Consider the following 144,179-nt stretch of genomic DNA (forward strand, 5'->3'; position numbering starts at 1 on the left):
GTAAAGGAAGTGCGGCAGTTCCTCGGGTTGGTAGGCTACTACCGCAGGTTCATCCCCGGTTTCACCAAAAAGGCAGCTCCTATGCAGGACCTCCTGATAGGCCAGTCCCGGAAGGCCAAGAACCAGAAGCCGCCCTTCAGATGGGAGAAGTTGGAAGAAGAGTCCTTCCGCCAGCTGAAGATGGCCCTCACGGGGGATGAAATCCTGGCGTACCCGGATTACAGCCAGCCCTTTATCCTCTACACCGACGCAAGTAACATCGGGCTAGGAGCCGTGCTGTCCCAGATCCAGCAGGGGAAAGAGCGAGTAATCGCTTACGCCAGCCGAAAACTGCGACCCACCGAAAGAAACCCTGAGAATTACAGCTCATTTAAGCTAGAGTTCCTGGCAGTGGTGTGGGCAGTCACCGAACGCTTTAAGCACTACCTCGCTTCTTCCCGGTTCGTCGTGTACACGGATAACAACCCGTTGACACACCTTTACACGGCAAGACTCGGTGCCCTAGAGCAGAGATGGATGGCCCGCCTGTCCAACTACGAGTTCACCATCAAATACCGGGCAGGACGCTCCAATACCAACGCGGACGCCCTGTCCAGGATGCCAAACCTACCGGACGTAGGAGAAGATCCAGAGGGACTGGAAGAAGTCGAACTCCCCGCGTTTCACCGTCATGGGACTATCCAGTATTCCCATCGGGTAAGGAGTAAGCAAGGCGCTACGCTTAACCCCTTACCTCACTACAACTGGGCGGAAACGCAAGACAGTGACCCTGCCGTCCGGCTGGTGAAGGAGATGCTGACTCGGCCAGAGGCTCGCCTTGACCCAGACGCTCCGGAGGAAGCCAAGCAACTGTGGGCAGAAAAGAGTAGACTGTTCCTTTACAAGGGGAAGTTGTGCCGCAGGATGGTTAACTCCCGGACGCATGAACTAATCTGGCAAGTAGTGGTGCCACGACGAGACGCAGCCATGGTGATGGAGGCATACCACGATGGAGCTGGGCATTTCGGATGGAAGAAGCTGAAGTTCCTGCTGCGCGGGCGGTTCCATTGGGTAGGCATGAGGGGAACCATCGAGAGGTGGTGCAGAGACTGTGGCCCGTGCAACCTGAGGAGGAAGGACCGTGCCAGCCAGAAGACTCCCCTGCAGTCCATCGTCACCCGGCAGCCGTTGGAACTGGTAGCCTTGGATCATGTAAAATTGACCCCAAGCAGAAGTGGCTACGTCTACGCGTTAACCATCGTGGATCATTACTCCCGGTTCTTGGTTGTCGTCCCCGTCAAGGACTTAACGGCTCAAACAGCAGCTAGAGCCTTCCAGCAGCACTTCTGCCGTCCACACGGGTACCCGGACCAAGTGCTGACGGACCAGGGACCTGCCTTTGAAGCGGAGGTCTTCCAGGAATTCTGCAATCTGTATGGCTGCCGGAAGATAAGGACGACACCCTATCATCCGCAAACTAATGGACTTTGTGAGAAAATGAACCAGGTGGTAATGGATCTTCTGAAAACGTTGCCCCTGGAAGAACGCAGTCTGTGGCCTGAGAAGCTGCCCGATCTGGTGGACCTATACAACCACATCCCGGTAGGTTCCACCAACTGTACCCCGGCTTACCTAATGAGGGCGAGACCTGGTAAGTTACCTGTTGACCTGGAAATGGGAGTCCTGACACCCGAGGACACTTCACCAGAAGCAGACTGGGACACAGAGAGGCAGCAGCAGTACCGGAAAGTACAGGAGAGCGTGGAGCGAAGTCTCTGTCAGGCTAGGGAGAGACAAGAGAAAACTTACAACCAGTATGCTCCCGCTGTTCCCCTGGTGCCCGGAGAGCAGGTCTTGAAGAGGAAAAGACGGCTCCACAAGTTGGACGACCAGTGGGAGAAGGACCCGTACACCGTACTGCCCTCAAGCCACGAGAACCCGAAGGTCTGTACCATCAGTAAAGACGGAGGGGAGACCACAGCCATTGTATCCCGGGATCACCTGAAGAAGTGTCCTGAACAGCTACGGAACCCTGAAGAGGAACAAGAAGACCATCGACCCGTAGAGGAAAGGGAAGATATGGTTAGTACTGTGCTCGGAGACTTCCCTCGGTCTTGGACTCAAGTCAATGGTGCAGTTGTGGTACCCGTACTTACCTTCCTCCAACCAGCATCCCAAGCACCTACGGAGCAACAGGTAGAGCTGGAAGAACAGCCGGTCCAGGAGGCAGAAGACCCCACACCAGCAGATCAGGAGGATCAACCCTCTGCTTGCAGTGAGCCTGCCATATCCCTAGTGAGCCAAAGGGCCCATAGACAGCTGCCCAATTTACCCTTGACAGCTCCTACACCCTGTAGTTCAGGGCCAAACAGTCAGCTCCGTAGGTCCACTAGGGCCACTAGAGGCCAGTTACCCGCACGTTGGAGGATTTGAAGTGTATAAATTGTTTTATTTGTGGTTACCTGTTTTTCTTGTTGCTTGTGTATAATTATGTGTTTCTAGTTGTTTATAGGAGTCTTTGGTGGATTTACCGGGAATCCTGTGTACATAGTTGGAGCGTAACCCAGGACGGACTAAAGACTGTTAAGGACTCGGGGCAGGACAGACCCCTACCTGGTTATGTCTCCCTGTTTTGGTGAAATGGACACCTTGCTTTCTTCAAAGACTGCACCCAGTTACGGACATTCCGTGACCACCTTTATGTGTTTCTTTATTGTATTGTTATTGTTATATCTTGTTATGTTTTTCTAAAATATGTTCAGTCCCGGAGTACTAAATTTCACTAGGGGGGAATGTGGCACCCCAGGGGTCTGGTTTCCACAGTAACAGCAATGTTATGTCTGAGAGCAGGTGGGAGGTCTCTTGGTCAGGAATCCTATGCATGCCACACCTCCTGCCCAGTCCTGGGAGGGGAAGAACTTCCCCTTTATAAACCTAGGGCTGAGGCAGGGTTAGTGAGTAGAGAAGAAGTAGAGACAGAGAAAAGAAGCAAATATAGGAGAAGAACATCAGGAGCTCTGTGGGAGCAGTGTTACAAGGAGTCAGGGGCTGGCAGCTGCAGAGCTCGCCCTGACTGAGAAGATTTCTTACCGGACCCGGAGTCCGAGGCTGTGTGGACTAACTCCTACCCAGCAGCAGAATCCGTCAGGCAGGGGATTCCAGGTCCTCTGGCCAAGAAACCCGAAGGCACGGTCACACGCATGGGACCAGCACCGCCGTCGTGGAGCGGAAGCTACTAGAAGGCCCCGAGTCACCGGCCATACGGGTGAGCACCACACAGTACACTCAGGGACGTGGGCTACTTATACCCGCCTCTAGCAAGGTAGCCAGAAGAGTACAGTTAGTTTGGGAGGCCTACAACTCCGCCTGGCCAGGGGAGATCCCATCTGCTCAAGGACTGACCAGGCCCCAATCGCTAGCCAGTACTCCGGGAGGGTCTATCTTTGTCACCAGTAAAGACCCTGAACTACACCGTACCGTCTCCGAGTGGTTCCTGCTACCCCCATCATCCACGTCGGCTGCCCTGAGGCCATACCCCTCCCGTTGGGGGTTATACTATCACGCTGCACAATCCTACCACCGGCCTCAGCGGTTTGCCCTGCAGCAGCAGCTCCTTAGCTGTACTCAATGGGTGGCGTAGTCGTCCAACATCTACCGCTGATACATCGCCGCTCAGTTTGACTCCCTGGGCACGGACCGGGTCACCGCCACGAGACTACAACCCTCAACAGATCCGGCTCCGGGTAAGCTCCCGCGTGCGCAACGCAGCGCGACACAGGCCCAGGGGCGCGTCACTATACATGACGCGCCCCTGGGCCTGCTGCTTCGCGCGGCATCGCGCGCACGGGGGAGCTTACCCGGATCCGGATCAGATGGGGGTAGTAGTCTCGTGGCGGTGACCCGGTCCGTGCCCAGGGAGTCAAACTGAGCGGCGATGTATTAGCAGTAGATGTTGGACGACTACGCCACCCGTTGAATGCAGCTATGGAGCTGCCGCTGCAGGGCAGACCGCTGAGGCCGGTGGAAGGATTGTGCAGCGGGGATGGTATAACCCCCAACGGGAGGGGTATGGCCTCAGGGCAGCAGATGTGGGTGATGGAGGTAGTGATGGTGCAGCAAGGAGAGTCAGAAACGTATAATGCAGTTTCAGGGTTTTTACTCACAGGTGTTACTTCAGTCACTTCGGCCGGGAGTGACCACCCGAGCCGTGCTGCGTCCACCAGGTGCGGGACTCGGCTAACCCCCAGGCAATTCCGGAGCGTGGTCCTGAGCTCCCCTCTCTCTCTCTCTGGCCGTCCCCACCAGGGATCCACCTTTGTCCGGTTCCCTCGGGTCTCTCAATGGCAAAACCTTTTATGGCTTTCCTGACCCTACTCGTGGTGTACCTTCCTGGTGGATGTGGTGAGGGTCGTGGCAAAACTTGACCACGACCTCCGGTTCCTGACTAAGGATGTTTTGCCTCCGTCAGTTTGGGATCCGGTGCCCTCTTCTGCCAACCCTTCACCCTTTTCGTTCACTCGTGGGATCTCGGGGTTCCCTTTTGTTCTTATGTCTCCGGGCCTCTCTTCCTCCTTCTCTCTGCTTCAGGCCTGGCCCTGGAGCTGGGCCCAGCCGGAGCCACAGCTCCCTTTCAGCCCTCCTGGCTGAACTCTCTCCTGGACTCTCTGACCCTGTTCCTAAGATGGTGCCCACCATATATACTCCCTCTATGTGTGAGCCCAGGTGACTAGCACCCAATGGGCTCCTACTTCTATGCCCAGAGCCCCTCCCCTATCTGCCCCTACACTACTGGGATGTTCCTCCCCCCCCTCCCACTCCAGCCAGGGACAGACGCTGTCGTACCTGCACATCTAACTGGTGGGAGTACCGTAGTTCTGTCCCCCGGAAATGGGATGAGTGTAGTGCATGCAGCTATCTGAGCTCAGTCCCACACTCCATCCTTACCCGGGAATGGAATACCGCACCTCTAGTTTGAGGTGCAATACCCCTGTAGCAGCCGAGTCCTCGGGGTGCTACATACACATGCACAAATACTCACATATACCCCTGCCTACTCTCTAATACTCCTGCCTGCTCTGCTGCCCCTGCCTGTTCTGTGCGGCCTCTGCCTGCTCTCTGTTGCCCCTGTCTGCTCTCTTCTGCCCCTGCCTGCTTTTTGTTGCCTCTACCTGCGCTGTTTCCCCTGCCTGCTCTCTTTTGCACCTGCCTGCTTTCTGTGGCCCCTGCCTGCTTTCTGTTGCCCTTACCTGCTTTCTGTGGCCCCTGCCTGCTTTCTGTGGCCCCTGCCTGCTCTCTGATGCCCCTGACTGCTCTCTAACACCTCTGCCTGCTCTCTGACGCCCCTGCCTGCTTTATGTTGCCCTTGCCTGCTTTTTGTTGCCTCTACCTGCGCTGTTTCCCCTGACTGCTCTCTTTTGCACCTGCCTGCTTTCTGTTGCCCCTGCCTGCTTTCTGTGGCCCCTGCCTGCTCTCTGTTGCCCTTACCTGCTTTCTGTGGCCCCTGCCTGCTTTCTGTGGCCCCTGCCTGCTCTCTGATGCCCCTGACTGCTCTCTGACACCCCTGCCTGCTCTCTGACGCCCCTGCCTGCTTTATGTTGCCCTTGCCTGCTTTCTGTTGCCTCACCTGCTTTCTGTTGCCTCATCTGCTCTCTGTTGCCCTTGCCGGCTTTCTGTTGCCCTTGCCTGCTTTCTTTTGCCTCTACCTGCTCTGCTTTCTGTTTCCCTTGCCTGCTTTCTGTTGCCTCTACCTGCTTTCTGTCGCCCTTGCCTGCTTTCTGTTGCCTCTACCTGCTTTCTGTTGCCCCTGCCTGCTTTCTGTGGCCCCTGCCTGCTTTCTGTTGCCCCTGCCTGCTTTCTGTTGCCCTTGCCTGCTTTCTGTGGCCCCTGCCTGCTTTCTGTGGCCCCTGCCTGCTCTCTGACACCCCTGCCTGCTCTCTGACGCCCCTGTCTGCTTTATGTTGCCCTTGCCTGCTTTCTGTTGCCTCACCTGCTTTCTGTTGCCTCATCTGCTTTCTGTTGCCCTTGCCTGCTTTCTTTTGCCTCTACCTGCTCTGCTTTCTGTTGCCCTTGCCTGCTTCTGTTGCCCTTGCCTGCTTTCTGTTGCCTCTACCTGCTTTCTGTTGCCCTTGCATGCTTTCAGTTGCCTCTACCTGCTTTCTGTTGCCCTTGCCTGCTTTCTGTTGCCCTTGCCTGCTCTCTCTTGCCCCTGCCTACTGTTTCCCCTGCCTGCTCTCTGTGGCCCCTGCCTGCTCTCTGTGGCCCCTGCCTGCTTTCTGTCGCCTCTACCTGCTCTGTTGCCCCTGCCTGCCCTCTCTTACCCCTGCCTGCTTTCTGTTGCCCTTGCCTGCTTTCTGTTGCCTCTACCTGCTTTCTGTTGCCCTTCCCTGCTCTCTCTTGCCCCTGCCTACTGTTTCCCCTGCCTGTTCTCTGTGGCCCCTGTCTGCTTTCTGTTGCCTCTACTATGCCCTGTTGCCCCTGCCTGTCCTCTCTTACCCCTGCCTGCTTTCTGTTGCCCTTACTTTCTTTCTGTTGCCCTTTCCTGCTCTCTGTTGCCCTTGCCTGCTCTCTGTACGAGTTGTTTTTCTAAACTAAAAACTCAGTATTCTGGTTAAATTGCCGTGTTGGTTGCGATAAATAAGTGGGTTTATTGGTTGCAGTTTGGGTACTCGGTCTCTAAAAGGTTCGCCATCACTCCTCTAGAATATAGTAATGCCGTGTGCAAGTGTCCTAGGAAACAGTGCCCACATTATGCCCCCTAGAAAGTAATAATGCCCTCTGTGTGCCCCTTTGACAGTCATAATAATCTGAGTTCCCCTATAACGATAAGTGCCCACTTAACATTTACTAATGTCCTGAGTCTCCCCCCATGTACAGCTCCCCTATACACAATGTGATGCTCTCATATACACAGTATAATGCCCCCTCACTGTATAGTAGCCCCCCCCCACAGTATACTGACCCCTTAGTAGCCTCCAAACTGATGTCTCCCACACTGTATGATGGCCCCCACACTGTGCAAAGACCCCACATTATCTTACACACTGTATGATGGCCCCACACTGTGCAAAGACCCCACATTATCTCCCACACTGTATGCTGGCCCCCACACTATACAAAGACCCCACATTATCTCCCACACTGTATGATGGCCCCCACACTTGCAAAGACCCCACATTATCTCCCACAGTGTATGATGGCCCCCACACTATACAAAGACACCACATTATCTCCCACACTGTATGATGGCCCCCACACTATAGAAAGACCCCACATTATCTACCACACTGTGTGATGGCCCCCACACTGTGCAAAGACCCCACATTATCTACCACACTGTATGCTGGCCCCCACACTATACAAAGACCCCACATTATCTCCCACACTGTATGATGGCCCCCACACTGTGCAAAGACCCCAAATTATCTCCCACACTGTGTGATGGCCCCCACACTATACAAAGACCCCACATTATCTCCCACACTGTATGATGGCCCCCACACTATAGAAAGACCCCACATTATCTACCACACTGTATGACGGCCCCCACACTATACAAAGACCCCACATTATCTCCCACACTGTATGATGGCCCGCACACTGTGCAAAGACCCACATTATCTCCCACACTGTATGATGGCCCCCACGCTATAGAAAGACCCCACATTATCTCCCACACTGTATGATGGCCCCCACACTGTGAAAAGACTACACATTAACTCCCACACTGTATGCTGGCCCCCACAGTATACAAAGACCCCACATTATCTCCCACACTGTATGATGGCCCCCACACTGTGCAAAAACCCCACATTATCTCCCACATTGTATGATGGCCCCCACACTATACAAAGACCCCACATTATCTCCCACACTGTATGATGGCCCCCACACTATACAAAGACCCCACATTATCTCCCACACTGTATGATGGCCCCCACACTGTGCAAAAACCCCACATTATCTCCCACATTGTATGATGGCCCCCACACTATACAAAGACCCCACATTATCTCCCACACTGTATGATGGCCCCCACACTATACAAAGACCCCACATTACCTCCCACACTGTATGATGGCCCGCACACTGTGCAAAGACCCCACATTATCTCCCACACTGTATGATGGCCCCCACACTATAGAAAGACCCCACATTATCTCCCACACTGTATAATGGCCGCCACACTATACAAACACCCCACATTATCTCCCACAATGTATGATGGCCCCCACACTATACAAAGACCCCACATTATCTCCCACACTGTATGATGGCCCCCAAACACTGTGCAAAGACCCCACATTATCTCCCATACTGTATCATGGCCCCACACTGTGCAAAGACCCCACATTATGTCCCACACTGTATGATGGTCCCCACCCTGTGCAAAGACCCCACATCTCCTACACTGTATGATGGTCCCCACACTGTGCAAAGACCCCACATTATCTCCCACACTGTATGATGGCCCCGACACTATAGAAAGACCCCACATTATCTCCCACACTGTATGATGGCCCCCACACTACACAAACACCCCACATTATCTCCCACAATGTATGATGGCCCTCACACTATACAAAGACCCCACATTATCTCCCACACTATATGATGGTCCCCAACACTGTGCAAAGACCCCACATTATCTCCCACACTTTATGATGGCCCCCACAGTATACAAAGACCACACATTATCTCCCACACTGTATGATGGCCCCCACACTGTGCAAAGACCCCACATTATCTCCCACACTGTATGATGGCCCCCACACTATACAAAGACCCCACATTATCTCCCACACTGTATGATGGCCCCCACACTACACAAACACCCCACATTATCTCCCACACTGTATGATGGCCCCCACACTGTGCAAAGACCCCACATTATCTCCCACACTGTATGATGGCCCCCACACTGTGCAAAGACCCCACATTATCTCCCACACTGTATGATGGCCCTCACACTATACAAAGACCCCACATTATCTCCCACACTGTATGATGGCCCCCACACTGTGCGAAGACCCCACATTATCTCCCACACTGTATGATGGCCCCCACAACATACAAAGAGCTCGCATAATCTCCCACACTGTATGATGGCCCCCACACTGTGCAAAGACCCCACATTATCTCCCACACTGTATGATGGCCCCCACAACATACAAAGAGCTCGCATAATCTCCCACACTGTATGATGGCCCCCACACTGTGCAAAGACCCCACATTATCTCCCACACTGTATGATGGCCCCCACACTATACAAAGACCCCACATTATCTCCCACACTGTATGATGGCCCCCACAGTATACAAAGACCACACATTATCTCCCACACTGTATGATGGCCCCCACACTGTGCAAAGACCCCACATTATCTCCCACACTGTATGATGGCCCCCACACTATACAAAGACCCCACATTATCTCCCACACTGTATGATGGCCCCCACACTACACAAACACCCCACATTATCTCCCACACTGTATGATGGCCCCCACACTGTGCAAAGACCCCACATTATCTCCCACACTGTATGATGGCCCCCACACTGTGCAAAGACCCCACATTATCTCCCACACTGTATGATGGCCCTCACACTATACAAAGACCCCACATTATCTCCCACACTGTATGATGGCCCCCACACTGTGCGAAGACCCCACATTATCTCCCACACTGTATGATGGCCCCCACAACATACAAAGAGCTCGCATAATCTCCCACACTGTATGATGGCCCCCACACTGTGCAAAGACCCCACATTATCTCCCACACTGTATGATGGCCCCCACAACATACAAAGAGCTCGCATAATCTCCCACACTGTATGATGGCCCCCACACTGTGCAAAGACCCCACATTATCTCCCACACTGTATGATGGCCCCCACACTATAAAAAGACCCCACATAATCTCCCACACTGTATGATGGCCCCCAACACTGTGCAAAGACCCCAAATTATCTCCCACACTGTATGATGGCCCCCACACTATACAAAGACCCCACATTCTCTCCCACACTGTATGATGGCCCCCACACTGTGCAAAGACCCCGCATTATCTCCCACACTGTATGATGGCCCCCACACTGTGCAAAGACCCCACATCATGTCCCACACTGTACTATGGCCCCCACACTATACAAAGACCCCACATTATCTCCCACACTGTATGATGGCCCCCACACTATACAAAGACCCCACATTATCTCCCACACTGTATGATGGCCCCCACACTATACAAAGACCCCACATTATCTCCCACACTGTATGATGGCCCCCACACTGTGCCAAGACCCCACATTATCTCCCACACTGTATGATGGCCCTCACACTGTGCAAAGACCTCAAATTATCTCCCACACTTTATGATGGCCCCCACACTATAGAAAGACCCCACATTATCTCCCACACTGTATGATGGCCCCCACACTACACAAACACCCCACATTATCTCCCACACTGTATCATGGCCCCCACACTGTGCAAAGACCCCACGTTATGTCCCACACTGTGTGATGGTCCCCACACTGTGCAAAGACCCCACATTATCTCCCACACTGTATGATGGTCCCCACACTGTATGACCCTAACTGTAATCACCACACTGTATAAATACCCTACATATAGTATAATGCACCCCCCATAGGCAGAGTCTGTAGTATAATGTCCCCCCATAGGCAGAGTCTGTAGTTACACTACTGCCCCCTACGAATGTATCAGCCACCTATATCTGGAAGCAAATCGCATTTTCTGAGGTGAAAGTTTCCCTTTAAGTTCAAATTTAAAGCTGAAGCACTTAACCTGATTTAATCTTACTTTTACACAGCTGCATTTTGTTACATTGTATCAGTGCATGTTAAAAGTTATCACAGTCAAAAGACAGGACAGGGATAAATAAGATTACATTCTATTACCATATTTGGCTGATTCCTTATGCGAATACTGTACACTGGAACAAACCCTCAGCAGTGTAAGTAAGAACAGATCAATTAGTATGCCAGCCTTTTAAATGGTCACTGTCGTTTCAACCATCCCTGCATAAATTGATAGTACTAGCCAATATAGGAAACTTTGTAATATATCTGATCAGAAAAATCTGCTTCTTTCTCCATTGAAGAACCACTTCTTCCTCTCGCCCTGTCTGCTGAACTGATCATTCACTCTTAAAAACTGAAGTCAATCTTGGCTAAAGGAAGGTGGACTGTCAGCACAGTGAGGTGTCAGGTTATACCACCTAATATACTTTATGGAGAGAAGAATGGAGTAGAGAAGTGAGGAGCGCTCAGCAGAGTCAGAGACAAGCAGACGACAGACACGGAGATCGAGCTGTAGCATCAAGAAACCTTTGCGTCACTCTAATGCTGGATTCACAGTTGCACAGAACAGTGCTCTCATACATTGTCCTCCATGCTGCTGCTTCACCTTCTGTACTAAAGAGAAAGAAGAGCTGGAATCCATCTCTGTGTATGCACTATATTTGTGGCATAATAGCAGTTAATTTATCCCCAGTAGCTCAGAGAGAACTGAAAATTAGATAAGCCTACAGAGGTAAAAACTGATGAAATTTGAAGAATACAAGTCATTTATGGGCCAGATATAGTGTTATTCTTCATGTTCATACCTATAACAGCTTATTCTGAAAAGTTACCTGAAATGAGTCGATGGGTACTATTGAAATTTTAGATGCGAATATAGGAAACTTTGTAATATACCTTATCAGAGAAATCAGCTTCTTTCTACACATTTGAGCCATTTCTTCTGCCTCCTGTCCTTATCATTCATTTTGAAAAACAGCTAGACTTCATCTAGGTCAAAGCATAATGAACTGCTGAAGGATCAGATTACAGCTCCAATAAAGTTTATGGATAGGGAAGCTGAAAGATCGATAGTGGTGCAGCTTTCTAGTACTTTAAAGCAGGTATCACAGCTACACTGCTCAGTACTGCAGTATAATGTGTTCCATCCTATCCTAGCTTCTGAACACATGCTAAACAGAGATAGGAGAGCAGGAATTCCTCATCTCTGTGTGTGCTGTGTATGGGAGACATCATAGCAGCTGGTCTCCACCTATTAATCGAAAATTAGAGAGAGATCATATGGAGGAAAAAATTGGTAAAATTGGTAAAAAAAAATTGTAATAAAAATGCAGAATACAAGTCATATAATGGGAAAAAAATCATATTATTCTGAAAATGACAGTTATGTTTTAAAGAAAATAGCAATGTTCCTATTGACTAACAGCAGCCTCTAGCTGTGGTGTTGCCTGTGCCCTTGATCTTCTGCCCATTACTCCAGGCTGTTGGCACCAGCTATAACCATATTCATCTGAAAATATAATTTGAGTGGTTAGCTCACCTCCAGGTGCCCAAATCTCAAGGCCTGGGTATATTCACATCGGGTGTATATGCATTGCATGCATACAAGTTTTTACAGTAGCAATGATGTAAAGGAGATTTTGCAAAATCTCACGCACACTGTTCGGAGAAAATCTGCAGTGGAAATTGACTGTTCAATTGAATGGTGGAAACATGCAACAGATTTTACCATTTGCAAAGCCACAGAATCCACAGCGGGATCCACAGTGGTCAGTGGAAATGTTTTCTGCTATCACAAACTTTACACTTCCCTCTTGCCCAAGACCCAACTGTATGTATTAGCTGAGGTCCCACTATGTCTCTTCTGTGCCTCTTACATGTTCCTGCTGAAGGCAACAGACTGGTCCCGCTGGGACCGAGCGCTTCATAGCTTACGAACAGCAGAAACCTGTATTTTACTCAACTTGTAATAATATGTGTATACCATCCTTAGGGACCAAAAGAACCTTCATAACAGATATATCATATAAATATCCAAAAAGGAGACCAGTTGCGGGAACATTACCGGAATGGAAGGATATTGGACTTTTATGTGTTGTAATAACACCCTTCTCCATCGGTGCTGATATCAGGTTGCGTGTGGGTTCGGTGAGTGCACGTCTTGTGTCTGTACAGTAGACTGTAATATTATATGTTGGTGGGTGCAATAATTTAACTAGAGACAACCCCTCTCCATATGTGCTAATAGGGGATATGGACATCATACAGGGTTGTCCCCCACTCTATTCTTTGTAGTGATTGCATCATAGCCGTCTGAAAGTTGGGGGGGTTTCTGTCACCGGTCTGCGCTTTTCTATACTTCCCAGTATGTATTTAATGTACCACGGCCAGTAAAGGCAGCTAGACCTAGCACAATCAGAACACAAGGGAGCACCAGTTTATTGGTGGTAATGATAGGATGACTATCTGTCATGTTTGGCGATGCCCCAACCCTCACTTATCTGCTGATGATAACACAAAGACAGATTGGGCATGGTGGAGGTGGATTTCTTTCCTTTCTCCATTAAATAAATATGCTCACTTGGACAATCATGAACGAGCATGAGGAAATTGGAAGAAGGAGATGTCGGCTGACCCTTTTTGTAACCCCATGGGCAGCTTAAGAGGGCCATAGGCTCACAAACATCTCAAGACCATTGCTTAGTGCTCACTCTCTCCTTCCAAATGCCCAAAGCTGTTGCATTTCTGAGTCTCGGGCGTCACCACCACAAGCAGACATGCATCTGTAATTGCACATTGCAAATGGTTCCTGTGATAGAATCTGCATACTGTTGGTAGTGTGATATACAGTGTGGTGTGCCGTGATAACCACCTGAGACCCTGTATAATTGTGTTAAGTTTGATGTCATTGAAAGCTATCCACCTTTTGGCTGAAAGAGACAATTCTTGATTCTTCGGCAACCATCAAGCTCAGCTCAGACTCTTACTAATGTAACCACCAAACTTGGAGACTACTACTATGTGACTGCCAAGACCTTATGCCCTTAAGAGAAACGTTACTTATTCACTGTAGGTATAACTGAGCCCCCACCGTGCTTTACTGAAGGTATCACCAAGCCACTGCCATTTTTTATTGTAGACATTACTGAGCCACCATTATGCTTCAATTTCACTGTAGGTATCACCGAGCCCATGCTGTGCTACACTGTAGTCATCATCCAGCATTTGCCATGCTTCACTCTAGTCAACACTGAGCCAAAATCATGCTTTACTGTAGGCATCACTGAGACTCCTCCATGCATCACTCTAGGTATGGTGTTCTTCACCGCATGCCTGATTCTTCCTCCTCTCCTCCATACTCATACTTCTAATCCATAGACTTGAAAAGTTTCAGTTTGGTTTTATAACTTCCAAGAACACAATCCCAAAACATGTGTTGCTTATTTTTATGGTTTTGAGTATGCTGGAGTCGACTTTTCTTGTACTTTTCGGTGAGCATAGGTGATATCTTGGAGCTTGGGTATGGAGTCATTCAATGTTTACAAGTTGCTGCAATCTGAAACCTCAGAGCCCGCTACCATTAAATATTGCTACAGGCTTTTTGCAGTAGCTCGAAGGCTTTTGTTCACCTACCTCCTCAGAAATCTGGTGGCAGCCGGTGACAGCTTCCTATTTCTGTAATGTCCAATTAATGTAGCCGGTGTTCTTATAAATTTGATCTTGTAAACTCTGTTTCCACTTGTATCTCTAGGGACATTTAATGCCTTTGTATATTTTTGTATCTTTTTCCTTGTTTGCACAAGGCAATGATCTTTTCCTTTATCTTGTTAGACCACTCTCATGACAACCCAAGAATATTAGTCACCTGGAGGCCATTGCGCAAGAGGAATTGGCCAAGACTGACCAAGACTGCTGCCAGAAGCCTGTGTTTGGCTATGTATTACATTTGAAGCAGGTCATAACAGCCAGAGGGGCTTTGTTAAGCACTAAAACAAACACTAAAGCAATAGGTCTGGGTACAGCAAACAATAAATGCAAATCTATAATTAAACATATGAAGGAAATTAATGTACCATGGAAAAAATAGTGGCTCAAGCACTAGATATAAATATGAAAGCTACAAAAAAAATTGAATGCAGAATTAATGATGTAAAAATTATATCACTATTAAATGAGAAATATTATAAAAGACTCAGATAAAATGTGAGTCATCCAATGGATGACACCACTACACAAAAATGCAAATATATATAAAGTATGAGTACATATAGCAACAGTCCAAACGAGAGCCAGCACTCACATCTTCTTAAAATAATTGCTTTATTGATCCAGTAGCACAAAAAATGGTTGAACACAACAGCACAAGAATTTAAAAGGCAGAAAATAAATATCAGCTGCGCTCACAGGCAACATGTTTCAGACCTACAGTTGAGGCTTGGCAAAAGACCATGCAGGTCTGAAACATGTTGCCTGTGAGCGCAGCTGATATTTATTTTCTGCCTTTTAAATTCTTGTGCTGTTGTGTTCAACCATTTTTTGTGCTACTGGATCAATAAAGCAATTATTTTAAGAAGATGTGAGTGCCAGCTATCGTTTGGACTGTTGCTATTATTGCAGTATTTTGGGGTGCACCCGGATAGGTGAGCTGATTGCTCCATTTTTCACATTTTCTATAAGTACAAATAGTATGCATAGAAATGCCTGACTATACACACTTGGTCAAAATTGTTGGTACCCCTCGTTTAATGAAAGAAAAACCCACAATGGTCACAGAAATAACTTGAATCTGACAAAAGAATAATAAATTAAAAATCTATGAAAATGAACAAATGAAAGTCAGACATTGCTTTTCTGCTTCCACAGAATTTTTTTAAAATTAAACTCATGAAATCGGCCTGGACAGAAATGATGGTTCTTCTTAATTTAATATTTTGTTGAACAACCTTTTGCGGCAATCACTGCAATCAAACGATTCCTGTAACTGTCAATGAGACTTCTGCACCTCTTGGCAGGTATTTTGGCCACTCCTCATGAGCAAACTGCTCCAGTTGTCTCGTGTGTGAAGGTTGCCTTTTCCAGACGGCATCTTTCAGCTCTTTCCAAAGATTCTCAATAGGATTTAGGTCAGGGCTCATAGAAGCCACTTCAGAATAGTCCAATGTTTTCTTCTTAGCCATTCTTGCGTGTTTTTAGCTATGTGTTTTGGGTCATTATCCAGTTGCAAGACCCATGACCTGTGACTGAGACCAAGCTTTCAGACACTGGGCAGCACATTTCTCTCTGGAATCCCTTGATAGTCTTGAGACTTCATTGTACCCTGCACAGATTCAAGACACCCTGTGCCAGATGCAGCAAAGCAGCCCCAGAACATAACAGAGCCTCCTCCATGTTTCACAGTGGGGACAGTGTTCTTTTCTTGATATGCTTCATTTTTCTGTCTGTGACCATAGAGCTGATGTGGCTTGCCAAAAACTTCCATTTTTGTCTCATCTGTCCATAGGACATTCTCCCAGGAGCTTTGTGGCTTGTCAACATGTAGTTTGGCAAATCCCAATCTGGCTTTTTTTATGATTTTTTTTCAACAATGGTGTTCTCCTTGGTCGTCTTCCATGAAGTCCACTTTGGATCAAACAACGACGTATGGTGCGACCTGACACTGATGTTTCTTGAGCTTGAAGTTCACCTTTAATCTCTTTAGAAGTTATCCTGGGCTCTTTTGTTACCATTCATCTTATCCGTCTCTTTGCTTTGTCATCCATTTTCCTCCTGCGACCACGTCCAGGGAGGTTGGCTCCAGTCCCATGGATCTTAAATTTCTGAATAATATGTGCAACTGTAGTCACAGGAACATCAAGCTGCTTGGAGATGGTGTTATAACCTTTACCTTTAACATGCTTGTCTATAATGTTCTTTCTAATCTCCTGAGACAACTCTTTCCTTTGCTTCCTCTGGTCCATGTTGAGTGTGGTACCCACCATGTCACCAAACAGCACAGTGAGTATCTGTAGCCCTATATACAGGCCCACTAATTGATTACAAGATTGTAGACACCTGTGATGCTAATTAGTGGACACAACTTGATTTAACAAGTCCCTTTTGTCACATTATTTTCAGGGGTACCATCATTTCTGTCCAGGCCTATTTCTGGAATTTCTACATGGTTGGCAATCCCCCGACTGCAGTAATCAGTAAAATTGCCATTTTATGTTGAATTTGGAAGAAACACTTTTTATTTATAGTTGTTTTGAGCACTTTATATTGTTCTGGTTTGATTTATTTCAAACTACTTTTGCTAATAAACCTAATGTACAATGGGGATGGGGGAGGGGCTGAATAATTTTGATTGCAAATGTAGTTGTTGAAGTTTAATGAGATGGCATCAAGAAAATTGGGCAAGTGTAAGAATGTCAGATCACATGCATCAGTGTCTATCTTTTGCTGTAGTAATATTGTTGAACATCAACAGATTGACATAAATAACTATTGTGGAAGTACCGTACTTGCAAGAACCGAAATCAATAGTTAAGTTTTAGATTTCTATTGTGATTTTTGGCATTTTTTTCTATAGACCAGGACTAGAGCCAGCGTCTCTCCAGCTCCGGGCTGGCACAAATCATCATTACTCAAACAATTCCCAAACTCAGTGTTTGCTCACCTGCCCATGGGCCAGTCTCATGGCATTCGCTCAAAGGTTTACAGGAAACCCACAAAAAGACGCAGCTCAGTTTACATAAAAAAGTTATTAGATTCTATATTGTGCTTTTATATATTGTTCTTAAAATAAAAAAAATAATACAGATTATACACGCATGCCGATCATTGATTGTCGGAAAAACTCTGCTTAGTTTTTGCATTATTATCCAGGATGACATTGCACATCTCATCTTCGAGCTCTTCATTTCTGCATTGAACTAAGTTATAATGTCCACGAGGCTCTTTATAATTATTTCACTTGTAGCTAGAGTATAATTACTACCGATGCATAATTCCTTCTGACGGGATCATTGGCTACTATTGGCTAATTTTGCATTTTTTCTGTTTTCATTTGGCCGAGGTCAGACGAGAGTATGAAAAATTGTCCAAGTTTCATCCTGAAAACTTGGAAGAATTTCATCCAATTTTAAAATTTTTTACGTCCGTGTGAAATCTGTGTGCAATTCGTTTCCTACATCTACATACAAAAATGTACATGATCAAATGCAGTTTCCTAAGTGGAATGGGAATGTATCTGTAAAAATTGGATACCATACGGATGTTCTCATCCATTGACTTGGCTGGGTGAGTCTCATCCGAGACTTGGAAGAGAATACTGCATGTTGCGATTTTTTTTCATATGGACAACCAGTCATCTGCAAAGTCCTAGTGAGTGTCATTGGTCAATGTACTGTCCAATCTTTATGACTATTTCACACATCCATACAATTCGGTCTGATGTTGGATCACAATGCATGGACTGGTCGCGGCTCTCCCGACCCAAGCATGACAGCCTCCTATATTTCTAGGAAGCTGTCACTCTCAGGTCAGGAGAGCCGTGGCTGAGATCGGACCGAATTGCACTGACATGTGGAAGAGCCCCTACTTGGACAGCACATGTCCATGTTATATGGTCAACTGAACAAGCCCTTAGTCTGATTTTTAATAGCTGTCAAAGTAGTTACCATATATCTGATTACTCTTCCTTGACCCAGAATCAGAACATCTCACAATAAGGTTGCATTCACACTTCAGTGTCTTACCATCCGAGGAAAAACAAACCAATTTTTTTCTCAGGTGTCATCCTAGTTGCACTTTTTTTTTTCACTAAAGCAGGCAAATTGCACTTTTTTTAACCATTGACTCTTAACAAGGTATCAGTTAAAAATGGATAGCACAAGGATGGAGCCCTTCCTAGTATCATCCGTGTCTCACGGAGTCTGATCTGCAGAATGGGTGAGAATAAGACCTGCCCGAATCTCACAAACTTGGAGACACTGACCCATTTCTAAAACTGATGTGTGCATGGATCCATGAAACTTCATGGGTCAGTGTGCTGTCCAAGAAAAAAAACGGCACCACTAGGACGTGTCAAATGTTTGCGTGAATGGAGATTAAGCTGCATGGTAATTAAAATACTGGCAAAAGCTTCTTCCAACATGATTTACCATTAAAGATGGCTTCTACAGGGGTAACAATGGATCCGTTGAATACATACACTAGCCTAGATTTATTGTCTCCCCTGAAGAAACTGTGAAAAATGGTGAAACATGTTGGGAAGATGGACTTACTAGATCCATTAATAATTTGCATGCTCTTAAATTCTGTAAGGGCAGGAGCCAATAAATTTCATAGCTCATAATTACTGGTAAATTGTTATAGAGAGATAATTAGATGCTTTATGATGAGCTATGGGATAAGAGGGGGTCTGTATACAATTCTTGCACAGGGAGCCTCTACAGTCTGTGTCCACCCCTTCTGTCACCATCTTCTTTTGTTGTTCGTTTAACTAAAAATGTGAAATTTTGTAATGAGAGAAACCACCCCATGACTCATGCACTTCTTTCTTTGGCTTGCCATATTCAAGAGGGAATAGTTTGTGGCCAATCTGAATTGTTCAAAAATTAAAACTCCTTAGAGCGGCCTCTCATACAGTCATATCAGATCTTTTGCTTTGGACTGAGTAGGGGCAAACCTCCTGAAACATGTGTCTGCAAATTTTGTTTCTGGTTTGGCTTTTATCGTAAGTCATGAAGCAAGACTCGTTAAAAGGGTAGACATTGACTTTTAGGATTGCTAGTTCCAATAAGTGGCGCTAGAGTTCTAGTCCTCTTCCTCTCTGAACAGACAATATGCATATTTACTTTCCCAGAGGATCATTGCATGACCTATAAGTCTCCTTACACTGGCATGTCAGGGATGTCACTATCCACAAGGAGAAACGTTACTCCTTAGAACCCAAAAATTAAAACAAACAGGATATACCTCAGTGTTTCCATGACCCATTTTAACGCCAAACATTCACATTCGACAAAACCTTTTTCCAGGGGGTGTAAAATTACTGCTAAGATACGTGACATGGTGTTCTTCCACATCCGTCTGGACTGACTTCAATACTTGAAACGCGTTCTCAGCCTCTACATTCTGCTTGATCATGTCTGACTTATAATGTAGCACCCTGAGGACTCGGCTGCTACAGGGGTATTACACCTCAAGCCAGAGGTGTGGTATTCCACTCCCGGGTAAGGATGGAGTGTGGAACTGAGCTCAGTAGGCTGCATGCACTACATACATCCCATTTCCGGGGGACAGAACGACGGTACTCCCACCAGTTTATGTGCAGGTACGACAGCGTCTGTCCCTGGCTGGAGTGGGAGGGGGGTGGAACATCCCAGTAGTGTAGGGGCAGATAGGGGGAGTAGTCTGGGTAAAGATAGGAGCTCATTGGGTGCTGGTCACCTGAGCTCACACATAGAGGGAGTATATAAGGTGGGCACCATCTTAGAACAGGGTGAGTTCAGTCAGAGTTTAGCCTGAGGAGCAGAGCAGAGGAGCTCAGCCAGGAGGGCTGACAGGGAGCTGTGGCTCCGGCTGGGCCCAGCTCCAGAGCAGAGCCTGCAGAGAGAGAGAGAGGAGTGAGAAGGACCCAGAGAGGAAACAAGAAAGAACCCCAAGATCCCAGAATAAGGACAGAAGGGTGAAGGGTTGGCGGACACGGGTACCGGAACCCGAACTGGTGGAGGCCACTTATCCTCAGCCAGGAACCGGAGGTCGTGGTCAGGATCTGCCACGACCCTCACCAAATCCACTAGAAAGGCACACCGAGTATAGGGTCAGGGAGCCCAGAGGAGGCTTGACCACCAAGAGACCCGAGGGAGCCGGCCAAAAGTGGATCCCTGGTGGGAACGGCCAGAGGAAGGGAGAGTCAGAAAGGAGCTCAGGACCACGCTCCGGAATTGCCTGGGGGTTGGCCGAGTCCAGGACCTGGTGGACGCAGCACGGCTCGGGTGGTCACTCAAGGCCAGAGTGACCAAGAGAACACCAGTAAGTAAAAAACCCTGAACTGCATCTCCTGACTCTGACTCTTCTTACTGCACCGTCACAACCCCCCTCATCTTCACCTGCTGCCCTGAGGCCATACCCCTCCCGTTGGGGGTTATACCACCACGCTGCACATCCTTATACACCTGGCCTCAGTGGACTGTTCTGCAGCGGCGGCTTCAAAGCCGCACTCAACGGGTGGCGTAGTCGATCAAGTTAACATCTACTGCCATAGACTGCCACTTAGTTTGACACCCTGGGCACGGACCGGGTCACCGCCACAAGGACTACTACCCCTACCCAGATCCGGCTCCGGATATCCCCTGAACATGGCCCAGGGGGTGCATCAACTTTTGGCGTAGTCGGCAGGATTACGTGCCCGCAACCACCAGGTACTGCGTACCTGAAAAAGAGACTTTTAAAACTTACCATCCGTGAAGTTTTCCCGCCATCCGGCGCCATCTTCAGCCTTCTTCCCGCCATCGGTGAAGATTCCCGCCATCCACGGAGTTTCCCGCCACTGGGAGACGATTCCCGCCATTTCAGAAGATTTCCCGCCCTGGCAGAGCGGACGCCATTATGGGCGTGCCGGAGGGTGGCAAGAGGCCACCTCCCATCGTGGGCCAGGTCAAGGAATGGCGCCAAAAGCGGAAACCGCCCCCACCAGCAGAGACTGTGATGTTAGAGATGTCCATCAGCGTGAGGGGACTGCCCCTGGAACTGACAATCACCAAGTTACCCCAGGACCGCCCTCGGTATGGGCGTATACAGAACAAAAGAGAGAAGATGGGAGCAGCTTGGAGGAGTCTGGAGAGGAGTCTGGAGGAGCCGTACCCAGAGATGGAGGGAGAGGCAGGCAGCACCGACCCAGTGGTCAGGAGCCTGTTGCAAGCGACAACCCCAGAAGGCCTGGTGGAGATCCTGGCACAGCTCCCCCGAGACCGGGAGCGTGCACAGACCGCACTGGAGGGCTTGGCTCAGAGGATGGCCCGAGTGCAGCGGGACGTACTGGCCGCATGGAGCAGAGAGATGGCCCAGCAGGCTGGAACCCGCCAGCGAAGCACGCCACCCACAACAAGGAGCATGTCCGCCTCTGAGGACGGTGCAGGAGGGACGACGGCCGGAGACGACGCCGCGGAGGGAGTTGAAGAAAAGGGAGCAGGTAATGGGGATGACAACATCCCGTGCCCGATGGTCGCAAGCCTGCCCCAACTCCCCGTCGCAGAGCCCGAGACCCCACTCACCACTCACGTTGCTGCATCGTCACCGCTCCAAGCTAGGCCTCAAGCGGCAGGAGCCGCGGTCACGCCCCCTGTGACGTCACGCGCCGCAACCCTGAGCGCGGCCAAGCAGGAGACGCCACTGGCCTGGTCGCAAGGCCGAGTACCCCCGGGCGCCGCAGTGCCAACAGCGCCCTCTACCTCCACTGAGCCACCGGCCTGGTCGCTGGGCCAAGTAACCCCGGGCGCCGCCGTCTTCACGGTGCCCTTTACATTCAGGGTGCCCCAAGCCTGGTCGCAAGGCCTGGTGAACCCGGGCGCCGCCACCACAACAGCGCCCTCAACGTCCACAGCGCCACACCTGGGTGAAGACCTATTTGCCCAGCACACATGCCCGGATGGGCAGCCCTTTGTGTGGCCGCCGGAGTTCCACCATCCCCGACTCCGGAAAGAAAGACCTCTGGATGAGCCCCTGATCCCGGCGCCCGTCAAGATGACCCCGCTCTCGTTAGAGGAGGCGCAGTTTGCGTGGGACCCCACTGGAGGAGACCTCATCGGGTTCACTCAAGAGGACCCGGACGGGTCTGAAGGGTACAGGGAGGAAGCATCAGGAGGACGCCGCTACTAAAGTACAGTAGGAGCACTGTAAAATAGTTACCCGTAAGGGTATATGCCATGCTGCTAATTTAAATATGTTCCCCGTTGGGACAAGTGTGAACTGTTCCAGTGTGTCCCATCTCCCCACAGGCTGAGGACTGTGAGCAGCCATCCCTTTTCCCCACTGGCCGAGGACTGAGAGCGGCCATACCTCCCCTTGTATATAGTTGCGCTTTCTAAGGCGCCCCCTACCGGTTTTATAGGAAACTGTTTTTTTTTTTCTTGAAGAGACTGTTGCACTTTACCCGGTCACAAGTTGCACCGTGGCCGGAGGAACAAGAATGTTTATATGAAAAAGTTTTATGCTGATAATATATATATTGTTTTATATGTTTATGATGTTTTTGAAAAAAAATTGTATGTTTGTGGATGTTTTTATTCTTTTACAGCCCGAGGACGTGCTGTGATTTATCAGGGGGGAATGTAGCACCCTGAGGACTCGGCTGCTACAGGGGTATTACACCTCAAGCCAGAGGTGTGGTATTCCACTCCCGGGTAAGGATGGAGTGTGGAACTGAGCTAGTAGGCTGCATGCACTACATACATCCCATTTCCGGGGGACAGAACGATGGTACTCCCACCACCAGTTTATGTGCAGGTACGACAGCGTCTGTCCCTGGCTGGAGTGGGAGGGGGGTGGAACATCCCAGTAGTGTAGGGGCAGATAGGGGGAGTAGTCTGGGTAAAGATAGGAGCTCATTGGGTGCTGGTCACCTGAGCTCACACATAGAGGGAGTATATAAGGTGGGCACCATCTTAGAACAGGGTGAGTTCAGTCAGAGTTTAGCCTGAGGAGCAGAGCAGAGGAGCTCAGCCAGGAGGGCTGACAGGGAGCTGTGGCTCCGGCTGGGCCCAGCTCCAGAGCAGAGCCTGCAGAGAGAGAGAGAGGAGTGAGAAGGACCCAGAGAGGAAACAAGAAGGAACCCCAAGATCCCAGAATAAGGACAGAAGGGTGAAGGGTTGGCGGACACGGGTACCGGAACCCGAACTGGTGGAGGCCACTTATCCTCAGCCAGGAACCGGAGGTCGTGGTCAGGATCTGCCACGACCCTCACCAAATCCACTAGAAAGGCACACCGAGTATAGGGTCAGGGAGCCCAGAGGAGGCTTGACCACCAAGAGACCCGAGGGAGCCGGCCAAAAGTGGATCCCTGGTGGGAACGGCCAGAGGAAGGGAGAGTCAGAAAGGAGCTCAGGACCACGCTCCGGAATTGCCTGGGGGTTGGCCCGAGTCCAGGACCTGGTGGACGCAGCACGGCTCGGGTGGTCACTCAAGGCCAGAGTGACCAAGAGAACACCAGTAAGTAAAAAACCCTGAACTGCATCTCCTGACTCTGACTCTTCTTACTGCACCGTCACAACCCCCCTCATCTTCACCTGCTGCCCTGAGGCCATACCCCTCCCGTTGGGGGTTATACCACCACGCTGCACATCCTTATACACCTGGCCTCAGTGGACTGTTCTGCAGCGGCGGCTTCAAAGCCGCACTCAACGGGTGGCGTAGTCGATCAAGTTAACATCTACTGCCATAGACTGCCACTTAGTTTGACACCCTGGGCACGGACCGGGTCACCGCCACAAGGACTACTACCCCTACCCAGATCCGGCTCCGGGTATCCCCTGAACATGGCCCAGGGGGTGCGTCAATATCCCTTGGTATCCCTTGGTAAGAACAGTCAATTTGATGATATGCTAGAAATATTTGGTATCAACCTCTGATAGTAACCCACATAAAAAAGCACTCACTTATTTTTTGGTCATAGGCTTGGGCCAGTTTTTTATAGCCTTCACTTTGTTAAACCTTTGCCTATTACATGTGTAGCACCCTGAGGATTCGGCTGCTACAGGGGTATTGCACCTCAACCCAGAGGTGTGATATTCCACTCCCGGGTAAGGATGGAGTGTGGAGCTGAGCTCAGAAAGCTGCATGCACTACACACATCCCATTTCTGAGGAACAGACCAACGGTACTCCCACTTAGAAATGTGCAGGTACGACCGAGTCTGTTCCTGGCTGGAGTGGGAGGGGGGTGGTACATCCCAGTAGTGTAGGGGCAGATAGGGGGAGCAGCCTGGGTAAAGATAGGAGCTCATTGGGTGCTGGTCACCTGAGCTCACACATAGAGGGAGTATTTAAGGTGGGCACCATCTAAGATCAGGGTCAGTCAGCCACAGTCAGTCAGCCACAGTCAGTCTGTGAGAAGACAGAGAGACATCAGTCTTTGCAGAGGAGTGGAAGAGAGCAGAGGAGCAGAGCAGCCCCAGAGCAAGAGTGAGAGAGGAGAAAGAAAGACCCAGAGGGGGAGAAAGAAGGAACTCTGAGAACCCAAATACAATCACAGGGTGAAGAGTTGGCAACAGGGTACCGGATCCCAAACTGGTGGGGGCTACAGCATACCTCAGCCGGAGACCGGAGGCCGTGGGCAGCATCTGCCACGGCCACCCACCATATCCACCCGGAAGGCAGACCACGCGTAGGGTCAGGGAACCCAGAGGCAAGGGTTCGCCAACAAGAGGCCCGAGGGAGCCGGACATAGGTGGATCCCTGGTGGGGAAGGCCAGAGACGAGGACAGGTCAGAACGGGAGCTCAGAACCACGCTCCAGAACTACTTGGGGGTTGGCCGAGTCCAGGACCTGGTGGACGCAGCACGGCTCGGGTGGTCACTCAAGGCCGGAGTGACCGGAACATCTGCAGTAAGTAAAGAACCCTGAACTGCACAACCCGACTCTGACTCTCATTACCATCATCCCTGCACTTCCACAACCACCATCCTCTGCACCTGACCCCCTGAGGCTATACCCCTCCCGTTGGGGGTTATACTACCGAAGCTGCACAAACACCATCAGCCTCAGCGGACCCTGCTGCAGCGGCGGCCGTAGTGACCGCAATTCAACGGGTGGCGTAGTCGACATAAAGAACATCCAGTAACATCATAGGACTGCCACACACTGAGCTTGACACCCTGGGCACGGACCGGGTCACAGCCACTCGGAGACTACAACCCCCATCTGATCCGGCTCCGGGTATCCCTAACAACATGGCCCAGGGGGCGCGTAAACTTTGGCGTAGTCGGCAGGATAACGTGCCCGCAACAACCGGGTACTGCGTGCCTGAAGAAAAGTACACCGCTACCTCAAAAAGAAGTCTCCTGCCGGTTCCGGAGGGTCCCCGCCATCGGGCCCCATCACAGGTCGTTTCCCGCCGGTTGTCCGCCATTTGCAGCTTTTTCCCGCCATCCATGGAGTTTCCCGCCACTGGGAGACGATTCCCGCCATTTCCGAAGATTTCCCGCCTTGGAAGAGCGGACGCCATTATGGGCGTGCCAGAGGGTGGCAAGAGGCCACCTCCCATCGTGGGCCAGGTCGAAGAATGGCGCCAAAAGCGGAAACCGCCCCCACCAACAGAGACTGTGATGCTGGAAGTGTCCATCAGCGTAAAAGAACTGCCCCTGGAGCTGACAATCACCAAGTGGCCCCGGGACCGCCCTCGAAGTGGGCGGAGACAGAAGAAGAGAACAAGGATGGGTGTCGCTTGGAGCAGTCTGGAGGGAGCGCACCCGGAGACAAGACGTCTGGAGGAGAGTCCAGAAAGAGCCTACCCGGAGATGGAGGAAGAGCCAGGCAGCACCGACCCAGCGGTCAGGAGCCTGATGCGGGCCGCCACTCCAGGCAGCACCGACCCAGTGGTCAGGAGCCTGTTGCCGGTCGCCATTCCAGAAGGCCGGCTGGAGACAGCGGGAGGAGAGCAGAGCAGCACCGACCCGTTGGTCAGGAGCCTGCTAGAAGCAACGACCTCACTAGGCTTAGTGGAGGTCTTGGCACAGCTCCCCCGAGATCGGGAGTGTGCACAGACTGCGCTGGAGGGCCTCGCACGGAGGATGGCCCGGGTGCAGCGAGAGACGTTAGCGGAGTGGAGCCGAGAGATGGCCCAGCAGACAAGAACCCGTCAGCGGAGCACGCCACCCGAGACGAGGAGACAGACCGCCTCTGAGGATGGCGCAGGAGGACTGAAGGCCGGAGACGGCGCCGAGAAGGGAGCCGAACGAGAGGAGGCAGGTAAAGGGGACGTCTCTACCCCAAACCGGGAAACCGCGCACCTGCCCCAGCTCCCCGTCGCAGAGCCCGAAGTACCCCCTGCCGTGCCCGTAACCGCAACGTCACCGCCACAGACTAGGCCTCAACCGGAAGCCGCAGTCGCGACCCCTGTGACGTCACACGCCTCGACCCCGAGCGTGACCAAGCAGGAAGTACTACCAGCCTGGTCGCAGGGCCTAGTACCCCCGGGCGCCGCAATATCAACAGCGCCCCCTACCTCCGCGGAGCCACCGGCCTGGTCGCAGGGCCAAGTAGCCCAGGGCGCCGCCGTCCTTACGGTGCCCTTCACTTTCCAGGTGCCCCAGGCCTGGCCGCAAGGCCTGGGCAACCCGGGCGCAACTACCATCAACGCGCCCTCAACATCTAGAGTGCCGCACCTGGGTGAAAATCTATTTGCCCAGCATACGGACCCGGACGGGTCTGAAACTGAAACTGTCCACAAAGAAAGAGCAGGAGGACGTCGTCGTTGAGTACAGCAGAGTAGAAGCTGTATATAGTTGCCCGTCGGGGCACAGTGAACCGTTGTTGCTAATATAGTCCCCGTTGGGACCAGAGAACTGAACTGTTAACCCGTGTGTCCCTATTCCCACTGACCGAGGACTGAGAGCGGTCATCCCTATTCCCATTACCTGGCCGAGGACTGAGAGCGGCCATACCTCCCCTTGTATATAGTTGCGCTTTCTAAAGCGCCCCCTACTGGTTTTATGGGAAAACCATTTTCTTCAAGAGACTGTCGCATTTTACCCGGTCACAAGTTGCACCGTGACCGGAGGAACCAGAGACAGGAATGTTTACAAGAGTGTTATTTATGAAAAGTTTTATATGAAAAGTTTTATATGATGTTTATTATGTTGTTTATGCAAAAATTGTATGTTTTGGTGTTTTTTGTATCTTACAGCCCGAGGACGTGCTGTGATTTACCAGGGGGGAATGTAGCACCCTGAGGATTCGGCTGCTACAGGGGTATTGCACCTCAACCCAGAGGTGTGATATTCCACTCCCGGGTAAGGATGGAGTGTGGAGCTGAGCTCAGAAAGCTGCATGCACTACACACATCCCATTTCCGAGGAACAGACCAACGGTACTCCCACTTAGAAATGTGCAGGTACGACCGAGTCTGTTCCTGGCTGGAGTGGGAGGGGGGTGGTACATCCCAGTAGTGTAGGGGCAGATAGGGGGAGCAGCCTGGGTAAAGATAGGAGCTCATTGGGTGCTGGTCACCTGAGCTCGCACATAGAGGGAGTATTTAAGGTGGGCACCATCTAAGATCAGGGTCAGTCAGCCACAGTCAGTCAGCCACAGTCAGTCTGTGAGAAGACAGAGAGACATCAGTCTTTGCAGAGGAGTGGAAGAGAGCAGAGGAGCAGAGCAGCCCCAGAGCAAGAGTGAGAGAGGAGAAAGAAAGACCCAGAGGGGGAGAAAGAAGGAACTCTGAGAACCCAAATACAATCACAGGGTGAAGAGTTGGCAACAGGGTACCGGATCCCAAACTGGTGGGGGCTACAGCATACCTCAGCCGGAGACCGGAGGCCGTGGGCAGCATCTGCCACGGCCACCCACCATATCCACCCGGAAGGCAGACCACGCGTAGGGTCAGGGAACCCAGAGGCAAGGGTTCGCCAACAAGAGGCCCGAGGGAGCCGGACATAGGTGGATCCCTGGTGGGGAAGGCCAGAGACGAGGACAGGTCAGAACGGGAGCTCAGAACCACGCTCCAGAACTACTTGGGGGTTGGCCGAGTCCAGGACCTGGTGGACGCAGCACGGCTCGGGTGGTCACTCAAGGCCGGAGTGACCGGAACATCTGCAGTAAGTAAAGAACCCTGAACTGCACAACCCGACTCTGACTCTCATTACCATCATCCCTGCACTTCCACAACCACCATCCTCTGCACCTGACCCCCTGAGGCTATACCCCTCCCGTTGGGGGTTATACTACCGAAGCTGCACAAACACCATCAGCCTCAGCGGACCCTGCTGCAGCGGCGGCCGTAGTGACCGCAATTCAACGGGTGGCGTAGTCGACATAAAGAACATCCAGTAACATCATAGGACTGCCACACACTGAGCTTGACACCCTGGGCACGGACCGGGTCACAGCCACTCGGAGACTACAACCCCCATCTGATCCGGCTCCGGGTATCCCTAACAACATGGCCCAGGGGGCGCGTCACATGCTCCCCACCTCCCCAGATAACATGCTTCCTCAAAAGTCCGCTTTTTAGGGGGGGGGGGGTTACTGTAAATCCTGTCGCCGTATGAGACTCCAGTACCACCTTCACTTTTGACAAATGACTTTTACAATCGTCATTAAATACTATACAAAAGTAAATCTATGATGGGGTTTAAGAACTATGCGCCATAAACTTTTGGAAAGTTGCCGGAGCCCTTTATCACCCCAAAGACAAACTGACATTTCGGAAAAGACTATCTGGAACAAAAAAATTACAGTTTCTTCATTAGCGCTCCCTGTGATAAGCACTAAGTAGTACCCTATGCTCAAGTGTTTAAAAATATCCTGCATGGCCACTTCTCTCAGTTAATTCATCCATTCTTGACAATATGAATGTGTTAAATTTTGACACTTCGGTCAATTTAGGCCAATAGTTATGAAAACAGCAATGTATCTTCCAGTGTTCGAATCAGGATAATTGGACTTGACTAGAGATGAACAAATTGATTCTGCACAAATTTAGCTGGGTAGAATTTTTTTTTTTTACAAAATTAATTTAATCATGATGGAATATAGGTCAGAATTCACTGATTAATCATAGCCACTAGAGATGGGCGAGCACTAAAATGCTCGGGTGCTCGATGCTCGGGTCGAGCACATTGGAATACTCGGGTGCTCGACCCGAGCAATGAGCCCAATGTAAGTCTATGGGAAACTCGAGCATTTTTCAGACGGCTCCCCCCGGCGGTCTGCAGAGGGCCTAAAAATTGTCCAAATTTATGGGAACAGTGCTCAAATGACATGGGAACAGCATGGGGAAGACCCCTGGAAGCATTTCTGACTCCCAGGTCACTGCTGTCAACAACGTGGTCAGAGTATTACGCCACTTTTACGGACTCACAATAAAACATACAAAAACTAAACCAAAATGGATTTTCCTGGGAAATATGTTAAGGAACATCCTTTCCAGGGTAATGACTTGTATATAAAGCAAAATAAGTAACCAAAACCAAAAATGCTCCTCCACACCTCGGGCTATGTTCACATTAAGCGTTTTTGATGCGTTTTTTCACTTTTGCATTGCTTTCAACCGTGACAAATGCATTCACCAGGAAATGTCATTTTAACATTTTACAACCTTATCTGGCCATGTGGTGTGTGAGATATCATCAGACACATCGTGTTTCATTTATGAAGGAGGGACTCTGAACGTCACAAAGCCTATTTTTATAGGGCCATCAGGCGACCTTTACTATTCTTAAAGGGCCAGCAGTCGGCCCTCACTATTCTTAGAGAGCCATCAGCCGGCTATGTATTATTGTTCCCATTACTAAAGAGTGGGTCTCCTATACTGTTACTGTGTATGCAGTGAGTGGCAGGGCTACCCAAAATTTGGATGCATCCCAATACCACTTTGAAAATTTGGATGCACCCCAATACCCCTTTGAAGAGACTTAGAGGAGGGCCTCCTGAAAACAATGTTTCCATTATTAGGAAGTGAGTCTCGCGTTGTGTTTGCCTATGCAGTGAATGCAAGGGTTGCCAAAAGTTTGGAGGCAGTCCAATGCCCCTTGGAAGAGACGTGAAGGTCAGAGGGCCTCCTTAAAATAATGTTCCCATTATTAGGAAGTGGGTCTCCCATTGTGTTTGCCTATGCAGTGAATGCAAGGGTTGCCAAAAATTTGGAGGCACTCCAATGCCCCTTGGAAGAGACGTGGAGGTCAGAGGGCCTCCTTAAACAATGTTCCCATTATTAGGAAGTGGGTCTCTCATTGTGTTTGCCTATGCAGTGAATGAAAGGGTTGCCAAAAATTTGGAGGCACTCCAATGCCCCTTGGAAGAGACGTGTTGGTCAGAGGGCCTCCTGAAAACAATGTTCCCATTATTAGGAAGTGGGTCTCCCATTGTGTTTGCCTATGCAGTGAATGCAAGGGTTGCCAAAAATTTGGAGGCACTCCAATGCCCCTTGGAACGGATGAGAAGGTCAGAGGGCCTCATAAAAAAATGTTCCCGTTAGAAAAGAGCGGGCCTCCTATACTTGTAATGCCCATGCACTAAGTGTATGGGCTGACAAACATTTACCCCTGGGGGGTATACATGAACATACTGTATAAAAAATTTTTTTTTACGGGCATCATAAACACCCTTTAAAAAATTATGTGGGTGTTGCATCACGTACCACGGTCACCCTGGTGATATGGTGGTGGAGGATGAGGAGAAAGAGGAGGACAAGAGCAAATAGCCAAAATCAGGAAGCGTATACCCATGTGTGGGTGTGAAGAGGTGCATGGGAATACACCTCCCAAGAAAAGACACTGGATTGGAGTTTATGTTACGCTGCTATCATTCGGTGGTGTTGAGAAGTCTGGCCCAATCCAGCCCTTGTTCATTTTTATAAGAGTCAGCCTGTCAGCATTTTCAGTTGACAGGCGGATGCGCGTATCAGTTATAATTCCACCAGCGGCACTAAACACCCGCTCTGATAAAACTCTGGCAGGCCAGGCCAGGACCTCCAAGGCATAGAGAACCAGTACATTCCACGTATCCAGCTTGGATACCCAATAATTATAAGGCACAGAGGAATCACGGAGGATGTTGGTACGGTCGGCAAGGTACTCCCTCAGCATCTTCCCAAACTTTGCACTCCTTGTGAGAGTACCCCGCGCCTTAGGGACTGTGCGATGGGAGGGGCTGAGAAAATTCTCCCAGAACTTTGACAGTGTTCCCCTGCCTGTGCTCGATTGAAGTTGTGTCTCTCTTGCCTGTACTCCTTGGTTGTCCAACGAAGTGTGCCCTCTGCCCCCAGTGTTTTTTTTTTTTAGTTCCGCAACAAGGGCCTTCTGGTACAGCCCCATTTTTGTAGACCTGTCCGCCTCAGAAATAAGAGATATAAAGTTCTCCTTGTAGCGTGGGTCTAGAAGTGTCACCAACCAGTAATGACTGTCACCCAAAATTTTGAGAATGCGAGGGTCATGGGAAAGGCAGCGTAGCATAAACTCAGCCATGCGTGCCAGACTACTAACAGGCAAGACTTCCGTGTCCTCTAAAGAGCGCCAAACATGCAGGGAGGGGACCCGAGCATCCGCCCGAGCATCTCGCAAGTACTCGGTGAGCTCCGAGCATCTTGAGTACTGAGATGCTCGGGTGAGTACTGAGTACTTGCGAGTATGCTCGCTCATCACTAATAGCCACTATAAAAGCCAAAGCAGGAAATGATGCTGACATTTTGGGGGAATATGGATTGGAAAGAGGACCTCAGAGCTCAGTCATAGAGAAAAAATACACAGATTACAGATATTGTGCGAGAAAAGGAGGATAGATTTAATTGGAAGAAATTGCTAGAGAGGAACAGAGATAGGAGTCACTGACACCATGTTAGGCTGCTGTTATCAGTGCTGCAATTTACAATCACACTGTGTCTGTAAATTAATCAATCTGTTTTATGCTTAAGCCAAGTGACAGTTTAGCATGCAGTGGTGATCTGGTTTTTACATGTGCGCAGTGTCTGCAAGTGCTGCACCCAATATTGCACTTTTTTAGTTCCTACATCAAACTAGCAGATTTAACCCCGTCCGACCCGGTGAATTTCCATTTTTAGTTTTTTTCCTCCCCTTCTTCCAAGAGCCATAATTTATTTATTTTTCCTCCACATAGCAATATGACGACTTTTTTTTTTTTCAGGGACAGTTATAGTTTTGAATGATATCATTTATTTTATCATTTAATGTACTGGGAAACGGGAAAACAAGTGCAGTTAATTTGCACAAAAAATGCAATTCCACAATCTTAGTTTGGGTTTGATTTTTACGGCTACACAATAGGGTGAATAACCAAAGACAAAGATAAAATTATATTAAAAAAAACATAAATTTTATTGGTACTTACACTTTAGAAATATGTAAAATTGTGGGGAGAAATACACAGAAGGAATATAAGAAAGTTCACAACAAACATGCATTAAAATGTATAAGTAAGAGGGGCTAAAAGCTATATTCTCATTGCATCTGTTAAAACTTAGATAACAGATAGCCTATATCTATTAAATCAATCAATAAATGTGTAAATACAAAAAAATAGATAAATAGATACATTGCATATACATATTACAAGAATGACATATCATGTAGGAGAGAAACAGCATAATGTATAGGACCCGAAGACTCCGACGTACGTTTCGCACTTGGCTTTCTCAAGGAGTCATTGCATTGTAAAAATAAACTGTCATTATGATTCTCCTGGTCAGTACAATTACGGCGATACTAGGTGTTTTTTTTATTTAAGTGGTGAAAAAAAAATTGAAATGTCAAAAAAAAAAATTTCTGAAAATTGTGATGTTTTCATTTTTCGGTCGCAAGAGCTGTGTGAGAGATTGAATTCTTTGCAGTGAGATGACGTTCGTATTGACATCATTTTGGGGTAGATATGACATTTTGATTGCTACCAAAAAAACGCAATTAAAATTATTTGTTTTTTTTTGTCATTATGGCGTCTACTTATCTGGTTAATTAATTTTACATTTTGATAGATCGGACTTCTGCGGGCGCATTTTTTTTTTTCATTTCTTGATTTTTACCCAATTGTGAATTCTATAAATACTATTGCATTTGACCATTTGACACCTGATTCAATCCTCGCCCATTTCTCAAGTCTTAGACAATGCTTATATAGTTAAGATTCAATCCCATATAGTAGCTTCTCAGAAGGGATTATGCTCAATACAGTATACTCACTTGTGGATGAAAAAATATTACACTTATGAGTCAAACCTTTTCTTGTGCAGCTACTCTGATGAGGCCCTGGAGTGCCATTAATTCCACTGCGCTTTACAGACATTATCAGCACTGTCCCCATTAGGGCTCACAATCTACATTCCCTATCAGTATGTCTATGGAATGTGGGAGGAAACCAGAGAACCCAGAGAAAAGCCACGCAAACACGTAGAGAACATACAAACTCCTTGCAGATGTTGTCCTTGGTGGGATTTGAACCCAGGACCCCAGCGCTGTAAGGCTGCAGTGCTAACCACTGAGCCCCCATGCTGCCTTCAGTAAGAGTGGCAGACATCAGAAGATGTGGCAAGGACTGGACGGTTGACGTTGAAGAGCAAACGGGCCAGAGAGATGAGCAGTAAGGAAAGTATAAGGATTTTTTTATATATATTTTTCAACCTTTTGACAGCCCTTTACAGTTCAGAAAAATGGCGACCGGTGGCCTCCATCTTGCTCAATCTGCTTGGAAATGAATTACTAAAAAGAAACACATTTTGACTTTTTGGAAAATTTCTGTAGAATTCAGACCAGAAAGAACCACACTTTAGACATGGATTTTAATACACGGGCACGTCTCCTAGATAAAAGGTTTCTGGCTAAAGGTTACCCTAAATCGGAAGACCTGATTGAAGTCGTAGAAGGAATGTACTAAAAAAGAGAAAGACAGGAAATTAGATAAAGAAAAAAAGGCTAAAATTACTGATAATATGGATAAATATTAATTTTGTGGTATCACCACCACATTTAATGAAGGCCATGCTTCCAATAGAAAGATGTTATGCAAACATTGATCCATTGTCCGTTGTCACCCGATTATTAATGATTATTCTTGCTGTGGTTTTGGCAGGTGGACCAGTAGGTGCATTGTTTCTTGCTATATATACCAGTAACTCTGGAAACAGTGGCAAAAACACTGAGTAGGACTTGCTCAATTCTGTCAGCCCAAGTTCACATTGATTTCCATCATCAGCAGCAGCGGCGGACAATAATTAGAGTGCAGTCAAGTTCTCCTACAGCAGTTGCTCTTCAGACTGGGACCTTCAGGTGGTGAGTCCTGCACAGAGGGGAAGAGGGTGACTGCAGAGCAGAGCCCCCCAACTGTTATGACACTATAAGGGGTTCCTGGGTGGAGACACTGTTCAATTCAGTGCCTTTAAACATCAGTGAAAACTAACCTTTTGCATGTGGGTGAGATGTTTCCTGCAGCTGACACTTCCCCAGGTGGCCCTCTACCTTTACATGACTCTGAAATTGAGAAATTTTAGTTAAAACCGGACAAGAGAGACTTTGGATTGCAAAAATAAACTTTTCTTTACTGTCAAACTTGGATAACATCATGTACAGAGAATAGCAGGCACAGTTCTTAGTGTTTACAGCTTCTGTTGTCCTCTTAAGAATTCGCTTAATGGTGACCATTGCAATATAACTGCAGTATATGACATGTTTGCTCCTCGCATTCTTCCTATATTTATGTATCTTCCTTACCATTTGCTGGTTTCAGCATAGTTCCTCAGTGTATTGACCTATTTATTGCAGTATTCCTTCATTTTGCTTCAATGATCTGGTCTACACTTGCCACAGTCCCATTTCTTAGCTGTCTCAGGGTCCTCTTTCCAACCTCCAGCAGTAACTGAACTCAATGGCAGCATATTGAGCTGAACCAACCTCATCCATTCTCTATGTCATAATTCTGGGTTGCCAGTATGTTTTTCTCTCTTCGGTACATCCAGACTTGGACTGGCCCACTGGGGAGCCAGTGAATCCCCAGGTGGGCCCTTGAATGGACAAGTTTTAGCTAATCTCTGACAGTAAACCTCACCGCCCCTAGTGAGACATGACCAATATGTGGAGGCTCATCACATCTTACCTTTTGCCTTCAGAATCAGTACAAAATGACCATTCTTCCTCCTTCTATGTGCCCCACACCTTCTATTAACGTGAGCCAACTCTGAAAGATGTTGCAGCTGTCCTTGCTGCTCGGCCACTTAAAGCAGCTTGGCGGTCCTTACTGAATAGATGAACTGGTTCATTGGAGGAAAAGGTATGTCAGTCCACCTCCAATCAGTACACCTGGTCAATATTTATTGATTTTACAAAATCATGGCAAAAGTGTTGCATTTCGCCACTATTTTCTGGAAAACTAGAGCGTCTGGGCACATGTTTAGTGAAGTCCTGCCAAGAACATGTGGGGGAGTCTGTCTGACCATCTGGTGACCACCAACATGAAGACTCTGCAACCCTCACAAGCCACATTGCATCCTCCAGATGACCACTATCTGAAGAAAGTAGAATCTATCTGCATTTGTAGAAGTCTGTGTGTTAAAGTATGCCTGAGTGTGTAGAAGTACCCGTGTGAAAGTATGCATGCATGTGGAGAAGTGTACGGACACTTGATCGCAACATGAATTATTCTCTTCCGAGTCTCGAATGCACAAATAAAATTGTATTCCATACAGATGAGCCATGTGGCACCCGATTTTTACAGATAAATTGCCATCATCAACCTTGTAAATTTTATTTGATCGTGAACTTTTTAAAATTTGACGTGTAAAATAGGATGAAACATGGATGTCACATGGATGTAAAACATGGAAACATGGATTGCACAGGTCTGAAAAATGGACGAAAATTGTCTGAGTATTCTAGATGAAAATCAGACGAGTTTTCAGATATTTGTCTCAACCTGGCCAAGAGGTGAGCCTACAAGTGTAGAAGTATGTTTGTAAAAATGTGCCGTTTGTGTAGAAGAACGTGTGTCAAAGCTTCCCTGCATTTGTAGGAGTGTGGGCAGAATTGTTTGCCTCTGTAAGAAGAAGAATGTGTGTAGGGGCCCCCCATACATATCAGACTAATGTTGGCTGAACCCACCAATATCGACCTATGGGGGCACCGACCAACTAATGGTCTGGAGAGATGACGATCATGCATCTTCCAATTGCATTATTCTCCCTGAGATAAGCCGCTGGCCGACGAGTCAGTGGGAGGCTCTCTCATAGAGAACATAGGAGCACTTGGCCTATAGGGGTTGCTCAGTCACCTCCCTATTACAAGATGCCTTCCAGCTGTTACAGATGACTGCCATCCTAACCATCTTTCCAAAAATTATCCCTTTTTTGGGAGCAGCAATAATTTTGCCATTTCAAAAGTAAGGACAAAATGTCTGTTGAACAAAACATTCAAAAATTATCTCTATTTTGGGATCAGTAGTAGGTTTACTGTTTAAGAAATGGCTTTTAAAAAATTCATCCAAAAATTATCCATTGTTTGAAGTATCAATAGATTTACTGTTTGAGAAGAGAAGAAGCAATGGGTTTTTAAAAAGCAATGCAAAAATGTTATATTTTAAGGAAGTAGTTTCAGGTTTATTTACCCTGTAGTGAATAGGATTCCAGCAGAAGTAGTGGTAGTGGCAGCAATCGCACTTTATTGAATATATTGAGACCGGCAAGGAGATGTCCGTCTGTGCACTGGAAGCCCCGTCAGCAGCAGGACAGAATAGAATAGAACACAGTGGACATGAATACAGATAATACTGTAGATGAGTGAAAATCGTCATTGTTTCATGCCTGATTCATTTTGACAAGTGTAAGGTATTCCACACTTGCTTTACACACATCAGCAATTAGCAATACACCGTCGGGCAAGCCTGATTCAGGACAAGCTGGTCAGCTTCGGTGTGACAAAGCCACCTGCCACACTGAAAACCTTCTCTGACAATACAGTATGCCCATGACAAACTGGGTCAATTCTTGATGAATAATAACTCTCAGTTCGAAATGCATAGGCTGGATTTTTTTCCACTTTTACATGGAGTCCCGTAGTCCAGTCTGCTGGTCATGAAGTGCTTAGGGTCGGTGCTTAGAATATCAGCCAGATAAAGGACACAGTCCACATGCGACTGCACCTGGCTGCTCAGTTGGTGCATCTCTGATCAGTTAGACGCAGCAGATAAACTGGTTCATCATGTTATATGTATTGTAATCACTACTTTTTCTGCCTAGGCACAGGTAGGGGAGCATTGGCCTTTCTAGAACAGACTGGGGTCTCCAGATTAGACATCTGGTAGGCAACCATCTGATCAGTAAAAGCTCTGCCAAGAATGGAACACACCTTGTACTGGTAATTCACCACTTTTGAATCTTATGAAAGCTGGAAAATAATTCCAGAATTTTGCCTTTATAGCAAGGATTTAAAGACATGGCTCACCAATGATTATCTGTTTGCTTCATTCCACAAAAAAATTGAGCATGCAGCTTGCCAGAAAAAACAAGAGCTCTTTTGGTTCACTCGGTCGCAACAGTTGGTTGTCAGGGCCAGTGTTAGAACCCTCCTGTTTGTTTTTTCTATCTTGTGTTTTGCTGTCACGTGACCATCGAACTTTATATTCCAGCTCCGCCCTCCTGGCTGTGCTGGACTTCAGTGTTTGACTGGTTCTCTAGCCTGGTGCTTCGGTGCCTTTCTCTGTCAGTTCGCTTGGTCCTTCTGGGACCTCTAGTACTTTTTGTCAGTTTGTCTTTTTGTGTTCTGCAACAACTTCTCTGTTTAGGAGGTGTCCCATTTTTGTCCCAGTCCTTAGTTCTTTTAGGGACCCCTCCCTTAATACTATAGGTCTTCATTCAGACTAGCCGAGGACTAAGGCGGGTCTGTTCGCTAGGAACAGGCAGCCCGCTACATCGTAGGGATTCAGCTTAGTCTTACTGTAGGGACAGCTTTCCCCTATCTTTCCTTAGTACTTGTTGCAGATCATAACAGCCAGTGTCATCGGTATCATTATTAATTTCATATTGTCAGCCTCTTCCTCTGCCTTTACCTGGGATAATTCAGTGTCCCCAGCACATCCATCAGCTGTTGTTCCTCTTCCTCATTTTCCAAATCCTGCTGAATGTAACATTGCCCTTGAGGGTCCACAAATGTCCCAAGAGAGCGATGAACATGTGAAAGTTGATGTTCTTCAACCATTCTCTGTTGCATTTTTTGAGTGTTTTTCCAATATAAATATGAGATGGATGACATCATTGATGACATAATTGTACCTACTGGCAAATGCTGTAGCCTCTTACAGGGCTTAAATAGCTGACACGTGTCCTTCATCAGCTGTCAATTGTGGTTTACAAAGTACCCCAAGTTCCGGTTTGCCTGCTGCATGATATAATCAGTCTACGCTTTATGCTGCTTGTACAGGTGCACCAACATATGCAGCTTTTAATTCCACTGTATTGTATTTTTGAAAATCAGCCAGCGCTCAGACATACCAGACAGATTTTTAGATTGTTCAATCTGCCTGTGGAATTGTGGAGTCTCAATTATTTAGAGATGGTTTTGTAACTTTTTACAGTCAACAAATCTTCTTCTGAGGTCCTCAGAAATATTATATGTTTAGGCCCTGATACACTTCCACAAGCGTGTATTGTGGAGATCAGACTTTGTTAGATCCATGTTCTTTAAATAAACAGGTCGCCCACTCACACCTGACTGCCACCCCATTGATTGAAAACACATGACTACTGTATAATGTCACCTTGGAGTTATCTGCTAAGACTAAAGGTTTACATACTTTTGCTGATCAGACACATAAAATTAGATCATTTTCCTCAATAAAAAAATGTCTAATATTTTTGACTCTTTTACTTTATCCACTTTTTTCACAAATTTTCAAGCACCACTATAGGCTGCAGTTCTGATTCCTCTTCCAATTACAGGCTCACCAGTCATTTTTAGGGGCTTCATAGCAAAAGGGGTGAATACATATGCACATGCCAATTTTTAGTTATTTGATCCCACAAATTTAATTTGTGCCTATATTTTTCTCACTTAATTTCACCAACTTAGTGTATTTAGTGCTGATGCATCACATACAAATTGGATTACAAAAATGGGGGTTTAATACTTTCACAAACCACTGTAGTTCTTACATCTACCATAGTTTGCCTTGCCTAATTTAGTTATTTTGGTGAATTTCTTTTGTTCTGCAATAGGGGTAAACCTCCCAATATGGAAAACCGAAAAATGTCAATGCCAAGGCCATCACTGGGGAGAAAACTGATTGCACAGCCGGTATTTGCTCCAGGTATATATTACAGGTTGAATACTTTTTAGGTGAACATTGTACACTTTTGTATTATAAACATCTTCTATATATGAATCCACAGGTTCTTCTTTTTTCCCACTGAACCAAAGTGATGAGGTAGGTTTTTGGACTAGAGCTCTTTAATACCCATCATCCCACACCATGTCAACATGACACTAGGAAGAAAAAGGGTATTGGACTTTATTCACACCTGAATGGATAAAGGTTTTAAAAAATGTCTGTGCTTCTATTTTAGGTGTATATGAGTCACAATCAACCGTGGCCATTTCCATCTTCAGAAATGACACCTCCTCGACCATCTGTGAACCCATCTCCAGCTAGTAGACCTGCATATAATCAAGGTAGGATTTTTTTTGCCAGTTACATCATCTTACAGTATATTGGTGGTGCTCATATACTAACCCATCCTGTGCATGTATTTACAGGATTTAAAGAGTTTGCAGAGTTGCGACCCCTCTCATTTCCGAGTGAAGACAATGTGGTATGTTAGTACAGTAAATAAGGAATTAGGGTGGTCGCATCCTACTTCTTCAAAACACAGAGAATTATTATTCTTGGCTCCTTATTAGATACCACTACTCATCTGAGTGCGACTCTTTGGGTCCACCGGTGACATGATTATAAGAGCCAGAGTCCATCTTTATGGAACATATGCGAGTCCACTTATGATCATTGTACTGTACATACTACTCCGTTCCTGCTCCTGTGCCGGTCTCTACTGCTGTCAGACACTGTCCTCCTCCATATCTGAGGGTAGCGCTGACAGCAAAGGTATAGCTCCAAAGTCACCTACAAATGAGATTGTCTCTAGGGGCCCTATTATGTTTTATCGCCCATCATATAATTCTACATTATTTTCGAGGGCCAGTCTGACCTTGCCCCTATCTCTGGGATTGGTTTTATATCTTAGAGGTTAGAGCACTGGTCTCATAAACTAGGGGTCGTGAGTTCGACTCTCACTGAACCCTATCTCTGGAAGTTGTTTTTGTTACTTACCATAGAAGTACAGTCTATAGAGCACTCTCGATTAAATATACTGTATACTACAATATCTCATGCCCACCTACAATGGCCACATTGATGAGTCAGCTCAGCTGTTTTGGTGGTACAAGTAGGATATACAGAATATTAAGCAGGTGAAATGTTTCCATGGTTACAGACTACAAACAACCCTATGTAGTCTGATCCTACCATCATGTTAAGGTTTTGAGATATTCATCTCACTTGATGCCTGAAATCTGTACTGTAGATACGTTTATGAAGTAGAATTTCCTTAACAGACAGTCCATGGTGAAGGACCTATTTGTACGAAGACCCTCATTGTCCTACCCACTTCCACCCATCATTTACTGCATCCAAAAGTGGTGTAGAATAGAGTGGAAAGTGAGTATGTTGGCGATAGAGATGAGATAATTTATTCGATTGGAATTAAATTCTACTTGAATTTTACAAATATTTACAATCGGGGTTTTTTTGCAATTCGGTTCTGCCGGCCACTATTTTTGACGAATCGTAAAAGACCATCAAAAGGTTAAAAATAAAAAAAGAAACACTTATACTCATCTTACCGCCCACCTATCCGATCCCTTGTCTCCTCACTCTGTCGTCTGGTCCATCACGTATCTTCTTATCACCACCGCAAGCAGTGAAATACCGGGCCTCATAAGGACTTACGGTTCTGATGAAGTCCACGATGCGAGGAAAGCGGTAAGGTGGGTATAATTATTATTAGTTTTATTTCTTACATATTACATTTATTATGCTCTGTGGTCTAAAGAGACCCCAAAATACACAAGATTTATGCTATGTGTATTCTGTAGCCATAGAGACACATAAGCCGGTATAGGAGCTGTAGTCATAAAAAAAACTGATTAATCAATCAATCAAGGGCCATTATCATTATTTGAAATAGATGTTACCATAGTGAATGATTCTGGATATCAAGTGTCCTTAGTTTATCCAGAGAATTATAGGTACAGCTCAACTTTTTGAGCCCTGCTATAATACATATAACTGTGCTGTTATACTGTATCCACATTATATCTCTCCTTTGTAAGCAGCAGACGGCCAAGCTTTTGGACCAGCAATACCAAGAGAAGGTCCGTCCATGTATTGACCTCATCGATTCTCTGAGGTCACTCGGGGTGGAGAAGGATCTGGAGTTACCAGCGATCACTGTGATCGGCGATCAGAGCTCAGGGAAAAGTTCTGTACTTGAGGCTTTGTCTGGAGTGACACTCCCCCGAGGAACAGGTGAGAAGGCGTCTGATCTGAATGGATAGTAGACTTCAACTGCTCCGTATCAGACAAGTAACTTGAAGTTCCTGGGCCCCAAAACAAAAGTATTATTAGTATCTTAGAAAATATTGGCCATTTATGGCCTAAAAGTCCTTCACAATGAGGCCAAATATTGAATATCAAGATTATTTTAAAGGGACATAGAGTTGGTAAGACCTCACATTCACAAAACTTCAATCTGTGCCACAAAGTTAAATATATTTGGATCATATCATCATTATATACTGTATAATATATATATATATATATATATATATATATATATATATATTATATATCATAATGATATGGTCCAAACTTTTATCTGAAACTGTTGTAACTTGGGTCACAAAAAATTAAAAATGACTCCAAAACTACATTTCGTATCACAAGTAGAAGTTTTGTATGCAGGACTAATATTTAAACCAGCCTGTCCGTTATATAAGCAGGACTAGACTAAAGGGAATCTGGCAGCAGATTTTTGCCACCTAATTTAAATGCAGCATAAAGTAGGGGCGGAGACATTGATTACAGCAAGGTGTCGCTTACTGGGCTGCTTGCTATAGTTTTGATAAAATCACTGTTTTTTGCACTAGATTATCATTAGAGGACTAGTAGTTGTGCTGCCAGGTAGTCCAAACACATCCCCACCACTGATTGGCAGCTTTTTGCCTATCTACAGTGTGCACCAAAAGCTGCCAATCAGTGTTGTGGGCAGGGTTATACAGAGCTCAGCATTCAGAGATCTGCTAAATCTGCAGCAGAGAAAACTGTGATTTTATCACAACTGCGAAAGCAGCCCAGTAAGAGATACATCTGTGGAATCAGGGTCTCTGCCCCTACATCATGCCTCTCTCCGATTAGGTCGCAAAAACATGGTGAAAAATTCCCTTGAACACCATGCTTTTAATTCATTATATATTTTTTTCCTTTTGGGCTATATAACTTTTTTCTCCTCTTTTGCTAATCCTGCGATGTCTCCACCAGGTATCGTTACACGTTGCCCTCTTGAACTCAAGTTAAAAAAATCTCTGACGTCGACACAATGGAGCGGAACAATTTCTTATAGAAATAAAACCGTACCACTAACACATCCCTCTGCCGTAGAGCATGAAGTTGGAAAAGGTAAAGTAAAATTGCAGGTTTTTGCAATTTCTGGGGACACTATATGCACAATTTATCTGGGCACGAAGAAGACTGTCTGAATGCTGCATTACAACATGTGTATAAACATGTGGCACCCCAGGGGTCTGGTTGCCACAGTAATAGCAATATTACGTCTGTGAGCAGGTGGGAGGTTTCCTGGTCAGACATCCTATGCATGCCACACCTCCTGCCCAGTCCTGGGAGGGGAAGAACTTCCCCTATATAAAACTGGGGCTGAGGCAGGGTTAGTGAGTAGAGTAGAGTTGAGAAGAAGAGAAGCAGCTATAGGAAAGAGAGATCAGGAGCTCTGGGGAAGTCGTGCTAAAAGGAATCAGGGGCTGGCAGCTGTAGAGCTCGCCCTGATTGAAGAGTTACCACCGGACCCGGAGTCCGAGGCTGTGGGGATTAACCCAGACCCAGCAGCAGAAACCGCCCGGCAGGGGATTTCAGGTCCTCTGGCCAAGAAACCCGAAGGCACGGTCACACGCGTGGGACCAGCACCGCCATCGTGGAGCGGAAGCCACTAGAAGGCCCCGAGTCACCGGCCATACGGGTGAGCACCACACGGTACACTCAGGGATGTGGGCTACTTTTACCCGCCTCTAGCAAGGTAGCCAGAAGAGTACAATTAGTTGGGGAGGCCTACAACTCCGCCTGGCCAAGGGGGATCCCATCTGCTCAAAGACTGACCAGGCCCCGATCGCTAGCCAGTACTCCGGGAGGGTCTATCTTTATCACCAGTAAAGACCCTGAACTACACCGCATCGTCTCTGAGTGGTTCCTGCTACCCCCATCATCCACGTCGGCTGCCCTGTGGCCATACCCCTCCCGTTGGGGGTTATACCATCTACGCTGCACAATCGTACCACCGGCCTCAGCGGTCTGCCCTGCAGCGGCAGCTCCATAGCTGCATTCAACGGGTGGCGTAGTCGTCCAACATCTACTGCTAATACTCAGCCACACAGTTTGACTCCCTGGGCACGGACCGGGTCACTGCCACGAAACTACTACCCCCAACAGGCCCGGCTCCGGGTAGTCCCAGCGTGCGCAACGCTACACTAAGTAGGCCCAGGGGCGCGTCAACTTTTGGCGTAGTCGGCAGGATCTCGTGCCCGCAACCACCGGGTACTGCGTGCCTGAAAAAGACTGTTCAAACTTACCAGTGGTGAAGATTCCCGCCATCCGTGGAGGTTTCCCGCCATCCGGCGCCATCTTCTACCTTCTTCCCGCCATCTGCGAAGTTTTCCCGTCATCCGACGCCATCTTCTGCCTTCTTCCCGCCATCCGTGGAGTTTTCCCGCCGTTGGACGCCATCTTGAAGACGCCGCGCGGGAAGAAGAGGGGCGTGGACTCCGAAAAGCCCGCGAGAACTGAAGCCCCGCCTCACGTACGGACGTTGTGTAAGGTCCCGGAAGGAGCCCAGCAGACGCCGACGTCACAGGAGCGCGACGGAAGGTCCTCAACCCTGACGATCCACTGCGGAGCCGCGGCCTACGGAAGAGGATCATCGCAAGGTAGGCCACGGTCCACTAGGGGGGGAGAAAGATGTCGGATACGGAGGAGAGCTTCACTGCCTCAACCCCCGCCAGCGCCAGCGCTGCTGCAGTCATGCCTTTTACCATGCCCTATATCCCGGGAGCAGCCTGGCTACCCCAATACTCAGGGGAGTCACATACCCTGAATGACTTTAGAGAAAAGCTAGATAGCCTCTTCCAGGTGTACCCCCTCACAGAAGAGCAAAAAGTGAGCATCCTGGTGGCCCAACTAACCGGGGCAGCCCAAAGGGAGGTAAAGTCCTGGCCACCTGGGAGGAGGACTGTCGTGGGGATACTAACACGGCTGAGGGACACCTTTGATACCCGCACCTCAGCCGAGATTAAGCTTAAATTCTATGGGTGCAAGCAGCGAGCACATGAGAGTATAAGGGACTATGCACTAAACCTACAAGAGGCCCTGAGAGCCATTAAGCAGACCGACCCCGACAGCGTGGGAAACGAGGACAGGCTGTTGACCGAACAATTTATAGAGGGACTATATTGCAATGTCCACCGAACCCAGTTGCGGGCCATAGCCTTACAGGATCCTCATCTGGACTTTGCACAGTTCAAGGACAGAGCCATCCGGGTGCTCCGAGAACCGGCACCGGGTGGCGTTGTGACCCACAGGCGCCCAGCTATCACTTAGCACCAGGAGGCGGCGCCCTTGTCGGCAGGGCCTGTGGGGGCTGATGCGCAGGCTTTGAACAATGACCCGGCTCCAGACCTGCACCATCAGGTCCAAGAGCTAGCTAAAAGCGTTGCTGCGCTAACCCGAACTGTGCAGTCTTTACAGGTTTCCACTCCAGGGAAGATCCAGCTGGCATCCGGACCGGAGGACATCCCGTGGCGTCGACCAAGGAGGACCCCACCGGCCAGAGGAAGACCCAGCGACCGATACAACGAGGACGGACAACCCATCTGCCGCCGCTGCAATCAACCCGGACATATGGCAAGGTACTGTCCTTTAAACTGGCACAACCTGGGGTAGAGGGCCAACCCCCAGGAAAAAGATCACCAGGCCCATCGAACTGGCGCGACAAATATGTGGGAGGACGTCCAGTCTTGCCTGTGGTACTGGATGGCATTCCTATGAGTGCCCTACTGGACACCGGGTCACAGGTCACCACCATCCCGTACGTGCTCTTCAAGCAGTACTGGAATGACTCGGATATAACCCGCTACCCTGACGACGACTTGAGTATTATTGCCAGCAATGGTCAACCCGTGCCGCAGATCGGATTTAAAGAGATGACCATTAAAATCGGTAGAGTCGAACTGGCAGCACAGGGACTGATCATTGTGGACATTGACAAGCGCGAGAGTCACCCAAAGATAACTCTAGGAACTAATGTGATTGAAAATTGTCTTGCAGAGGTGATTTTCATTTTACAGCAGGTTGCCAAGAACGCCAGCTCCGGCCAGCAGCGAGTGCTCCAGAAAGAGATCCGGGCACTGATGCGACGGCAACAGGTGGAACTCTCCGGTGGTGAGATTGGTAGCGTAAGAATGTGTGACCCTTTCCCTATTGCCATGCCCCCGAAAAGTGAAATGATGATTTGGTGCCGGGCAGCTATTGGTCTGAGAGGTAGAGATTACCAGGCCATGGTAGAACCAGTCTACTCAGACAGTAGGCCCACCATTTTGACAGCACGGGGGGTAGTTGATGTACGCCATGGGAGGGTGCCCGTTCGTATAATAAATATCGGGAAAAGGGAAGTATACCTGCCCCGGTATGCTACGCTAGCCAAATTATATACTATCAACCAAAATTCTATACAGTCTGTGGAACCCTTGCCTCCATCTCACCCGGAGGAAGGTAACGGCTCTACGAAAATAATGGAGGATTGGTGTCAGCAACTACATTTGGGTACTGACTCCACTCCCTCCCACCAGAAACAGGGAGTCTACCGGGTGGTTCGAGAGTACGAGAGAGTGTTTAGTAAACACCCGTTAGACTTCGGGCAAGTCAAGGGGGTAGAACACCACATCCCCACGGGAGACCATCCTCCCATAAAAGAGAGGTATCGACCCGTACCCCCTGCACACTACCAACACGCCAAGGGGATGCTTAGAGACATGAAGGAGGCTGGGGTAATCAGGGAAAGCTGTAGCCCCTGGGCAGCTCCACTAGTCTTGGTCAAAAAGAAAGACAACACCATGAGAATGTGTGTAGATTACCGGAAAATTAACCGTATCACACACAAAGATGCGTACCCCTTACCAAGAATAGAGGAGTCTTTGGCTGCTTTAAAATCTGCTAACTTCTTCTCCACCTTGGATCTCACTAGCGGGTACTGGCAGGTTCCTGTAGCAGAGGCGGACCGGGAGAAGACCGCATTCACCACCCCGATGGGACTTAGCGAGTTTACCTGCATGCCGTTCGGACTCTGCAACGCACCAGGAACCTTCCAGCGATTGATGGAATGCTGTCTGGGACACCGAAACTTTGAGACGGTCCTGTTATACCTGGACGATGTCATCGTCTATTCCAAGACCTACGAGGACCACCTGAAACACCTGGCGGAAGTGTTCGAAGCTCTGGCAAGTTACGGCCTAAAGGTGAAACCCTCCAAGTGTCACCTCCTGAAGCCAAAGGTGCAGTACCTGGGACACGTGGTGAGTGCTGACGGAGTGGCTCCCGACCCTGATAAGATCACCGCAATTAAGGAATGGCCAAGCCCCTCCAGCGTAAAGGAAGTGAGGCAGTTCCTCGGGTTGGTAGGCTACTACCGAAGGTTCATTCCCGGTTTCACCAAAAAGGCAGCTCCTATGCAGGACCTCCTGATAGGCCAGTCCAGGAAGGCCAAGAACCAGAAGCCACCCTTCAGATGGGAGAAGCTGGAAGAAGAGTCCTTCCGCCAGCTGAAGATGGCCCTCACGGGGGATGAAATCCTGGCGTACCCTGATTATAGCCAGCCCTTTATCCTCTACACCGACGCCAGTAACATCGGGCTAGGAGCCGTACTGTCCCAGATCCAGCAGGGGAGGGAACGGGTAATTGCTTACGCCAGCCGGAAACTGCGACCCACCGAAAGAAACCCTGAGAATTACAGCTCATTTAAGCTAGAGTTCCTGGCAGTGGTGTGGGCAGTCACCGAACGCTTTAAGCACTACCTCGCTTCTTCCCGATTCACCGTGTACACGGATAACAACCCGTTGACATACCTGGACACTGCAAGATTCGGTGCCCTAGAGCAGAGATGGATGGCCCGCTTGTCCAACTATGAGTTTACAATCAAATACCGGGCAGGACGCTCCAATACCAACGCAGACGCCCTGTCCAGGATGCCAAACCTACCGGACGTAGGGGAAGATTCAGAGGAACTGGAAGAAGTTGAGCTCCCCGCGTTCCACCGTCATGGGACTATCCAGTATTCCCACCATGTAAGGAGTAAGCAATCCGCTACGTTCAACCCCTTACCTCATTACAACTGGGTGGAGACGCAAGACAGTGACCCTGCCGTCCGTCTGGTAAAGGAGATGCTGACTCGGCCAGATGCACGCCTTGACCCAGACGCTCCGGAGGAAGCCAAGCAACTGTGGGCTGAGAAGAGTCGACTGTTCCTTTACAAGGGAAAGTTGTGCCGCAGAATGGTTAACTCCCGGACGCATGAACTAATCTGGCAAGTAGTGGTGCCAAGAAGAGACGCAGCTATGGTGATGGAGGCATACCACGACGGAGCTGGGCATTTCGGATGGAAGAAGCTGGAGTTTCTGCTGCGCGGGCGGTTCCATTGGGTAGGCATGAGAGGAACCATCGAGAGGTGGTGCAGAGACTGTGGCCCATGCAACTTAAGAAGGAGGGACCGTGCCAGCCAGAAGACTCCCCTGCGGTCCATCATCACCAGACAGCCGTTGGAACTGGTAGCCTTGGATCATGTAAAACTGACCCCAAGCAGAAGTGGCTACGTCTACGCGTTAACCATCGTGGATCACTACTCCCGGTTCTTGGTTGTCGTCCCCGTCAAGGACTTAACGGCTCACACAGCAGCTAGAGCCTTCCAGCAGCACTTCTGCCGTCCACACGGATACCCGGAGCAGGTGCTGACGGACCAGGGGCCTGCCTTTGAAGCGGAGGTCTTCCAGGAGTTCTGCACCCTGTATGGATGCCGGAAGATAAGAACAACACCCTATCACCCGCAAACTAATGGACTTTGTGAGAAAATGAACCAGGTGGTGATAGATCTCCTGAAAACATTGCCCCTGGAGGAACGCAGTCTGTGGCCTGAGAAGCTGCCCAACCTGGTGGACCTATACAACCACATCCCTGTAGGTTCCACCAACTGTACCCCGGCTTACCTAATGAGGGCAAGACCTGGTAAGCTTCCTGTTGATCTGGAGATGGGAGTCCTGACACCCGAGGACACTTCACCAGAAGCCAACTGGGACACAGAGAGGCAGCAGCAATACCGAAAAGTACAGGAGAGCGTGGAGCGTAGTCTCTGTCAAGCTAGGGAAAGACAAGAGAAAACTTACAACCAGTATGCTCCCGCTGTTCCCCTGGTGCCCGGAGAGCAGGTCTTGAAGAGGAAAAGACGGCTCCACAAGTTGGACGACCAATGGGAGAAGGACCCGTACACCGTACTGCCCTCAAGCCACGACAACCCGAAGATCTGTACAATCAGTAAAGACGGAGGGGAAACCACAGCCATTGTATCCCGGGATCACCTAAAGAAGTGTCCCGAACAGCTACGGAACCCTGAAGAGGAACAAGAGGACCCTCGACCCGTAGAGGAAAGGGAAGATATGGTTAGTACTGTGCTCGGAGACTTCCCTCGGTCTTGGACTCAAGTCAATGGTGCTGTTGTGGTACCCGTCCTCACGTTCCTCCAACCAGCATCCCAAGTGCCTACGGAGACACAGGTAGAACTGGAAGAACAGCCGGTCCAGGAGGCAGAAGGCCCCACACAAGCAGACCAGGAAAATCAACCCTCTGCTTATAGTGAGCCTGCCATACCCCTAGTGAGCCAAAGAGTCAGTAGACGGCTGCCCAGTTTACCCTTGACAGCTCCTATACCCTGTAGCTCAGGACCAATCAACCAGCTCCGTAGGTCCACTAGGGTCACTAGAGGCCAGCTGCCCATACGGTGGAGGATCTAAATGTTCAAGCTATTTTATTAATGTTTACCTGTTTATTGTTGCTTGTGTATAATTATGTGTTTCTAGTTATTTATAGGAGTCTTTGGTGGATTTACCGGGAATCCTTTGTGCATATAGTTGGAGCGTAACCCAGGACGGACTGAAAGACTGTTAAGGACTCGGGGCAGGACAGACCCCTACCTGGTTACGTCTCCCTGTGTTGGTGAAATGGACACCCTTGTTTTCCTCAAAAGTTACACCCGGTTGCGGACACGCCGTGACCACCTTATGTGTTGTCTCTATTGGAATGTTATTGTTTGCACCTTGTTATGTTTACAAAAGTATGTTTAGTCCCGGAGTACTAACTTTCACTAGGGGGAATGTGGCACCCCAGGGGTCTGGTTGCCACAGTAATAGCAATATTACGTCTGTGAGCAGGTGGGAGGTTTCCTGGTCAGACATCCTATGCATGCCACACCTCCTGCCCAGTCCTGGGAGGGGAAGAACTTCCCCTATATAAAACTGGGGCTGAGGCAGGGTTAGTGAGTAGAGTAGAGTTGAGAAGAAGAGAAGAAGCTATAGGAAAGAGAGATCAGGAGCTCTGGGGAAGTCGTGCTAAAAGGAATCAGGGGCTGGCAGCTGTAGAGCTCGCCCTGATTGAAGAGTTACCACCGGACCCGGAGTCCGAGGCTGTGGGGATTAACCCAGACCCAGCAGCAGAAACCGCCCGGCAGGGGATTTCAGGTCCTCTGGCCAAGAAACCCGAAGGCACGGTCACACGCGTGGGACCAGCACCGCCGTCGTGGAGCGGAAGCCACTAGAAGGCCCCGAGTCACCGGCCATACGGGTGAGCACCACACGGTACACTCAGGGACGTGGGCTACTTTTACCCGCCTCTAGCAAGGTAGCCAGAAGAGTACAATTAGTTGGGGAGGCCTACAACTCCGCCTGGCCAGGGGAGATCCCATCTGCTCAAAGACTGACCAGGCCCCGATCGCTAGCCAGTACTCCGGGAGGGTCTATCTTTATCACCAGTAAAGACCCTGAACTACACCGCATCGTCTCTGAGTGGTTCCTGCTACCCCCATCATCCACGTCGGCTGCCCTGAGGCCATACCCCTCCCGTTGGGGGTTATACCATCTACGCTGCACAATCGTACCACCGGCCTCAGCGGTCTGCCCTGCAGCGGCAGCTCCATAGCTGCATTCAACGGGTGGCGTAGTCGTCCAACATCTACTGCTAATACTCAGCCACACAGTTTGACTCCCTGGGCACGGACCGGGTCACCGCCACGAAACTACTACCCCCAACAGGCCCGGCTCCGGGTAGTCCCAGCGTGCGCAACGCTACACTAAGTAGGCCCAGGGGCGTCAAACATACTACACAATTCATTGGACCTGGACATAAAAAAGCACAAACAGAGGATGACAATATACACACGTGGTCAAAATTGTTGGTACCCCTCGTTTAATGAAAGAAAAACCCACAATGGTCACAGAAATAACTTGAATCTGACAAAAGTAATAATTAATTAAAAATCTATGAAAATTAACAAATGAAAGTCAGACATTGCTTTTCTGCTTCCACGGAATTTAAAATTTTTTTTAACACATCAATGCGAGCTGTGGCAAGAAGGTTTACTGTGTCTGTCAGCGCAGTGTTCAGAGGCTGGAGGCGCTACCAGTAGACCGGCCAGTACACCAGGAGACGTGGAGGGGGCCGTAGGAGGGCAGCAACCCAGCAGCAGGACCGCTACCTCCGCTTTTGTGCAAGGAGGAACAGGAGGAGCACTGCCAGAGCCCTGCAAAATAACCTCCAGCAGGCCACAAATGTGCATGTGACTCGCCCAGAGGAAGATGGGGGATGGGTACCCGGGCCTTTAGCCTGGCCTTTAGGGATGTCGCGGTGGTCGGCTCCCGGGCCCGTACCCTGGGGTCTCTCTTTAAAAAGGGGTTGATATTTGTTAAGTTTAGAAAAGAAAGAGTTTGTGACGCCACCTGTGGCTTCTGGTGAGGATCACCAGCGCTGCGCAGTCCACTGAGGCTGATGATAAGGCAGCTTGATGGTATGGCTCCCCACAGGTAGAGCTGGGCCTCAGGGCAGTATAGGAACGGGGATGCAGGACAAAGAGACTACGCCGGGCCAGAGCAAGAACAGGGACGGACACAAAAGTCACTTCAGTACCTTTTACTGATGGAAATTCAGGCACTCCCCGGAGCACTGTAGGGTGAAGGGTGTATGTCCGGATCCTCCCCAATGAGCAGGTTTTGGGCCTCCTGGTTCTTGCTGCTGCGTAATAAGTTTCTGACCTGCCTGGAGCTAGGCCTAACTCTGTCTCTGTCCTGCGCTGGCTGACCTTGTGGTAGGGCCTTCTCTTGGAGTGCACGCTCCCGACTTACGGGGCCTATGAGTCTCCTGGCTCTGGTACGTATCAGCACTTTAGCGATCCTGGGACCTGTAGTTCTCCAGGGATTCCGGTTTATCTTACTGGGTCGTGGAGATCCCGGCAAGCTTCGGACCCGGTGTCCGGTAACTTCTTCTTAGGGGTGAGCTAGTTAAGCTCCTCTGCCCCCTATGTACTAACTCTCTACTCCTTCGCCTTCGGCCTACTCGAGCCCTCAATAGACCACTCACACAATCGGCAGCGTGCCGCGGTTCACCGATCTTATGGCGCCGGCACACCTACAGCTCACCTCACTGAGCTACACCGAGTCTTGATCTGGATAAGCTCCACTGCTGGATAGCAATTGCAGGAGCTGGAACAGGCTTTTGTCCTCTGAGGTAACTCCTCTCAGGCTGTACTGGACTCACTGCTATACCAGAATAGACTAGACTCACACAGACTGTAGTCTCAAGACTGACTGCTGCCTGGCTCCACCTTCCCTTATATATCTCCCTAAGGAGCTCCCTCTGGTGGTCTGAGGTGGAAGGTGGAGATGTGTGAATGGTTATTGGGGCCTCTTGTGGAGGAATCCTTCAATACACCCTTCTGGGTCTGTGATGCCAAGCACATCTGGGCTTCACACATGTGTCTGCACAAACGGTTAGAAACCGACTCCATGAGGGTGGTATGAGGGCCCGACATCCACAGATGGGGGTTGTGCTCACAGCCCAACACCTTGCCACTGGCGCCCTGTGCTCTTCACAGATGAAAGCTGGTTCACACTGAGCACATGTGACAGACGTGACAGAGTCTGGAGACGCCGTGGAGAGCGATCTGCTGCCTGCAACATCCTTCAGCATGACCGGTTTGGCAGTGGGTCAGTAATGGTTTGGGGTGGCATTTCTTTGGAGGGCCGCACAGCCCTCCATGTGCTCGCCAGAGGTAGCCTGACTGCCATTAGGTACCGAGATGAGATCCTCAGACCCCTTGTGAGACCATATGCTGGTCCGGTTGGCCCTGGGTTCCTCCTAATGCAGGACAATGCCAGACCTCATGTGGCTGGAGTGTGTCAGCAGTTCCTGCAAGATGAAGGCATTGAAGCTATGGACTGGCCGCCCGTTCCCCAGACCTGAATCCGATTGAGCACATCTGGGACATCATGTCTCGCTCCATCCACCAACGTCACGTTACACCACAGACTGTCCAGGAGTTGGCGGATGCTTTAGTCCCGGTCTGGGAGGAGATCCCACTGGAGACCATCCGCAACCTCATCAGGAGCATGCCCAGGCGTTGTAGGGAGGTCATGCAGGCACGTGGAGGCCACACACAATACTGAGCCTCATCAGGAGCATGCCCAGGCATTGTAGGGAGGTCATACAGGCACGTGGGGGCCACACACAATACTCAGCCTCATCAGGAGCATGCCCAGGCGTTGTAGGGAGGTCATACAGGCACGTGGAGGCCACACACAATACTGAGCCTCATCAGGAGCATGCCCAGGCGTTGTAGGGAGGTCATACAGGCACGTGGAGGCCACACACAATACTCAGCCTCATCAGGAGCATGCCCAGGCGTTGTAGGGAGGTCATACAGGCACGTGGAGGCCACACACAATACTGAGCCTCATTTTGACTTGTTTTAAGGACATTACATCAAAGTTGGATCAGCCTGTAGTGTGTTTTTCCTATTTAATTTTGGGGGTGACTCCAAATCCAGGCCTCCATTGGTTAATAAATGTGATTTCCATTGATGATTTTTGTGTGATTTTGTTGTCAGCACATTCAACTTTCTACAGAACAAAGTATTCAATGAGAAGATTTCATTCACTCAGATCTAGGATGTGTTATTTGAGTGTTCCCTTTATTTTTTTGAGCAGTGTATGAGCACATCTTTCACTATTTATCTGAGAACTGTACACACTGATTAAGAATGGATAGGGATATTATTTTGGCTCTGTATGGCGGTAATATTTGCACGCTTTGTGGTGGCATTATTTTGGCAATTTTTTTTTAAAATGTTTCTTAATCATTTAAGATGGTTTGTTAAGGCATGACTTAACCCATCTGTCACCTTTTATATGTATATTAAATGAAGTATACCATCAAATGATGGGGCATCGGTCGTGGCCAAAGGTGTGGTACATCATTATGCCCCCTACATTTAGCATATTGCTGACCTCCCCTGTTTCTAATTGAAAGCGAGCGAGCGCCGCCTTGTGTGTGGGCATGTGCACTGACTGCTCATACTCCCCACTACCGTGTCTGCAGAAATACATAAAGCCTTACAAATTAGAGATTCATAAAGCCTTACAAATTAGAGATTCTGCTGCCTCAACCAGCAGTAGAACAGATTAGCCAGATATTAACTCTATGTTCCCTCCATGTTTCAAAAACACGCAGAAAATTCTGCAGATTAGTAAACACTGGGCGCAGGAATATCAGATTTTTTTTTGTCTTATTAGGTTTAATGGTTTAGAGTCATAAAGGAAGCTTGTTCCATTTCCTTTCTAGCACAAGACTGCATAGCTGGTCCTGGAAAAGGAATAAGTGATGAGCTGATAACACTGGAAATCATCGCTCCAAATGTCCCAGATTTGACTCTTATCGATCTTCCAGGGATAACACGAATTAATCTACCTAATCAACCAAGAGACATTGGAAACCAGGTGGGATCGACAGATATTTCCATACAGCGATCAAGATACGGAGAATAAAAAAGTTTCTGATATTATGGTGTTTGAACATTTTTATCTAATTTTTCTAGATAAGGCAAATGATAAGAAGATACATATCAAGACAGGAGACCATCAATCTGGCTGTGATTCCCAGTAATGTGGACATAGCAACCACAGAAGTTCTAGAAATGGCCCGAGAGGTGGATCCCAATGGAGAAAGGACAATAGGTAATAAAAACTTATCCTCATATACACTCCAACAGGTGGACATAGAGGATGTGAGTAAACAACTATCTGGTTCTGCTTGAACCAAGCATTGAGCAATTTAGCAAGTAGACCACCCAGGGCCGGCTCCAGGTTTTTATGGGCCCTGGGGGAAAGAGTCTCAGTGGCCCCTTTAACACATACCACGATTCATGATGCACAGATACCGCAGAGAAATATATATATATATATATATATATATATATATATATATATATATATATATATATATAGAGAGAGAGAGACATATAGTACAATGCCAAAGATTTCACTTCTTACATTACAAGAGCGATATCTATTGTAAATTCCACAATAGCTCAGAAACCGGTGAATCGCTCCACACAGAATACTGACCCCCATAAAATGCTCCATACAGGATACTGGCCCCCATATAATGCTCCCTACAGGATACTGGCCCCCATATAACGCTCCATACTGGATACTGGACCTCATATAACACTCCATGCAGGCTGTGCCCCCACATAATGCTCCATGCAGGCTTTTCCCCCCTTATAATGCCCCATGCAGGATGTCACCCCTCCTTATAATGCCCCATGCATTATGCCACCCCCTTATAATGCCCCATGCATTGTCACCTGCCTTATAATGCCCCATGCAGGATGTCACTCCCCCCCCCTTATAATTCCCCATGCAGGATGTCACCTCTCCCCTCATATAATGCCCCATGCAGTATGTCACTCCCCCCCACCTTTTAATGCCCTATGCAGGATGTCAATTCCCCCCCTTTTAATGCCCCATGTAGGATGTCACACACACCCCCCCACCTCCCTTATAATGCCCTATACCTTCATACATTTAAAAAAAAATAATCAAATACTCACTTCTCACCTGCTGCCGCTGCTCTAGACTCCAGCGTCGCCGGGGTCTTCCCGCTCTGCACTGTGACGGCTCAGGAGAGAGCATGGTGGAAAGACGTCACCGTGCCCTCTGACCTGAGACGTCACAGTTAGAGGACGCGGAAGAGACCGGAGCTGCTGCGGAGACACGGGGAGAGGTAAGTATAGTTTCGCCGGCTGCCGGGGCCCTGAGCAAGCGGGGGGGAGTGGGGGCTGACACAGCTCTCCTCCGCTCACGGGTCCCATAGCGCGGCGGGGTTGCCCCACCATTTCGCCCCCCCCCCCCCTGTCGGCCCCCCCGCCTGCTCAGGTCAGGCACTAGCCCGGGTGCGCCGGGTGCTGACGTTGGCGCTGAGACCACCCATACACTTTATTCATCTGGGTCGTCTGCTCTTTACTCTGTACTGATATTCTAAAATGTCAATGCAGAGTAAACATCTTGCAGGAGATTGTACAGCTTCGGGGATGGAGAGTTGGTTGTCAGGCACAGCTGAATCCCCACAGTAAAGTTAGAGATGGTTTACCATCTCTGCCTTCCCCATTGATGTTCACACAATGCTGAACTAGCGCTTGTGTATACAGATTAGGCAGCACTGATAGTGCTTCCTCCTCTGGACCCTGTGATTATGTGATCGCTGAGTGTATGGAGGAAGCAGGGGCTGCTGGGCCCTAATGAAGCTCTGCAATGAAACTCAGAGACTGGATTTCCCCTGTAACTGGGCCAATAAACCAGCCCAAGTTACTGGGGAAAACAGCAATAAAAACAATTTAATAATATGCCACAATTCCCTCCAAAAGGTCTTTTGAGACCTTATGGAGGACACAGTATAGAAGATACTTAAATAAATCTTTGAAAAAGAAAAATGCCACGACTCCAAATCAGTTTAACCATCCCAATAAAAAAAAAGTCTAATATATAGTGACAAATAAAAGTTTTGACACCCCTGGTCAAAATTACTGTTATTGAGAACAGTTAAGCAAGTTGAAAATGAAATAATCTCTAAAAGGCCTAACATTAAAGATGACAAATTTCCTTCGTATTTAGGCAAAAAAAAATATTTTCATATTTTACATTTTAAAAATTACAAAAAGAAAAAGGGCAAATGCAAAATTTTGGGCACTCTGCACTGTTAGTACCTAGTAGTACCCCATTTTACAAGTATCACAGCTTGTAAACACTTTTTGTAGCCAGACAAGAGTCTTTCAATTCTAGTTTCAGGGATTTGCATCAAGAATTTGTTGAAATTTAATTGAATCCATTCTTCCCTCGGCCAGTGAAATGTTCCCCGAGCCATTGGCTGCAGCCCAACCCCAAAGCATGATTGATCCACCCCCATGCTTAATGGTTGGCAAGATGTTCTTTTCCTGAAATTCTGTGCCCTTTCTTCTCCACACATACCTTTGATCATTGTAGCCAAAGAATTCTATTTTAACCTCATTGGTCCACAGGACTTGTTTCCAAAATGCATCAGGCTTGTTTAGATGTTCTTTTGCATATTTCTGACTCTGAACTTTATATTGAGGACACAGGAGAGGTTTTCTTCTGATGATTCTGATGATTCTTCCATGAAGGCCATATTTGTGCAGGTGTCTCTGAACAGTAGAGCAATGTTCCACAATGCCATAGTCTGCTAAATCTTTCTGAAGGTCTATTGCAGTCAAGCGGGGGTTTTGATTTGCCTCTTTAGCAACCCTACGAGCAGCTCTCATTCATTTTGATTGGTCTTCCAGACCTTTTCTTGACCTCCACTGTAACTGACATTTCTTAATTACTTTTGTACTGAGAAAAAGGCAACTTGAAAATGCTTTGCTGTCTTCTTAAGATCTTCTTCTGCTTTCTGGGCCTCCACCATTTTCATGTTCAAAGTGCTAGGAAGCTGCTTAGAAGAACCCACGGCTGCAATTTTTTTGGCCAAGGTTAGAGGAGGCTGTTTTTTAATAAAACTGGGAAATTTCCATCACCTGGCCTTTCCTAATAATGACAGTGAACAAGCCATAACCCAAACAGGCTAATTAATGTCTGAAACCTTGGTCAGTTATTTCAGCACACAAATCTACAAGGGCGCCAAAATTTTTGCATCAGCCTATTTTCCTTTTTATCAAAACATAGCCAGCAAAATGAACTATAAAAAGACCATGGTCCTCAACAGGAGGCACTCCCAAAACTATAGTGCATATATGAGAAACTACGGCGCATAGATCCCATAAAGGGTGCAATAGATCACATAGACCTGTTAATTTTAAAAAATGCAATCTTTATTTTTAAATCATTAAAAACAGGTTTTAGCATGAATATATTATACAAAAAGTACAAAAAGTACATAGGATAAACTGGTGGGCAACAAAATAAAAGAAAGGGCGATCACATCAGCAACGCTATGGCTAAGTGTACAACATGACACACTAAAAATGCCATCCATCAAGGTAGAGATGGTCTACAATAGTTAAATCCCAACAGCTACAGTCTGAATAATCACTGACATAAAACAGACAGGGAAAGAAAAAACCTCAAGGGCAGTTCCTAATATCATTTCAGTGATATGAGCTGAGGTAGTAAATGCTAGCTTGGGAAAGTACAGTGTCATGTGCATGTGTGTATAGCCTGAAAAGGCACAAAGTACAATTTAAATAATGGATGCATTACCCATATGCTGAGACACTGCATATGAGTCACACTACTGCCCCGACGCGCGTTTCGCATAGGCTTCTCCTTGGGGTTTTCTCTTTCCCTGTCTGTTTTATGTCACTGATTATTCATACTGTTGCTGTTGGGATTTAACTGGTGTAGACCATCCCTACCTTGTTGGATGCCATTTTTAGTGTGTCATGTTGTACACTTAGCCATAGCTTTGCTGATGTGATCGCCCTTTCTTTTGTGTTGTTGCCCACCTGTTTATTCTATGTACTTTTTGGATAATATATTCATACTAAAACCTGTTTTTAGTTACTTTAAAAATAAAGATTGCATTTTTAAAAATTAACAGGTCTAATGTGATCTATTGCACCATTTATGGGCTCTATTTTCCTTTTAGCAACTTTTTTCTTTTTTTTAATTTTAGGCCTTTTAGAGATCATTTCATCTTCATCTTGCTTAACTGTTCGCAATAACACAGTAATTTTGACCAGGGGTGCCCAAACTTTTATATGCCACCGTATAAAAATAATTTATGCAGAAAGGGGAAAACAATTTAAAATTCTTTGTGGACATAAAAAAATAACATTATGTCCCATGTATCACAAAAATTATTTGCATATTCACATGAGAAATATTTTAAAGTCATTAAAGACGCAAGTATGATAAAACATGCCAGGTCATGAAGGGAGAAAATTAGCCTGGTCCTGAGCAGGTTAAAATCCAACATTCCTGATCCCCGTTGCAGCAGACAGCAGGCAATGATTAGTAATAAACAACAGATGTAAAAATTATTTTAGCAAGTCAGCGGATCTTGCCCAAAGTGCATCAATCCCTTAATTTGCATATTGGTATCCGTATAAGTAAAAAAATCTTTTGAACTTGACAATTTCAGAGTTTTGGACAGGTACTGAAGGTGTATTGTCTTTCTCCAACTCTGTCCCATTTACAGATGTTGTGGAGACAAAGATTGAGCATGTTGTATTTCAACATGCCCAATACTTCCTGCAGGACACAAGCTGCTACAAGAGGTTTCTGGCTACAATTTACTGAAATAAATATTTTTATATTGGAAAAATGGAGTTAGGGACATATAGCAGAATATATCTAAAGTTTGTGGCTGGCTTTTGGCACACATTATATGGGGAGAACGCCCCCATCAAATACTGTGCCCTGAGGTCTCCACCGACCTCGGAATTGGTAAATATCTCATAATAGTCTAAAGCAGGGGTCCTCAAACTTTTTAAACAGGGGGCCAGTTCACGGTCCCTCAGACCATTGGAGGGCCGGAATATAGTTTTTTAAAAAAACTATGAACAAATTCCTATGCACACTGCACATATCTTATTTTGTAGTAAAAAAAAACAATACAGGAACAAATACAATATTTAAAATGAAGACCAAGTAAAGTTAAATCAACCGGTATTTCAATAGGTAGGTAACTGTACCCAATAGGCAGCATAGGTCCTCAATAGGCAGGTAAATGTCCCCAATAGGCAGGTAAATGTCCCCAATAGGCAGGTTGTTCCACCCCTTATAATGCCCCATGCGGGATGCCACCCCCCATATAATGCCCCATGCAGCATGTCACCCCCCCATATAATGCCCCATGCAGCATGTCACCCCCCGCATATTATGCCCCATGCAGCATGTCACCCCCCCATGTAATGCCCCATGCAGCATGTCACCCCCCCATATAATGCCACATGCAGCATGTCACCCCACCATATAATGCCCCATGCAGGATATCACTCCCCTGTCTTTATAATGCCCCAAGCAGCATGTCACCCCCCCGTATAATGCCCCATGCAGCATGTCACCCCCCCATATAATGCCCCATGCAGCATGTCACCCCCTCCCATATAATGCCCCATGCAGGATGTCACCCCCCCTCTTTATAATGCCCCATGCAGCATGTCACCCCCTCATATAATGCCCCATGCAGCATATCACCCCCCCATATAATGCCCCATGCAGCATGTCACCCCCCCATATAATGCCACATGCAGCATGTCACCCCCCCATATAATGCCACATGCAGCATGTCACTGTAGCACCCTGAGGATTCGGCTGCTACAGGGGTATTACACCTCAAGCCAGAGGTGTGATATTCCACTCCCGGGTAAGGATGGAGTGTGGAACTGAGCTCAGTTAGCTGCATACACTACATACATCCCATTTCCGGGGGACAGATCGACGGTACTCCCACCAGTTTATGTGCAGGTACGATAGTGTCTGTCCCTGGCTGGAGTGGGAGGGGGGTGGAACATCCCAGTAGTGTAGGGGCAGATAGGGGGAGCAGTCTGGGTAATGCTAGGAGCTCATTGGGTGCTGGTCACCTGAGCTCACACATAGAGGGAGTAAATAAGGTGGGAACCATCTTAGATCAGGGTCAGTCTGTCAGAGTGTAACCTGAGGAGCAGAGCAGAGAAGCTCAGCCAGAAGGGCTGACAGGGAGTTGTGGTTCCGGCTGAGCCCAGCTCCAAGGCCAAGAGAGAGAGAGGAGTCAGAAGGACCCAGAGAGAAGGAGAAGGAACCCCAAGACCCCAGAATACAAGCAACAGGGTGAAGGGTTGGCACCTAGGGTACCGGATCCCAAGCTGGCAGAGAGAAAAGCACACCTTAGCCAGAGACCGGAGGTCGTGGGCAGGATCTGCCACGACCCTCACCAAATCCACCAGGAAGGCAGACCAAGTATAGGGTCAGGGAACCCAGAGGAGGTGTACCCACCAAGAGACCCGAGGGAGCCGGACATAGGTGGATCCCTGGTGAGAACGGCCAGAAGAGAGGGAAAGTCAGACAGGAGCTCAGGACCACGCTCCAGAATTACTTGGGGGTTGGCCGAGTCCAGGACCTGGTGGACGCAGCACGGCTCGGGTGGTCGCTTCAGGCCAGAGTGACCATAAGAACACCCGTAAGTAAAAACCCCTGAACTGCACAGCCCGACTCTGAGTCTTCTTGCTGATTCATCCTGCACCTTCACAACCACCATCCTCCACAACTGACCCCCTGAGGCTATACCCCTCCCGTTGGGGGTTATACTATCAGAAGCTGCACACACACCACCAGCCTCAGCGGACCCTGCTGCAGCGGCGGCCGTATTGACCGCAAATCAACGGGTGGCGTAGTCGACACTAAAGAACATCCAGCAACATCTGTAGGACTGCCACACACTGAGCTTGACACCCTGGGCACGGACCGGGTCACCGCCACTCGGAGACTACAACCCCCATCTGATCCGGCTCCGGGTATCCCCCCAAACAGCACTGGCCCAGGGGGCGCGTCATCACCCCCCCATATAATGCCCCATGCAGGATGTCACCTCCCATATAATGCCACATGCAGCATGTCACCCCCCCATATAATGCCCCATGCAGGATGTCACTCCCCATATCATGCCCCATGCAGGATGTCACCCCCCCATATTATACCCCTTGCAGGATGTCACCCCCCCATATAATGTCCCATGCCTCCATACATTAAAAAAAAAATTAAAAAAAATCCAATACTCACCTCACTTCTCACTTGCTGCTGCTGCTCTACTCTGGTCTGGACTCCAGCGTTGCGGCGGCGTTGTCCAGCTCTGCGCTTCCTGTGACGGCACTCGGGAGGGCGCGGTGTAAAGACGTCACCGCGCCCTCTGACCTGAGACGTCACAGGAAGCGCAGAGCACGGAAGACAGCGGATCTGCAGTGGCACGGGGAGAGGTAAGTATCCGCCTGCCGGGGCCCTGAGCAAGCGGGGGAGAAGGGCGGGCAATGGCACTGCTCTCCTCTCCTCCGCTCATAGCCCAGCGGGCCGGATAAAAGTCCTCTGCGGACCGCATGTGGCCCGCGGGCTGTAGTTTGAGGACCCCTGGTCTAAATCAATGTAATGGGGATATCACAGTTTATGATCTAATTTCTTTCCTTCAACTGAAAAACTTTTTTGTTTTATGGTTTTAAAATATCTCACTTTCCATTTAGGAGTCCTGACTAAGGCAGACTTGGTTGACAAAGGAGCAGAAAATGATGTTGTAAGTGTAGCTCAAAATCGTGTGTACAACCTAAGGAAAGGTTACGTGATGGTAAAATGTCGCAGCCAGGTGGAAGTACAGAATAATCTTGTCCTGGAAGATGCTTTAGTTAATGAGAAAATATTTTTTGAAAACCATGAACACTACAGGTAAAGCAAATTTTCATTCCGCTACAGTTCCATATTATATAATAATATATTACTTTTCTTATGCAATGTTTCTCTGTGTATTGAGGGGTCCACCACTTTGAATAATCGATTTTTGTTAGAATGGTCTCCCAAAGCCGTAGGAAATGAACAACAAATGGAAAAACATGGTTGGGTGATGAATTTCTGGATTGATACACATAACTGGTGGTTACATATCAGAAATGAGCACAGAGCTTGGTGGTTACACATCAGAAATGAGCACAGCGCTTGGTGGTTCCATATCAGAAATGAGCACAGAGCTTGGTGGTTCCATATCAGAAATGAGCACAGAGCTTGGTTGTTACACATCAGAAATGAGCACAGAGCTTGGTGGTTACACATCAGAAATGAGCACAAATGAGTTTGGTGGTTACATATCCTAAATGTTGCACAGAATTTAGTGGTTATATATCAGAAATAAGACGCAGAACTTGGTGGTTACACCTCAGAAATGAGGCATGGAACTTGGTTGTTACACATCGGAAATAAGTCACAGCTCTTGGAGCTTAAACACCAGAAATGAGGCTGAGGGCTTAATGGTTACATATCCAAAATGTTGAACAGAACTTGGTGGTTAAATATCAGAAATGAGGTACAGTGTTTGGTGGTTACACATCAGAAATGAGCACAGAGTTTGGTGGTTACGCATCGAACTGAGGCTCAGAGCCTGGTAGTTTCACATCAGAAATAAGGAACAGAGTTTGGATATTACACATTAGAAAATGAAGCACCACACTTGGTGGTTACACGTCAGAAATGAGTCACAGAGCTTGGTAGTTACACATCTGAGATGAGGCTAGAAGCTTGGTGGTTACACATCACAAATGAGGCGCAGATCTTCCTGGTTACACATCACAAATGAGGCGCAGATCATTGTGGTTACACATCAGAAATTAGTATTTTAGTGAAACAGGAGCAGTCTCTCAACACAGTCCACAGTATAAGGTTATTAGGTGGCAGTGAAGGAGCTTATCCCCTAAATTACCTTTTTGAGTTTTTTTATTGTAACCATTAAGAGTAATTCTTGTGATGCTTCAGATCTCTTTGCAATCTCGATGCTCGCAATCTTTTAGTAGCATTGGACATGTACTGATCAGAGACCAATAAGATTGACCTCCGATAATTTATCCCTTTATAGTCCATGGTCCAGAATGACCTACGGATACTCTCTGTCAGTCCACTGGTCTTCACAATACAATTTAAAGAGGAGATTCTTGGCATTGGTAGGCGATGACCTAACAAAGCCCCCTAGTCTGATCTGATCTGATTACAAGGCCATGTCAAAAGCTAGGTCTAATATATTGCCTGTCAACATCGGCAGTAATGCTTTAACCCTTAGAGATGCAGACATTTTTTAATTTTTTGTTTTTGTTTTTCCCCCTTGGCTTACAGGGGTCTTACCTTTTTTTTTGGTCGACATAGCTGATTAAGAACATTTCTTTTGCTGGACAAGTTGTGGTTTTTAATGACACTATGCATTTGAGCTAGTGAAAAAAAGAGGAGAAAAAAATCAAAGTGGGATGGAAGTTAAAAAAAACAGCAATTCTACCAAAAAATATTCAATTGCCATATTACGAGAGCTTTTTATTTTTTTCAATGGGGTGCGGGTAAACTGTACTTTTCAATGCTACCATTGCTCATACATCTGCAGTTAATAATTAAATTAAATTAATACAATATAAAATATATGTAGCAATTAAATATTAGCTCGTTCAAATCCCATACTAGTTTAAAAATAAGGAAAAAAATAACTGAAAAATATCAAGAAAAAAATAAATAAAAATTTTAAAATACATAAAAAAAGATGTAATTGAACATCTTGGAAAATAATCTTTAAAATGATAAAGTTCTGGCTTCATTTAGATTTATGCAACTTCCACTGGACCCAATTGGAGCTGTGCAAATCTGTATATTATTAGCTCCCCCTAGTGGGACTGTGGGAGGACAGAATTTTATCATTTTACTCTATAAGTGAAGTCAGGGATTCATGGAATATGAAAAATAGATTTTTAGTTTCCATGAAGATATATACTGAAGTATACAGGTGGAGGGTTCCAGCTCTCCTTCTAATGCTGCTGAGCCTCAAGCCTAAATGTTTAGCTCACTCCAAAAACTTTAGACTTGTTTGGAAAATCTGAATTAATAAGAGACACTTTATCTTAACAATGGAGTGATTTGTTAGTTTATGGGTCAGAAGTTGTATAAATTTGCTGGCCACTTTAAAATAGGTTTAGAATCTTAAAAAGCAGAACTTTGTTACAGTATTACTTTATTATTTTTTTTTTTACTTTTAGAGTTCTTTTGAAAGGTAAACAGGCTACCATCCCCTGCTTAGCTGAAAAACTTACCAAAGAACTAGTGAATCACATCGCTGTAAGTAACATGGAGTATTAGTTATGACTTTTATAATATATACGTATATAAACAGAATATGGAGGTTCTGGTTTTCCCACTGCACAAATTATATAATCCTGACTGCATGGAGTAACCACTAGAGGGAGCTATCTGTGTATGGATGTATACAGGTAGTTTTAAACTCAATCGTAGCTTTAAGAATCTGTATGCAGTGAGCGCCCCCTAGTGGTGTCCGCATGTAGTCTCTATAACAGTGTCAAGGAAGACAGGTGAAGCAGACGAGGGCTGAGCCCTTTCTCATCAAAAGTTTCATAGCAGAAGATGTATACTATAAAGGATATTATCATACACGGTTTCTGATTGAGTCTCGGTCATTCCATCACTGCTGGCCACTGGGATTGTATGCCCATAACAATGTGCCATTGGACAGAACCATTCACAGTTGAATTGGCAACCAGATGAGTCATAAGTGTGTGCACATGTATTATAGATCCTGCAGGAATAGCGAAGACAACCCCTTTAAGACTTGATTTAGAAGTCAATAGCTTGCTTTTTAGATACAAATAATAAGAGGCTTGGAGTGTGGAATTCTTGTTGCTCCATCTGGTTTGTTACTCACTAAACTTGGGTGCAAATTTGGATGTTTGGACTTTACTGCAGGGTATCCCAACATCAGAGTCCACAGACTCTCCAAAAATTGGCTACAGGATACTGAAGCAACAAGAATAAGACATCTAGCCTAGAGGACAGGACCACAGGGGTGATCAGATAGAGCCAGAGGACAGGGCCAGTTGAGTAGGACTACCAGTCATATCTAAAGGATGAGACAAGAGCGTATTCTGGATTGAACTACACGTATTAGGCAGATAATCTAAGGGGCAAGACAACATCAGAGTCCAGGAGCAGAGATAGGTCATTCACAAGCAATCAATAAAACATACTCCTCAATTATCTCAGATCCAATGAGACCGTGCTGAATTTGGGGAGCTGTTGGGGTATGTCCTGATTTCAGCTGTATCTATGCCCTAAGGTCACAGATACAGTTGAAAACAATGGTGGCGCAGAGAACGTCATCAGATCCCCAGTTCATTGCTCAGTTTATGTAGTGACTGAAGGTCCTCAGAGGACCTTTAGTTTTCATGACATTCTCGGGTCATGTGACTGGTAAACAAGGAGCATGACACAGGCAAGGTGTGTGTCAGTTGTGTGTGAAGCTGTGGGCACATCATACTGTGTGTCTGTGTGGGGCATCATACTGTGTGTGGTGAATGTAGTAACATCATAATGTGTAAGGGGGTCTGTGAGGGGCATCAAACTGTGTGGTGGGGGTTGTTGTGTCTATCATACTTTGTGGTGGACTATGAGGGCAGTCATATTGTGTTTCAGGGGCTGTAGGGTCATCATAATGTGTAGGGGGCCATCATACTGTTTGGGGGGAATTGTGCGGGTATCACACTATGTGTCATATGTCACATACGGTGTGTGTGTGTGGGCATTCTAGTATGTGTGGGGTATCATATTGTGTGTGAGTTTGGAGGGCATCATACTGCATGAGGGGATATTTGTGGGCATCAGACTGTTTGGGGGCCTGTGGAAGCATCATACGGTATGGAGGGAAGCTATGGGGGAATTGTACTATGTGTAGGGGTGACTCTAGGGGACTCATACTGTGAGATAGGGGTGTTCTGGGGGCACCATACTGTGTGGGGGTCTGTGGGGGCCATCAAAGTGAATATGGGAGCAAAGGGTACATTATTTTATCTGGGGTGTGACTGTGGGGAACTTATACTATTTGTGGGTGGGGCTGTGGGGGCATTATACTGTGTATGGGGGAATGTACTGGGGGCATCATACTGTGGGTCAGGTGCAATGTACTGTGGCAGTATCATACATTTTTAGAGGAATCTACTGTGGGTGCATTATCCTGTATGTGGAAGAAAATACTGTGGGACATATTACTGTGTGTGCTGGCACTGTGGGGGGTCATACTGTAAGAAGGGGATGTAGACCATTATACTGTGTGTGGGAGACACTGGGGGCATCATACTGTATAGGGGATTGTGGGGGCATCATACTGTATGTAAGCATTAATGAGCTTCACTAGGGGCAATATATTTGTATGGGCACATATACTGTAAAGGACTGGGTAAGGTTTGGGTTCTGGCTTGAGATAAAATAAAACATTTTTGTGCACCGCAGTATGTGTCCCTCTTTCTTATCTTTCAAAGTTGGCAGTTCTGAAGAAAGAAATATAACTGACGAGAAGCAGGGACTGAACTGAACTGTAACTCAGGCACTTAACGAAGTAAAAAATTAAGAATTATATAAAAAACCTCACCATAGAGGTAGCAAATGGAAGACATAGCTGTGAGGCAACAAAGTAAAGCCCAAAAAAACAATCTAAGCTGAAGAAGGGTGGAGTGGTCATAGAAGCATAATGCTCATGGGCTTCTAAGCTGTGACATTAAAAAAGCACCTTGTTCATCATCGACACAGCACGACCTCCATGAGGACATGAGAGAATGGTTCTGGAGGCGGGTGGGGAGTAACATTGTAGGCAGTGCTGGTTTTGACAGTATAACCCCTCTGGCGAGCATAAGGAGCTCAAGAAACATTTGTTCCTCTGCCTGAGATATTGAGTTAGGATCTTGCACCACGACTGCCTCCTGCAGACAAAACCTTGCCAACATAATTTTGAAGAAAATACCTCCAATCAACCACAGAACCATGTGGCTGTAGAACACGTATTCTCAATCGCTCTGTTGTTGATGTCTCTTAGGGAATGTGCCCACGATGAGGAGCCGCTGAGGCCCCGACGCTGCAGAACAGCTGCACCACTTCCACACTTATAATGCAAATGAGCGCCCGCGATTTTACTTTTGTTCACATGTGGCTTTCCTCATTGGTGTAAGTCTACGGGGCAAATCCACATGCGTACCCGCAAGAGAAGTTGACATGCTGCGGATCTGAAAGGCGTGCCGCATGTCAGTTTCCGCGAGTGATCCGCAGGTGCACAGAGGCGCATAGAAATCCATCCACTATACTGTAACATCTGGCCGCTGTGGGTTTGACGCTGCATAACACGCAGCATCAAAACCGCAGCAAATCCTGAACGTGAGAACACACCCTAAGTATGTTTTCTATTTTATCCAAGAATTTAATTCACAGCTACACTGCTCAGTACTGCTGTTTAATATCCTTTACGGTGCTGCTGTTTCTGAACATGTGCTACATAGAGACAGAAGAGCAGGAATCCCTCATTTCTGTGTGTGCTGTGTATAGGAGACATCATAGCAACTGTAAATTAGAGATAGCCCCTACAGAGGGGACGACTGGTAAAAAATGCAGGATGCAAGAGAGATAATGGCCAAAAATAATGTTCTTACTTATGTACACACACTACAGCCTATTCTGAAAAGTTAAAGAAGTTGTCCACTACTTAGACAACTCCTTCTCATACCCTTCGCTTGACCCCGATAAAATAAAAAAGCTTGTACTCACTTCCGGTGCCGGCGTCATTCCCGTGGTGTGACATGTGACTCCACTATAGCACGGACCGCGCAAAGTCTGTACTACAGGCTAGACTAAACTAAGTAGCACACTTCTCATTCTCAATCTCATACTACCGTCTTCATTGAGGGGTGCGAGTGTCATAGGATTGTACAGCACTCGCTTCCGCACTGACGACAGTACCTACCATGTAGTTCCTCATCATTTTTTTTAGGAACCCTTATCTGTTTAGAGCCAGTATGGCTGTCCCCTCCCCCTTCACACTCCCCTGATGAGTTAATCAACGAAACACGTAGGGAATGGGAGTATTCTTGGGACATGTGCAATAGATCCCCAGTCCTTTTATATTATACATGAGATTTTTTTGGGGTAATAATAGTTATAATAATAGTTTTTATTTTTATAGCGCCAACATATTCCGCAGCACTTTACAAATTTTAGGGGGGACATATACAGACAATACAGAATAAGCATATCTCATATCGAAAGGAGTGAGGGCCCTGCTCGCAAGCTTACAGTCTATGAGGCAATGGGGGAGACACAAAAGGTAAAAAGTACATATATTGTATAATGCAGCCTTGATATACTAAATAGGATAAATAATAATACATGGACTAGTCGCCAGCCAGTATGTGTGCAATCCTGACAGAGGCTATTAAGTGCATGGTTGGTATGAACCTGAAGTTGAAGAAGATTTTAATATGGGGGAAAACTGGGACGGACAGAGTGTGTTTAGGCGATACGCCAGTCTAAAGAAATGTGTTTTTAGAGTTCGCTTGAAACTGTGGGTATTGGGAATTAATCGAACTATCCTGGGTAGTGCATTCCAAAGAATTGGCGCAGCACGCGAGAAATCTTGGAGACGGGAGTGGGAAGTTCAGATTATGGAGGATTTTAGTTTTAAGTCATTTGCAGAGCGGAGGGCACGTGTAGGGTGGTAGACTGAGACAAGAGAGGAGATGTAGGGGGGTACTGAAGCATGGAGCGCTTTGTGGGTAAGCGTGATAAGTTTAAATTGAACTCTATATTGGATGGGTAACCAATGCAATGACTGGCACAGGGAAGAGGCATCGGTGTAGCGGTTGGCGAGGAATATGATCCTGGCTGCTGCGTTAAGGACGGATTGGAGAGGGGAGAGTTTAGTAAGAGGGAGACCGATTAGTAGAGCATTGCAATAGTCAAGACGAGAATGAATAAGAGCTACAGTAAGAGTTTTTGCCAAGTCAAAGGTGAGAAAAGTCCTGATTCTTGAGATGTTTTTGAGGTGTAGATGACATGAACGAGCAAGTGATTTGATGTGAGGAGTGAAAGAAAGATCTGAATCAAAAATGACCCCAAGACAGCGGGCTTGTTGCTGGGGAGAAATGGTTGAGCCACAAACGAAAATGGCAATATCGGGCAGAGGTAGGTTAGTGGAGGGAGGAAAGACGAGGAGTTCAGTTTTTGACAGATTCAGTTTTAGGTAGAGGGAGGACATAATGTTAGACACAGCAGAAAGACAATCACTGGTCTTTTGTAGTAATGCAGGGGTGATGTCCGGAGCAGAGGTGTATAATTGGGTGTCATCAGCATAGAGATGGTACTGAAAACCGAATCTGCTGATTGTTTGTCCAATAGGAGAGGTGTATAAGGATAAAAGAAGGGGGCCTAGGACAGATCCTTGAGGACCCCCGACAGTAAGGGGAAGTAGGGAGGAGGAGGAGCCGGCAAAAGACACAGAGAAGGAGTGGTCAGAGAGATAGGAGGAGAACCAGGAGAGAGCAGTGACCTTGAGGCCTATAGAGTGGAGCATAGTGAGGAGGAGCTGGTGATCCACAGTGTCGAATGCTGCAGAGAGATCCAGGAGAATCAGCAGGGAGTAGTGACCATTAGATTTAGCTGTTAGTAGATCATTAGAGACTTTAGTGAGGGCAGTTTCAGTAGAATGTAAAGAGCGGAAACCAGATTGTAAAGGGTCAAGAAGAGAGTTGTCTGAGAGATAGCGGATGAGACGGGAGTGGACCTGGCGTTCCAGGAGTTTAGAGATAAAGGGAAGATTGGAAACAGGTCTGTAGTTGGCCATGCAGTTCTGGTCAATGGATGTTTTTTTAAGTAATGGTTGTATGCTGGTGTGTTTAAAAGAAGAGGGAAAGATACCAGATGAGAGGGAAAGGTTGAAAATTTTAGTTAGGTGAGTGGTGACAGCTGGAGCAAGGGACTGACGGAGATGTGAGGGAATAGGGTCACTGGTGCAGGTGGTAGGGCGAGAAGATGCAAGGAGCCTGATCACTTCATCTTCCGTGACTGGTTCGAAGTCAGAAAGTAAGCAAGATACAATGTGGCGGGGGGGAGCATGCATAACATTTGGGGATTGGGAGAAAATTTCCTGTCGGATATGGTCAATTTTTTCTTTGAAATAATTGGCCAGATCGTCAGCGCTGAGGTCGGTGATCGGGGCCTGTGTTGTTTGATTGAGGAGAGAATGAAACGTGTCAAAGAGTCTTTTAGGATTATTGGAAAGTGAGATTGAGGTTGTTAAAGTAGGTTTGTTTGGAGAGGTGAAGAGCAGAGTTATATGTTTTCAGCATAAATTTATAATGGAGGAAATCTTCGGGCAGATTTGATTTTCTCCACAGCCGTTCAGCGCACCTGGAGTACCGCTGGAGAAGACGTGTTTGAGGCGTGTGCCAGGGTTGTCGCCGTCTATGCTGAATTTTAATTTGTGTAGGAGGTGCGGCTTCATCCAGGGCGCATAGCATTATTTTGTTATAATGCTTCAATGCAGAGTCGGGACATGAGAGGGAGGAGATTGGGGCCAATGATGATTGCAACCTTTTTATAAATTTCTGGGTGTTAATGGCGCGTAAATTTCTATAAGTGTGGACGGTGGGAGTGTCTTGAGTAGAGTCACAGTTCTTGACAGAGAATGAAAGAAGATTATGGTCAGAGAGTGGAAGGGGAGAGTTAGTAAAGTCATGTACTGAGCAAAGCCGGGAGAAGATCGGGTCCAATGTGTTCCCGTCCTCATGTGTAGGAGAATTAGCAAGCTGTGAAAGGCCGAAGGAGGAGGTTAGTGACAAAAGATGCGTGGCAGATGGGGAAAGAGAATCGCCAATTGGGATGTTAAAATCTCCCATGATTATCGTGGGGATGTCGCAGGATAGAAAATTTGGAAGCCAGGCAGCAAAGTGATCCAGAAATTGATGGGGGGGACCTGGAGGGCAAATGACAACCGCCACTCGCAGGGAGAAGGGCCGGTAGAGTCTGACTGTGTGGGCCTCAAAAGACGGGAAGATAAGGGAGGGTACAGGGGGGATAACCTGAAAAGTACATTTTGTTGAAAGAAGCAGACCAACACCTCCCCCTCATCTGTTGTCAGGTCGCGGGGTATGAGAGAAATGTAGGCCACCATAGGAGAGAGCTGCAGCGGCGGTGGTGTCCGACTGCTGGATCCAGGTTTCAGTGAGAGCCAGAAGGTTGAGGGAATTAGAGAGGAAAAAGTCATGGATGTAAGAGAGTTTATTACAAGCTGAACGCGCATTCCAAAGGGCACAGTTGAATGAGACAGAAGATATGCAGGGAATATTAATGAGATTAGCAGGGTTTCTGAATGTAACAGGGAAAGAGTTAGTGTTATTATTACTGGAGGGTGCTGGGTTGGGAGAAATATCACCTGCGACTAATAGAAGGAAGATACAGAGAGTGAGCAGATGGTTGAGTGATTTGTGAGAGCGTTTCCTGTGTTGTATGGTGGGAATGAATGGATCTGCGTGGTATAACATTGTGAAGAGAGCATGACAGCTGTACATAGGAGAAGAGAGGAGTGAGGGGTTAATATGGATGAAGTGTGCCGAATTTGTGGGAGAACGGTGAATGTGGATGATTGTAGCAGCCAGAAAATAAATGGCAGAGATACAAATGGTGAATACTGTTTGCAAAACAGATGACCTGGAAGCAAGTTTGTTTAATTGTCTTGCATGTCTTACCTGTCTCCTGCCCTGTCCAACTGCCATTTTCTAACTGCCGATAAATTATGGCACTTCGATAAAGTATGCATAAATGCTATATGCATAAATGCCCCCGCATAAATGCTGCCCCTTGACTATGTCTCAATATATAGGGACGTATCTGCTTAGATCTACACAGATTTAACTCATTAGCAATCAATCAACTAGCTTAAGACAACAGAGACAATAAAACTGCAGAAAACAAAAACAAAAAACAGACTGGCAACTCAACATGGATCATAAACTCTTAAAGTAAGTGTGATGACCTTAAAGTATCATGGATTAAACAACGTAGAGGAGTGAGAAATATATACCAGTGATAGGCTGCAGAGCATTGCATGGAGATACAAGGCAGTTTTCAGGATAGATCGCACATAGGAGTGAGAATTGTGGGTGTTTTCTCCCCCCCCCCCCCATTGTTATTACCTCCTCTGTGGAGTGCGTTCTCCTGGATGAAATACCAGCTGAGTGGGGATCCTATCTGTTATGAGTAAGGCTTTACTCCAAGGAATGGTGAGACTGTTCCTTTCTCATTTATATGCTTTTGTTACGTCATTATTACACTGAAAGGGGGCCACAGTGTTAGGGCATGTACTCCCTCCCCTGTTGTGTATGTGACGATTATTTATGTGTGTCATTTATTATTTTTCTTTTTTCTTGCTCTCTTGTGGTATCCTTTTTGAGCCTTTTTGGTTTATTTTAAACATATATAATAAAAGTTATATTTTATCATACCCTCTTCCATGCGAGATACTAACCCATAGCACAGACTTCCTTGAAGTTATGCTTTAAAGGAAATCTAAATGCCGAAATAAGTAAAAAAAAGTAAATTCAAGAGTGGGAGAACTCATGATAAAATTGCTGTTTGCAACTCAACTACACATTTCTAGACAATTTTGGGTTAAGGGGATTTCTGATGATGGATGTAAATGCAGAAGTAAAGACTATGAAAAAACACGGTATAAAAGTTAATTAGGATCAACTGTGTTGTCCTGGATCAGTTCACCTTTTACATCCAATTGGTGCCCAAGCTTAAAACAGCTGATGAATAGGGGTGCCGGGTATCAAAACCCCATGATTCTATTATCGTTCACCATTCCAAGGTTGGATGATAAAAATAATAAGGCGGAACAGCCCCTTTAAAAAGCATGGCTATGCTAATGATGCGCCCCCTTGGGCAGTGGAGTACTCGGTAGCCGGGCCGGTCGGTGCTGGGGATGTCACGGTGGCAGTGACCCAGTCCGTGACCCAGGGCGGTCAATTAAATTTTTAGAGATAATGTTCGTGACGCCACCTGTGGTATGCGGCTATATGGGGCCACCACGGCGGTGCAGATCCTCTGGAGCTGATGGTGACGCAGCAGAGTTGGTTCAGCTCTCCACAGGCAGAGCTAAGCTCCAGGGCAGTATATGAAGAATAAAGAGGTAGATATTGTCAGTGCTGTGTAGTGCAGGGCTGGTGGCGCAGCAATTATTCAAGGACACAGTGGGGTGCAGTTTTCAGATTTTACTCACAGTTGTTCAAGACTCCAGGTTACAGTTACCAGTGTGTAACCGCCCACGTTGTCCTGCATCCTCCGGAGTAGGGGTCCAGCAATCTCTCAGGTATCTCAGGAGCACTTAAACGGGGCCCCGTTCTATGTACCTTTCCTTGTCATCTCAATGCGCTGGCTCTCACCCTCCTGCCCTGCACCTCACAATCAGTGTCCCAAGCCAGTGGTCTCGGGCTTTGTCAGGCGACGTGCTCTCTGTCCCCTGGACCCTATTCGGCCACCTTTTCGGCGATGTAATTGTGGATTTTGGCTGCAACACCTTGAAAATGCTGCAGCCTCCGGTTGGCTAGCTGAGCCTGGTTGTTCTCCACTAGTCTTGGGGCCGGTCCCCTTCTGTGGCCTGATCCCTCCACGTGAGTGTGAATTCGGGCGCATGGGTGGCTTCTGCACTCGCCCTGCCCCTGGGATCCCTTCTGTCTTCCTGGAGCCCTCCTCACTCCTCCTCTCTCCTTTCCTCACTCTCCTCCTGGGCCTCTCTCACTAGGCCCGACTCCCCTCACTCTACTGAACTCCTGCTCCAAGCACTGGAGCCAGGAGCATGGACCCATCTGCACTGCTCTACTGAGCTGGACTGGACCCTTCTAGATGTTTCTCTCTGTCTTTTATACTCCTACCCTCTGTGCTCCACTGAACTTCTTCCTCCACCCACCTCCTCTACCTAGTTCCACCCTCAGGCTAGGGACAAGGGACTGTGCTCTCCCTTAGGAGCAATCTCGCCCTTCCCTACTGAAGTGGAGTGTATTGGATGTGGGTGTGTGGGTCCCGGGCAGTACTCCATCCTTACCTGAGAGTGGGGTACCACACCTCTGGGTGACATGCAATACCTCTGTGGCAACTGGACCCGCAGGGGCGCCACACTAAGCAGGCAAAGCTTTTAATTTCTGTCCTCCTTGCAGACAGAGCCATGGAGGAGGGTCTCTTGCTATAGCTAGTTGCCATACAGCCAGAAACAAGTCAGATCTGAGATCAGTAAGAGGAAAGAAACAGCTTATCTCCTTGAACATATAATTCATATTCTTATATTTTTTATTTTTTACATTAGACGACACTTCCTGGTATCGAACATCAGATAAAAAGTAAACTACGGGAAGCAGAAAATAACCTGAAATTAATTGGACATGGGGTCCCTGATACCCCTGAAGAACAACGTCAATATTTATTATCTGTAAGTATTGTAAGATTGTTGACGTTTTACAGTACCAACCAGGGGATGTGTGAATCTAACTCTGAATTATAATACAGGTCAGTAGAGATGACGAGCTATTCTGTTCAGTTATTGCACCGTGGTGCAACGCTTTGTATTCTCTTACTGAGTAAACAGTCAAAGTATGCTTATTTAATAAGGTTTTGAAATTCTACATCTGTACATACATTGCATACACACATATACAGGTGCATCTCACTAAATTAGAATATCATCAAAAAGATAATTTATTTCAGTTCTTCGATGCAAAAAGTGAAACTCCTATATTATATAGAGTCATTACAAACAGAGGGATCTATTATATAGAGTCATTACACACTGAGGGATCTATTCCAAGTGTTTATTTCTGTTAATGTTGGTGATTATGGCTCCCAGCCAATGAAAACACAAAAGTCGTTATCTCAGTAAATTGCAATAATTAACAAAAAACACCTGCAAAGGCTTCCTAAGCGTTTAAAAATGTCCCTTAGTTTGTTTCAATAGGCTCCACAATCATGGGGAAGACTGCTGACTTGACAGATGTCCAGAAGGCAGTCATTGACTCACTCCACAAGGTCCCAGAGTCTGGAGGAGGAGTGGAGAGGCCACAATCCAAGCTGCTGGAGGTCTAGTGTGAAGTTTCCACAATCAGTGATGGTTTGGGGAGCCATGTCATCTGCTGGTGTAGGTCCACTGTGTTTTATCAAGACCAAAGTCAGCGCAGCCGTCTATCAGGACATTTTACAGCACTTCATGCTTCCCTCTGCCGACAAGCGTTTTGGAGATGGAAATGTCATTCTCCAGCAGGACTTGGCCCCTGTCCACAATGACAAAAGTACCAATACCTGGTTTAAAAACAACAGTATCACTGTACTTGGCCCGCAAACTCGCCTGACCTTAACCCTATAGAGAATCTATTATAGAGAATCTATGGGGTATTGTCAAGAGGAAGATGAGAGACACCAGACCCAACAATGCAGACGAGCTGAAGGCTGCTATCAAAGCAACCTGGGCTTCCATAACACCTCAGCAGGGCCACAGGCTGATCGCCTCCATGCCACATTGCCGCATTGATGCAGTAATTGATGCAAAAGGAGCCCGACCAAGTATTGAGGACATTTACAGAACATACATTTCAGTAGGACAACATTTCGGATTTTAAAAACATTTTTCAAGCTGTTATAAAGTATTCTAATTTACTGAGATAATGACCTTTGGGTTTTCATTGGCTGTAAGCCATATTCATCAACATTAACAGAAACAAACACTTAAAATAGATCCCTCTGTGTGTAATGACTCTATATAATATAAGAGTTTCACTTTTTGTATTGAAGAACTGAAATAAATTAACTTTTTAATGATATTCTAATTTAGTGAGATGCACCTGTATACATACACATTACACACATGCATTCGAATTACAAATGTATACACAATAAACACATTCACAGACATTACACATATGTAAATACACTTTACACAGGCATGCAGTATCTGCTTACATATTATACACATAAGAAATATATTCATATGCGCTACATACATATATATTTCATTAGATACATACATATTTAACACATAACACATATATTTATACGCATAACACACACATACTCTTTATAAGCAAACACAATGAATAGAACATAACGTTTCTCATGAATGGGGCAATGAGCTTGATAGTTACAGAGTCTTCTAAGAAGCAATGTGCTTGGTGATTACGAACAAACTTACAAGTCTGTGACTTGATGTTAGGTATGTGGTTGGTAATACAACAACAGTGGTCTGGTACTTTACACACCCTGCTAGCATTCTCCTCAGCAGCTCCTCCTTTCCTCCAACATAGCCATTGTATCATTATCTTGCAGCAAAGCACTCTCTTTCTCAAAGTGTTTGTCTCTGCTCTTTTCTCATGGTCACTTCTTTTTTGCAGCAATGCACTGCTATAGCTAAAGTAGTTTTGAAATCTTGCGCATTCTTGTTTCCACTCACTCAGTTACTGTGTAACAGTCCCTTATACTCAGTCTTCTTGCAATCTGTGACATAGGACACCTGTTCACAGCAGGCATCAGTGTTCAGACTCCCTCTAGATGGGTTTTTTCCTTGCCTCTTGTGGGTGGCTAAACTTGGTCTATTTGGACTTTAGGGCTCACCTCTGTGGTGGCAATGTTCGCCCTCTCTCTAAGGCATATAAACTTTAATAGGTGGATTGGACCTCCTTACATGGGGCATCAACAGCAATACGAACTGGATATCTTTAATTTTGTATCTGTGGCTCTCTCTATAGCTTTAGGATAGCCCAATTTCTAGTGAGTGCTACTTACACCCACTACTAGCCACCCCCTGACGAAGGATGAGTTTCCGAAACGCGCGTCGGGGCTGTACCACATGGTGCCTCCCGCTTTTCTGGACCGGTAATGCTGGTAAATAATATTTGCCCCTCTTTTCTTGGATTTATGACAGATTGTGATTATGTGTTAGTTATTAACGCTTAGGGACTATCACTTAGACTCTTATAGGAGGTGTACATTTCTATGGTAATTATTTAATATTACACATATGCGTACATAATTTGAGGTGTACACCCTTTGAGTGAGTATTTACTCCTGTCTCTTTATGTTCTATATGAAAATTGTATAGGCTATAATCTGTCATCACTTAAGCATTTGATGAGGTTTTTGCTACATATGTAATCTTCATGGAACTATGTTCGTTTTATTCCATTATGTGTTTCCCCTTGCTGCTGCTGGTCCCATTTGAGGAACAAATGAATTTTTGTATTTAAGTGTATTACTAATGATTGTTTACTTGGCATCTTGGTACGGTCATGCTGGTGCATGTAGTGCCACCTAACCCTTCTACTTCATAATAAAGTTTTTTTATGCTGATTTAATCTAGTTTCCGTTTGATTGTTATTCGGATGTTCTCTTGTTGGACAATTTTCCGAATGGTCTGCCATTCTATATGGGTCTGTATAACCAGCACAACAGTATTTATGGACCTGACAAATTGTGGGTCTAAATACTAGGATTAATATGTGCCGGTACATTCAGTGTATTTCCTATAGCCAGCTATGTTGCAGACGGTCTCTGGTGGGCACCACAGCTTTTCTTCCTCTGGTAAAACTATCGGTCTGCAAAGATGAAGGTTGAACTGTCACAGCTCTCCGTCACGGTTCCAAGTCTGTTGGTGCACACTGGCCCAGTTGTGTAACATCTCTGGCCTCTTCACTCTAGGCTAGGACTTCCGGGAGTGACCAGGTCTCAATGCATCTGTGTTCCTTGCCAACATGGTGCACGTTGTGATGTTACGTCCTGTGTCACATCCTTAAGACTTGCAATGACCTCCAGAACTCCCAACCTACAGTGAAGAGACCAGAGATGCATCGGAAGGCGACAGAAATAGGTGCAGTATACTGGACAGAGGGCAGTGGTATAGGTGAGCGTTGAGGTGAGCATTAGTCTCTTTCTTTTTTAACCTTCTGCCAGCCTTTTATGGTTCAGTAAAATAGCATCTAACTTGTTCCCATTTTGCTGAATTCTCATGAAGCGAATTACAAAAAATCTTTATTTTGTAGAACACAGATTTTTGTAAAATTTGAGTAGAATACAATTCCACTTGAATAAATTCACTTAACCAACCAAACATAACTCCAAAGCAGGAACCCCAAAAACGCTGCTATGGATTTCTTTTTATAGCATGTAATTTTCTCTTTATTTCATCAGAAAATTCAAGAATTTACCGAAGGAATTATTAAGGTGATAAACGGAGATGAAGAAGGAAGCAGTGAAGACTTAAATCTGTTCTTAAATTTGCGAAGACTTTTTGACATGTTCGAAAAGTCTATGAAAGAATCATGTGACGTGTGTAAGTAGAAAAAAACGTAAGGGGGTAAGAGGTCTAAGTTGGAGGAGGGAGGGCTGGATTGAAATGACTATAGATATTTTGATTAATTTGATGGGAGGGGAGAGATAGGAGAAGTGCTAGTGTAATGCCAGTGATGCACTACTCTGCCATAGGTCACACACATGTGGTGTGCTAGTATTATCGCTTCACTAAGGCAGGAATAAAAGTAAAAAAAAAAAAAGGCGTTTGTGATGCCAGGGTGCACTGTATTAACTTCTGTTTCATGGCGTGATGGTATGTTGTGCACCCGATAGTCCAGAAAACAGAGAGAAGGCTAGGTTGGTAAACTTTACTTCTTGCAAACAAATACAGATAAATCCAGACAGATGATTCCGCAGAGTTTCTTTTTCAATGCAGCAAGCACAGTTACTTCCCAGTATAATAATGCAGATACAGAAATGGTGCAGTGACTCCTGAGTCCTGGCTTCTGCTTATCTGTAGGTCCTTATCACACAGCTGATTGCAGCTGCCACTGTGGTCTCTCATGTGATCTCAGCTTCCATACCTGTTCCTCAGCTTATCACAGGCCAGACCAGACACCACACATGTCTGCTCCTCTCTCCTTCTGAGCACACACTGCACTCAGCTCAGGGCCTTGGCACGTGGTCTAACCATGTGACCTTATTGCCATATATGGAAAGCAGGGCTAAATCATTAACTCTTGGTAATCTAATAGCAGAACACAATAAGTACATCACTCTATGCCTATATAAACCATCCTGTACATTTTCTGCAAAGGGAATATAAACATTAGGCAGACATAATGAGATAGCTGCTGGCTCTGCTACATCTTAAAGGGGAAAACACATACAACTTTGGGGCACTACATATTCACCCACTTTAGGCTAAGTGCCCACGATGCAGAAATGCTGCAGATTTTTTCTGCATCTCCCTGGCAGGAAAAACGCATGCGCATTTTACATGCGTTTTCCCTGCCAGGTAGAAGCGTTTGTCAAGCGTTTTTGCATGCATTTCCACATGCGGGTTATCAAGCACTTTCCAAGCGATTTTAGCATCACTTGGAAAAGTGCTTGACAACTTGGGCACACTATATAAATCCATGCAACCGGCATATATAGTGTGACCAAGTTTATAGTTAAAAAAAAAGAATAAAAATGGTAAAAAATAATAAAAAAAAAACATTATACTCACCTTCTGATGGTCCGCGGTCTTCTCTCCGGTGTGTCCGGTCTCTTGAAAGGCTCGTGGTGGTGTAAAAGGACCTTCCATGACGTCATTTAGTCATGTGACAGGTCACGCGGCCGCCGACTTCAGCGGTCGCGTGACCTGTCACATGACTAAATGAAGTCATGGAAGGTCCTTTTACACCATCGCGAGCGGCCGGGGAGCCAGGACGCATCGTACATGAGACCGGGGGACATCGGAAGGTAAGTATAATGTATATTCTTTATTTTACTTTTTTTTTTTTAAATGTACTATGGTACCCGGGTCTGGATGAGAGTCTCCTCTTCTCCACATCCGGGTACCATCCGCACATTGAATCTCTTAATATCCGCGTGTGCACATGTAGTGATGCGGATATTAAGCGATTCAATGCAAGTCAATGGCGGCAATTACGCTGCGTGTCCGCAAAAGTAATGGACATGCTGCGTATTTTTCCACAAATGATGCACATCTTCAATTTCATTGTGCACAAAATGCCAAACGTTTTTTTTTTTTTTCAAACAAAACTTCATGTTCTTCCATGACTACAATTTTCTTTTCAATGCTGTTTTGTGCATGTAGTTTGAATTTTCTGTAGGTGGATCAAGTGCAAGATTGTGCACCTGTGCAAGGCTGGGCACAAAAGGCAAAATAAATGTAAGCAAAAATTCATGCTCTTCCATTACTATAATCATCTTCACTATCATTTTTTGTGAGTTTTGGAGCATAAACTGGAGTGAATTTCCTCGGTAGAACCGTGTGCAAAGATTGGGCACCTGCGCAGGCTGGGGACAAAAGTCAAGAGTTTTTCAGACAAAAATTCACAGGCTTCCATTACTATAATTTTTTATCTTATTTGCATCATTTTTAACGTATAGAATGATTTTTTTGTGGCATCAACTAGTGTGGTTTTTCCTAGTAGGACCCAGCCTAGGATTGAACATTGTACAGAAAATGGGAACATGTTTTAAACAACATTCTTGGTCTTCCATAACTACAATTTTTCATTTTTTCACTTGTGGGAAGTTCCCCTGTGGAACTCAGCACAGGTTTGGGCCTTTGCCCAGGATTGGGAATATAAAAGGCAGTTGTAGTGACATTTTTCGTTACTAATGTCTGCCATACACATTAGATGGCTGTCGGCTGAACCATGCATTGGATGACCATTCGGCCGACAGCATCAGGAGCGTTCATTCAGCTGATAGTTCCGGTGTTCTCTGTAAGAAAGCCGCCTACTGACATGTCGTCTGGCGGAGTATTCCTGGAGGAACAATTCGATTAGACGTTTGAAATCGGACATGCTGATCAAAAGGAAGCAATACAACAGTCTGCGTGGTCAAAAAAAGGAATAATTTTTGGACCGTTTTTTTTTTTTTCATTTTAAGAAGCATGAAAAGTCTGTCAGTGCATTGTCTTATTAAGCAGGCTGTTCGTTACTACAGATTGTCAATGATTTTTAAGATTGAAGTCCCTTTGTCATTAGTAAGGCTGTGTTTACATTAATGAGCTTGAAAGGGGTTGGATACAGTCCTAGGAGACTTCAGAGCATTTTCAGGCAAATTTGAGGCTTTGCAAGTCTTGCAATTCGGTGTGTATCAAATTTTGTTTTTTAAATGTAATGAATTTGAATTTCAAAATATCTATACCCCCAATGACTTCAGCTGGAACAGTCAGAATTTATTTTAGAACATTTTCTTCACTTAAATGCATGCAATTTGTCCTAAAAATTATTTTATTCCATTGGGTTTCATTAAAAATTCAGCACCACATTACTTTTACAAGTTTTTTGTTTCGTTGAACACTACTAGCTACAAAATGAGGTGAGAACATTTGTCAGTGAGCCCTTCTGAGTGAGAGGTTGTAGCTTTTATCTTTTTCTTTGTTTTTGTTTTCTGAGCTCGCCTGTTGATTTGTGACCACATCAAAGTTCGGCTCGACCTTTATGTGGTCTATGATCATAAATTATAGTGAAATGGATATGAAACATCTTACCCATCTGTAGATATAATATTGTATAATGAGACCTTGTGATTGTGTCTGATTTTTTCCTTTCTATGAAATCTTAATGTTTTAGTCATAGGTGAATTGAAAAATGATACCAGAGGAGATGCTTATGAGAGTCAATATAGAGGCCGCGAGCTCAAGGGATTCATCAACTACAGGAAGTTTGAGAGCATTTTAAGGAAACATATAATGACGTTTCAAGGTCCGGCGGTCTGTCTGTTACGGGAGGTCGCTGGTAAGGCTACTTTAGTTAAGACTGGATTATTTAAGTTGGGCACTGTTGTTCGCTTTTTTTTATAGGTCCTGTAAATGATATTGCAATTAAGACACTATAATTGGCCCAAAAGTGGGTGTACACTGACAGCAAAGGGGCTTCTGTACAAGATATTTGTCAGGATCTTCTCCTGGGCACGTCGCACACATCACTCACACATTAGATACATGTCGCACACATCACTCACACATTAGATACATGTCGCACACATCACTCACACATTAGATACATGTCGCACACATCACTCACACATTAGATACATATCGCACACATCACTCACACATTAGATACATGTCGCACACATCACTCACACATTAGATACATATCGCACACATCACTCACACATTAGATACATGTCGCACACATCACTCACACATTAGATACATGTCGCACACATCACTCACACATTAGATACATGTCGCACACATCACTCACACATTAGATACATGTCGCACACATCACTCACACATTAGATACATGTCACACACATCACTCACACATTAGATACATGTCGCACACATCACTCACACATTAGATACATATCGCACACATCACTCACACATTAGATACATATCGCACACATCACTCACACATTAGATACATGTCGCACACATCACTCACACATTAGATACATGTCGCACACATCACTCACACATTAGATACATGTCGCACACATCACTCACACATTAGATACATGTCACACACATCACTCACACATTAGATACATGTCGCACACATCACTCACACATTAGATACATGTCGCACACATCACTCACACATTAGATACATGTCGCACACATCACTCACACATTAGATACATGTCACACACATCACTCACATTAGATACATGTCGCACACATCACTCACACATTAGATACATGTCGCACACATCACTCACATTAGATACATGTCACACACATCACTCACATTAGATACATGTCACACACATCACTCACACATTAGATACATGTCGCACACATCACTCACATTAGATACATGTCACACACATCACTCACATTAGATACATGTCGCACACATCACTCACACATTAGATACATGTCGCACACATCACTCACACATTAGATACATGTCGCACACATCACTCACATTAGATACATGTCACACACATCACTCACACATTAGATACATGTCACACACATCACTCACACATTAGATACATGTCGCACACATCACTCACACATTAGATACATGTCACACACATCACTCACATTAGATACATGTCACACACATCACTCACACATTAGATACATGTCGCACACATCACTCACACATTAGATACATGTCACACACATCACTCACATTAGATACATGTCGCACACATCACTCACACATTAGATACATGTCACACACATCACTCACATTAGATACATGTCACACACATCACTCACACATTAGATACATGTCGCACACATCACTCACACATTAGATACATGTCACACACATCACTCACATTAGATACATGTCACACACATCACTCACACATTAGATACATGTCGCACACATCACTCACACATTAGATACATGTCACACACATCACTCACATTAGATACATATTGCACACATCACTCACACATTAGATACATGTCGCACACATCACTCACACATTAGATACATGTCACACACATCACTCACATTAGATACATGTCACACACATCACTCACACATTAGATACATGTCGCACACATCACTCACACATTAGATACATGTCGCACACATCACTCACACATTAGATACATATTGCACACATCACTCACACATTAGATACATGTCGCACACATCACTCACACATTAGATACATGTCACACACATCACTCACACATTAGATACATGTCGCACACATCACTCACACATTAGATACATATTGCACACATCACTCACACATTAGATACATGTCGCACACATCACTCACACATTAGATACATGTCACACACATCACTCACACATTAGATACATGTCGCACACATCACTCACACATTAGATACATATCGCACACATCACTCACACATTAGATACATGTCGCACACATCACTCACACATTAGATACATGTCGCACACATCACTCACACATTAGATACATGTCGCACACATCACTCACACATTAGATACATGTCGCACACATCACTCACACATTAGATACATGTCGCACACATCACTCACACATTAGATACATGTCACACACATCACTCACATTAGATACATGTCACACACATCACTCACACATTAGATACATGTCGCACACATCACTCACACATTAGATACATGTCACACACATCACTCACATTAGATACATGTCGCACACATCACTCACACATTAGATACATGTCGCACACATCACTCACACATTAGATACATGTCACACACATCACTCACATTAGATACATGTCGCACACATCACTCACACATTAGATACATGTCACACACATCACTCACATTAGATACATGTCGCACACATCACTCACACATTAGATACATGTCGCACACATCACTCACACATTAGATACATGTCACACACATCACTCACATTAGATACATGTCGCACACATCACTCACACATTAGATACATGTCGCACACATCACTCACACATTAGATACATGTCACACACATCACTCACACATTAGATACATGTCGCACACATCACTCACACATTAGATACATGTCGCACACATCACTCACACATTAGATACATGTCACACACATCACTCACACATTAGATACATGTCGCACACATCACTCACATTAGATACATGTCACGCACATCACTCACACATTAGATACATGTCGCACACATCACTCACACATTAGATACATGTCGCACACATCACTCACACATTAGATACATGTCACACACATCACTCACACATTAGATACATGTTGCACACATCACTCACATTAGATACATGTCACGCACATCACTCACACATTAGATACATGTCACACACATCACTCACACATTAGATACATGTCGCACACATCACTCACATTAGATACATGTCGCACACATCACTCACACATTAGATACATGTCACACACATCACTCACACATTAGATACATGTCGCACACATCACTCACATTAGATACATGTCGCACACATCACTCACATTAGATACATGTCGCACACATCACTCACACATTAGATACATGTCGCACACATCACTCACACATTAGATACATGTCGCACACATCACTCACACATTAGATACATGTCACACACATCACTCACACATTAGATACATGTCGCACATATCACTCACACATTAGATACATGTCACACACATCACTCACATTAGATACATGTCGCACACATCACTCACACATTAGATACATGTCGCACACATCACTCACACATTAGATACATGTCGCACACATCACTCACACATTAGATACATGTCGCACACATCACTCACACATTAGATACATGTCGCACACATCACTCACACATTAGATACATGTCGCACACATCACTCACACATTAGATACATGTCGCACACATCACTCACACATTAGATACATGTCACACACATCACTCACACATTAGATACACGTCGCACACATCACTCACATTAGATACATGTCACGCACATCACTCACATTAGATACATGTCGCACACATCACTCACACATTAGATACATGTCGCACACATCACTCACACATTAGATACATGTCGCACACATCACTCACATTAGATACATGTCACACACATCACTCACACATTAGATACATGTCGCACACATCACTCACACATTAGATACATGTCGCACACATCACTCACACATTAGATACATGTCGCACACATCACTCACACATTAGATACATGTCACACACATCACTCACATTAGATACATGTCGCACACATCACTCACACATTAGATACATGTCGCACACATCACTCACACATTAGATACATGTCGCACACATCACTCACATTAGATACATGTCACACACATCACTCACATTAGATACATGTCGCACACATCACTCACATTAGATACATGTCGCGCACATCACTCACACATTAGATACATGTCGCACACATCACTCACACATTAGATACATGTCACACACATCACTCACACATTAGATACATGTCACACACATCACTCACACATTAGATACATGTCGCACACATCACTCACATTAGATACATGTCACACACATCACTCACACATTAGATACATGTCACACACATCACTCACACATTAGATTCATGTCGCACACATCACTCACACATTAGATACATGTCGCACACATCACTCACATTAGATACATGTCACAAACATCACTCACATTAGATACATGTCGCACACATCACTCACACATTAGATACATGTCACACACATCACTCACACATTAGATACATGTCGCACACATCACTCACACATTAGATACATGTCACACACATCACTCACACATTAGATACATGTCACACACATCACTCACACATTAGATACATGTCGCACACATCACTCACATTAGATACATGTCGCACACATCACTCACATTAGATACATGTCGCACACATCACTCACACATTAGATACATGTCACACACATCACTCACACATTAGATTCATGTCGCACACATCACTCACACATTAGATACATGTCACACACATCACTCACACATTAGATACATGTCGCACACATCACTCACACATTAGATACATGTCGCACACATCACTCACATTAGATACATGTCACAAACATCACTCACATTAGATACATGTCACACACATCACTCACACATTAGATTCATGTCGCACACATCACTCACACATTAGATACATGTCGCACACATCACTCACATTAGATACATGTCACACACATCACTCACACATTAGATACATGTCACACACATCACTCACACATTAGATACATGTCGCACACATCACTCACACATTAGATACATGTCACACACATCACTCACACATTAGATACATGTCACACACATCACTCACACATTAGATACATGTCACACACATCACTCACACATTAGATACATGTCACACACATCACTCACATTAGATACATGTTGCACACATCACTCACACATTAGATACATGTCACACACATCACTCACACATTAGATACATGTCACACACATCACTCACATTAGATACATGTTGCACACATCACTCACACATTAGATACATGTCACACACATCACTCACACATTAGATACATGTCACACACATCACTCACACATTAGATACATGTCACACACATCACTCACACATTAGATACATGTCGCACACATCACTCACACATTAGATACATGTCACACACATCACTCACACATTAGATACATGTCACACACATCACTCACACATTAGATACATGTCGCACACATCACTCACACATTAGATACATGTCACACACATCACTCACATTAGATACATATCGCACACATCACTCACACATTAGATACATGTCGCACACATCACTCACACATTAGATACATGTCACACACATCACTCACACATTAGATACATGTCGCACACATCACTCACACATTAGATACATGTCGCACACATCACTCACACATTAGATACATGTTGCACACATCACTCACACATTAGATACATGTCGCACACATCACTCACACATTAGATACATGTCACACACATCACTAACATTGATACATGTCGCACACATCACTCACACATTAGATACATGTCACACACATCACTCACATTAGATACATGTCGCACACATCACTCACACATTAGATACATGTCGCACACATCACTCACATTAGATACATGTCGCACACGTCACTCACACATTAGATACATGTCACACACATCACTCACATTAGATACATGTCGCACACATCACTCACACATTAGATACATGTTGCACACATCACTCACACATTAGATACATGTCGCACATATCACTCACACATTAGACACGTGTCGCACACATCACTCACACATTAGATACATGTTGCACACATCACTCACATTAGATACATGTCGCACACGTCACTCACACATTAGATACATGTTGCACACATCACTCACACATTAGATACATGTCGCACACATCACTCACACATTAGATACATGTCGCACACATCACTCACACATTAGATACATGTTGCACACATCACTCACACATTAGATACATGTCGCACACATCACTCACATTAGATACATGTCGCACACACATTAGATACTGCACACACATTACTCAATGGCATACAACACTCACACACGAGATATATATTGCAAACGCCATACACTGTTCACTCACATGACAATTATTTTGCTATAGTACCTATAGTGCTCGGCTTCTTTTCTGGTAAGACATTGGTATCGAGGATGAGCAAATCTTCCAAAATGTAATTCTGGTAAATTCACTCAACTTAGGAGGGGATTAGATTTGTATCGATATGAAATGAATCTGCTGGGGGGGGGGGGCGGTAAAAAAGTAGAACTGTTAAACTTACCTCTCTTTTGACCATCCCCATACATGACCTTCCTATTGGTTCTTCTGTCTTCTATCTTCATTCTGGTCCTCCAGCCACTTCTTCCATTCACTAGGTCCCATGCTGTCATATGAAGGCGATGCAGTTTATTGACATTAATGAAGTGGGTCATGTGGAATAGCTTATGCACCACTCCCCTAACTTGTCATGGATCTAAGCAAAACTTTATTGATAGAGCATGAGAACATATGGGACCTGTGCTCCATGTTAAGTCCTGGAAAGTCATCAGTTATATTTTTGCTACAGGTAAAAAGAAACATGGTGCACCGGTGTATTCCAATAGAATCTAACAATAGCATTAGTATGCCATGGACTCCAGAGCTCCCTCTAGTGGGTGCCGCCAGCAGTCAGATCTTCATGACTATGTAGGGAATAAATTAAAGGGGATCTGTCAGCTGGTTTTTGCTATGTAATCTGAAGACAGCAGGAGATAGAGGCTGAAACACAGAATTCTGAGATTTGTCACTTGTCAAAGAGCGTGCTGTTGTTTACTAACTGTGAAGGATTTATCACTAACAGATTAACATTGCTGAATGACATCAGTCTGGCAATACCCCCTGCTGTGATAAGCAGCTCACTGTCTATGGACTTTGCACACAGAGATCCTGGTGTGGGTGGGGTTAGCTTTCTCAGCTCTGCTTCATTATAAATCTAAAAGCTCTGCTTGTGTCAGAACTGCTGCACCCAGTAATCTAAGTGATACATCATTGGATTCAGCTTCTCTTTGCCTAAATTATGCTGCTCTAAGATGAGGTAGCAAAAACCTGCTGACAGATTCCCTTTAACAAATTTCTGAGTTGTGTGAGAAAATTAACACAAGAACTTGGAACAAGTGATTTTTTTCCCTTTTGCATTATACATACATCATTACCACTAAAAAAAAAATGTAAAGATTTAGAGTATATGTAAATTTACTCTAAAATATACTCAATGATCCCCAAATAACAATCAAGACAATTGAAATTGAGTGAATTGCCCGAGATTCGAGTTGGACAGATTCGCACAATTAAGGGAGATTCAATTTGAATCAATCAGGAAGGGGTTTTAATTAAAATAAATTATTGCGCTCTCTCTCCTCAGCCGTCCCTGTCCCTGTTCTGGTGCTACCTGGTCCTCTGATCTGCTCCTCTTTGTCCTTCTCTTCTGCTGTCGTTGACTAGACCTGATGAGGTCACATGGGGAGCGATGAACATCACTGATGTTAAAAAACTTTAAACTAAAACCAATAGTTTAGGAATAACTGGTGCATTGTGTTATGATTCGTTTCGGCCCTGCAGGGGTGGAGCAAGGCTCAAGGATTATCTTTTTATGCTCAACCCCCTCATGCTCTGACCTATGTATACATGTATATCACAGTGTATCCTTATTTCCCAGAATTTTACCTTTAAGATAAGTATAAACAAATGCAAACAATTAAGATACTCCCTTACACCCAGGTTCATTAAGACTCGTGTTTTGTACGCATGTCTTAATGCAGAGTGCACTGGAGGAAGAAGCGTTATTTTCATTAGAAAGTTCATGCTTCTTAAAAGCACCAAAAGTTGCAAATTTTTTATGTAAGTGCAAGATGCACGAAAAAATTTGTAACATTTCAAGCAGTTTACAAAAAAAAACACGATGAATTGGGGCCATAGTTTTGTAGAATGGGGTTTTGCCAAATAAAAACACAGAAGCCATTTTTTTAGTTTAGGATTTGAATGTTTCATCAAATTTGAATTATTAATGAATAAAATTATCTCCACACAGAACTCATCAATAAATGTTTCATGGAAGTCGCATCAAGATGTTTCCTTCAATTCCATAATCTTCAGACAGCCGCTATGGTAAGACTCAAATATCAGAAACCAAATTCCAAATATCATCCCTTTCTGACACTTCATAATAACTGCAATGTTATAACGTTTTCGCTGTCACGGAATTTTGGAAGTTTTGCGTATCCAGTTGACAAATTTCACAATTTAGTCATCACTGCTGTAATGGGCTGTTCATTATACACTATATAAATTATATTATATATTATATTATAATTCTATACATAGGGTTTAAATATTCAACAATGCTATATGCCACCAATGATATCGACATTTTATTTAAAAAAAAATAGACAAAGGGCTATGCGATTAATCGTAGTGGACTCTAGTGGGTATCCTGAATACAAGTTAATTAAAGCTTCAATGCAATATACGCGGAAGTAACATAAATGATTAAAAACATTTAAAGAAGCACCATTTACTATACTCGAAAATCAACTTGGCCCATCATGATAAGTGGACAGACTTACCCACTGCCTCCTATACACAAAGGTCCCTGGCCAAAGAAAATGTATAAGTGCAATTACACTACCGTTAAAAAGTTTGGGGTCACCCAGACAATTTTTTTTTCCATGAAAAATCATAGTTTTATTTATCAAATGAGTTTTAAAATGATTAGAAAATATCGTCCAGACATTGACAAGGTTAGAAATAATGATTTTTATTTGAAAGAATAATTTTCTCCTTCAAACTTTGCTTTCGTCAAAGAATGACCCCTTTGCAGCAATTCCAGCATTGCAGACCTTTGGCATTCTAGCGGTTAATTTGCTGAGGTAGTCTTGAGACATTTCCCCCCCATGCTTCCTGAAGCCCCTGCCACAAGCTGGATTGGCTTGATGGGCACTTTTTGCGTACCATACGATCATGCTGCTCCCACAACAGCTCAATGGGGTTGAGATCTGGTGACTGCGCTGGCCACTCCATTACAGATAGAATACCAGCTGCCTGCTTCTTCCCTAAATAGTTCATGCATAATTTGGAGGTGTGCTTTGGGTCATTGTCCTGTTGTAGGGTGAAATTGGCTCCAATCAAGCGCAGTCCACAGGGTATGGCATGGCGTTGCAAAATGGAGTGATAGCCTTCCTTATTCAAAATCCCATTTACCTTGTACAAATCTCCCACTTTAACAGCACCAAAGCAACCTCAGACCATCACATTACCTCCACCATGCTTGACAGATGGCGTCAGGCACTCTTCCAGCATCTTTTCAGTTGTTCTGTGTCTCACAAATGTTCTTCTGTGTGATCCATACACCTCGAAATTTGATTAATCCGTCCATAAAACTTTTTTACAACCTTCCTCTGTCCAATGTCTGTGTTCTTTTGCCAATATTAATCTTTTCCGTTTATTAGCCAGTCTCAGATATGGCTTTTTCTTTGCCACTTTGCCCTGAAGGCCAGCATCCCGAAGTCGCCTCTTCACTGTAGACTTTGACACTGGCGTTTTGCTTGTACTATTTAATGAAGCTGCCAGTTGAGGAGCTGTGAGGCGTCAATTTCTCACACTAGAGACTCTAATGTCCTTGTCTTGTTACTCAGTTGTGCAGCGGGGTCTCCCACTTCTCTATCTACTCTGGTTAGAGCCTGTTTGTGCTCTCCTCTGAAGGGAGTAGTACACAGCGTTGGAGGAAATCTTCAGTTTGTTGGCAATTTCTCGCATGGAATAGCCTTCATTTCTAAGGACAAGAATAGACTGTCGAGTTTCACATGAAAGTTCTCTTTTTCTGGCCATTTTGAGAGTTTCATAGAACAAACAAATGTAATGCTCCAGATTCTCAACTAGCTCAAAGGAAGGTCAATTTTATAGCTTCTCAAATCAGCCAAACCGTTTTCAGCTGGGCTTATATACTTGTGCAAGGGTTTTCTAGGGTTTTCTAAACATCCATTAGCTTCTTACACAGTTAGCAAATACAATGTATCATTAAAACACTGGAATGGTGGTTGTTGGAAATAGGCCTCTATACACCTATGTAGATATTGCAATAAAAACAAGACTTTTGCAGCTAGAATAGTCATTTATCACATTAACAATGTATAGAGTGTATTTCTCATTCATTTAATGTTAGCTTCATTGAAAAAAAATGTGCTTTTCTTTCAAAAAGAATGAAATTTCTAAATGACCCCAAACTTTTTAACGGTAGTGTATGTAGTGTAAGAAAGTATATGCATATATTAAAGAAAACCTCATTTAAAAAACTGAGTTAAATATGTTGTAAAAATCCTTGAACTTCCCAAGTCTGTCTTTTTTTTTCTGTTTTTCACTGCGTTGCTCCACTTCCGAGATATTAACATTTATAGCTTGTGGAGAGCAGTATGTGAAATTTCTGCTTGAAAACCAACTGGACATTTCTTCACTCCTCCCTTCCAGACCCTACTAATCACAGCTCGGCTGTTGATTCAGGACTCTCAGACATTGCAGAGCTGTGATTGGCAGCATCTGAGAGGGAGAGGTCCTCAGGGAAGACTGAAGAAATGCTCAGTTGCGCAACAAGCAGAGATTTCACAGAGTGCACTCTAAACGCAACAAACATGAATATCTCTGCAACGGAGTGACGCAGCGCAAAATGGAAAAGAGCAGCAGAATCAGGGGAGTTCAGGGATTTTCACAAAGTATTTATCTTAAATTTCTTTGCACACATGACACATCATCTTTAAAGCTGATATGCCAAAACCAGGATTAATACTGGTACAAAATCCAACCATCAAGCAATAAAGTGAATTAGTGTAAAAAATAAAGACCAGAAACGATAACGGAGACCCCAGGGAAAGTAGGGGGATTGTATATCTCCATACGTAACATCACATTAAATACTTCCTCAAGTGTATTCGTATAGCCCACCTTTTGGTACATAAGTTTTGCTACACGAGCATGTATCACCTAGAGATTATGTGTGGTCGTGCCCGTGGATTTGTTACATCTACATTGTATTTTTGTCTAATTGTTCATCCTCTATACGTGTAATTGTTGTGGTTTGGTGTAAATTCCTCACTAAATTCTCATTTTATTTCACAAGGTTAAGTTTGAAGAGATTTCTCACAGACAAAAAGAGGAGGCCGAGGAGACGATCAAACTGCAGTTCAGAATGGAGAAGATCATTCACTGTCAAGACAGTCTGTACTGTAAGGAGCTGCATGGTGCACGATTGTCAGCTGCCAATGATCCTCAAGGAGAGCAGAGTCAGCTGTCTGTCAATCAACTGACACTTCATTTAAAGTCATACTTCCAGGTGAGTGTCAGAGTTCCACAAATTGCTTTTAGTTAAAGGAGTTGTCTGAGGATCAGGGGCGGATATATTATTGGAGCAACCCGTGTGGCAACACAGGGACCCAAGAGTTAAATGGGCCCATTTCTCCAAAGCAGGTGCAATTTTGCATTTTTAGGAGCTCTCGGGCTGCAAAGAACCCATATATTGTTATTGCACAGAGACCCTCTTCTGTCTGTGTCCCCCAGTGCTCAGGATGTTATCTGTAGGAGGACACCGCTCTCCTGCCTCCTATCTTTCTGCTTGTTGAGAGCCTGAGTGATAGTGGTGACAGTTTGGTCCGACAGCATGTAAGGGTCATATTGGCCAAGGTGTTCTATGGTGACCATAAACACCAGTGATAACTTCCTCTGGGTATGTGGGATGTTATTTGCTGTAGATGTTTAACATTCAGATGACAAACCCTCAGATTGACACTGGAACCCTAGATGTAAAGCAATAGCAAGGAAGGATTCAGTCCACTTAATAAAAATAAAGTGAACTCTACTGTTAGCGCTAGTAAAATATATATGTATATATATATATATATATATATATATACACAGTTGTGCTCAAAAGTTTACATACCCCGGCAGAATTTTTGCTTTCTTGGCCTTGTTCAGAGAATATGAATGCTAACAAAAAACCTTTTTCTCCACTCATGGTTATTGGTTGGGTGAAGCCATTTATTGTCAAACGACTGTGTTTTCTCTTTTTAAATCATAATGACAACCAAAAACATCCAAATGACCCTGATCAAAAGTTCACATACCCCAGTTCTTAATACTGTGTATTGCCCCCTCTAACATCAATGACAGCTTGAAGTCTTTTGTGGTAGTTGTGGATGAGGTTCTTTAATTTCTCAGATGGTAAAGCTGCTCATTCTTCTTGGCAAAAAGCCTCTAGTTCCTGTAAATTCCTGGGCTGTCTAGCGTGAACTGCGCGCTTGAGATCTCCCCAGTGTGGCTCAATGATATTGAGGTCAGGAGATTGACATGGCTGCTCCAGAACCTTCACTTTGTTCTGCTGTAGCCAATGACAGGTCGACTTGGCCTTGTGTTTTGGATCGTTGTCATGTTGGAACGTCCAAGTACGTCCAATGCGCTGCTTCCAGGCTGATTAGTTCAAAATTGCCTCCAGTATTTGCTGATAACGTGCTGCATTCATCTTTTCTTCAACTTTTACCAAGTTTCCTGTGCCTTTGTAGCTCACACATCCCCAAAATATCAGCGATCCACCTCCATGCTTTACTGTAGGAATGGTGTTCCTTTCATAGGCCTTGATGATCTCTCTCCAAATGTAACGTTTATGGTTGTTGCCAAAAAGTTCAATTTTGGTCTCATCACTCCAAATTACCTTGTTCTAGAAGTTTTGAGGCTTGTCTCTGTGTTGTTTGGCGTACTGTAGGCGAGATACTTTGTGGCATTTGCACAGTAATGGCTTTCTTCTGGCGACTCAACCATGCAGCCCATTTTTCTTCAAGTGCCTCCTTGTTGTGCATCTTAAAACAGCCACACCACTAGTTTTCAGAGAGTCCTGAATTTCAGCTGATGCTATTTGTGGGTTTTTCTTTGCATCCCGAACAATTTTCCTGGCAGTTGTGGCTGAAATTTTTGTTGGTCTACCTGACCATGGTTTGGTTTTTACAGAGCCCCTGATTTTCCATTTGTTAATCACAGTTTGAACGCTGCTGACTGGCATTATCAATTCCTTGGATATTTTTTTGTATCCCTTTCCTGTGTTATACAGTTCGATTACCTTTTCCCGTACATCCGTTGACAATTATTTTGCTTTCCCCATGACTCACAATCCAGAAACATCAATGGCTGGATCAAAGATACAAGAGTCTGTCTGGATCCCAGAAACTCACTCAGCTTTTATGCACACACACTGATTACAAGCAAACAGGTCACAGGTGAGGATGTTACCTTTAGTAGCCATTCAAACCCATTTGTGTCAAATTCTGAGCATGTTATCAGGCCAAAATCACCAGGGTATGTGAACTTTTGATTAGGATCATTTGGATGTTTTTGGTTGTCATTAAGATTTAAAATGAGAAAACACAGTAGTTTGACAATAAATGGCTTCACCCAACCAATAACCATGAGTGGAGAAAAAGTTTTTTTTTATTATTCATATTCTCATATACCATTCATATATCATATAACAAGGCCAAGAAAGCTTGTATATCAAGCAATAAGGCATAGGTGACTTGAATACTCCATTTTCAGTAACAGTCCTTCGCTGTCCACAGCCCATTTTTTGTAACTTTTAAGTTCAGTACTTCTTCACTAAGTGTCACGGGTGTATCAGAGGTGACAGACAGTCGCCCTGCAGTTGGTTGCAGGAGATCTCTATGTTTGGCATTACAGATATCTTCTTAGATGAGAGGCTGTTTCTAGCACCTAGCGGCTACCTCCCTCTGGTAATTAGCTCCCTGGTCTGGGTGTATATATACCTGGTGTGTCTGAGAGGGAGGTGCCGGCTATATTTATTTCTGCTTGTGAATCTTAGCAAGAACAGTACTTTGTCCTCTCTGGAGCTTGAGGCCGTGTGCACATTTGGAGTCGTCTAAAGCTAAGTAATTTTCCCCTGTTTGTCTACCCTTGTTGTCTATAGAGTTTACTGGAGATCGACTAGTGCTCATCTCCCATCCCTAGCCTTAGCCATACGCCAGGGAAAGTCAGGGCGAGGCATGCGTGCGGCGATTTCTGAAGAGGCAATATAGGGACGGTAGTTGAGACAGGGTGACACTAGACCAGACTAGGAGGTCTTCATTTCCCCCTTTCCCTAGTGTCTGGGATCCCTTTCCCTCTTCCCTCTGTGTTGCACTAAGTCTTTCCCACACCTGGTGTGACATTATAACCGGCCGAGCACGTTTTGAAAAGAAAAAAAAAAACTGACATTTTTTTTTTTTTCTCTCTGTGTTTTTTGAGCGTGCACCTTCTTTTTTCCTTTCTCCCTTGGTATGGGTTCAGTGGCAGAGCTTGCAGAGTGGCTGCACAGGCTGTCTCTGGAGGTGAATGACCTCCGCGGTGAGGTACAGCAACAGAATCAGCGGTTACAGGTCGCCAATGTGGGGTCTCTGCAGGTAGGTCTGTCCAGCCTGAACCCAAGGTTGCCCTCAAGGACAGGTTTTCAGGAGGTAGCGACAAGATTTCTGTATTTAAGGAGGCATGCAAGATGCATTTCAAACTTCGTCCCTTCTCCTCCGGTAATCAGGAGCAACGGGTTGGTATTGTGATCTCTCTATTGCAGGGCGATCCTCAGTCATGGGCGTTTTCGTTACCGCAGGACTCGGTTTGTCTCCAGTCTGTGGAAGGGTTTTTTTGGAGCTCTGGCCCTCATATATGATGACCCTGACCGAATCGCCTAGGCTGAGTCTAGGCTACGTCACCTTCAGCAGAGAAATCAGTCAGTGGAAACATACAGTTTGGAATTCCGTAGATGGGCGACGGATTACAAGTGGAATGACTCAGCCCTTAGAATTCAATTTTGTGAGGGGCTTACTGAAAGGTTGAAAGATGCCTTGGCAGTTTATGAAACCCCTCAGCCCTCAGTCCTTGGAGACTTGGAGGCTGCCATGTCTTTGGCCATACGTCTTGATAGACGCCTTCGGGACAGACGGGTGAGACCACCTTCCCTGGGCCTTCTTGTCGGGTTGTGTACCTCTGCCAGGGGAGCGGTCTGGGAGTGAACCAGTAGTGGGGGAGGTGGAGGAACCCATGCAGTTAGGGGGTGTCTCTACATCATACATCTCCCCAGAGATTCACAAGAAAAAAGGCGTATGTTGTTTGTTTTTGTGGGAAAAAGGGACATTTTGTTGGGACCTGTCCTTCAATTCCTAAACAAAAGGAGACTCGATTAACTCTTGGTAGTCTGGAGTTGGATAAACAAGGGGTGCATTTGTGGCCAAACTGCAGTTCCCGCTTTGTCCTGACAGCCGAGGTGGTGCTAGAGAGCAAAACCGAGAAAATTTCTGTGTTTGTTGATAGTGGAGCCGGAGTCAGCATGGTTGATGATGAGTTTGTGATAACTCATGGTCTTGCTTGCTGTGCTTTAACTGAACCTATTTCCATCTTTGCCATTGACTTGGCGCCACTTGCACAGAAAGCATTTACTCAGATTGTACATAATGTGAAACTGAGGGTGGGGTCAGTTCATTGTGAAATCATTCCTTACTATGTTCTGGACAATCTTTCCACACCGATTGTCTTGGATATACCTTGGCTTGTTAAACATAATCCAGATATTACTGCCATGAGAACTGTCTAGATATTTCCCTTGCTACTGTCTCTACGGAAATTTTACCTGCTTTTCTGCCTGGTTTTGAGAATGTTTATTCTGAGAGGGGGTGTCAGGATTTGCCTCATCATCGTGCTCATGACTGTCCTATTAACCTGACCCCCAGAGCTAAACTACCGAAGTCCAGACTGTATAATCTTTCTGGCCCTGAGAGACAAGCCATGAAGGATTTTATTGCGGAAAGTCTGGAGAAGGGACATATCAGACCCTCATCTTCGCCCGTGGCAGCAGGGTTCTTCTTTGTGAAGAAAAAAGATGGTGGTCTACGTCCCTGTTTAGATTTCCGGGAATTAAATCAAATTACCATCCGTGATCCATACCCTCTTCCTCTGATTCCTGATTTGTTCAGCCAGGTTGTGGGAGCTAAGGTATTCTCCAAGTTGGATTTAAGGGGAGCCTACAATCTGGTTAGAATCAGAGAATGGGATGAATGGAAAACAGCGTTCAATACCCCGGAATGACATTTCGAGAGTCTGGTTATGCCTTTTGGTGTGACCAATGCACCTGCGGTATTCCAGCATTTCATAAATTATATTTTCCATCATTTGGTGGGGAGGTTTGTGGTGGTCTATCTGGACGATATTTTGGCTTACTCACCTGATTTTGAGACTCATCGGGGGCATGTTAAGCAGGTGCTCCAGATATTAAGGGATAACAAACGTTATGCCAAACTAGAGAAATGTGTTTTCGCGGTTCAGGAAGTGCAGTTTTTGGGTTACTTATTGTCATCTTCGGGTTTTCGGATGGATCCGGAGAAGATCCATGCAATCCTTGACTGGGAATGTCCCGAGAACCTGAAGGCTCTACAACATTTTCTGGGCTTTACTAATTTTTATCGGAAATTCATCCAAAATTACTCTGTTATTGTGAAACCCCTTACTGGCATGACTAAGAAGGGGTCTGATTTTTCCAAATGCTCAGATGCTTCCCTCCAGGCTTTTTCTTCCTTAAAGAATCATTTTCCACTGCACCTACAGTACAGACCAAAAGTTTGGACACACCTTCTCATTTAAAAATGTTTCTGCATTTTCATGACTTTGAAAATTGTACATTCACACTGAAGGCATCAAAACTATGAATTAACACATGTGGAATTATATACTTAACAAAAAAGTGTGAAACAACTGAAAATATGTCTTATATTCTAGGTTCTTCAAAGCAGCCACCTTTTGCTTTGATGACTGCTTTGCACACTCTTGGCATTCTCTTGATGAGCTTCAAGAGGTAGTAACCGGAAATGGTTTTCACTTCACAGGTGTGCCCTGTCAGGTTTAATAAGTGGGATTTCTTGCCTTATAAATGGGGTTGGGACCATCAGTTGTGTTGTGCAGAAGTCAGATGGATACACAGCTGATTGTCCTACTGAATAGACTGTTAACTGCTTTTTTCTTGCCATAATACAAATTCTAAATAAAGAAAAACGAGTGGCCATCATTACTTTAAGAAATGAAGGTCAGTCAGTCCGAAAAATTGGGCAAACTTTGAATGTGTCCCCAAGTGCAGTTGCAAAAACCATCAAGCGCTACAAAGAAACTGGCTCACATGAGGACCGCCCCAGGAAAGGAAGACCAAGAGTCACCTCTGCTTCTGAGGATAAGTTTATCCGAGTCACCAGCCTCAGAAATCGCAGGTTAACAGCCGCTCAGACTAGAGACCAGGTCAATGCCACACAGAGTTCTAGCTGCAGACATATCTCTACAACAACTGTTAAGAGGAGACTTTGTGCAGCAGGCCTTCATGGTAAAATAGCTGCTAGGAAACCACTGCTAAGGACAGGCAACAAGCAGAAGAGACTTGTTTTGGCTAAAGAACACAAGGAATGGACATTAGACCAGTGGAAATCTGTGCTTTGGTCTGATGAGTCCAAATTTGAGATCTTTGGTTCCAACCACCGTGTCTTTGTGCGACGCAGAAAAGGTGAACGGATGGACTCTACATGCCTGGTTCCCACCGTGAAGCATGGAGGAGGAGGTGTGATGGTGTGGGTGTGCTTTGCTGGTGACACTGTTGGGGATTTATTGAAAATTGAAGGCATACTGAACCAGCATGGCTACCACAGCATCTTGCAGCGGCATGCTATTCCAAATGGTTTGCATTTAGTTGGACCATCATTTATTTTTCAACAGGACACTGACCCCAAACACACCTCCAGGCTGTGTAAGGGCTATTTCACCAAGAAGGAGAGTGATAGGGTGCTACGCCAGATGACCTGGCCTCCACAGTCACCAGACCTGAACCCAATCGAGATGGTTTGGGGTGAGCTGGACCGCAGAGTGAAGGCAAACGGGCCAACAAGTGCTAAGCATCTCTGGGAACGCCTTCAAGATTGTTGGAAGAGCATTTCCGGTGACTACCTCTTGAAGCTCATCAAGAGAATGCCAAGAGTGTGCAAAGCAGTCATCAAAGCAAAAGGTGGCTACTTTGAAGAACCTAGAATATAAGACATATTTTCAGTTGTTTCACACTTTTTTGTTAAGTATATAATTCCACATGTGTTAATTCATAGTTTTGATGCCTTCAGTGTGAATGTACAATTTTCAAAGTCATGAAAATACAGAAAAATATTTAAATGAGAAGGTGTGTCCAAACTTTTGGTCTGTACTGTATTCTCAGTCAACCCGATGTTTCTCAACCCTTTATTGTTGATGCGTCGAATGTCGCGGTTGGGGCTGAGTTGTCTCAGGGTTCGTCTCCTGGTAAATGGTATCCATGCGCCTTCTTTTCTAAATAATTGTCTTCAGCTGAGAGAAATTATGAAGTGGGTACTAGGGAACTCTTGGCGATCAAATTGGCGTTCGAGGAATGGCGATATTGGTTGGAGGGGGCTGTCCATCCTATTACTGTTATTACTGACCATAAGAACCTGTCATCTGTCATATATCCAGTCAGCTAAATGTCTCAAACCTAGGCAAGCCAGATGGTCCCTGTTTTTTACTAGGTTCAATTTTGTTGTCACTTTTCGTCTAGGGGTCAAAAATGTCAAGGCTGATGCTTTGTCCCAGAGATTCCCAGGTGGTGGTGACCATGAGAGCCCTGGCTCAATATTACAGAAAGGGGTATATCGGCACTTAATCCTAAACTGTGCCTCCTGCCCTTCAGGAAAGTTATTTGTACCATCTGATCTGTGCCGCAAAGTAATTAAGGCACATCATAACTCTGTGCTTGCTGGGCATCCAGGTGGTAAAGCAACTTCTTTCTTGTCGTTTTTGGTTGACGGGGTTGCATTGTGATTGAACACGTAGCTGCTTGTAGCATTTGTACGCGTACTAAGGTTTTGCATACCCTGGTACTCTTCTTCTGCTACCTATCCCTAGTAGGCCATGGACACACTTGTCCATGGATTTTATTACTGAACTACCGGCCTCTGCAGGCAAAACTGTAGTTTTGGTGGTAGTAGATAGGTTCAGTAAAATGTTTCACTTTGTCGCATTGCCTGCACTTCCAAATGCCAAGACTCTTGCTTAGGTGTTCATAAATGAGATTGTGAAGCTTCACGGGGTTCCCTTCGATGTGTTGTCAGATTGGGGAACCCAGTTAGTTTCCAAATTCTGGAAGGCATTCTGTTCTCGACTGGGGGTGCAGCTGTCCTTTTTCTCTGCCTTCCACCCTCAGTCGAATGGTCAGACCGAGGGTGTCAATCAGAACATGGAGACCTATCTCAGGTGTTTCATCTCCAAAAATCAGGAGGATTGGACACCCTACTTACCGCTGGCAGAATTTGCCAATAGTAATCATCGTCAAGAATCCACTGTCAGGTCACCGTTCTTCGGAGCATACAGTTATCATCCACAGTTTGGTACCTTCAGCGGGGGAGGAGCTTCAGGAGTTCCTGAAGAGGAATGGTTTGCTTCGTCACTCTCCTCGGTATGGCAGGGTGTTCTGAGTAATTTTAAAGTTCATGGGAGACAGGTATAAACGTATGGCTGACAGAAAACGCTTGCCAGGTCCGGATCTGAATGTGAATGACTTTGTGTGGTTGTCTACCAGGAATATAAGATTGAAAGTTCCTTCTTGGAAGCTGGGACCTAGGTTTATTGGTCCCTATAAAATAACTGCTGTCATTAACCCAGCAGTGTTTCGTCTTGAACTTTCTCAGGCCCTTAAGGTCTACAATGTGTTCCACAGGTCCTTACTCAAAAAGTATGTCGAACCTCTTGAGCCCTCACCTCTACCACCGCCCCCAGTAATGGTTGATGGTAATCAGATGTTCCAGATTTCGAGGATTGTAGATTCTCGTCTCCAACGTCATTCTCTACAATACTTGGTGCACTGGAAAGGCTATGGTCCAAAGGAGAGGATGTGGGTTTCAGCGTCAGAGGTGAACGCTACCAGATTGGTTCGCTCATTCCACACCTCTTTTCCTGAGAAACCCAGTCCTGAGTGTCCGGAGGCCACTCGTGGAGGGGGATGGGTACTGTCACGGGTGTATCATAGGTGACAGACAGTCGCCCTGAAGTTGGTTGCAGAAGATCTCTACGTTTGGCATTATAGACATCTTCCAAGATGAGAGTCTGTCTCTAGGACCTAGCGGCTACCTCCCTCTGGTAATTAACTCCCTGGCTTGGGAGTATATATACCTGGTGTGTCTGAGACGGAGGTGCCGGCTATATTCTTTTCTACTTGTGAGGCTTAGCAAGAGCAGTACTTTGTCCTCTCTGGAGTTTGAGGCCATGTGCACATTTGGAATCATCTAAAGCTAAGCAATTTTCCCCTGTTTGTCTACCCTTGTTGTCTATAGAGTTTAGTGGAGATCGACTAGTTCTCATCTCCTCCCATCCCTGGCCTTAGCCATATGTCAGGGAAAGTCAGGGCGAGGAATGCGTGCGGCGATTTCTAAAGAGGCAATATAGGGACGGTAGTTGAGACAGGGTGACACTAGACCAGACTAGGAGGTCTCCACTTCCCCCTTTCCCTAGTGTCTGGGCTCCCTTTCCCTCTTCCCTCTGTGTTGCACTAAGTCTTTCCCACACCTGGCGTGACACTAAGACTCCATAATCCAGCCTACACATTGCCTCTTCAGCCCCACTTCACCTGTGCTGTCTCCGGGTCCCCACAACTTACAAATATAACTCTTTGGGCTCCCAGCCATACTCACTGCAGCTGAGCTTTCCTTCCTTGACTATTAACTTCCCAGTATGTTTTGGTAGTATTAGGATGCAGACTGCCACTTTTCCAGTACAGATATAGAGCTTGCTACCTCAGGAAATCTCCTCCTTGCACACACACCCAGTCTGTGGCCTAGTCTGTCACACTCCCGGTGACTGGCTTCACTCTCTTTACTTCACTACTCACTGCTGACTATTCTAGCTAGGAAGTAACTCGCTTCTTACTCCCAAATACTCCTCCCATCTGCGGGGCCAGCAAACTATAACTCTTCTGTGCTTTGTTTCTACTTTGATATTTTTACTTTCCCAACACATTTGCATTAGGAGGCATTCATCACACACTAAAATTTTTTTATCAAATATCAGTATATGGAAAATGCAGCAATATAACACACATAACAGCACTATAGGGTCTCCAGGAGGGTGTTTCTTCTCTTTCACATTCTTACTGTACAGCATAGCTGAACTGCCAGCCCAAAATCAGAGCAGAGCTTGCAGGCTTTATATCAGCTTACAAGCGCACACTCCTTGCCTAGACAACTGGCCAACGCTAATAAGACTGGAGGACAAGAGAGAACTGAATGTTGTGGATATATTGCAGCAAATCCGCAGAGAATATTAGATACTTGAGCCAAATTGGAGAGCTGGTAAAGCGGATTCAAATTCTAATGGACCCAGTCCATCCATGTATAAATTGGGCGGTCATTTATTTGGATGACCGCCATGTTATGCTACAGGTTGTCTGATTAGGTTGTATGATGTAATATTATAAGAAAATGATAAGGAACGATTTCTTTCCCCCGCAGACCACCACAAGCCGTTTGTCCAATCAGATCCCCCTGATCATTCAGCATTACATTCTACATGAGATAACCAAAAATCTACAATCGCAGATGATTCTAATGATAGAAGAGCGAGAAAACATGAACCTTCTCGAGGAAAAAGACAGCCTGTGTGGAGAAAGAAAGAAGCTAAAGGATCGCATCCAACGCCTCTCCCTGGCCCTTGAGCGCTTAGCAGACTTCTCCAAGCAAATGTAAAGGAGAAATACATTCCAGTAGACAATTTTACACAAAAGGGCTGCTCCACCTTTGCAACAATTTTTATCAATTCCACGGATGGGATGTGGTTAACAGGACCAAGCTAAATGCATAGATACAGTAAAAGATCCAAAGCTTAATACATAGTTAACCTAACAGAACCAGGCATATTTACTACATAGATGAACAGAACCAAATTTAACACATAGCTACAGTCGCTGAGCCAAGTTACTACATAGATTTTGGAACATTACCAAATGTACAAGATAGATACATTACTAGCATCAAATGTAATACATAGATAACATAGATATGGGAATAGAAGTATCTTACTATATAACTACAGGAACAAAGCTAAGCTTACTACATAGATACGGAAACACATCCAAGCTTATTACATACAGTTAGGTCCATATATATTTGGACAGAGTCTACATTTTTCTAATTTTGGTTCTAGACATTACCACAATGAATTTTAAACAAAACAATTCAGATGCCGTTGAAGTTCAGACTTTCAGCTTTCATTTGAGGGTATCCACATTAAAATTGGATGAAGGGTTTAGGAGTTTCAGCTCCTTAACATGTGTCACCCTGTTTTTAAAGGGACCAAAAGTAATTGGACAGATTAAATAATTGTAAATAAAATGTTTGTGACGCCCTGCTGCGCAATTGTGCCACAGATCCTAGAGGGGTGCATTAAAGGATTTCTCCACAAGAGGCCGCTCACAGCATACACACACCTCCACCCTACCTCAGATCACCAGAGGGAGCCCGGATAGGCATATAAATACGGAGGGTGGAGTTAAGCAGGTCAGTTCCTAGCCTGCTAGAGTACAGAGCAGCTAGGGAGTTCCTGCAGAGTGAGACACAGAAACAGGTCAGTCTGCAGTGAAGCTCAGTCTAGTTTCAGTTTTCAGTCTAGAGAACACAGCTAAAGGTTCAGCTGCGGAGCACGAGGCTCCTGCTAGTCTAGACTCAAGCAGCTCAGGTTAGTGAGCCAGGAGTGTTGCCGACGCTCAGAGAGCGGCAGAAGAGGCAGCCAGCTAACTGCCAGTGTGTATAGCCTAGTGAGGGCCCGAGTAGGCCGAAGGCTAGAGGAGTGAATAGCATTGGGGGCAGAGGAGCTTTACCAGCTCACCCCAGAAAGCATCTACCAGACACCGGGTCCGCGTCTACAGGGCTGTATATCCCCCTGTAGAGACAGCCTGAGACCCCTGGAAGACTTCAGGTCCCAGGATCACCCAAGAGCTGATACGTAACAGAGCCAGGAGTCACGCAGGCCCCACAAGCTGGGAGAGTGCTCTCCAAAAGAAGGCCGTACCACAAGGTCAGCCAGTGCAGGACAGAAACCAAGTTAGGCCTAGCTCCAGGCAGGTCATAAACTTACTACAGAGAGGCAAGAAACAGGAGGCCCTACACCCGCTCACTGGGGAGAATCCGGACGTGCACCCCTCACCCTACAGTGCTCCAGGGTGTCCCTGAACTAATTCCAGTAAAGGTACAGAAGTGACTTTCTTGTGTGCTCCCATTCTTGCTCTGACCCGGCTGGGTCCCCTCTGTCCTGCATCCCCCCCTCCTACGCTGCCCTGAGGCCCAGCTCCACCTGTGGGGAGCGATTCCATCTAAGCTGCCACAACACTGGCCTCAGCGGACTGCCGCAGCGCTGGTGACCCTCACCAGACACCACAGGTGGCATCACGAACTTTCATTTCCCCTTTTTTAAGAGAGACCCCAGGGTACGGGCCCAGGAGCCAACCACCGCGACATCCCCCAAGACCAGGCATCAAGGCCCGGGCGCCGAGTAGTCCCCATCCCCTGGGCGTCACATGTTCATTTCTAGTACTTGGTTGAAAACCCTTTGTTGGCAATGACAGCCTGAAGTCTTGAACTCATGGACATCACCAGACGCTGTGTTTCCTCCTTTTTGATGCTCTGCCAGGCCTTCACTGCGGTGGTTTTCAGTTGCTGTTTGTTTGTGGGCCTTTCTGTCTGAAGTTTAGTCTTTAACAAGTGAAGTGCATGCTCAATTGGGTTGAGATCAGGTGACTGACTTGGCCATTCAAGAATATTCCACTTCTTTGCTTTAATAAACTCCTGGGTTACTTTGGCTTTATGTTTTGGGTCATTGTCCATCTGTAGTATGAAACGACGACCAATCAGTTTGGCTGCATTTGGCTGGATCTGAGCACACAGTATGGCGATGAATACATAAGAATTCATTCGGCTGCTTCTGTCCTGTGTCACATCATCAATAAACACTAGTGACACAGTGCCACTGGCAGCCATGCATGTCCAAGCCATCACACTGCCTCCGCCGTGTTTTACAGATGATGTGGTATGCTTTGGATCATGACCTGTACCACGCCTTCGCCATACTTTTCTCTTTCCATCATTCTGGTAGAAGTTGATCTTGGTTTCATCTGTCCAAAGAATGTTCTTCCAGAACTGTGCTGGCTTTTTTAGATGTTTTTTAGCAAAGTCCAGTCTAGCCTTTTTATTCTTGATGCTTATGAGTGGCTTGCACCGTGCAGTGAACCCTCTGTATTTACTTTCATGCAGTCTTCTCTTTATGGTAGATTTGGATATTGATACGCCTACCTCCTGGAGAGTGTTGTTCACTTGGTTGGCTGTTGTGAAGGGGTTTCTCTTCACCATGGAGATTATTCTGCGATCATCCACCACTGTTGTCTTCCGTGGGCGCCCAGGTCTTTTTGCATTGATGAGTTCACCAGTGCTTTCTTTCTTTCTCAGGATGTATCAAACTGTAGATTTTGCCACTCCTAATATTGTAGCAACTTCTCGGATGGTTTTTTTCTGTTTTTGCAGCTTAAGGATGGCTTGTTTCACCTGCATGGAGAGCTCCTTTGACCGCATTTTTACTTCACAGCAAAACCCTCCAAATGCAAGCACCACACCTCAAATCAACTCCAGGCCTTTTATCTGCTTAAATGAGAATGACATAATGAAGGGATTGCCCACACCTGTCCATGAAAAAGCCTTGGAGTCAATTGTCCAATTACTTTTGGTCCCTTTAAAAACAGGGTGGCACATGTTAAGGAGCTGAAACTCCTAAACCCTTCATCCAATTTTAATGTGGATACCCTCAAATGAAAGCTGAAAGTCTGAACTTCAACTGCATCTGAATGGTTTTGTTTAAAATTCATTGTGGTAATGTCTAGAACCAAAATTAGAAAAATGTTGTCTCTGTCCAAATATATATGGACCTAACTGTAGATAAAGGAACAGACCCAATCTTCCTTCAAACATATGGAACAGAACCAAGTTTACTACATAGATATAGGATCATAACCGCCCTTACTATATTGAAGTAAGAAACCTAATCAATCATGCTTACAGATACAGCAGCAGAAGCAGGCTTACTATGTAGATATAGGAACAGAAGTAAACTTACTACATAGATATGGGAGGAGAATCAAGCTTACTCTATAGACATGGCAGCAGAAGTAAGCTTACTACATAGATATGGGAACACAACTAATCTTACTATATAAATTTGAGAGCAGAAGCTTAGTGCATAGATACGGGAGCAAATGTAAGCTTACTACATAGATACGAGAGCAGAAGTAAGTTTGCTATGTAAATACGGGAGTATAAGTAACATTATATCTCACATCAAAAACCCATCTAAAAGATAGCCTTTAATAGATTTAATTAAAATTTAGCCTTAGGCTCACACCAAATACTGAATGACACAAAAGTAGACACACACGATAAATAGGTGATCCAATACTGTCAAAAGAGGATCTTGGAATACAGGCTAAAGTGTCCCACATGACAACATGTCATCACGGGGGAGACCAGTTGATTAAATGTCTCCCAGTGACGTCTATCCAGATACGTCAGTAATGGATCACAATGTCACAAAACACCAGAGGGAGTACATACAATACCGAATAATCGTCTGCTATAGTTCCAAAATTAAACCCTGTAGATACAGAGTAATATTCACATATCTCAAGTGCACATACTGGTGCTCAAGATCACTTAACTTGTCTATCCATAACAACTGTATTAAACAGACAGGTATGTCTAATTACTGCTATACCAGGTAAGAACCATACTTCGGCCTAATAGTGTAATATAAATTCTTCCCCAGATTGGGGCACAGTGGCAGGTATCACCGCACACGTAATATAGTGTATTGGAAAAAGAAGGCAAGGAGGTTAACACAATACCTATTATCTATATAACGCTCAGACAGTGTGAAAAAAAGGGGCATGTGTAGATAACACAGTGCCTCTCATCAAAAAAGCTTCACCACCCATACAAATACATAATCATTTATTCTTCAAAGCGTGCCGGTATTGTTATAGCAGAAGATGGAGTCCCTCAAGTTCAAAGGCCCCATCTATGCTATATAAGTCTGAAAGTTACTTTAGGTCAAAAAACACCAGCTATGAATGTTCCTTCTTGAATCAATAATGCGTCCTTGCCAGTCATCAGAATGTATCTGATTTAATGTGTCTAATTCAATGTGTCCGATTGAATGTTTCAACACAAGCACGAGAATAGAAGTTAGTCTTTGTGTGCTAAAATTGTATAATCAAACCATATATGGTAAATCCGTTTCCTGCCTTCAGAGTGAATATAAAACCCATGCTTTGTAATAAAGTTTAGAGCTTGTTTGACACACATCCTGTCCTGTGTCTCACTCTCTCTCCGATATCGTAATCCAAAGGATAGAAGACTCAGAATGCAGTGACGACAACTGGCGCCTCGAACAGGGACCTTGAGTTAATCTACCCAGGGGTGCTCGACCGGTCCGAGACGTGGGACGAGTGAAGCTCTCTGTTGGTGATATATACAGCGCTGAGGTAAGAATAACTGTTATATTCTACCTAATTATATCACTGCATAGAAGAGACTCCCTCACCCCCGAGCGGTGGCTCCCCAGGTAATTCACAGATTGCTGTCTGGCTCAGGTCCCTTTGAACCAGTAGAATCCCCTCAGATCAGTCCTGCCTTCTATCCTTTGGAGAATTTAAGAATGAAAGTATGGATCCGATGATTGTGTTGTGGATGTGTCTCGGGATTGATGTTTTTGGTCTGTTTTTCTGGCTGGCGTATAAGTCCTAGAGAGGCTAGTAGTGGAATGGTTCAGAAACCTTTGTGGCCCATTGTCTAAGTGACCATTGTCTAAGTGACTGAGGAGTCTCTTCTAGGTGAGGAGAACCGAAAAAAATGGGGAACCAAAATGCCAAGGAAGGCATTATAGCCAAAGACTTAGTGGTACGCAGAGAAGGGAAACAGGCACTGATTGGAATTGACAAAATATTGTGTAAAGTGGGAATGAATGAGAATGGAGAGAAATGGAAATCCTTCTTTAACTCCTATCATGGATGGCTGAAAGATAAGGGTCTGTTAGGGACAGTAGATGTATGGATGAATGCATGCGCTTATTTTGAAGGAAAGATTGAAGAATTAGGAGACGGACGTTACAGACTGACAAAAACCGGAATGACAGATTTTCCTCCCTGTCCGCTCCCGACGTCACACCCACCCCAGTATCAGAATTCCCAGGAACCTAAATGTTGGGTTTGCCCCAGATGTGGACAGCAGAACCCCTTGACAGTAGACATCTGTGTGGCATGTGGAGGACCGAGACCCCACCCAGCTAGACTATTCCCAATGAGGACGGTAGTTATGCCAGGAGCACCGGGAGCAGCAGCAGCAGCAGGGGGGGATGCAGTTGTTCCAGGTCAGGAAGCTCGCACAATGTTAATGTATAGACCATGGAGTCTTTCAGAGCAGTTGGCGTTGATCTCCCAACTGCCAGATCCGTCCCAGTCCCCTATGGGTTTCGCTAGAATGATCACCACCATACAGGATACGTACAATGCAACTAGAATAGATCTGCAAGGGGTAATTAGGGGGAAATTGGCAGATGAAGCTCGGTATGACAGACTGACGGACGAAACTTATAAACAATATGACAGTAGAACGGGCCCTGATGTAGCGGAGGCTAATGATGCAGCAGCCGGGGTTCTGTATGTAAAAGCGTTGGTAAAAGCATGTAAAGACAGGCAAGCAGAAAAGCAAGTTACACTAGAAGATAGAGTGCAGGGGAAGGAGGAAGATCCTAAGGATTATTTCTATGCATTAAAGAAAACCTGGTCAGAAATGGGGTTCAACCCCGGAAATAAGACTAGTGAGAGGGTATTAGCAAGTGCTCTCATGAATGGACTAAAGAAAGAGATTGCAGAGAAGGTAAAAGCAAGTAGACCGGACTGGAGATCAGTGAAAGCAGAAGATTTAGCTAGAATAGCTCAGGGGGCACAGCATGACATAGCGCAGGCAAAAAGAGCTGCCAAAATACACATAGTAGAGACGACCACCAGAAACAACAGAGGCAGAACACGGACTGAAGGAGGAGGACAGAAACTATGTTACGGATGTAAAAAGCCAGGACATTTTAGAAAGAACTGTAGGACCAACCCGTATCCAAATGCTCAGATTACGGGTCCTCCAGCCGACCAAACAACGCCCCCATAGGATGAGGGTAGCTTGCACATGAACCCCCTCATCTCCTTACCCCCAACTCCCAGTTGTATAGTGCAGGTGAACCTACCAGGGGGACATGAAATCGATTTCCAAGTAGATACGGGGGCCGACAATTCAGTAATTACGCAAGGTGATTGGCCATACACTGACACTGATTTTTCACATCATGTCATTGCCACCCCCTTCAATTCCCCGTCTGTCCTGCTCCCTGTCACTAAGAGAATTCCCCTGCAAATTCAAGGAGCTACTGTACATAGCCAGCTCATGGTATCGCCCCAAGGCCAATGTAATCTATTGGGAAATGATGTGTTGTCCCAATTACAAGCACATATTGAGTATCATCACGATGGCACTGTCACCATGACCCCAGGTTTAAAACCAAGTACCCTTTGCAAAATTATGTCACTAGATCTTGCCAGCATAGAAGAGACAAATGAGTTTCCCCTGATATTAGAGCAGGCTGTGCCACATGATTTTTGGGCCTCAGACAAAACAGATGTTGGTAGGTTAAGAGTTCAACCAGTAATGGTAAAATTAAAACCAGGAGCCATCTTGCCTCAACAGAAGCAGTATCCCCTTAGCTCGGCTCAGGAGAATGCCATAGCCCAGCAAGTCCAAAAATTACTACAGAGGGGAGTCCTAGTCAAAACCCAGTCCCCTTGCAACACTCCCCTGTTCCCAGTAAAGAAAAAGAGCGTGCCAGGACAACCAGCCGCATATAGAATGGTCCATGACCTCCGGTTGGTTAACAAAGCCACAGAACTTCTAACACCAGTTGTGCCCAACCCGCATACTCTCCTGTCACAGATACCTTCTAACTCTCTTTGCTTTTCAGTGGTCGATTTGGCAAATGCATTTTTCAGTGTACCATTACATCCTGACTGCCAGTACCTGTTTGCTTTCACGTTCCAGGGCAGTCAATATACATGGACAGTGTTGCCACAGGGTGCCCAGAATTCAACCACAATGTACACTGCAAGTCTGCAGGAAATACTGGAGGGATGGTCTGAACCACATATCGTTGTTTTGCGATATGTCGATGACCTGCTCATTTGTGCCCCCTCCAGGAAACAATGTCATAGTGCAACTATATCGCTTATGTTGTTTCTCTATTGCGCTGGCTGCAAGGCATCGAAAGATAAGCTTCAGTTTTGTAAATCTTCAGTCACCTTTTTGGGACATTGCATTACACCAGGAGCTCGTCATTTGACAAATGCACGTAAACAAGCAGTACAGGCATTCACCGTCCCCATTAATGTTGCAGCCCTCAGAACTTTTCTTGGACTTGTTTCCTATTGCAGACAGTGGATTCATGCCGTCTCTGTTTTAATGCAGCCCCTCTATGACTGTCTTATTACAACACCTTTTGTACTAACATCAGAGGCAATAGACTGTTTTTATTCTCTCAAGAACCGTATTTTGGCCGCTCCAGCTTTGGGTACCCCTAATTATGAGCTCCCATTTACTCTGTACCTTCATGAACAAGCTGGACATGCAGCAGGAGTTTTAACTCAAACACACGGTGATAATCAGAGACCTGTTGCCTATTTTAGTGGCAGAGTGGATGCGGTAGCCAGAGGTGCACCATGGTCCACATGCTCTGCATGCTGTTGGACTGCTACTCCACAAATCTGCAGACATTGTTCTAGATCATCCGCTCACTGTGCTAACACCTCATGATGTCTACACTATATTGAATCAAGTGCAACCCGCTCACCTCTCAGCAGCACGTCATCTCAGGTTACAATGTGCACTGTTAATGCCTCCCAATGTTTCTTTACAGAGGTGTACTACTCTGAACCCAACAACTTTGTTACCTCTCTCGGATCTAAAGGAGGAGTCAGGTACTGTGCTTTATAAGGAAGATCCAAGAGAGGAAGTTCCTCATGACTGTGTACAAATGATGGCACAAGAAACGGCAGGTTTACCTACTGTATTTGAACATGAATTACAAAATGCAGATTTTGAATTTTTTGTAGATGGATCCCGTCATCAGGATGATTCAGGTACCTTCCATACTGGATATGCAGTTGTCTCCCTCAATGCAGTAATCAAGGCAGAACCAATGCTCCCACACCAGTCGGCTCAAGAAGCCGAACTTAGGGCCCTAACCGAGGCCTGTAAACTAGCAGAAGGTAGTATTGTTAACATTTACACAGATTCTAGGTACGCATTCGGTATATCGCATGATTTTGGTCCAATATGGAAGTCAAGAGGTTTCCTGACGGCAGCAGGACACCCCATTATGAATGCTGATGCGGTCCAGCAGTTAATTGATGCGCTACAACTACCCAAACAAGTAGCTGTCATAAAGGTAAGAGCACATACCAGACGCACCGACCAGGTAAGCAGAGGAAACGCGATGGCAGATGCAGCGGCAAAAACAGCAGCCTGTAAGCCGCAACAAGGGTCAACAGTACGTCAGATAAGTGCCCCTAAAAACCCCTTTGTTTCGGAGGACATCTTATCCCAAATGCAGGCTCAGGCTCAAAAGGAGGAGGTTGATAAGTGGTTAAAGGAAGGTGCATGCCTGAATGAAGCAAATGGGGTATGGGGGAAAGGGACACGACGATGCCTTCCAAGGGCACTGTACCCAGCAGCTGCCCAGATGCTACATGGGCCGGTACACCAATCTAAAACGGGTGTGATGAGTGTGATGCAGAAACATTGGGTGGCACCAGGATTCTCCACCTGTATTGAAAACCTGGTACAAGGGTGCATGATATGTGCTACACATAATCAGGGTAGAGTAGTTAAAACACCACCCAAACACACCCCCTGGCCCCTCTATCCATTCCAGAGACTGCAAATTGATTATATTCAGCTGCCAAAGTCAGGATCATGGGAATATGTGTTGTTCTGTATTGATTTGTTCTCAGGATGGCCAGAGGCTTTCCCGATTGCCAAAGCCACGGCTGTGGCAACGGCAAAGAAGCTGCTTGCGGAGGTGGTCTGCAGGTATGGGGTACCAGAGGTAATTGAGAGTGACAGAGGTACACACTTCACAGGTGAAATAATGAATGAAGTCATGTCAGATCTAGGAATTCAACAAGCATTCCACACCCCATATCACCCACAATGTAGTGGAAAAGTGGAAAGACTGAATGGGACATTGAAATTAAAAATTCAGAAAGCCATGGCTGAGACAGGAAAACCATGGCCAGACTGTTTACCGCTTGCTCTGTTTTCAGTAAGATACACGCCTAATAGAAAGACTGGACTCTCTCAATATGAGATATTGTTTGGCAACGTACCCAGCCTAGGGTGTTTCTATCCGCAAGCATTAGAAATGAACAACCATGTGCTAAGTTCCTACGTGAGGGCTTTACACAAAAAGATTAAGTAAGTACATGATAATGTCTTCAGTTCTCTTCCAGATCCAGATCAAGACTCTAGCAGCCATACTCTGCAACCTGGAGACTGGGTGGTTATAAAAAGACACTTGAGGAAAAGCCTAGATCCACGGTTTGACGGACCCTTTCAAGTTCTGCTGACCACAAGTACAGCCGTTAAGCTAGAGGGAAAAGAGACCTGGATCCACGCGTCCCATTGCAAAAAGATACTAGGAGAACCAGCGGACAAAGAATGATGACATTGTTTATACTTACCTGCATACTTACAACCACAGGTGCATGGACTAGGTTGAGCGCAAAGTGATGGAGACGAGAATAGATTCATTAAACACCATCTTTCTCTAATCGATGGACTAAAGGAGCAAAACCAGACCATTGCTAATTGTTGGATATGTACACATGCCCCTGTGACGTCCACTAGCATACCCTTTCTCGCTGTCCCGGACTCATGGGAAGAGATAAACTTTTGGGTGAACTGTTCAGATACTTGGGCCAATAATGCCACACAGAGACTGTGGAATACCACTGTTGGGATTCCCGTAGTAGGATGGACAGAATTTCCGTGGTGGCAAGGGAACCTGACGGGTCAAATAATTCCCAGGTTGTATTTAGCATTTAAAGGAGGGGAGTGGGTAACCCGAAACAAAACAAAAATTACTGATTTTGGTAAGATACCACAACAAGGGTTAAAAGTAAGTTTCAAGCCCACCTCAGACAGTAGTGATGCCTTTAAACCTTCCCTGTTGGAAAGATATCTACACACTTCTTATTGGGTGAATAATGTCTATTTTAAAAACGGGACAAGTGATACCTGTGCCAAAATACCTGGCAATCTACAGTGTAATGAAAGCTCAAGTTATCAGAAAGGTGCACCTACGTGTGGCAATCCTGATGCGGGCTATTGCTCCCCTATAGGTCAAGGGCCTGGGTGGTGTATGATGTCAAATGTCTCTAAGTTTGTTGATTTAGTTCACCGTCTAATACTGCGACATTCAGCATTATGGAATCTCCCCGCATCCATGTATTGGGTATGTGGAGAGAAGGCTTTCAAGTGGCTCCCAGTAGGAGTAACAGGAACTTGTACCTTAGCCAGATTGACCCCCGCAACTTATATTGTTACTCCAGACCAGCTAGATCCTTTGTCTATCCCAAAACATACACTGCATAAGCGATCAGTAGACAATAAAGAAAGACCAAGTGGGAGACCCCATATAGTTCAAATGGGAGGGGTAAACACATTTTTCAGTGCATTGTTTATATACCCTATGTTGACACAAACGTGGGATAAATTAGTAGAAGCTACAGACTATCTTGATGATCAGATTTGGGATATTTTAGAAGTAGTTAACGGATCTCTTGCAGTACAGAATCAATTGATTATTGTCACGAACCAACATACCCTTGTACTAGATTATTTAACAGCAGCACAAGGAGGGATGTGCCAGATAATAGGGCCTGCATGCTGCCATTACATAGACAATTCTAGTGTACTGACGCTGAAGCATAAGTTGGAAGATGTGGTAAAATTAAGGAAGCTTTATGATGAGGCCAACCTCAAGAATCAGGATTCCTGGTGGGCAAACACCTTTTCCTTTCTAAATCCCGCAAATTGGTTTAAAGGTATCGGTGGGTGGTTGGCTGGTATAGTGCAAGCTATTTTACAGGTTTTGCTAATGTGTCTTGCGGTTTATTTGGTTTTTAAGCTTTTTCGAATGTGTATTCAGCGTTGTACTAAAAGAAAACATAGAGATTCATATTGATAAATGAAAGAACAAAAGGATGGAATGTTATAGCAGAAGATGGAGTCCCTCAAGTTCAAAGGCCCCATCTATGCTATATAAGTCTGAAAGTTACTTTAGGTCAAAAAACACCAGCTATGAATGTTCCTTCTTGAATCAATAATGCGTCCTTGCCAGTCATCAGAATGTATCTGATTTAATGTGTCTAATTCAATGTGTCCGATTGAATGTTTCAACACAAGCACGAGAATAGAAGTTAGTCTTTGTGTGCTAAAATTGTATAATCAAACCATATATGGTAAATCCGTTTCCTGCCTTCAGAGTGAATATAAAACCCATGCTTTGTAATAAAGTTTAGAGCTTGTTTGACACACATCCTGTCCTGTGTCTCACTCTCTCTCCGATATCGTAATCCAAAGGATAGAAGACTCAGAATGCAGTGACGACAGGATCCTATTTGCCCAGTACACTCCAAGGGTGCCACATCCCTCGTACTCCACATTAATAAAATAATTAGCACTACCTCAGACTGGGGCAAGATGGCAGATACCATTGCACTACAAACATGTGAAGACGAGGAGGTATGCACTGATAGCACAATACCCCCTATCAGTAAACGTTCAGAAAGAATTACAGTGCAAAAATCATGCTACTTATCTCAGTGTGCAGGAATACTGCGTCCCCAGTACACCAGAGGTTCCACATTCCTCGACGCGTTTCCCTGTATGGTTAAAGGTTCATCAAGAGAAAAAGTAGAAAAAAACAATGATGCGGTGTCCTGCTGATGAGTTGCAACTGGGGAAATAGGATCCTGGTGTTAAAAGGCTCGGATGCCGCACACAGCACGCAGAGAGTATGGCAGAGGTTTAATTCAAGATTTGGTTTCTCCACGCAGGGAGTGTAAATTTAAGTAACACAACAATAAAACAGTAAAATCGGAATTGTGGTTTAACTATAACACGGAAAGGATGAACAACACGGCACAGTCCCAAAAGTTCAGGCTGAATAAGAGAAGGTACATTACTGGAGGCTTGCACTTATCTGTCCGTTAGCGATAACTACGTCCGTCTTCAGACACTCACTCCGGAGGGTGTCCGTCTTGTGGCGGCAGTGGGCGGTCTCGGGTCTCACACACTGGGCCCCCAGTCCTTTTGACCACAAGACAGTGGTCACGACTCCTTTAAGAGCCGTAGCAAGCTCCTCCGGCGTACAACAAACTGCGCTAGGATCACTAATCCCGGGTGCGTCCTCACCCGTAGGTCACCGTCAGATGTCTAGAAAACTGTGGTGATGCAGGTAACTGAACGATCACTTTCTGTAGGCCCGGTACAGACTGCACGCCCCTTGTTTTGCGGCAAGCTGTGTCACCCGTTCGTCCGTCACCGCAGACAGGTCAGCACGTCTCTATTTCACCGAGGACAGGGCAGCACGTCTCTCTCTCGTTGTTGGCAGGTCAGACTGTTTCTCTCCAACTGCCAGTCTGATCTCCACAACCAACTGTCTCTTTCGCGCTAGCCCAGACACCTGACTTCCTCTCTTCTGTCCCTCTCCTCTGCACCTCAGCACTGTCCAGGAAGTCCCCCATGCACTCTTAATCCCGTCCCCTGGCAACACTGGGCAGGACCCTGGCAGTTCTGGCACCGGAGCTCCGCACCTGTCCCTAGGCAAGTCTTCCTTCTTACACTCCCGCTCCCTTTGAGCTCACCATTCCACGGGCGAGAGTTTTTTCACCAGGCGCTCACACTCTCTGACCTCTTGGATGATACGTTGCCAGATGAACTGATCCTGATTGTAGCGGATAGGCGGCACACCAGCCGTTCGGACCGGCGTAACGCAGTTGGAGCGCAGGGTACTTGAGAGTCGCTGGGGTTCCCAACTTCGCCCGGCCCAGCCTGACGGAGCGGTGGGCCCTCCTCTCTCGTGTGGGAGGCTGTGGGCGATGTGAGACTGGGGATCGCAGCCACTATCGTCTCTTCCTCCTCATCATCGTAGACGGGTGCACTGGGTGTGGGATCTCTCATCTTTGTGCTGAGTTCTTTCTTCTTTTCCTCATCGCTAGACAAACAGGGCAGTAAAATGCTTCAATGTACGATTCTAGTTGGAGCCGCTTCTTCCCCTTCAGGCTGAAACTCATACACCAGTCCTTCAGGACTATCTCTTCGTTTCACTCGATACGGCGTCGACTCCCACCGTCTACTCAGCTTGCCCCAGGGTCTCTTGTCCCGTACCAACACCCGTTCTCCCGACTTAAGGGCTGTCCCCCAAAGAGGTGGCATTTCATGGTGCCTATGTTTCTTAAACTTCTGCTGCACCAACCTTCGAAGAGTCTGCCATCGGTGCCGATGCTCCCGGACCCAGGTAGATGGGCCCATCCGGGGCCAGTCCTCCACGGGATCTAGTTCGAGCTCGGTGATCTCCCTACCCTTTTGTCCGAACAGCAGGGTGTAGGGAGTGAACCCCGTGGCACTATGTACCCGGTTATTATAGACCCACACCAGCTCGGCAACAAACTCCGGCCAGCGTACCTTCCGATCTTCTTCCAAGGTTTCGAAGCATCTGGATCAAAGTTCTGTTGAAGTGTTCACAGGACCCATTGCCTTGCGGATGGTAAGGGGTGGTCCTAGACGTCTCGATCTTGTATAGCCGGTGCAGCTCCTCCATCACCCGTCCTTGGAAACAAGCTCCTTGATCGGAGTGAATTCTCTTCGGACAGCCATAGACGACCCTGATGAAGTCCCGACAGATAGCCTGGGCAGCAGAATCAGCTGTCTGATCCCTGGTCGGAGTTACCACCGCGAATATCGTGAAGTGGTCGGTCAATGTCCATACCCGAGATGCGCCGGCCCGATGGTCAGGTAGTCGATCATCAACACCTCTAAGGGCGCAGCCATCACAATGTTCTGGACGGGGGCCCGCTGCTCTGGGGTTTTCACCAACTCACAACTCTGGCACTTCTGGCAGACATTCTCCACTGCAACTCTTAGCTGGAGGTGGTACACCAGCCTCTGCAGCCACTGGAAGGTCTTTTCGGGTCCAAAGTGTGCTCCCCGCTCGTGTGCTTCCTTGGCCAGTGTCCCGATCACACTCTCTGGAACCGCTACTTGCCAGGTGGGGCCGAACTCCCTTACCAACTGGACCCATTTGCACAACAAGCCGTCCTGCAGGCTCAGTCTCTCCCACTGCCGCAGCATCTTCAGCCTCTCTGGCGTCAGGGTCCCCCTTTCTTCGCGGTTAGGGACTGTACACATACTGGCTGGCAACCAGTCCATGTATTATTATTTATCCTATTTAGTATATCAAGGCTGCATTATACAATATATGTACACTTTATCTTTTGTGTCTCTCCCATTTCCTCATAGACTGTAAGCTTGTGAGCAGGGCCCTCACTCCTTTTGATTTAAGAAATGTTTATTCTGTATTGTTTGAATAAGTCCCCCTAAAATTGTAAAGTGCTACGGAATAAGTTGGCGCTATAAAAATAAAAATTATTATAATTATTCCTCCTTGCATGAAGGCGGAGGTAGCGGTCCTGCTGCTGGGTTGTTGCCCTCCTACGGCCCTCTCCATGTCTCCTGGTGTACTGGCCTGTCTCCTGGTAGTGCCTCCAGCCTCTGGACACTATGCAGACAGACACAGAAAACCTTCTTGCCACAGCTCGCATTGATGTGGAGAACGAAGGGCTAAGAAAAGTCCGCATAGGCCAGTATGGGAGCTTCCGTCAGGGCCATCTTCAAGGCCCTGAAGGCCTCCTCCTGTTCTCTTCCCCATTTCACTGTTTGATTTTTCAAGCCCGCAGGTATCCCTTGAAGGAGCTCCAGTAGCTGATTAGCTATGCGCGTGAAATTTTTCACGAATCTGAAATAATGCCCTGCGAGTCCTAGGAAGGCCCGCACGTCCTTTACAGTCTTTGGGGTGGGCCACTCTTGCACGGCTGCCACTTTCTCCCGAGTGGGCCTGACTCCTTCACCGGACACCGTGTGCCCGAGGTACTCAACCTGCTTGCGGAATATATGACAATTTTGTGGCTTCACCTTCAGGCCGTGATTTCGAAGGCGACTCAAGACTTGCTCCAGTCGTCGTAGATGTTCCTGGAAGGTAGATGCATAGACGATGATGTCATTGAGGTAGATCAGTGTGGTCTCAAAGTTCAGATCGCCTAAACATCTCTCCATAAAGCGTTGAAAGGTCCCCGGAGTGTTGGTTAGGCCAAAAGGCATCCGATTAAACTCGAAGAATCCCATGGGCAACACGAATGCCGTCTTGGCGCGGTCGTGTTCAGCCACTGGCACTTGCCAGTATCCGCTGGCCAGATCCAGAGAGGAGAAGTATTTCACTTTGCCTAGGGCGGATAGAGACTTCTCGATCCTGGGTAAAGGGTACGAGTCTCTTACGGTGCAAGCATTTAGCCGCCTGTAGTCCACACAGAATTGTAGGGTTCCATCCTTTTTCCTGACCAGGACGATTGGAGCTGCCCGCGGGCTCTGGCTTTCCCGAATCATCCCGTTCTGTATCATATGGGCCAGCATTTCCTTCACCTCCTGGTACATTTGCGGGGGTATCTGTCTATACTGTTCCCGTACCGGAGCAGCATTTCCTGTAGGGACCTCATGGGTGATGGCCTCGGTACATCCAAAGTCGTCCTCATGTCGGGCGAAGACGTCCTGGTACCGTCCCAGCATCTCTTCGACCTGGTACACCTGTTCCATAGTGAGCCCTGTCAAATCAGCACGCATCTGTTCTAGGATCCTTCGACCGTCCTTAGTCTGAGGTCGAGGAGACCCCGATCGTACGGTGATCGCCAGGGTCCAAGGCTCCCCCCTTACGGCTGACAATTGTATCGCATCTGGCGGTTCCAGTTGTTCTGGTATCCCCAGGATCTGGCCATTTCGGTCCTGGCGGGAAGAATAAGCTCACTCGGATTCAGGTTCATTCATCGTACCACCACGTTTCCCTTATGGACGATAGTCAAGGTCCGCACTACCAATAGACCCGGAGGCACCTTGTCCATGATGGTTGACTCGATCTGAGTCTTCTAGTGAGGTGCAGGCTCGGACAGGCAAAGTGAGGACTGTCTGTCCTGGTGGTAGGGTAAGGGTGTTGGTGGAGGGTATTATCACCTTTCCCAGAACTTTTCCCCCACTCGAGGTCTCTTGCGCCTGGCAACCCTGATCAGCTGCTGGAGGGCCTTCCTTTGAGGAGCTCTAGAGTTCCACCGCCCTAGCGTGAGCTCTCGTGGTTCCCTAATCAGGATCTGCCCGATTTCCTTCAGCACGTTCATACCGAGGGTCACTGGTAGAATCATAGAATCATAGAATGGTAGAGTTGGAGGGGACCTCCTGGGTCATCTGGTCCAACCCCCTGCTCAAAGCAGGATTCACTAAATCATCTCAGACAGATGTCTGTCCAGCCTCTGTTTGAAGACGTCCATTGAAGGGGAACTCACCACCTCTCGTTGCAGCCTGTTCCACTCATTGATCATCCTAACTGTCAAAAAGTTTTTTCTAACATCTAATCTGTGTCTCCTCCCATTCTGGTGGTCCTGGGCCGGCATCTTCGCCTTTCAGGACGACTACTTTTCTTCCCACATCTTGCCCGCACACCCGGATGCGTAACCACACCACTCCTGTGACCGGAATGGGCAGTTGGTTAGCGGCTGTGAGCTTTATCAAGGGACCCCCTTCATTTCGTGCCATCTCTGGGTACCGCTGACGGAAATAAGTTTCTCCCATGATGGTCACTTGAGATCCCGTGTCGATCAAGCAGTGAACCGCCCATCCGCCAAGCTCAGCCCACACTGTCGGGCTCATGGATATTAAGTCTTCGGGACTCACTGCCTTCCTCCGCTCCGGGTTGCGTCCCTCACACCCGGAGCCCGTCAGTTTAACGGCTGCCGGGACAGAGGCCTTCCTTGACTGGCACAGCTCCTGGTGTAATGCCCCATGCCCCCACAATTACAACACGTTGGTCCCCTGTCTGCAGGGGGTCGTCAGGCCACTCGATAGGGCTCTGTTCCAACCCGGGGTCTGGGCTCATCCTTTACTTCGCCCTGGGGTCTCGGGTCAACTGTTCCGACTCTCACTGATTGAGCCACTCGACTATTGTACCACTCTTCTTGCATTTCTTGGATCTCCCGCCGCATCTCTCGGGCCCATTCTGGTTCGGCCGTGGGCGACAGGGGCACTGCATTGCCCCGGACCATCCCTGCCAGGGTCACTACCCCCATCTCCTGTTCCCTCACGCGGGCCTCTGCCCCTGCCTCCAGAAATGTCATACGCGGGTTGGTGCGCAAGTGCTCTCACAAGGCCTGTCTCAGCTGCGCATCTCTGAGGCCAGCTATGAACTGGTCCCTAAGTACTAGGTCCAGGGGCCCCACTCCCACGTCCTCTAGGTTCGTTTCCCTAGTGATGCAAGTGTACACACTCTGTAGGGCGTTGACATATTGGGTCACAGTCTCCCCCTCCCTTTGTACCTGTTGGAACAGTCGCATCCTTAACTCTGCCACATTAGTAGGGTCCCCATGCATTTCTTCTAGGATCCGTACCACCTTTTCCACCGTATTTCGGTCAGTGGGGGAACGAAACATTACTGACTGTCGAGCTTCTCCTTCTAAAGCCAGTAAAGTTATCTCTGCTTGCATATCGGGGGTCATTGGGTGCATCCGTAACATGCTCTTAACCCGTTCTACCCAATCCCACAGCATCATGTTGTCTCCGGTAAACTTTGGGAGATTATTCAACATGGCGCCCAGGGGAAGGCTAGCTGTAGGGGCTCTCATGCTGGCCTGGTCTGCCATGCCTGCAACTGCGTCTGGGGACGACATCCTGCCGACTACGCCAAATGTTAAAAGGCTCGGATGCCGCAAACAGCACGCAGAGAGTATGGCAGAGGTTTAATACAAGATTTGGTTTCTCCACGCAGGGAGTGTAAATTTAAGTAACACAACAAAAAAAAACAGTAAAATCGGACAATAAACGATTGTGGTTTTACTATAACACGGAAAGGATGAACAGTACAGCGCAGTCCCAAAAGTTCAGGCTGAATAAGAGAAGGTAGATTACTGGAGGCTTGCACTTATCTGTCCTTTAGCAATAACTACGTCCGTCTTCAGACACTCACTTCGGAGGGTGTCCGTCTTCTGGCGGCAGTGGGCGGTCTCGGGTCTCATCCACTGGGCCCCCAGTCCTTTTGACCACACGACAGCGGTCACGACTCCTTTAAGAGCCGTAGCAAGCTCCTCCGGCGTACAACAAACTGCGCTAGGATCACTAATCCCGGGTGCGTCCTCACCCGTAGGTCACTGTCAGATGTCTGGAAAACCGTGGTGATGCAGGTAACTGAACGATCACTTTCTGTAGGCCCGCTACAGACCGCACGCCCCTTGTTTTGCGGCAAGCTGTGCCACCCGTTCGTCCGTCACCGCAGACAGGTCAGCACGTCTCTATTTCACCGAGGACAGGGCAGCACATCTCTCTCTCGTTGTCGGCAGGTCAGTCTGTTACTCTCCAACTGCCGGTCTGCTCTCCACAACCAACTGTCTCTTTCGCGCGAACCCAGACACCTGACTCCCTCTCTTCCGTCCCTCTCCTCTGTCTCCCAGCACTGTCCATGAAGTCCCCCGTGCACTCTTAATCCCGTCCCCTGGCAACACTGGGCAGGACCCTGGCAGTTCTGGCGCCGGAGCTCCGCACCTTTTCCTAGGCAAGTCTTCCTTCTTACACTGGCACGCTTTGAAGAATGAATGATTATGTATTTGTATGGGTGGTGAAGCTTTTTTGATGAGAGGCACCATGTTATCTACACATGCCCCTTTTTTTCACACTGTCTGAGCGTTATATAGATAATAGGTATTGTGTTAACCTCCTTGCCTTCTTTTTCCAATACACTATATTACATGTGCGGTGATACCTGCCACTGTGCCCCAATCTGGGGAAGAATTTATATTACACTATTAGGCCGAAGTATGGTTCTTACCTGGTATAGCAGTAATTAGACATACCTGTCTGTTTAATACAGTTGTTATGGATAGACAAGTTAAGTGATCTTGAGCACCAGTATGTGCACTTGAGATATGTGAATATTACGCTGTATCTACCGGGTTTAATTTTGGAACTATAGCAGACGATTATTCGGTATTGTATGTACTCCCTCTGGTGTTTTGTGACATTGTGATCCATTACTGACGTATCTGGATAGACGTCACTGGGAGACATTTAATCAACTGGTCTCCCCCGTGATGACATGTTGTCATGTGGGACACTTTAGCCTGTCTTCCAAGATCCTCTTTTGACAGTATTGGATCACCTATTTATCGTGTGTGTCTACTTTTGTGTCATTCAGTATTTGGTGTGAGCCTAAGGCTACATTTTAATTAAATCTATTAAAGGCTATCTTTTAGATGGGTTTTTTGATGTGAGATATATTTATATACCCATGAAGTTACTATATTCTTGTGATCTGATTATAAGTAACATTACTACAAAATACAACAGCAGAAGTAAGTTTACTAGATAGATACAGAATAAGCAGCAGGCTTTCTACAAAGATACAAGAGCAGGAGTAAGCTTACTACATAGATACAGAATAAGCAGCAGGCTTTCTACAAAGATACAAGAGCAGGAGTAAGCTTACTACATAGATACAGAATAAGCAGCAGGCTTTCTACAAAGATACAAGAGCAGGAGTAAGCTTACTACATAGATACGGGAGCGCAAGTAAGATTGCTACATAGATACGAAAGCGGAAGCAAGGTTACTGCATAGATACAGGAGTATAAGTAAGCTTACTACATACTGTAGATACAGGAGCAGAACCAAGCATAGTATATAGATATGGGAACAGAGCTGAGCTTTCTACATAGATACAAGAAGAGAGCTGAGCCTACTAGTAGATATGGAAGCAGAGGCAAGCTACTACAAAGAAACAGGAACAGAACAAACCTTACTACATAGATACGGGAGCAGAGCTGAACTTACTATATAGATACAGTAACAGAGCCTAGCTTACTACACTCATAAGGGAACAGAACTGAGCTTACTACATAGATAAGGGAAAAGAATCAAACATATATATATATACATATATATATATATATATACATGCATACTTATACTTCTGTATATACAGTATATATAGACTTTATATATGGCAGCAGAGGTAAGCTTACTACATAGATATGGGAACATAACCAAGCTTAATGTATAGATACAGAAGCAGAAACATGCTTACTACATACAGTAGATACAGGAGTGGAAAGGAGTCTACTACAAAGATAAAAGAGCAGAAGTAATCTTACAACATAGATATGGGAGCAGAACCAAGATTTTTACATACATATGACAACATAGTCGAGGTTACTCCAAAGATATGGAAACATAGCTGAGCTTACTACATAGATAATGCAGCACAGCAGAGTTTACTACATAGATAATGGAACAGTACCAAGCTTACTAGAGGTTAGGATCATCCTGAATTTGGGCACACCTTGACGCTGGTGGGATGACTTTTACACTTTTTTGATCAAAAACTGTTTATTAAGTACCCTATTTATTTATATTCTCCTTTGCTTTTACTTATTTACTTACAGCAGGGTATAGGTTCATTTTGTTTCTGTCTTAGGTTTTGTCTGTTTAATAGCCAATCTGAACATGTTCCTATTTTGCATGTGTGGCACCCCAGGGGTCTGGTTTCCACAGTAACAGCAATGTTATGTCTGAGAGCAGGTGGGAGGTCTCTTGGTCAGGAATCCTATGCATGCCACACCTCCTGCCCAGTCCTGGGAGGGGAAGAACTTCCCCTATATAAACCTGGGGTTGAGGCAGGGTTAGAGAGTTGAGAGGGAGAGTTCAGCCAGGAGGGCTGACAGGGAGCTGTGGCTCCGGCTGGGCCCAGCTCCTGGGCCATGCCAGAAGTAGAGACAGAGAAGAGAAGCAGGTATGGGAAGAAACAACAGGAGCTCTGTGGGAGCAGTGTTACAAGGAGTCAGGGGCTGGCAGCTCCAGAGCTCGCCCTGACTGAGAAGATTTCTTACCGGACCCGGAGTCCGAGGCTGTGGGGACTAACTCCTACCCAGCAGCAGAATCCGTCAGGCAGGGGATTTCAGGTCCTCTGGCCAAGAAACCCGAAGGCACGGTCACACGCATGGGACCAGCACCGCCGTCGTGGAGCGGAAGCTACTAGAAGGCCCCGAGTCACCGGCCATACGGGTGAGCACCACACGGTACACTCAGGGACGTGGGCTACTTATACCCGCCTCTAGCAAGGTAGCCAGAAGAGTACAGTCAGTTTGGGAGGCCTACAACTCCGCCTGGCCAGAGGAGATCCCATCTGCTCAAGGACTGACCAGGCCCCGATCGCTAGCCAGTACTCCGGGAGGGTCTATCTTTATCACCAGTAAAGACCCTGAATTACACCGCATCGTCTCTGAGTGATTCCTGCTACCCCATCATCCACGTCGGCTGCCCTGAGACCATACCCCTCCCGTTGGGGGTGATACTATCACGCTGCACAATCCTACCACCGGCCTCAGCGGTCTGCCCTGCAGCGGCAGCTCCTTCGCTGCATTCAACGGGTGGCGTAGTCGTCCAACATCTACCGCTAATACAGCGCCACTTAGTCTGACTCCCTGGGCACGGACCGGGTCACCGCCACGAGACTACAACCCTCAACAGATCCGGCTCCGGGTAAGCTCCCGCGTGCGCAACGCTGCGCGACACAGGCCCAGGGGTGCGTCAACTTTTGGCGTAGTCGGCAGGATCTCGTGCCCGCAACCACCGGGTACTGCGTGCCTGAAAAAGACTGTTCAAACTTACCAGTGGTGAAGATTCCCGCCATCCGGCGCCATCTTCAGCCTTCTTCCCGCCATCGGTGAAGATTCCCGCCATCCGGCGCCATTTTCAGCCTTCTTCCCGCCTTCCGTGGAGTTTTCCCGCCGTTGGACGCCATCTTGAAGACGCCGCGCGGGAAGAAGAGGGGCGTGGACTCCAAAAGCGCGCGAGAACTGAAGCCCCGCCTCACGTCCAGACGTCGCGTAAGGTCCTGGAAGGAGCCCAGCAGACGCTGACGTCACAGGAGCGCGACGGAAGGTCCTCAACCCTGACGATCCACTGCGGAGCCGCGGCCTACGGAAGAGGATCATCGCAAGGTAGGCCACGGTCCACTAGGGGGGAGAAGGATGTCGGATACGGAGGAGAGCTTCACCGCTTCAACCCCCGCCAGCGCCACCGCCGTTGCGGTCATTCCTTTCACCATGCCCTATATCCCGGGGGCAGCCTGGCTACCCCAGTACTCAGGGGAGTCACATACCCTGCATGACTTTAGAGAAAAGCTGGATAGCCTCTTCCAGGTGTACCCCCTCACAGAGGAGCAAAAAGTGAGCATCCTGGTGGCCCAATTAACCGGGGCAGCCCAAAGGGAGGTAAAGTCCTGGCCACCTGGGAGGAGGACTGTCGCAGAGATACTAACCCAGCTAACCGAGGAGGAGCTGCAGTACTACCAATACGAGGAAAGCCAAGAGGACCCGGACGGGTCTGAGGACTACCCTCAGGACGGAGCACAAAGAGGACATAGCTACTGAAGGGAAGTAGCGTGAATAAAGAGCTGTAAATAGTTACCCGTAAGGGTACAAGGACTGCTGCTAATTAAAATATGGTCCCCGTTGGGATTAGTGAATTGTTCCCCATGTGCCCCTATCTTAAACCAGGCTGAGGACTGTGAGCAGCCATTCCTTATCCCCACTGGCTGAGGACTGAGAGCGGCCATATCCTGTAAATAATTATGTGTTTCTAGTAATTTATGGGAGTCTTTGGTGGATTTACCGGGAATCCTTTGTACATGGTTGGAGCGTAACCCAGGAATGGACTAAAGACTGATAAGGACTCGGGGCAGGACAGACCCCTACCTGGTTACGTCTCCCTGTTTTGGTGAAATGGACACCTTACTTTTCTTCAAAGACTGCACCCGGTTGCGGACACGCCGTAACCATCTTTATGTGTTTTTCTTATTGTATTATTATTGTTTATACCTTGTTATGTTTTTCTAAAAATATGTTTAGTCCCGGAGTACTAAATTTCACTAGGGGGGAATGTGGCACCCCAGGGGTCTGGTTTCCACAGTAACAGCAATGTTATGTCTGAGAGCAGGTGGGAGGTCTCTTGGTCAGGAATCCTATGCATGCCACACCTCCTGCCCAGTCCTGGGAGGGGAAGAACTTCCCCTATATAAACCTGGGGCTGAGGCAGGGTTAGAGAGTTGAGAGGGAGAGTTCAGCCAGGAGGGATGACAGGGAGCTGTGGCTCCGGCTGGGCCCAGCTCCTGGGCCATGCCAGAAGTAGAGACAGAGAAGAGAAGCAGCTATGGGAAGAAACAACAGGAGCTCTGTGGGAGCAGTGTTACAAGGAGTCAGGGGCTGGCAGCTGCAGAGCTCGCCCTGACTGAGAAGATTTCTTACCGGACCCGGAGTCCGAGGCTGTGGGGACTAACTCCTACCCAGCAGCAGAATCCGTCAGGCAGGGAATTTCAGGTCCTCTGGCCAAGAAACCCGAAGGCACGGTCACACGCATGGGACCAGCACCGCCGTCGTGGAGCGGAAGCTACTAGAAGGCCCCGAGTCACCGGCCATACGGGTGAGCACCACACGGTACACTCAGGGACGTGGGCTACTTATACCCGCCTCTAGCAAGGTAGCCAGAAGAGTACAGTCAGTTTGGGAGGCCTACAACTCCGCCTGGCCAGGGGAGATCCCATCTGCTCACGGACTGACCAGGCCCCGATCGCTAGCCAGTACTCCGGGAGGGTCTATCTTTATCACCAGTAAAGACCCTGAATTACACCGCATCGACTCTGAGTGATTCCTGCTACCCCATCATCCACGTCGGCTGCCCTGAGACCATACCCCTCCCGTTGGGGGTGATACTATCACGCTGCACAATCCTACCACCGGCCTCAGCGGTCTGCCCTGCAGCGGCAGCTCCTTCGCTGCATTCAACGGGTGGCGTAGTCGTCCAACATCTACCGCTAATACAGCGCCACTTAGTCTGACTCCCTGGGCACGGACCGGGTCACCGCCACGAGACTACAACCCTCAACAGATCCGGCTCCGGGTAAGCTCCCGCGTGCGCAACGCTGCGCGACACAAGCCCAGGGGTGCGTCACATGCATATCAACTTATACTCCATTTCATTTTTCGGTCAAGTTACAAGCTGAGCTTAGTGCATAGATACAGGAACAAAGCTGAGCTTACTACATAGATATGGTAAAGAATTACACTTACTTCATAGATACAAGAACAGAGCCGAGCTTGCTACAGAGAAATGGGAATAGAACTAAGCTTACTTCATACACACCAAAACAGCCGAGCTTACTACATAGATATGGGGGAAGAACTACACTTACCATCTAAATACAGCAGCAGAAATAAGCTTACTACATAGATACAGGTACAGAACCAAGCTCATTCCACAGATACAGGAACAAGCTTACTGTAAAAATGCAATACTAAAACCAAGCTTACTATATAAATACAGTACAAGAACTAAGCTTACTAAATAGATACGGGTATAGAACCAAGTTTACTTAGTAGATTTGGGTACATAACCAAGTTTACTGTATAGATGCAATAACAGAACCAAATTTACTAAATAAATACAGTACTAGAACCAAACTTACCACATAGGTAGCGGTTCAGGACCAAGGTTAATACATACAGTAGATATGGATTCAGAATCAAGCTTACTACATAAATTCTGGTACAGAACCGAGCTTACTGTACAGATATCATAACAAAGCCATGCTTACAGAACCAAGTTTACTGCATAGATACAGTAACAAAACCAAGCTTATAGTACAGATACAGTAACAGCCATGCTTACTATACACTGTAGATAACTTTAATAGAGTTAGTATAGATTTATTAAATTTCATAGCTGAGATTTTGTTGGAATGGGATGGAGGGTCATCTATATGAAGTGAAGTAAACAGGGAGGACATTCAGATAACTCAGAGAAGTCATGTATACTTTGCATGTAATAGTTCAATAAACAGATATAAACCAGGAAATCTGAGATATTACTATAAAGTGAAATATTGTACATGGTACCAAGGTAGAGACTGAATAATGTCAGAACAAGCAGGAGGTGTTGATGCGCTCCCTGCAGTTCTGCTTATATACAAATTGGGGGATCTAAACCTCCTATTACTCCTCATGTACAATTTGATTCCTCATCTCACTGCCCAGTTCTCCTTCTACTCTTCCCTCTGCACAGTTCTCCTTCTCTTCCCTCTGCACAGTTCTCTTCATCTGGTGCTGAGGGATCCTGCAAGTGGTAATTAGTGGAGGATCTGAACACACAGTGATTATGTGTATCTGCTACAGATACACAGGATGCTAAAACTTTCCCTTAAGTTCTAATGCGGAACCAAAAGCGCCAAACACTTCCACCCAAAATGCAGGCTACATTTATTCATTGAATGAATTGCAGTTCTGTAGTAGGAAAACAGCTATTTTGCAGAGACAGACTTTTTGGGCCACATTTCTGTTATGTAGGGATTGAGTGGCATCATGGATGTGTTTTTAGGCATCAGGTAAAAGTGTAGGACTACATGTTGTATCTGGTTATGTAACTTTTTAGACAATTCTCACACAAGTTGACAGCTAAAAACCATTTGTGCAGCTTGCCTATAATTGCTAATTTAGAGTCGTGATTTTGGCTTAAATTATTGAAGCTCCAATAGAAGTGAATGGAGAGTCACGTCCTTGAGATTCTAGAACACTACATACACATCGGAACAAAACCGAGCTTACTACATAGATACAGGGGCAGAAGTAAGCTTACTATGTAAATACAGCGGCAGAAGTAAGCTTACTACATAAAGTAGATACAGGTACAGAACCAAGCTTATTCCATAGATACAGGAACAGACACAAGCTTACTGTATAGATACAATTCTAAAACCAAGCTTACTATATACAGTACTAGAACTAAGCTTACTATATAGATGCGGGTACAGAACTAAGTTTACTACATAGATTTGGGTACAGAACCAAGCTTACTTTATAGATACAATAGCAGAACCAAATTTACTAAATAAATACAGTACTAGAACCAAACTTACTAAAAAGTGTAGGACTACATGGTGACCCTGGTTATGCAACTTTTTAGACAATTCTCAGACAAGTCGACAACTAAAATCCATTTGTGCAACTTGCCTATAACTGTTATTTTAGAGTCGTGATTTTGGCTTCGATTTTTGGAACTCTCGTAGAAGTGAATGGAGAGTCACGTCACTGAGATTCTAGAAGTGGGACCCCAGCCTAACACACATTCACGGTATATGACAACATTCTTTTAGCCTGTTGTCACTCTTACATTTTTGGGTAGAATTTTCGTAAATTCACCCGTTTTCAGACCAGAACAGCATCAAATTTGCAGTTATGGTTTCTGAAAAATTGGAACGGTCTCAGCAAATTTGGGTCAGTTGACCACTATGACAATCTAAGACACTTAGCCCCAAACTAAGACACTTACTATCTCTCTCAGTACTACCCAAGTAACAAACCCAAAAGTCCCAGGAATATCTACTTTGGACAAGATTTCCATAAGCCACTCTCATCTTATGGTTGGGTTGCCAAGATGGCTCGAGTAAAATTGGGACTGTTGGCAAGTACGGCCAACACCACCTGGGTTAAATTTGTGCTCTTGCCCTGATCTATGGGTGGCTGTTCTTATACATCACTGCCAAAGAAGTTCGCAGGCCTGAAGATCATGCATCCGCTGTTAAAGATCGATACGTGAGCAAGAAGGCTGCTTGCTGGAAGCATCTTGCCAGAAAAGGGTAATGAATTAATGCACACTGTATATGTCAAGACTAAAAGGTCCTGTTGTTACATATGGGGGTCTTGCTGTGACTACTAGGGGAAGAGTTCTCTCTGCTACATGCTGTTGTCAACGGCAATAAAAAACTAGTCAAGAGGAGAAAACCTTCTGGCCTAAATATTATGACAGATTATGATACTTACAGTATGTGTCTGATGCATTTCTGGCTCCCAGTGGGAGTGTATGGGCAGTCATGTGGGTGTTTCTGCCTTAGGATTAGTGTTGAGCCACCCCCGTAGTGTTCGAGTTCGGTTCGGTTCGTCGAACACCCGTGTGTTCGCCGAACTGTTCGTCGAACTGTTCGTCGAACACCTTCGAACACCGTTAAAACCAATGGCAGGCAAACAAAAACACATAGAAACACATAGAAAACACCTTCAAAGGTGTCCAAAAGCTGACAAACTGCTCAGAAGACACAACTAACACATGGAAAAGTGACAAGTACATATAGTCATGCGAAAAGAAAAGAGGTGGAGGAGTAAAAGGAGGGGGAGACACAGATATAGGCATGTCATGCCCTTCTAAAATCCAAAAAGTGAGAAGCCGAGACGGCCAGTCCGCTCCTGCCCGTGCCACCTCCGTGTCGCCGGGTTTGTGCCAGAGCCGCGGTGAACCCTGACGGCCAGCCCCCCTCTCCCAATACTGGTGCCTGTCCGCTGGTGGGTCGAGAGAGCCCCCCTGTGGTGGAGGCAGCTCTAAGCTTTTTAATTTAAATTGTCCCTCTAATTTGAATGAATACACTTTAAATCCATTTACAAGGATCTATTGGAGGGCAAGTCTCATGCCAGCAGCCGCGTAATTCCAGCTCCAGTAGCGTCCACTAAAGCTGCTGCAGTTAAAAAGCTTTTATAAGGATCGAGCTCGGCTGTCCACCGCAAGGCATCCTACTGCCAGTCCCAGCCCCTATGCCTTGGGGTGCCTCCTGATGCTCTTCACTAAGTATCCCGTGGTCCCGAAGCATTTCCTTTGAAAAAATTAAGTGTCCAAACTACAGGTGGTGTAGCTTGCTTAACAGCCGGGATAATCCGCTGACTAGCAGACACTGCTACTAGGCACAAAGTATTTCCTGGGCTAGATGCAGTTAAAAATTTGTAAGTAGATACTCTCGTTGGATGCTGAGAAAGCATTCCATAGAGTCTCCTGGCACGCCATATATGATTCTCTTAAAAAGCTTGGGGTAGGGGTCTAGGGGACCCTTTTATAGCCAAAATCACGGCCCTGTATCACAATACGTCACCTAGGCTGAAGATAAATGGAACTGTAGCACCGAGGGCTCGGTTGCTACAGACGTATTGCACCTCACCCAGAGGTGTGATATCTCACTCTCAGATAAGGATGGAGTGTGGATCAGGACCCGACACCTGCATGCATTACACCACATTGCCGTGGGGCAGGGCGACCAATATGCCCCTGAGATGGGCACGACAGTCCCTGTCCCTGGCTGGAGTGGGGGGAGGGAACACTGAGGAAGGGGAACCCTGCAGTGCAGGAGCAGGGAGGAAGCAGTTCCTGGGTGCATTGAGAAGGGAGTATAAAAGGTGGGCACCATCTTAGTTCAGTGCAGAGAAGTCTGAGCAGAAGTGGCAGGGAGCAGGGGCTCTGCATGAGCTCTGCTCCGGAGGCGGGCCTAGTAACAGAGGCCCAGGCCTGCAAGAGGGAGAAGGAAGGAAGAGGAGCGGAGAAGGCTCCAGGAACGAGGAATGAAGGGATCCCAGGGGTGCGGACGGGCGAGTCGCCACCGCACGCCCGAATCCACCTGCGTGGAGGGGTCAGGCCAAAGGGGGAGACCGGTCCCCGAACTAGTGGAGGCAGGAAACGACCCTCAGCTAGAAACCGGAGGCTCTGACATTTTATGTGGCGCAGCCCCTTGCTCCACCCGCTAGGAAGGCACCACATAGGGTCAGGGAAACTGGCGCCAAGTTTACCAAGAGGAGGCCCGAGGCAGCCGGACAGAAGTGTTGGTAAGAAAGGCCAGACAAAGGACACACAAAGGGGGTCCTGTGAAGCGCTCCAAAGTTATCTGGGAGTTGTCTGAGCCCCTCACCTGGTGAGCACAGTACGACGTGGGCAGCCGTTACCTGCAGACGTGGTCTGGATAATAAGAACTGTGAGTAAAGGCCCTGAACTGCATCACTGACTCCGTGTCGTTACTGCTGCTGCCCTGCACCATCACCCCCATCCTCCGCATACACTGCCCTGAGGCTATACTCCTCCCGTGGGGAGTTATGCTACGCTCTGCTGCACCCACAACACCAGCCTTAGCGGTCTGCCCTGTAGCGGCGGTTCACTCTGACCGCAATCCACGGGTGGCGTAGTCGGACATTTAAACATCAAAACCACATAAATAGTTCCGCCACTGGTTTGACCGCCCTGAGCCACGGAACCGGATCGCCGCCACGAAGACTACAACCACCAGCATCCACCAAAAAGGGTCCGGCTCCGGGTGTCCCAAGGCCCAGGGGGTGCGTCAGAACATTTTCATCACCTTTCACAATCACCAATGGGACAAGGCAGGGATGTCTTCTGTCCCCTCTCTTATACATCCTAGTGACGGAGCACCTGCTCTCATCAATTCGCCATAACCCCAATATTAGGTGGATTGAGGTGGGAGGCACCGAGTACAAGTGCTCTCTATTTGCTGATGATGTCCTAGTATATATCACTCAATCACATATATCCATCCATGCTGTTATGGCTGAAATAGATCACTTTGTTACATGGTCAAATTTTAAAATCAATGCAGCGAAGTCTGAGGCCCTCGATGTCTCCCTCCCCAAATCCATATAGGATTCCATCCAGTCCAACTTTCCCTTTGCCTGGCCCTCACAGGGTATCAAATACTTAGGAATTCCTATTCATAGAGACCTCTCCCATCTATGTTATCTTAATTTTGGGCCCTTTATTGAACAACTCCATACAGACCACGGTTGGCAAGTTAGAACTGTAAGATTCACTACGTGAACCACTGGTGTTTTGTGGAAAAGCACATGTACACCGCGTTCCAAATTATTATGCAAAAAGTGTTTAGGAGTGATAAGGGAAGAATTTGTTTGTTTGTCAGTTAAACTCATTGATGGTGATGTGTGTCAGGGCTCTTTATATCACTGTAAGCAATTGCAGACACCTGTGCTAATTAGTTTGGCAGGTGTGTCCAATGAAAGGCAAGACTACTTAAGAAGGCTGTCTCACATTATTAAGCAGCCTACATTTTCTGCCAAAATGGGAAAGAAAAAGGATGTGTCGGCTGCTGAGAAGCAACAAATTGTGGAGTGTTTAGGTCAAGGCATGACTACAATCAACATTGTGCGATGATCAGGATGAAGTGTCTTGGCAATCAAGAAGTATGTAGCTGATTCACAGTACACACGTGTGCGTGCTGATAAGGGCAAATTGAGGACTCTTTCCTACAGGCAATTACGTCAGGTTGAAACAGCAGCGGCAAAAAAGCCTTGTCATAGCAGCAGACAAGTTTTTGAAGCTGCTTGTGCCTCCAACGTCCCCCGAACAACAAGATGCAGGGTCCTTCAGAGGTTTGCAGCTGTGCATATGCCATCCTGTCGACCTCCTCTATCCACTTCACACAAGCAGAAACGGCTCCAGTGGGCCAAACATTACATGAAGACTGATTTCAAAACTGTTTTGTTCACGGATGAGTGCCGTGCAGCGCTCGATGGTCCAGATGGATGGAGTGGAGGATGGCTGGTTGATGGACACCCCACGCAAACACGGCTACAGCGCCAACAAGGAGGAGGTGGAGTAATGTTTTGGGCTGGAATCATGGGGAGAGAGATTGTCGGCCCCTTTAGGATCCCTGAAGGCGCTAAAGATGAACTCCATAATGTATGTGGATTTTCTCAAACAGCACTTCCTGCCATGGTTCAAGAAGAAGAACCGTGTATTTCACAGCAAGATCATTTTTCTGCATGATAATGCACCATCTCATGCTGCACATAAAACATCTGCATCTCTGGCTGATATGGGCATAAAAGGGGACAAACTTATGGTGTGACCCCCATGCTCCCCTGACCTCTACCCCATTCAGAACCTTTGTAGCATCATTAAAAGGAGTGTCTATGATGGCGGGAGGCAGTTCACATCTAAGCAACAGCTCTGGGAGGGTATTCTGTCCTCATGCAAAACAATTGAAGCAGAAACCATCCAAAACCTGACAAATTCAATGGACGAGAGTTCAGAAGCTCCTTTCGAACAAGGGGTCCTATGTGAAAATGTAACATCACCTAGAATAAAGTTTTGAGTTGAAAACTGTTTGATTTCAGTTTCTAACAACCTGCTAATGCTTATAATTTCAAAAATGACCATTTTTTTGGTCTTTATTAAAATGAAAAGGTTGATCGAAAAGTTTGGGGGATCTAAGAGTGTGGCAACCCAGTAGTCATGATTACTTCGAATTCTGACAATATGAGGGTCATGCTGCAGGTAGTGCAGCAAGAAGGCACTTATGTGTCTTGCGCATCTCGGAGCCCCAAAATTATTTTCCGGGCTAGATGCAGCTAAAAATTATTTTTAATTTTAAATCTGGTGAAGCTTATTATAGATGGCCTAATAGGATCAGTGCTGCACACTGCTACAAAGCCCAAATTATTTTCCAGTCAAGATACAGATAAACATGATTAGTAATTTGAAAGCTTAAAACGGTTGGTAGGGTGATTTTAACCAATCATCAAGCTTTTACTCTCCCCAGGATGACACAGGGGTAGAAAAGTCGTTTCGGATCCATGATTTGTTCATCTTTATGAACGTGAGTCTGTCTACATTATCAGTGGAGAGCCGCGTGCGCTTATCTGTCAGCACACCACCAGCAGCGCTGAACACACGTTCAGACAGAACGCTGGCTGCGGGGCATGACAAGATCTCCAAGGCGTAAGTGGCTAGCTCCGGCCATTTATCCAGATTGGAAGCCCAAAAAGAGCAAGGGTCCAGTGACACAGTCGTGGCTTCAATGTTTACTTGGAGATACTCCTGTACCATCGTCTCTAGGCGTTGACTATGTGTCAGACTTCTTGTCTCCTGTGGCCTTGCAAAGGATGGGCTAAAAAAGTGGTGAAATGATTCCGCAAAATTGATGTTACCAGCAGATACTGTGGTTCTGTTACGGTTTGAGTGCTGAACACTTGACGGTCCCACGGTTGGCAAGTTGGAACTGTGAGATTCACTACGTGCACCACTGGTATTTTGTGGAAAAGCACATGTAAGATTCTGCAACAGTCTCTGCTGATACTCCTGCATGCGTGCATCCCTTTCTATGGCAGGAATAATTTCTGCAAATTTACTTTTGTACCGGGGATCTAACAGTGTGGCAACCCAGTAGTCAGGATTATTTCTAATTCTCACAATTCGAGGGTCATGTTGCAGGTAGTGCAGCAAGAAGGCACTCATGTGTGTTGCGCATCCAGGAGCACCAAGTCCCTGTTGTGTTGGTGGCGAGGTAGCAATCATGCTTCCTTCCTCTGTCCTCTCCCCCCAACCTCGCACAACAGAAATGTGATCAAGGTCTCTCTCATCTGATGAGTCTTCCATCAGTTCGTCCTCCACTTCTTCCTGGGCTCCTGCACCTTCCTCACTAGTTTGGCTGCTACCATGCGCCCTGGTAAAATCATCTCCCCCACCCTCACATGCCTGCCGCCTTGGTGCTGCCGACCGTCTGGACCTTGCAGATGTTAGCCCTTCCGCATACAACTCCTCCTCCTCTACTTCCTCCACCTCCTCTTGTGCCACCACCTGACTCCGAATTCTGTTTAACATGTGCTCCAGCATGTAAATCACCGGAATAGTCATGCTGATAATGGCATCGTCAGCACTAAACATCTTCGTCGCCATTTCAAAACTGTGCAGAAGGGTGCATAGGTCCCTGATCTGAGACCACTCCTCCAGCGTGATTTGCCCCACCTCTGAATCTCGTTGGCCCAGGCTATACGTCAGAACGTATTGCACCAGGGCTTGTCGGTGCTGCCACAGTCGCTGCAACATGTGCAGAGTTGAATTCCACCGGGTAGGCACATCGCATTTTAGCCGGTGAAGTGGCAGGCCCAACGACTTCTGTAGAGATGTAAGTCGCTGAGCTGCGGGATGCGAACGGCGGAAGTGAGCACACAGCGACCGTGCCCTCTGCAGAAGGCCATCTAGTCTGGGATAGTGGGCTAAAAATTGCTGGACAACCAGGTTCAACACGTGAGCCATACAAGGCACGTGTGTGACATTGCCCCGGCGAAGGGCCGCACCCAGGTTTGCAGCATTGTCGCACACGGCCTTCCCTGGTTTCAGGTCCAGTGGAGACAACCATTCATGAAATTGGTTCTCCAGAGCTGACCACAACTCCTCAGCTGTGTGACTCACATTTCCCAGACATTTCAATGTAAAAACCGCCTGATGACGTTGAGCCCTACTGCCAGCATAGTAAGGAGGTGTGCAGGATCCCTTCTGCGCAGTTAGAAAGCTTGTGGCATGACCAGACAGGCTTTGGGTGCAGGTGGAAGACCGAGAGGAGGTTGAGGAGGCAGAAGCAGTGGAGGAAAAATGACATAAAGAGGATTGACGCACAACTCGTGGGGATGGCAAGACTTGGACAGCAGCCCCTTGTCCTGCTGTCACCATAGTTACCCAGTGCCCAGTCAGCGACATGTAACGCCCCTGTCCATGCCTACTCGTCCAAGTGTCTGTGGTGAAATGCACCCTGTCACACACAGAGTTTCTCAAAGAAGCGGTGATGTTGTGTGCGACATGCTGGTGGAGCGCAGGCACACCTTTCTTTGAGAAGTAGTGCTGACTGGGCATCTGGTACTGGGGCACTGCGACGGACATAAGGTCTCGAAAATCCTCTGTGTCCACCAGGCGGAAAGGCAGCATTTCTGTAGCCAAGAGCTTGCAGATGGTGAAATTCAACCTCTTAGCTTTCTCATGGCTAGGAGGAAATGGTCTTTTACTTGTCCACATCTGAGGGACCGAGGGCTGGCTATTGTGCTTAGACGGGGTTGATAAGGGTGTCCCCGGCAAACTGCCGGTCTGTGAGGAAGATGCAGGCGGACATGTTAGGTTGCCTTGATCCAAAGGTGGTGCTATCGATGTCGGACAGCGCTCAAGACCAGCTGGTGTTACCACCTCCAAAGAAAATGATGACCTGCCAATCACGCTGGCTGTTGCGGGTAAAGAGGTGGCAGGTCTGCGCCCCAAAACAGGTGTGACTGCTGTCCCCCCAGTCACAGAGGATGAAGAGGCCGCGGATGCACAAGATATGGCAGACGGTGGTTGGCCCGGCCGGCTAGACCGCATTGTAGCACACTGAGCTTCCCACTGCAACTTATGCTTCATGTCCATGTGCCGGTTCATGCATGAAGTACTCAAACTATGTATTTTTTGGCCTCTACTTAGCTTTTGCTGACAAATGTTACAGATAACACGAGTTGGGTCATCTTTATCGATCTGATAAAATGCCCAGGCTATGCAAGGCTTAGCACCCATGCGACCTGAAGAGCCACCACGACTTGTGGTGAGAGGCAGAGTTGTGTTTGAGGATGCAGTTGTTGACGTGCTTCCAGTACTACGTCTCTGTCCAGGAAGGCGCAACCTGACCTCGTCGTCACTAGCATCTTCCTCCACCTCCTCTGCTGACCTCATCTCTTGGCTGACTGTGGGTTGACAGTAAGTGGGATCTCCGACCTCATCATCATCACCCTGTGCGTTATCACACCCGTCGTCCTCAGAGCCAACCTGTTCCTGCCCTGACAAAAAACTAAAGTTGTCGCTCCAATCAGGTATTTGAGTCTTATCATCGTCTTCCTCATTGTCTCCACCAACAGGAGTTACAGTTTGGGAATGAGGGTCTACATTATGGTCAGAACCTTCTGCGTCTGGTCCTGGATCCGACTCATAAAGATTCTGGGCATCAGTGCAGATCATTTCCTCGTCTGGATTCACAGAAGCGCTGGAGTCGACCTCTGATTCCCAGGCTATAGTATGAGTAAACAGCTCTGCAGACTCAACCATCTGTTCTACCTCATACTCAGACGGGCAGCTGGAGATTTGGGAGCTGTGAGGAAGCAAGTGCGATTTGGGTGACACCTTTGAGGACTGGAGTATTTGTGATGTTGAAGTTGATGTGGAGGAGAGCCCACTTAAAGGAGCACTTGATATCCGTTGAAGCACCTGCTGTTTTTGTGCCTCATCTGGAATTTGTAGCGATTGGCGTGGCCGTAAGAAAGGGATCTTATCACATTGTCCGCTAAAAGAAGTAGACATTTTAGTTTGGCTGGAAGATGGTCTTTCTTCTGCACCTACCCCACGGACACAACCTTTTTTCCCCTTCCCAACACGCCTATTCCCCTTTCCACCAGCAGCAGGCCTTTTTCCACTCATTTTGGTGGTTAACTAATTCACAACTCTGGAGTTGTTTGCACAAAAAAACAATGGATGGTAACCGAGCAGAGCTGAGTGGCCAAACTGTGGTATTAGGCCAAAACTATTGGCTGGGTTAGATGCAGAAAAAAAATATTTTTAATTTGCAACCTGATGGAGGTCAGTATAGATGGACTAATAGACCAAGTCCCACACACCGCTAGAAGCCCAAATATTTTTTCAGAGCTAGATGCAGAAAATTTTTTTATTCAATTTGCAACCTGATGGAGGTCAGTATAGATGGACTAATAGACCAAGTCCCACACACTGCTAGAAGCCCAAATATTTTTTCAGAGCTAGATGCAGAAAAAAATTATTTTTAATTTGCAACCTGATGGAGGTCAGTATAGATGGACTAATAGACCAAGTCCCACACACCGCTAGAAGCCCAAATATTTTTTCAGAGCTAGATGCAGAAAAAAATTATATTCAATTTGCAACCTGCTGGAGGTCAGTATAGAAGGACTAATAGAACAAGTCCCACACACTGCTAGAAGCCCAAATATTTTTTCAGAGCTAGATGCAGAAAAAAATTATATTCAGTTTGCAACCTGATGGAGGTCAGTATAGATGGACTAATAGAATGATGCTATGCCCAAAAGATTTTACTTCACTAGGTGCAGTAAAAAAATTGGTATTCTATACACAGGTGGTATATCTTGCAACACAGATAGGCTACTCCACTGACTAACACACTCTGCAATAGGCCAAAAAGGATTAGCTTTGCTAGATTCAGCCAAATGCTGTGAAAAAAACTTGCACAGCACTGGCACAGACCTGCCTGGCAAAAACTGATAGGAACTGATGTAACCTAGTCCTGAAAAGGACTCCAATTACAATTAGTCTTTACTCCCACAATCTATCTATTTAAGAGCACAGACCTGCCTGATAAAAGTCGTAGGAAATGCTGTAACCTAGTCCTTAAAAGGACTGCAATCACAACTATTCCCTACTCCCAAGCTATCTGTATATTTTTGCGAAAATTGGCTTGAAATTAACAAGGTATAGCGCACACAGCAACAGCGGTGCCGTCTAACACGCAGCTGCAGCAGTGAGAAAATGGTGGCGACGGGGAAAATGGCTTGGTCTTATAGGGCAAGGACATGTGACATACACTGCCAATCACACATGCCCTTGCTTGTGTGAAAAAAAGCACTTCGCTCCGTGTGTGCGCTGCTGATAGGCTGACAGATTGCACCTCCCCACTGCAAATGCGGGAAAGAGAAAAAAAAATGGAGATCTTCATTGTTCCTGCAGAGATCCATCCCCTGCCCCTCCCCCCACCCCGCTGTACACTCAAACTGCGTATTAACATTAATTTTCATCATTACTGAGAAAAAATCCAGTTATGATTTTGGTGCACGAACAGTTATCGAACATAACCTCGAACAGCCGAATTTTTCTCAAATTGTTCGTGTTCGCCGAACGGCTCGAACACCGCCCAAAACAGCTCGAATTTGAGATTGGCGAACAGTTCGAGTAGAACAACGCTCATCTCTACTTAGGATAGGCCATCCATTGTATACTTATCTAAAGTGCCTGTGTATTGTGTATGCAGGTTAATCACTGGATGACCAATGATAAGTCTCAAGTAGCTTTCAAGATGACTAACAATGGCTGCAACTTCCTTTCTTGCGTCTCTTAACCTGTAAGTACTCCTAATAAGCCATTTCAGGCTACAAATCTAACCCTCCTTCATATTTAAGTAGTTGGATTATGCCTTTATTGAGATTATGGGTCTTGATTTGCACATATTTAAGTAAAATTGTCCCCTAAATATGAATGTCTCTGGCTCCAATTTTTTTAGTGGGAAATTTTTGAGCCCCAGCCTGTTATAGTGACTACACACCCACCCTGTTCTCCCCTGGTGAGTATGATAACGAAACGCGTCGGGAGGGGTTAAGACAGGGCATCTACATTTTCCTGACTATACGGGTCTCCATTGGGGTAATGTGTGGCAGGATATTTATACGTCTCCCCTCCCTCTTTCATGGCCCTATTCTATCGATTTTCTATATGGTCTTTGTCTGTAACCTCAACTACCTGCACAGGACAACCAAATAGTGAGATTGTTCCATTAATTAATTCTATGGTCATTGAAATTTCCACATTTGTGTATGTTTCTTTAACTTGTTCCTTTTGAGGGGACAGTGTATGCCCCTGTAAGGATTCATGGCTCACTTCTCTTAGTAATTGTTAACTGTGTGTCTTGTATGTTTTTTGAGCCCCCTGTTTTTATTAACAATTAAAAGTTATGTTTTACTATATACATTCTATCTGCTGAGATAACCCATCCTTGATTGATAGACGGCCCCCCCATATTCTAATATTCTAACTTCCTTTTCTCCTCTACATTAAGAGAAGTTTCGAAGCAAAAATATACCGTAAGTACAACTGGAAAACTTCTATAAGTGTCCTTGTTCCTTTAAAAATTGTGTTTTTTTTTTGTTTGGTTGTTTTTTTTGTGTTTTGTTGTATTTTTACTTTTTCATATCAAATGTGCTTTTTGTGACTTTTTTCCTCGCTTTTTGTGCATTTTTTGGTTCCCCGGTGAAAAGGAAATGAAGCAAAAAGAGATGACTGCAAAAAAAATGTATGCATATTAAGTGACTAATTATAAGACACAAAAAATCTTACAAAAACTAGGTGTAATGGAGGCCTTAATTCAGTTTCATTCCCAGATATATATATATTTTTTTTTTTTTAGAAAAGTGCCACTGGAAATTTGAATGCAGTTTTTAAGAAAAAGCTAGAAAATGAAATAGCAGGAAAAAAAAAATGTAAAGGTCCATTTCACCAGCCAATATTCATGCCAATCATTCACTAGATTGCTCGTTCGCTGATTACTGGCTTGTGTTAGGCCATGTTCACATATTGTGGGTGCGTTGTGGTTCAATAGAACCACAAGATTTTGAAGAATTGCAGCAAAATTATGCATTTTTTTGCCATTGTAGCAGCAAATTAATGTAACACGGGTGGAACCTGTGATTACTGCCTATACATATGTGACACCCCAGGGGTCTGGTTGCCACAGTGATAGAGATATTATGTCTGAGAGCAGGTGGGAGGTCCTTTGGTCAGGGATCCTGGCATGCCACACCTCCTGCCCAGTCTTGGGAGGGGAAGAACTTCCCCTATATAAACCCAGGGCTGAAGCAGGGTTAGGAGTCAAGGAGAGTAGAGACAAGAAACAGTCACAGGAAGAAACAGCAGAAGCTCAGTGGGAGCAATACTACTACAAGTCAGGGGCTGGCAGCTGCAGAGCTCGCCCTGACTGAGAAGCTTTCTTACCGGACCCGGCGTCCGAGGCTGTGGGGACTAACTCTTACCCAGCAGCAGAAGCCGACCGGCAGGGGATTTCAGGTCCTCTGGCCCAGAAACCCGAAGGCACGGTCACACGCGTGGGACCAGCACCGCCATCGTGGAGCGGAAGCCATTAGAAGGCCCCGAGTCACCGGCCATACGGGTGA

General features: G+C 46.2%; 1 protein-coding gene across 1 annotated transcript; it reads left to right on the forward strand.

Annotated features, from left to right (window-relative positions):
* Positions 1 to 34,642: 34,642 nt before the first annotated feature.
* On the forward strand, positions 34,643 to 105,247 carry LOC141253083 (interferon-induced GTP-binding protein Mx2-like). Its single transcript, XM_073670839.1, has 17 exons — positions 34,643 to 34,776; positions 39,705 to 39,796; positions 39,879 to 39,913; positions 40,053 to 40,158; positions 40,243 to 40,298; positions 41,878 to 42,070; positions 43,082 to 43,219; positions 54,752 to 54,906; positions 55,005 to 55,143; positions 62,634 to 62,832; positions 65,166 to 65,244; positions 75,317 to 75,439; positions 79,180 to 79,321; positions 82,599 to 82,763; positions 91,062 to 91,138; positions 94,140 to 94,352; positions 104,584 to 105,247. The coding sequence occupies exons 2-17, from the start codon at positions 39,721 to 39,723 to the stop codon at positions 104,815 to 104,817; spliced, it is 2,130 nt and encodes a 709-aa protein (XP_073526940.1). The 5' UTR covers positions 34,643 to 34,776; positions 39,705 to 39,720; the 3' UTR covers positions 104,818 to 105,247.
* Positions 105,248 to 144,179: the final 38,932 nt, after the last annotated feature.

This window comes from Phyllobates terribilis, unplaced genomic scaffold, assembly GCF_046119375.1.
Source record: "Phyllobates terribilis strain yellow unplaced genomic scaffold, ASM4611937v1 Scaffold_2__4_contigs__length_985480577, whole genome shotgun sequence".
Lineage (NCBI taxonomy): Eukaryota > Metazoa > Chordata > Amphibia > Anura > Dendrobatidae > Phyllobates > Phyllobates terribilis.

Coding starts and splice junctions, on each gene's coding strand:
- LOC141253083 (XM_073670839.1), top strand. CDS start 39,721: ATGGAAAACCGAAAAATGTCAATGCCAAGGCCATCACTGGGGAGAAAA. Junction 39,914..40,052: donor CACTGAACCAAAGTGATGAG/GTAGGTTTTTGG, acceptor CTTCTATTTTAG/GTGTATATGAGTCACAATCA. Junction 94,353..104,583: donor ATTTAAAGTCATACTTCCAG/GTGAGTGTCAGA, acceptor TTTCCCCCGCAG/ACCACCACAAGCCGTTTGTC.